At 34.6% G+C, this 144,179-nt stretch overlaps 6 protein-coding genes and 1 long non-coding RNA gene across 10 annotated transcripts; 3 read left to right on the top strand and 4 right to left on the bottom strand.

Annotated features, from left to right (window-relative positions):
- Window positions 1-61,225: 61,225 nt before the first annotated feature.
- On the top strand, window positions 61,226-75,053 carry mip40 (Myb-interacting protein 40). 2 transcript variants are annotated; one of them, XR_015070366.1, is made up of 7 exons: window positions 61,226-61,441; window positions 65,209-65,317; window positions 67,217-67,483; window positions 71,375-71,507; window positions 72,909-73,057; window positions 73,556-73,763; window positions 74,946-75,053. XR_015070366.1 is itself a non-coding variant. In XM_085944445.1 (6 exons), exons 1-6 carry the CDS (start codon window positions 61,360-61,362, stop codon window positions 74,950-74,952), a joined length of 747 nt encoding a protein of 248 aa, XP_085800571.1. In that variant the 5' UTR covers window positions 61,226-61,359; the 3' UTR covers window positions 74,953-75,053. The 2 variants fall into 2 exon arrangements, 1 of the variants encoding a protein (XP_085800571.1); XM_085944445.1 differs by lacking the exon at window positions 73,556-73,763.
- On the bottom strand, window positions 67,639-88,849 carry LOC147073677 (rRNA N(6)-adenosine-methyltransferase ZCCHC4). Its single transcript, XM_085944441.1, has 7 exons — window positions 88,382-88,849; window positions 86,175-86,416; window positions 83,244-83,456; window positions 82,232-82,445; window positions 80,564-80,887; window positions 79,960-80,109; window positions 67,639-68,329 (listed from the first exon to the last, which is right to left on the bottom strand). Exons 1-6 carry the CDS (start codon window positions 88,652-88,654, stop codon window positions 79,960-79,962), a joined length of 1,416 nt encoding a protein of 471 aa, XP_085800567.1. The 5' UTR covers window positions 88,655-88,849; the 3' UTR covers window positions 67,639-68,329.
- A 2,908-nt stretch (window positions 88,850-91,757) lies between these two features.
- On the bottom strand, window positions 91,758-93,176 carry LOC147073676 (uncharacterized). Its single transcript, XR_015070367.1, has 3 exons — window positions 93,041-93,176; window positions 92,264-92,416; window positions 91,758-92,028 (listed from the first exon to the last, which is right to left on the bottom strand). It is a non-coding gene; the product is annotated as an uncharacterized LOC147073676 (long non-coding RNA).
- A 720-nt stretch (window positions 93,177-93,896) lies between these two features.
- On the top strand, window positions 93,897-101,206 carry P32 (complement C1q binding protein P32). Of its 2 annotated transcripts, none has more exons than XM_085944444.1 (5): window positions 93,897-94,246; window positions 97,081-97,231; window positions 97,777-97,967; window positions 99,094-99,182; window positions 100,786-101,206. In XM_085944444.1, the coding sequence occupies exons 1-5, from the start codon at window positions 94,024-94,026 to the stop codon at window positions 100,936-100,938; spliced, it is 807 nt and encodes a 268-aa protein (XP_085800570.1). In that variant the 5' UTR covers window positions 93,897-94,023; the 3' UTR covers window positions 100,939-101,206. The 2 variants fall into 2 exon arrangements, with proteins under 2 accessions (XP_085800570.1, XP_085800569.1); XM_085944443.1 differs by having other exon boundaries at window positions 97,777-97,979.
- Window positions 101,206-116,580, bottom strand: LOC147073674 (RNA-binding protein 45). 2 transcript variants are annotated; one of them, XM_085944439.1, is made up of 2 exons: window positions 113,439-116,580; window positions 101,206-101,938 (listed from the first exon to the last, which is right to left on the bottom strand). In XM_085944439.1, the coding sequence occupies exon 1, from the start codon at window positions 116,348-116,350 to the stop codon at window positions 114,836-114,838; it is 1,515 nt and encodes a 504-aa protein (XP_085800565.1). In that variant the 5' UTR covers window positions 116,351-116,580; the 3' UTR covers window positions 101,206-101,938; window positions 113,439-114,835. The 2 variants fall into 2 exon arrangements, with proteins under 2 accessions (XP_085800565.1, XP_085800566.1); XM_085944440.1 differs by having other exon boundaries at window positions 101,207-101,938; window positions 113,404-116,574.
- A 438-nt stretch (window positions 116,581-117,018) lies between these two features.
- Window positions 117,019-121,150, top strand: Lap1 (leucine rich repeat containing protein 7 lap1). The gene has a single exon (XM_085944214.1). The coding sequence runs from the start codon at window positions 117,335-117,337 to the stop codon at window positions 120,035-120,037; it is 2,703 nt and encodes a 900-aa protein (XP_085800340.1). The 5' UTR covers window positions 117,019-117,334; the 3' UTR covers window positions 120,038-121,150.
- A 9,691-nt stretch (window positions 121,151-130,841) lies between these two features.
- Window positions 130,842-138,698, bottom strand: LOC147073672 (uncharacterized). Its single transcript, XM_085944670.1, has 2 exons — window positions 136,916-138,698; window positions 130,842-130,948 (listed from the first exon to the last, which is right to left on the bottom strand). Exons 1-2 carry the CDS (start codon window positions 138,696-138,698, stop codon window positions 130,842-130,844), a joined length of 1,890 nt encoding a protein of 629 aa, XP_085800796.1.
- Window positions 138,699-144,179: the final 5,481 nt, after the last annotated feature.

Below are 144,179 nucleotides of genomic sequence, written 5' to 3'. Positions count from 1 at the left end.
CCGAACACTTGTTTTATTCCATACTTGAAAGCGCATACCTGTTCGTAAATGCATGACTAACTACGTTCTTAACGCCGAGAAAAATAATAAAATTAATACTGGCATTATAACAGTATTAATGATGAGTTAAATTCGTTCAATTAGCGTACATACAGTGAGAGTAAGTACTTATAGAAAAATAGATCGATTATTATTACAAATTTAAAATACATTGTGCAATTTCAAATCCCAAATAGTTCCAAAAATGGAGACCGCTTTCAGTCCATCCAATATTTTATACGTATACCTATTTGATTTTTTTCAAAGCTAGCAACGACTTGATGTCGTATTTTCGTACGTCACGTGTATGTATGTACTTAAAATATTCACAATCTACATTTTCCGTATCGACTTTTTCTTTCTGTAACGAGTTTTAGTTTCTGTAACGACTGTAGACGATGGGGGTAAGCTGTTAAGATCCGACATAAATAGTGCACACTAAACTTTGTCGGTCATACTTATTTGCTTGGTACATTAGGTAATTAATGGCGAAACCCCACCACCTAGAAAGTCGTCGAGCCGCCACTGCCTGTATATAACCATTTTCTATCAATATGACATCGTCGTAATTATTCTAAGCTTTTATTGATTTTTAATAATCGATGATGTTCTGCACAGAGAATTTTTTTATGATACGAAACACATATCTATGTCATTTAATATGTGCAATTTGTAGAACATTAAAAATAGTCGTAAAAATTAAATTACACATTAAAATATTACATTTTTATTTGCAAACATCCGTTTCAATGCCTGGAAATAAAACTTACCTATTTAATAATACATGCAATTTAATTATAAATTCAATGGTGTATATAATAATGTGATTATGAGATGTTTTCTAAGGGGTGACCAACTATTCTTAAATTCTAATGAAACGTAACATTTCCACACAGTTTTCATGAAAATCTGTTGCATTTGTAAAACAAAATTTATTATAAGATATAAAGGCGTTATTTTTTCTGACATTTATTAACACACTGTGGTTGTGCGATAGATCCTTTATTCTCAAAAATACGATTATTTCGGACTACCGTAATTTTTGGTCTAAACGTTTTAGGTTTTAGGGAAATTCCTTAAATGTTATCTATATAATTATTAAGGAATTTGTATGACGACACCTATTATATCACGTAATCTTTATTTTGTGTTTCCTTGAACACTGATTTCATTTGTGGTCTATTCACTTTATATCCGACCTTAAACCCAGGGGATCATTAAACTTATGTTCGTAGAATAAAAAAACGAGGGAGGCAAACATTAAGGACTATGATGGTGGATAAATGGAACTATCGGAGACGTTCATCAGTGATGGATTAGGATCGGGTAGCCATAATGACAAGGCCCACTATAGTCAGACCGTGATACGAAACTGTAAATTTTAATGGTAGTGCTAGAATTCTATATTATGATAAACTGTTTCTAGAAAATGATGATTGTTATATTATATTTGAATAAATATGTAGTAATAATTTTAACAAAATATGCGATCGAAAATCTTCATCTATTGCGAACAACATAAAAATAGACCCCTCCAAAGTCCTCCAAGTACCCATGGAATAGAGGGCACGATGAACTTACTAACAAAAATAATTAATTATTCTAGTTAATAAATATTAATTATACAAAAACAAAGCTTAAACAATACGTCCACAATAAGACGACGATTTTTTTAACGCAATAACTTTGGCCTATGTGGCGACCAGATTGGACGGCCCGATAAGCCCAACAGCTGGTTGGACTGACATGAGCATCTCTTGCTTCTCGTAACACATTCTCAGACATTCTCAGATTATGTGTTTTACATCCTGTAGCTCTCCGCCACATGGACATGTTGGCCGGATGACAAGTCAGAAGAGCTTGGCAGCGAACCCAAGATGTCCGGTCAAAAATTTACTGGTGTGGTGGTTAGGAGTTAATTTGATTACCTCCGATCACCATTGCACATCTGGGTAAAACAAATATGTGTGCCTGCTCTTGGAGGATTGCGAACAGGTTACCCGCATTTTATTCGAAGATAATCAATAATTATTATTACTAACACAAGTTAGCAGTAGCATCTCTCCCGCGCCGCGGGTTATCTGTCACATTAGCTATGAATTTGCGGAATTAAGTACCATTCTAACTCAAATTATTAAAATGATGATATGTTTTGGAATGATTCAAGAAGACATGTGGGTGATAGCATTTTTAAGGCGAATAGTTATGATTATTTTGATTTAATAAAATATTGTATTGCGCGATTGTTTGAAGATATTTTTATTTCATGCTCAATCATTGTAAAGTCGATGTTTAATTATTGATGTTTTTGAGTACCTACCTTCAATATGGCATTCATGAAGATAGAAACATGCTTTTTTATTTGATTCAACAAGATCGTTTACACATAAATTATTATTGCAGTTTTAGCACGTACATATCAGGTGGTGCTTTAATGTCTTCAAAGACGAGGATGATCACGATTTCTTAAGGATTTATATACAACTGTTGGACAATAAAGTGAACATTATAATAAAAAGTCGATTTATCAATGAGCAGACATCCGTGATTCATTATATATGAATTAATAACCATTTTATTGGGGTTTTTGTTTACATAAGTGCAACTTAAACTGTGGTGCGAAGAACTGAAGTGCAGATGATTGCATAAATACAAGTGGTTAAAAGATAAGTACTGTAACCGAATGACTTCAGTTCACCTTACTAAAAATGGTAAAAGATCGAGCGCAAATGTAGCAATCATACCACTCAGCATTAAATGAGTGACACACTTTAATATGTACATTTTGTTGTTAAAACAAAACAATAGATCGATAATGATCGTCAGCATTTCCTCAATCATAACTAGATCAGTAGGGTTTGTTTTGATTTGTCAATAATTGCAACAATATATCTTGTTATATATGTATTGCAGTTGTATAAATTGGAAAAACAATGCATGAATTCTAACTCAACGCATCGAGTCCCGCACGTGACGCACTACTATCATCACGAGTCAATTGTTCGGCGAAATTCCTTAATATCCTTAATATCCATCCGTAGTGTCTAATTATTGCAAACTCAGTAAATAGTTTACTGCAATGATAATTTCCGCAATATCCGTTTTTCCACATAACCAGCCATATCCAATGACGCAAACTCTATATAAAATAACTGACTCAATAAATTATAATAGTTATTTCCTAAATATTATTTTCAAGATATTATTTTGATTGTGAATACGTCAATAAATTGCGGATCACAATTGATTGGACATGTCATTCGGTCTGTTAGTATCTCAGTATCTGTATCACTCCGCACAATATCTCATTCTACCGAGATTCTGACCTCGGAACAGTATCAGTTTTGTGACATAACTACTGTAACATACTCTTGTACCGACTGTTTGCGCTGCAAATAAAACTCGCTCCTCCATCTATCAGAGCAACCACCAAAGTCTCGACTTTTTCATCCACAACACCATGATCACCCACAGGGGTGACCCCGACGTTCGACGCAACCTTCAGCAAGCTGCAAAAAGGATATGAGACCCTACCACAGAAATTTTCACGGTGAAAACACATCGCACCGTATTGTCATTATATACCTATATTATATTGTACCGATTATACCCCTGTACATTATTATGTAAGAGTAAATAAACTCGCGCTTCTCCATCATCACTAATAACCACGACCGTCTTTCGTCTGCATCACCTCCACCGCCGAAGTAGATTCCTACAATTTCAATGTGATGTGAATGAATTGAATGAAGTGAATTGAAGTGATAATGAGAACATCCTATTGCCTTTCTTATTGAGATCGGTAAAATTCAAAATTTTCGGTAGGTAAAACAACAACATTGAAATTTTGAGGAAAGTGCTTTTGGGTTGTAGTGTGATTAGGATTTTAAATACCCAGCGACTCTGCATCATTTTAATTAATACTACTGGTTAGGCTCGATCTTACACAAGCATAATAATATTAAGTTAGCACTGGTTTATATTATGCCATTGCTGATTTATCATTAGTCCTCCCTTTATATCCACAAAGTGGTGCGTATAATAAAAAGATTTGAGGATCCGTATGCTGTACGCACACTTTCAATAATTTATTGAAATATATTTTATGAACTTTACGTGTAATGTTTAAATCAGTAGTTTTAACATAAAAATACAACGATTCATCATCACCGGCAGACAGTAGCGCACCCAGGGGGGGGGGGCAGGGGGCCTTGCCCCCCCCCAAAATATGAAAATCATCAGAATGATTTTACATATTGAAATCGAAAGCCAATAAACTATACCTTGGGCTTAGACAAACAACACGGCAAAAAATTATTTGTAATTCTCCGGCACCCTTTTTAGTAATATTTCTTAGATTTTAATTTCTAATACAAAAATTTCGAAACACTAATGTCAGGTTTTTTTAGAAACCCGTTCCCTAATGAAATTCTCGGTGTCCACCCGAATTCCGGAGTGGTATTCCGGTGGTGGTGGTGGTCATGGCTGGGGAGGGTTGACAGGGGTCTAGCCTGGGGGCCCGGGCTGTGGGGGGCCCGGCGTGTCGGGTTGACCAGATAAGTGAGATAAACACATTTCATAAATTAGCTTTAATAGTAAAAAAAAGTCGCCTGCGGCGCTATTGCACTTCATGACTATAAACATTTTAATTTATATAAATGTCCAATATATTTTCTGATTATTATGTGTCGGCAGCTCCATTATTAAAGTAGATGACGTACTGAAAATCGCCAATAATTCACTGTATAAGTACCCTTAATTTGAACTAAAACACAATTTGAAAAACGTTAATGTAGTGTTTCACACTGCCTTTAATCTAAGCGGTGGATAGGGGGCCCGTCAAATACCCTAGCCCAGTGGTCGGCAAACTCATTAGTCAATAGAGCCACATATCAACAGTACAACGATTGAGATTTCTTTTGAGAGCCAAATTTCTTAAACTTAAATTATATACGTAGGTAGTTTAGTTAAAGTCCTAATTAAATTATAGGTAGGTACACTGAATAAAACTGAATATCATACGTAATAATGATCTTATTTATTAATAAAAATTAAATTGTAAGTAAGGTATCCATAAAATTGAATCATGACAATGACTGACAAGCTCAATGTGAATAATGGCCTTGCACCTCCTTGTAAAGTTTGGGTAAGTCAGGTTCGTATGTTGTTGATTTAATTTTAAACACGATTCCAGGTTCTCATCAATAAATCGATTTCTCAATTTACTCTTGATTTCCTCTCTTGGAAATCTTTTTACTAACCACAAAACTTGCAATATTAACATTGTTGAAAGATTTTATTCAGTACCTAATTAAATACAGAACTTTATTTTTCTTGACTCTTCTCCTCAGCTGCTTTCTTCCTTGCATCATCGACAGAATATTTAGCGCAAAATTACGAGTTTTTAGTTGTAGTATCTCTCTAAATTTGAATGCGTCAATTTTTCCCGACACATAAATACAGGTCTGGAAGCCATTTAAGTTTTGAATAAACGCGAAGTCTCGGTCTATTCAACATTGTATTTACGGTTATCCTCTTCCATTTTCTTTGCTGCTTCTTTGTAGCCATGTCAAATATGACAGAGAGCATATGTGGCAGAGCCGCACTCAAGAAGCCAAAGAGCCGCAGTTTGCCGACCACTGCCCTAGCCTGAGGGCCCGTTTCAGGATGTGGGAGCCATGGTGTAGGTACACCGAGTGCAATAGACAAAAGACCGATAAACGAGATATAAGGCTGTGTTGTATTGAGTAGGTTGTGTATAATTTAAAGGCAATAATACTTTTTGTGTCCATTTTCAATTAATATGTTAGAACCTCAATATTAAAAAACCAAAAATCTGCAACATTCTGCGAAAAGAACGACTACACCCACTACGGTGGTGGTGTAAATCAAAGGAACATTTTTTTCGGTGGAATTCGGAATAAATATTGTATTGTTGTTTTAATTTAATAAAACGTATTTTTTTTTTAGTACTTATTCCACTTTTATTAAATAGATTAGGACCGGTTTCGTCCGCCTCTGAGGGACATTTTCAAGTAGTTGAAAATGTCCCTATGTATATCGCCATGTATTGTGAAAATATGTAAAAATATTTATATGAAGAAGAAAAAGAGCCTATGGGACTAATTTACATTCTCCTCCTTGGCCCCCCCCCCAATAATAATTCCTGGGTGCGCCACTGCCGGCAGACATTCGAACAAGTCCACATGAGAATTTTAATATTCTATTGGTATTACACTCGTCTGATCATCTTGGTTTCCTCTAATAGCTATCTTTACGTTATAATAGTCTATCGACTGAAATGTTGTAGCTAGGGCAGTCATATTGAAAAAAAAACTATCCAATCCTGATGTCGGTATCGTATTGAAAGAAAGTATTGATACTTCAAAGTACTATTGAACAGCCTTTTCAACGAGTTGGCCCTGTAGTGACATCAATTGGGGAAAATAATTTTAATAATAATAATAAGTTTAAAAAAAGAAAATGAGTCATGCTTTCACTTTTTAGAATAATATGATGTAGTATATTATATTACATCATTTTCATCCTAGTGAGGTGCTGGTGAGTTTTAGAATTCAATTAAATCCTGTTTAACGGCCCACGCAAGTCAAAATGGAGATTTTATGCTATTTTCAGAGCATAAGCCTGGATATTCCAGATAATCTATTTATATAATTTTGAAGCCTTATTATCTTATATATTTATTTTAAACATTTGATGACTGCATAAAGTATTTTTATTACATAAAATAGTATTCTTCTAAACCTCTCGATCATTTTTTTAGAATATAGTCGTATTTCAGTACATCCATGTGCAGTGGTGTTAAGATTTTTTAGGTTTATTATTATTTTTTAAACGCATTTATAAAACCATTAGTAAACTTGTTGTTAACATTATATTATACTGAAATATTTACGATAATAAATTATATTTATAAACTCTGTGATCCCAAATTTGACAAGAATTAGGCATTTTATTATTCAAAAAATGGACACGATTACCACATTTGACGATATTTCTAAAGATACTGATTATAAGCTATGTTTTTGACCATTCAAATGTGATAAAACATCCTACGAATAATGATTGTTTTAAAATAATTATTGACCTAAAATTAAGGTAGTTTTTTTTTTTTTAATATTTTTTATATTTGAAAAGGGAAAAGCTTTTAAGTTGGTACCGGTCACGCAGCAACGAAATATAAAATTACTGATTAACGGACATATTATAATTAAGTAATTACTACCTACTTATCTCTTTCAAAATTAATAAAATGACATGTCGTCTTGGGTACATGAGTTGCAGCATGATTGTGCATTTTAATACCGATGATATGATCGTGGACTCGTCAGAATCTGATAAGCATTTTTTAACTAATGTGAAATCTAATCTAACGGATGCGATCAGCTGTTCACAAATCAGACGCCATTAAAATGTTTTGATTGATGGACAGGCATTGGCAGAGGACTGTAATAATATTACTATTAGGTAATTGATACTGGATTGTCGATAAAGGTTCATGGTCAGGTGTTGTGGATAAAGTTACGATTAGATTTTAGAAAAAATATATCATCTGGTAGAACGGAATAACGGATTTTTGTGACTTCTAACAACTAGCCAAAGAAAAAGTATCTATATTCACTAGATGCCTACTGGGTATCGATTTCGTACCGATACCGATTTGTATCAGAAGTAAAATAATAGAATCAACACAAAAATTCCACACATTCTAAAAAAGTAACTAACACAAAACAGATTACAAAACAGGTTACGTCATAAACAATATTTAATAATACACACATACATCATTATATTTGTCAAGCCTCACAGACAGAGACATCCCGTGGGGGTAGGCAGACCATACGTTGCTTAGAGGCAGCACATTATTAAGAGCGACAAATTTAATGTAAGAACGAATGCAATTAATATTACTAGCTTTGAAAGCAATAGCGGGTTTCCATGAAACATATGATGGCTTCGCTTCGTTAGACAATGCAGACATGTTAGTTTAAAAAATAATAGAAGTATAAAAAATCCTCGCAACATATCCCATGTTTGTTTTGCGTTTTTTTAGGTGACTTACAAACATGGAACACAACATTAATGAGAACTGCCTTACCCTACTGCCTACTAGGTGTGGTGTGGTATAACAGGCTTCAGATCTCGAGTGTGGTAAAGTATAGGATAAACACAGAACAGATTAATAAATAGAATTCCGATAGGCTATACTCCAATACACTACATTTTGAAGCAGAGTTTTTAATATGTGAGTGTCATACGAAAATGAAACATTACAGTATTATTATAGACGTGCAATAGTGTGTATTGCAATCTTCAAATACACCAATATTGAATGAGCGTCAATAAATCGAGAGCAACTGTCAGAACGAAGGATAAACTTATAATGACGTATTCTTGACGCGTGTTTAATCCGTATTTTTCCACAGTTAAGATATGTTGCCTATTACTCCACACCCGTTAGGTATTTCAGTTCCTAATAATTCGGTGTTCCCTGGTAACTAATATGGCCACTCACAATTCTCTGAAAAATTTATGACATTTCACAAAAAAGAAATGTTTCTTTTTAATCTAAGTGTCTTTATCACAGAAGAGATAAATAATATTATATAAACGTGAAAGCCAGTCGCATAGGCCAAGGTTTTGAAGTTAAAACGCAAAAAAACACTAACCGCTCTGAGTGTCCTCAAATTTTAGAAATATTTATTGCGCGTTTCGTTAACCTGACAAACTTTAACGCATATCATGATACAGACTTAACTAATGAAAATAAGATACATATAATATTATTCTTCTCGAAATTTAAGCCTTGTTCCAGCTTCACCCAGGTAAGCGATAAGTGATGACAATGTATAATCATCGCTCCCTATCGATTTTATCGGTTTCTATTTTATCTAAAACCGTGCGCCCTTTACTTCTGGTTATAAGACTACCACACGTCGGTTCCAGCCTAATTTCCAGAGAGTAGTCATCTTTAGTGGATGTTATTATCTATTTACTACTGTATAGTTTATTTTGACAAATGCTGTAAATTTTAGAAAAGTTTTGGCAAGATTTAGTCAAAAAAAAGTTAAAACGCCACCCAGAAACATGTTTGTGTTTTTATAATATATAAATACCTACACACATTGCAGGAGAGGCGCTGCTTCAGACTGAGTGCGTGCTAAGAACTCTCTTCTAATCGTGGATAGACTAAACGAGGTTCCTGGCTTTAGACTTCCACACAGAATAAAATTATAGCGTACGTCTGAACCGAATCAGATTTAGGCGTTCTGGATGTATTTATATAATTATGTAAAAGTGCGGTTTGAAAAAGCCCACACTACGGGAATGTGGTTAAATTTAGACCGCAGACTGCATTATGGATTTCTGCACTTATCTGCTTTCCTTTGAGGATTTTTAGCCATATAGTAAAGTTGAACCGGAGGCTGTTCCATGAATTTATGCTGTTCTCAGCGCTCGGAATGGACAGGAACGCACCGGAGCGCCGTTGTGGTTCGTGGAATTCCAAAATATACCGCTCCGGCTCGTGGATTCATTTAAAATTGCGTTGCGGTTCGTTAGATTGAGATAATTATATATGAATGTATCTTTTAAGTTTTTCTCAAAATTAAAAATTAACGAAGTTATGTTATGCCGGGCGTGCAAGGGTTAAAAATAAAAATTATGACGTCCCTAAATTTCTTTCAACCTTCTTATTTTGTGTCGATATGTCCATGCCTAAATGCATTGTCTAAATAACAAGAAACAACCAGCTGCAAGCGTAAATTACTTTATTACCCAAAAAAATGTGCCTTGCTGACACTATTTGAAAACTCTTAAAAAATAAAGTATACATTGTTTAATAATTTCTAAAGGATGAAGCATTTCAAATCTCAATACAATCTTGCCTTTGACTATTACGCATTGTTAATTTACTTGCCTACTAATTTATTATATTATTTTATTCGGAGTGACAAAAAATATTACTTCGCCATTTATTTTCGGGTGAATGAATTGTGTTTTCGGTGGATAAATTAATACAAAAAAGTTTGATAATTTGACTCGTGCAATTACGCTATAATATTCTTATTAGTTGCCTTTTAAAATATTTTGTATTATTTAAGATATAAATACGTTTCTAAACAAAATTGTTTATATTATTAGTTTGGTGTTTTTTTTGCTACATTCTAGTAAGTTTTGTGTTTTAATTTTAACTGTGTGTTTAACTTGATTTTTTAATAAAAAATTGTTCTCCTAAAAGTTGGTCAAAAATGTCATCAGGCGAAACGTGTTAACCGAAACTATTGAAAAATATTTTGTCGCAGGTAACGTAACGCTGGCCACATACCTACACAATTTGATCATTTAAAAAATGATATTGAGTGGTTATTTATAAAAATAATGAAGGTATAATAAAGTAGTAGGTAATTCGTGTAAATCTGCTAAAACCACATTACATTAGGAATTCACTCCAATAACCATTGACGTGGCAACAGATGGTATTCATCTCAACAATTGACTTTTGTTAAAAAAAGTTTATGATGTGTCGTAAACCCCTATTTTTACGATGTTTAAAACATTTGTTTTGTAATTTACATTATTGTAAAATTGCGACTATAGTACAATAAATCTTGTGATATAACTACTACATTCATTCATTTATTTGCCATAGGTCATGATGAGTATACTTTTTTGTAAATGAATTTTGTTGCTTCTGGTAAGTTTTGTGTTTTAATTTTAACTTTGTGTTGAACATGTTTTTTTAACAACAATTTGTTCTCTTAAAAGTTGGTTAAAATTCTCAGCAGGCGATAGGAATACCTTTATATCGTCGGTGTATTGTAAAATGGGCGAATTAACCAAAATACTATTTTACAGGAGGAGGATTTTTAACCTTTGACATTTATTTATTAATTACCTGTGGATGAATACTGTCCTTATAATAGGCTTTATAATATAATATTTTAAAAAGTCTATTATGTTAAATTCGCTTTTTATTCGTAACACTAAGTGGATAATCACCCTTACAATTATCGTTTTTAATAAGTACTTTCCTGTGGGATACAAATTCGCCATTTTTACATAATTATATTATTACATATTATATACCTATATACTATTGTCGCTGGTATCCAAACTGATTTAAGATAATTCTGGCCACACGCACAATTTGATAATTTTGTGGATATTTATAAAAATAATGAAGGCTTAATTACGTAGTAGGTACTTCGTGTAAATCTGCTAAAACATTAAGAATTCTCTCCGGTGGACAATACAGTGGCAACATCTGTTATGTGATTCAATAATTATTATCATCTCAACAACTTGCCTCGTGTTAAAAAAATATTTATGATAAGTCGTAACCCCAATTTTTACAATGAATAATATGATTTTTCTACAAAAATGTGTTTGGGCCATTGACGGTTTGGGCAGAAAATATTGAATAGCCTTCTGCAGAGTTTATTTATTTGGGACGTTCCTACATAGGTAGCCGTTTATATTTCGGGAATCGGCAACACTGGTGTTGCTAGGTGCAATTTGACTTCTGTATTTTGAAGTTTGTCATTTTTAACGGCAAAAGTACTCTGAACGTTTAAATAAACGGACGCTTTTTCTTTTTTTAAATTCATTTGAAAAAATTATCTCAGCTAAAAAATGGAATTAACTCGTGAAAATTTTCGTGTGATTATTTTTCATAACTTTCGACGTCGATTATCGCGGGAACAGTGCATCGCTGAACTTAGTGTTTTATATGGCTATAAAGCACCATCAAAAAATACGGTATATCGCTGGTTTAACGAATTTTATCATGGCCGTCGTTTGCTCACAGACGAGCCGCGTGAAGGTCGTCCAAAATCGGTTATTTCTCCAGAAAACATCAATGCTGTGCGTGAACTGATAATGCAAGATCATCATGTGATATACCGTGAGATTGAGGCATCCCTGGGCATTAGAAACACTAGCGCGTATACGATCTTGCATGAACATTTTTAGACGTGAAAAAGCTATGTTCGCGTTGGATCCCGCATAATTTGACAATCGCACAAAAAAAGCGCGTGTCGATTGGTGCTAGGAAATGCTCAAAAAATATGATTGAGGTGCTTCAAAAAACGTTTATAAGATTGTTACATGTGACAAATCTTGGATCTATACGTATGAGCCCGAAACTAAGCAGCAGTCGACCGTATGGGTCTTCCAAAATGAGCTTAAACCAACAAAAGTTTCTCGCGCTCGAAGCACTTCGAAGCAAATGGCCGCCTGTTTTTTCGGAAAAACGGCCCATATCGCAACTATGCCTTTAGAGAATTGTAGAACAGTCAATTTTGAATGGTACAAAATCATTTGTTTGCCAGATTTTTTGGTGAAATAAGGAAAAGCAACCATCGGCGTCAAATCATCCTTCATCAAGACAATGCGAGCTCTCACACATCAGCTCAAACAAGCGCCTATTTGAGCACTTAAAACATTAAATTGGTGAGTCATCCGCCGTACAGCCCCGATTTGGCACCGAATAATTTCTTTTTATTCCCGACAGTCAAAGATACATTGCGTGGTCAATGATTTTTTACACTAGAAGAGGCGGTTGATGCATTCAAAAACCATGTTTTGGAGTTACCTTCTGCAAAGTGGCAAAAATGCTTTCCAGATTGGTTCAAACGTATGGAAAAGTGTATAAATTATCGTGTAACATATTTTTAAAAACAATAAAACTGTTTTCATTTATAAACAAATCTTTTTTGTTTGTTATTCCCGAAATATAAACGGTTACCCTCGTATTGTATTACAATTATTATTACATGCATTGTAGCTTGTGACTTTAAAAATAATAGAAATAATACATTGGTAGTGTGTAGAGAACTTTTACTTAATTTTTGTTTATAAATTTGTTTAAAAAAAAATAGGAATATCCTGCAATAAAAATGTACGACTATCATAATATCTGTATTGTATGTAGGTACCTATTATCATTTCCATGGCAATAATAATGTGAGTAGGGAAGGACAAACAACATAGATTAAATCGTTTAGAATAAGTAGGTACTAACAAATTAGGTACTTATGTGTCCAGTGCGGACATCTAATTATTTTAGGTGGTGTTAAGTCATGATTATTAAATAAATACGGTGGTAGATGTATATTACAATAATGGTAACCAAAGCATCACCATTGTAACATAACATTCATACAATACAATATTAGTCCTTATAATGTTGAATATAGTAGGTACTAATTAATGACAATTTTATATTATTCTATAAGAATCGCGCTTAGCAACCTGAGTTTCACCTTCCGTCATGTTTTATCTTATATAAATGAAAATGACACACCATTGGTAATTTAATTACAAATAATGCTATGTTTACATTGTTTGGATGGCTTGAAACTTTTATAAGATGTAGGTACGGCCTTATGCCCCCTTATAGTGGAGAAGGTTCAAAATTGTGTGGATAGTGGATACTATCCATGGTTTTATCCGATTGATTTCTCAAGACGTATGCTTACATACTGTATTCTGAAAGTTAAAAGAGAACTAGGTATTTAGGCTACGTACTTTTTCCAACTTATATCTACCCAGTACAAATGAGAACTCTGCCATTATTGGTACTTAGTATTGATTTTATTATATATTATTTTATAACTTTCTTGATAATCTAAGTTGTTTGTTCTGCCAAGGTGCAATAATTGCTAATGATAATTGGGCAGGAAATAACTATGTTCAACCAAATCGCTTCGGATAATCGTATATTCCACCTGCGTGAGAACGAGTTTATGTGAACGTTGTTTTATAAATTCTTGGTATAGGTAGGCACTTACTGTTTTTTCTAATACTATTTCTTTATTTTTTAAATACTAAATACTATTTCTTTATTTTTTAAACACTAAATACTATTTCTTGATGTTTGATATTCTGTGCTCGTATTTAAATGAAATTTGTAAAATTTTCTATAAGTACGTAAATAAATTTTTAATTTGAACCTATAAGGTACTTATGTGGATATGTTGTTTGTTATGACTAATTAATTACAAACTTATCTATCCCAAATGAGACAGAAATATAAGTTATAATCAGTGACGAGTGGTGGTAGAGGTATTATGCACTGGTTATAGTTGTAGATAAAGTAAGAATAAAGAATAATACAATTTTTGACGGTATACTTTGTTAAAACAAGATTATTTCGCCTGCGGCGCTGACAATCCTTACCAACCTGCCCAATATAGATCCACGTAAGAAGTTTTAAGTTTATTGTTGCATTTTTATATCAAAATTACGTACGTACGTAAAGAAAGGATTAGCATAAGTACTTAGTTTCGGAAAATTATACAGCGTTCCTGTTCGTGAAATTTTCCATTTCGAGCACTGGCTGTTCTAGATCCTCTGTGATTAATTTCGTAATTTTGCTTTTGTGATTTTGGTTTTCCAATGTTTCCTTTTTATCCTTTCGCCTTATGATTTTATAGTAAGTACTAAAAGTGGGAAAACTGGTCGCTTTTGAAGACTAAGTATACTTACTACCAGTATAAAAATTACTTAGTATCAAAACTTGTTCCAAAATACTTACTAGTATTTGGAATACTATATAATATTATAGAGCGTTTGGCGTGCGTAGTCTAATACTAACCTGGAACTAAAACTTAATTCCATATTAGTATTTGAAATATCGGCTTCAATAGAATCGCTAAAAATACACTGAGCTGGTCTTTTCGAAATTTCCCATTTATTATAAAATTTTAAACACATTTAAAATTTATGAGTTGTTTTTATGTTATGTTATAATATTCTGTTAACAAAAAATGAATAACAATGACTTTTTTATTGTAAACTGCGTCACATCAGTCACTTACTATATTTCCGAGAGAATAATATGCTGCTACAGAAGATTTATGACCTATTGTTCATACATAAGGTGATGTCATTCGCATGCATAGACTAATAAATTAAAATATAATTGTATTCGAGTGCGCATTTAATGTCAATAGTATTGAAAATTTACCAATTAGCCAGCGACTCGCGATGATATCATCACAAGTTTTTTGGAACAAATTTATTGGGCCACACGTACTGAGTATGGGTAGTTTCATCCGATACTTGAGTACATAAACTGGTGACAGTATTTCCAACTCACCTCTAGTAAGTACCCAATAATATTTATATCGAGGTAGGTATGTCAAAAAGTATCAATAATTAATACTTGTCATTTATGATAGAAAATATAATATAAAAGGTCATATTATTATTCAAATATTCCAACGTCACTTCATTGTAGACTTTGTATACTTATTAATCCTTAGCAGCATACCTCTTGTTACTTTTCAACATAAGCGTTCAGCTAATATAATCAAATTGAGTTTTTGATTAGTCCAATTTAAGGTAAGTATAATTTTTACGAGAGCCATAAATATGGAGGTCAGAACACCGGTTACACAGTCATACCAATATAGCAGAATCCTTTTCTGATTCGTGACCGTTTTTCTTTTTAGGACTGGTAGTTATAACAAGAATGTAAATATGTTAAAATTTAGCATACGGTAATAATCTTTGAAACGACCGTCGATGGACATCTCTACTGCCATATAAGTGCTTCCCAATAAATCCTCATAGCACAAATAGGCAGGAATTATCTCTTGTAGATATGGTGCTTGTCAATTTATTATAACTTATCATTTAGGTCAGAGACTATCAATCTTTTTGTTCAATGTTTACTTGTGTTATAGTGATTAAGAAGCAGTGGCTGTTCAGTCAATATTTTGGTATACATTTACATAATATTACCTATTTTCTTCGTTTTATTAATAATTTCTTCTCGACAACCTATTTTAAACGAATAAATACCCACAATATTTATTTTAAACATCTTGTATACTGACAGGTCTTATCAGCACATTAAACATCGTTTTCATTAAACCTATTTTCAAAGATGTAATCTTTTCTTTGCTTCCTTTTGCCTATTGAATGCTGTCCCTAAGCAGTATCAACCTGCCTACCATCAAATGACGTCACTACAATTTGAAACCAATAACTGAAATAACCAATTTAAAATAATTCTGTATTCAAAATATAATATATTTTTTACCGTGAGCTCACGCATGATTTCATGACGTGGTGGTAATGTAGTTCTAGCTTAATAACGACACTTTACTTAAGGACGTCATCGGTAAAACGAAACTGGTCTTGTTTTTATTATAAAAATGTGGAAAATACTAAAACAAAATACTTACAAGATAAAAAGAACTTTTTATATACTTACAACGTTTTTAAATTTTCTGTTGAATCATATAAACTTGACTTGACTAGCTTAAACGATCAAAAAAATTTGTACTTGATAGAAATAATACTTAAATGTCATTTTGACATATCATATTGATTTCCATAGTAACGCACGTATATATTAATAATTTAGTTGCTAGGACCCCAGACCCCTAGCAACCAATAATAGTGGATTGGATTACGAATTTCTTCCGAAATAACTTTTCATACAAAACAGAATTAACTGAAAATGAATTCAATTCTACTTAAAGATAGCTAAATAGTTAAAAGAATCTATTGGCATCGTGTTCTGATATATTCTAAAAGTTTCAAATGTCTAGCTAGTCGGGAAGTTAGTTAAAAATCGATTGCATGATTTGTACTGGATTAACAACCACCGGACAAATAAGAATACGACCTAATAAAAACGTTGTAAAATTAATACAGTCGTGTCTAATAATAATTATTGTGTTGTTTGTTCTTTAGTAACAATAATACAACTTTCATCACGAATATCGTTTTGATTTAATTCTATTTACAACAGTGTAAGATCGTATTTATCAAGACGCAGGTAAAAATAAATAATAGGCACCCACGAATCAACCTGTTGAGCGTTTAATTATCTCGAATAAAATTTATGAAGGTGTTTAAATAGCAATTGATTTATTTCGAAAGGTGTTTGCGTATTTCGTGTAACTGTAAATTAATATTCTTTTGCGTGACGAAAAACAATTAACTATGGCTACTTACATTCCGCATCAGCATCAGGGTCGATCCACAGTTCAGTTCAGAAGAATGTCTATCCTAGATCCTTCCAATCAACTCGGGTCCTAGTTTTTTGCATACCTACTACGTATATCCACTCAGTGGCGGCTATAGGGACTCGGAGGCCCGAAGCATTGACTATAAACTTGTAAATTCCAACTACAAATGGACCTAGTACAATGTCAATTTTCTCTTTCCTAGAATCACAACCCGTGACTTAAAAAAATATTATTGAAGATGACAGTGATGGTACAAGTATATATCTATTTGACTGGTTATGTTTTAGGCCCCTTTGTTGTGAGTTGCATAGATTTTGTTATACATTGGATAATATTAATTATGTAGATAGGTACTGAATTTGTAAGTAAAAATTTGAATTGCTTGAATGGTTTGAACTGTTTCGAGACCCTCTTTAAAATTTCATGAAGAGTCGACAGCATCATCTTCAAACTAGATAAAAACAACTTTAGGATGGTCAAGTGGTCATCAGCGTGGCGACCTTTAACATACTCTACGTAGGTACTCTTGTCTGGTTCCTTATGAATTGGTTTCTTTTATGATATTTTCGTGTTATGACCAGTAAGCACCTCTCTACGTACAATTTATACGTATCCTACTAGCTCACATTGATCGGTGTCAACAATTATCGTATTGATATTGTGTATTTAATTCCAGTATGTACCATCGTTATATACATTTGGTAATTGATATTTGTCTATTCAATCTCGACTCATGCATTCTGATGGTTCTGCTTTACGGTAGTGAATAATGGTATCTTACGAAAGAACAGAGCAACCGTATACTGAGCTTCGAGAACAGATTTTTGCAACGGATACCGGGTGTGCAGTGGTGGTATGACTTAGGAGTAACCATCAGATAAGAGAGCGAATCAAGCAACCTCTCATAACACTGAGGGTGAAGAAGAGAACTTCAATCTGGCTTGCCTGTTCTTCGTGCCAAGTATAGATGGCAGAGCTAAGAGATGCTGGAACGACACAAAAAGACTGGTGAGCTACAGAGATTCTTGAAGACGCCATGTGGCGTCAATATGGCCCAGCTAAGGGGTAGACATGGCCGAAGAAGAAAAGAAGATAATGATTTTGTAGAAGATACATTCAAAAACTACGAGTAGCATAGTGTGGAATAGAAAATTGTATGTTGGGCATAACTCTAAAAGATCACAGAAGAGACAATAGAACGCGATTTGTTTTAGAAAATGGTGAAGGGCCGGATAATATATCGTTCGACGTTTGAACAACCGTTAGAAAAATATAGTCAGTGGTACCTAAAGGGCACTAAACGACTATAGGGATGCCCTAAAATCTACTAGATAGACGAACTCCTTAAATTCAGCTGATGTACGGACGTAGCAGCGAAAACTATGGACCGAAGACAATGGAAGATGGTGAAGTCTTCAATCATCAGTGGAACGACCCCAGCTGATGATAATGATGATTGTAGAAGATGAAAGGCAGACAAAATAGTACCTACCTTAAAAAGAGACCTCGCACTGTGATTACTTTGCAAAATGTTCAACCAATATGTTTTGACACTGCTGACAGTATGTGGGTAATTCAGTAAAAAACCATAAAAGAATGAAATAGATAAGGAGGTAGGCAAGTGTAAGCGACATGATAGAGATATCCAATCTAATAGGCCCAGACATTTCACACGGTGAATGAATGTACATAATCATACAGCAGCACTAAACGACACTACCTTAAAACGAAGAACTCACCAAGTTCGTGCGAAAGTACCTAGTAGCAAATTACTAAGGACCACGAATAGTGAAAGGTGCTACGGGGAAGTCTTAATCCAGCAGTGGATTGATAGCTGATAATTCAGGCATACGTATTATTATATTATTATGGGTGACCGGACAAAACAGAACAGTGACTAAACCAGCGCTCGAAATGGAAAAATTTACGAACCAGAGCGCTCGACAGTTTTCTGAAGATTTTTACATAGTAAAGTTATCAAAGTTTATGCGTTTTTTTTTCATAAAAATAAGTGTGTTAGATTTTCTATTATAAGGCCTATCCAGCTCAGATGGTCAAATTATTTATTCCACGAGACGGGGCGATAATTTTACCGATTTCACGAACAGGAACGGCGCTCCGGTGCGTTCCGGTCCATTTCAAGCCCTGGACTAAACAGAACACGACAAAACAGAACAGTGACAAAACAGAACAGCCAGGCAGCATGCATTTTTTTATAAATAGAGTATATAAAATTGTATAATGTAATCACTGCATATTGGCCATTCGGCGTAAATACCTTAATTTATTAAACTGATCATTTCGTTGTACCTATTCACCCAATCATTTTGAACATATTATATTGATTAAGATGAGATATCCTAAGCTTGCCGGCAACACCGTGTTAAGTTTATTTGAGGCTTTCTAGCGATTAGTAATGCAGAAATTAGGTATATAATTTGATTTATTATGGCGTATTAAAAATCTGTGCTATTAAAAATCTATCAACATAATAGAGATATGACAATTTCAATATTAAATTTATATTTTTCCTGAAAGGTCATAGTTATATTTATCGTTGTTCTGTTTTGTCATGTTATGTTTTGTCGTGTTCTGTTTTGTCACTGTTCTGTTTTATCATGGAACCATTATTATGTATACTGGTGTTGCGTTGTTACTTATTAGTTACCAATGTCACGTTCTTTGAAAACATGTACCGATTCCATATAACGTATAAAATGGCATGAGCGAATGACCCAGAGATTATTATTTTGAATGATTTAATCAAATCAACGTTGACCTAACCTAACCTTGTGCTCTTTTGTGTGAATCAGCTACATCTAAAATAGTATTTATGTTTTGTATGCGAAAATAATTGCTAGCCCATTTTTCATATTATTAATACTGTAGGTGCAAACGGCTGACACGTTATTTACTTACTACTCTTGCTAGGTGGAAAGCGCATCCAATAATGTGTCTAATAAAATCATTTAAGATAATATGTATAATTTTAGAAATGTACCTTATGTAAAATAACAGGAAAAAAAATCCCGTAATAAGTCCCTCCTTAAAGTTGGTACACACCCAAGCCCATCATCATTGTTTTATCACTGTCAAGCAAAATAACTTGTGTACCTATGTCAAAGTAATATTTACACAGTTAATAATTAATGAACTCATCCAACTGGCTAGAATCTATTCTGAATTTTTTCAATATTCACTTCACTATTTTCACGCTTTGCAGAATGTTCCCGATTGTTTTAAGGAACTATCACAAAATATACTCCCTTACAAGGAAGAAGGCAGTAACTGACTCTCACACACTTTCGAGATAAATGACATAATGTACTTTTTTTCAAATTTTAGGGCTGTATTAATAAAAAAACGGTAATATTTTTTATCAGTAGGATGTTAAAATACAAAACAAAGTAATAATAAACAAGCAGTAACTGCAATAAATAGGTGCAATGACTGCTTTTTTGCTAAGAAATGGCATCCATTTTTTCATTAAAGATTTTAACGGTATTTTAGTGATAATGCTGATTTTAAAGTGAACAGTATAATATTATATTACCTATATCTTACAAATTTACCTAACGGATGGCATTAATAACTCAATTTCACAAATTTTGCGAGTTACTGCCTTCTTCCTTGGAAGGGCAGTGTAGTATTTACATAACATAGTAGTTATTGTGAAGCTTAAATGCTACTATCTCAAAGTTATATTTATCTTTTTATGCTATGGATATAACACTTCTTCGACATGGATATTTTATGAAAATAGAGAGTTTTTAACCCCGGTACATGCGGTATGACTCATTGGATAAACTGCCAGTTGTCTATTTTTCTCTAAAATACACGTGCCAGCAAATTTATTTAAAACTGACAAAATGTCTCAATTCTCTCAAAGTTGATTGTAAATGAAGATGTTGTCAGCTTCTTTTTATCCTTAATACAAGCAATAAAAAACACATTATATTATTATAATAACCGTTATGTTGGTATTTCTGTTTTCCACAGACAACATTTTATATACGCGACTCGTTTTTTAACAAAGTAAATTATAAACTTTGATAAGTAATGTATACTTACATGCCTTCTTGAATAGTAATGATGTGTTATTTGAAATAATGATTTATCGTTAGGATAAAGATAAATAAATACTCATCATTTATTTAGTTGCTTTTTCTAGGTCAAGAACATCTTTATTCAAGCAAAAGAGAATATTTGTTTATCATAATATCACGTCATTATGCTCATGTAATACGGTAAAAAATAATAATATATCATTATGAATTCAGAATAATCTAAAATTTGCACACATCGTCCTTATATAGCCAAACTATCTAGCGCGATTTTTTTTTTAATTTTACAGTTAAAACTACTTACTTACCTTGCTTAGTTTAGAGGAAGTTGGCCATTTTTTTCTACAAGTTTTAGTGTGTGAAATCAAATTATCATACCTACAATTGTAAAGATTGCATACATTGTTTGTGTATTTTAATGTATTAGAAATACAATATTTTATTAAAATTTAATTTTATTATTCTTCCTAAATACCTATAAGTATTCATTAAAATTTTCTTCATTCATTCATTCATCATTTCAAAAAAAATAACAATTTTATATTGCCAACTGAACTAATACTTTTCAATAAATATAATGTATTGGTTTGCGTCTATGATAATAGTTTTCTTCCGTCAGATATAAAAAACATCACTCAACGATGACTGGAATTTTCATATACGTAATAATGATTCACTTCAAAAATCAAAAATATTTTGTAATTATTTTATTTAAAGTGACGTTAATAATTTATTATTAATAACAATATTTGACTCATGGCGTGTAAGCGCTGTTTTATAATTACCTTAATAAATATAATATATTAATGTAATTGTACATTAATTATATGTAGTACTAGTGGTATACAAAAAAAATAGCAAATACAATCCTTCCACTTATGTAGGTACGTAGGTAAAATAGTTACCTATCAGGTTCGACGCGAATAAAATTCCACACTTTATCATAGAGTCATCGAGCAATAATTTTCTTGTCTATGGAAGGATCTCACTCTGAAATTACCTAACAATAACTTACGCGATTTCTAAGGAGGTATAATGATATTATACGAGAAAAGAGACAGCGTGCAAGTTTCATAAATATCCCTAGAAATAAAATGATAGATAGTTATATTATTTTGTACGCAATTGCGGTCAACACTGGAATACATAGATGTCATAGATCATAAAATAAATAATGTGTTATTACAGCATTTTAATTTAATTAAAACTGCACTATTATTACCTAAAATTTACTCATAAGACTGTCTCTATTATGAGACAATCAATTGCAGACATCTATGATGTGTGCATCTTATGTGCCATATCTAAAATGGCAAATAATTATATTATATTTTGCAGAAAACATTCCAATATTTCAAATAAACTGCAACCTTTGACACGATTTATGGAGCCGGCGATGAATTTAATTTTAAACGCTGTTTGCGTTAAATTTGTAAGTATGTATTATAGGTACTAACTATGTATGTAGTAACAATAAATAAAATATTGTTTAATTTCAAACAGTATGGGTCGAAATCTCCGACTTGCTTATAATATGGCGAATTGCAGGGTGCCGATCATTTTCTCTGGGAGTGTAAACCATAATGTTGGGTTGGCTTAAAATGAAAAGCTTCTCAAGCCGGTCCGACTCTCAATTGGATCGGTCGGCCATTGCGAATTGGGATCTACGAGGAAAAAAATGTCAGCTTTCAAGCGAGCATCGAGAATTGACCGTAATTTACTATGTCAAAGCAGGAATCATGCACAATCTAGTGAACGCCAGCCAAGTGTTGGGAAGTTGCTCCTGGGATACTCACAGTATAATTTGAAGGGCGCCTAACGTTATTTACGCTACGGTATACGCCTGCATAACTGGTGTGGAAACTGGCAGGTGGTGGAGGGAAAAGCAAGTATGGGTCGAGTACAACAGGTGACTGGTCAATAACTGAATAAAGGTGAAATGCACACAGAAATTCGACAAGACATCAATGAAGCCATAAATCATGACAAACAGCTGTGCCAGCTATGTTGCAAGTCTTTGACACGACGCTACTTTTTGTCAAAATCGATAAACTTCATTATATGTAAGTACATAATAATGACAAAGAAGCAGTGAATTCTATTGTCGGAAATATTGGACACACTCATTATCAGTTAAGCCTCAATTACATTGAGCTTCTTTACGAGCTGTGTGTTGGCGAATTTATAATCTGCCTGTAAAGTCGCCCAGTGTAATCATCGAACAAGCTAACATGTTCGATGATTACACTGGGCGACTTTACAGGCAGATTATAAATTCGCCAACAAACAGCTCGTAAAGAAGCTCAATGTAATTGAGGCTTTAAGCGTCAATTACATTGAGCTTCTTTACGAGCTGTTTGTTGGCAAATTTACAATCTGCCTGTAAAGTCGCCCAGTGTAATCATCGAACAAGCTAACAAGCAGATTGTAAACATTCTACCGAGAATAGTTGAAAGCCGGTCAATTTTACACGATACAAGCCGGCGTGTGGGCCTACTGCGTCTGCGCAGTAGAGCGCAGTAGCAACCTCCCGGTAAAAAAACGAACTACGTTCTGTCAAAATAGTCGCTGGCTTGTGGCTTCTCAGCGAATGGAAAGTTTTGTGTGTCATCATCATAATCGTAGGTAGTAGCTGAATCGCCCGCTATTAAATTCGCCAACAAACAGCTCGTAAAGTAGCTCAATATAATTGACGCTTTAGAAATATAAGAATGCATAGCGTTTCAATTGTTTTAAAAATATTTCTAAACCTGAAATAATGACATTTCATTATGATCACTGCCATTAATAAATTGTCAATATTGCTTTCGTGATCTGACACTGACAGGTCATCATGTGTAGGTACTACTGTACTTGACTGGCGTGCTGTAAAATAGTATAGACTCTATGCATGATAATGGCGACCTTTTGAACTGTATATTACACCAAAATTATTGCAATCATGTTCTGTTCGGCGGTACATTAATGGTCCGAACATATTACCATCACGTCACGTGATGTCACGCTGAGATAGAAGTAGTTAATTACTATTCAACGTTTCTATATCTATCTCATCGTGACAGCAAGTATCATGATGGTAATGTTTACAGGGCATAAGTTACATATTGTGTTTTATAAATGCTAATAAAATCACCTTCACAAATTTGACGTGTTGCAGTTGAGACGAGTTTGTACCTGCGACATATGTAAAATGTAATGTATTGAAGCGACTTTGCCCAAACCTGGCGTTTAGAGCAAAATAAACATTTTAAATACAATAATTATTATGACGTAGATTTCTTTTATGATACGTGAATTAATTCTCAAATTTGTTCGCAAAGCCTTTGTATTTCTTTTGTTTATTTGGCTTGAGAGTCTAGTAATAAATTCTGCTAATAGTTGAATCTATCATAATTACTCGGGTCATTGTTGATTAAATTTTCTTTTATTCACTTAAAAGAAACAATACAATATACCAAAACACAACCGTTAGCAATTACTCTGTAAACGAGATATTGTTACAGAGAAAACATTCATTTATAAAATGGTTTCTCACAAATATTAATTATATTCTCATCTGATATGCTGCGTTTCCTTAACAATTTAATAAAGGCATTGTGTTTAATGCCTTTGTATTATGAAGATTTACATAGAGACAGTTAGATGCGTGAGAATTGCTTTGAATTTGTTCGCAATTTTTTACACCATTTATAACACTTGCTTGGTCACCCAGTTCTAAGCAATACGATACATACTCTTTTTCATAGGCTTACAAATTTACTATAGGTACGTATTATTACCAATAAAATAATGGGGAAGATTTTTCAAACCATAACAAAGATTTGTTAGAAGATTTTCGAAGACATTAGTATATTATGCTGGTATCTATAACTTAGAAACGTGCCTCATGTAAAATAACAAAAACAGATTACCTCAAGTCCCCCCCTATAAAGTTGATTATTACAATTAATTAATGAAGTCATTCGAACGGCCAGGACGGCGATTCCTGAATGAAGCAGTGCAAAACTCGTCACCGAACCGCTTCAACTGAAGCTCGTAAAATTTTTAGTTTTACAGGAGATATTGGGTGTACAGAGCTTCGGGTGAAACGGGTAAACGGCATATAAGTGCGAGTGAGAAAGCATTCAACATGCTTATACCTCATGTCCATGCGTTAGAGTAAGATAGAAAGTAAACATGTCAAACGGCACTATTGTCAAATTAAATAACATTTTTATCCATTTTGGTAATGACTTCATATTTAATCAGTACTTACCGTTAACGTTGCATGATTAAATCATTCATTGTTGAAGTACGTAACCAATTAATCTTTAAACACGCTAGTTACGTCTCCAATATAACAATATTACAACAAGATTACAACACGGAATTTCCGTTGTATTTTGCAAACAAACATGTGTGTTTCTGTATTACAAAATCACAATAAATACATCCTTAAATGAGAATTGAACCACGAAATAATAATTTTAGCGGTAATATGTGGTAATAAGTGGTAAATGTAAAACAATAGATCAACAGCTTTCTCCAATATTACGTACGATACGAAATCTGACGTTTATTATGTTAAACGGAGAGTTGCGAGCGCCCCTACCGTGAAAGCATGTGTACTACCAAAGCCTGGCCTAGTGACACCCAGCGGTTGACTTTTAATATGCTACAGTTGAAGCAAGTTGTGTAAAGTTTGCGCAACTGGTCACTTGTGCTTCAGTCGTGAATTGACCTCCTGGTATGTTTTCGACTCAGCGCTCGAAATGGAATATTTTATGAACCGGAGCGCTCGATAATTTTTTTTAAATATTAACATAGTTATCTAATTGTATGCGTATTTTATAAAACTAAGGCATAAATCCCACTAAAGCGGGCGAGCGGGGTGCTCGCGCATATTCAATGTGAATCATCGAAAATACAACGTAATCAAATATGGCAGCGCACATTGGTTTTGAGGAGCATTGTGCCCGCCCGCCCCATGAGTCACCAGTTGTTTGGCTTCTCAGCGGGACGAATTAACGAAAACACAACGTACCCCATTCATTGAACACGGCAAGCAAAAGGAGCGCGCGCTGTTTATTTTATCCGCTTCTGGACGCGTCGTCGATAGACGGGCGCCTCGGCATTATTTAATAACAGTGAACTCATTGTTCAGGTGCTGGGTGTCAGATATTTCACTGGTAGAATTACGTCATCGTGAATATAAATTACAAGCCGCCGAGAAATTTTATAATATTTTTATTGCTTTGTTATGAGATGCGCTGAAAATAATAATTATTTTGCTCTCCTCGTGCCCCTTATTACAATGGTGAAGGGTACTGCGCGGGTGGGAGGAGTGTCATTTCGGTTGTATTTACGCTTCACGGGCCTACATCGCGGTGATCGCACCGATCCGACGCCTTTAGTGGGTTTTATGCCTAAGTATGTTAGATATTTTATATTATATGCATATCTAGCTCAAACGGTCAAATTAATATGTCCACGAGATAGAGCGATAATTTTGGGGATTTTACGAACGGGAATGGCGCTCCGGTCCATTTCGAGCCCTGGTTTCAGTACTACTAGGTTAGGCTTACACCTAGACAGGTTATAGAGTGGCAGGTTATACAATACAAAATGGAACCCAGACAAAACCGCCCGGACATTGCCGCCCAGACATTACCGCCCAGAAATTGCCGCCAAACCAAATGCACCCGAACCAGTGCTCGTCAATACCGCTCGGACAAATCCGCCAAGACAAAACCGCCCGCAAAAAATACAAAAATACATAAGTATATAAAACGAGTGCTTTTTTGGTTTTTCGAATCGCGTATCGATACAAATTTACATACTTACGAAAATCAGTGTAATTTGAGATTTAATACGTTGCAGCTGTTAGTAGAGTAATAACATAAAATCATCAGCTTTTAACACTTTATCACGTCGATAATATGTGTTTAATCCGATGCAGCTACATAACTTATACCTGTGATCCGTAATAAAATACCTGGAACATCTAAGAAATCCCGCGAGAAATGCTAATAACAGTGCGTTAAAGTCTACTTAATATACAAATATGGAATTAAAATAATTTATATTTTTTTATATTTATTCGTATTTTTTTTAATTTGTGTATATAAAATATAATATTATGTAAGAAATAATAAAATTACAAGATAAAAAGAACTTTTTATATACAACGTTTTTAAATTTTCTGTTGAATCATATAAACTTGACTTGACTAGCTTAAACGATCAAAAAAAGAACTACTTGATAGAAATAATACTGAAATGTCATTTTGACATTCATATTGATTTCCATAGTAACGCACGTATATATTAATAATTTATGTGCTAGGCCCCAGACCCCTCTAGCAACCAATAATAGTGGATTGGATTACGGATTTCTTCCGAAATAACTTTTCATACAAAACAGAATTAACTTAAAATGAATTCAATTCTACTTAAAGATGGCTAAAAGTATTAAACGAATGCATTGGTATCGTGTTCTGATATATTCTAAAAGTTTCAAATGTCTAGCTAGTCGGAAAGTTAGTTAAAAATCGATTGCAAGATTTGCACTGGATTAACGACCACCGGACAAATAAGAATACGACCTAATAAAAACGTTGTGAAAATTGTCTCATTTCTAAATTGTTTTGGCGGTAATGTCTGAGCGGTTTTGGTTCGGGCAAATTTGTCGGGACCCCATACAAAACACAACAAAGAAAATAGAATGATTGTGATTTGCAATTTTCGCATTCCATCTGAATCGCATGAGAATTATTTGGATGCAATGCCAATTTGTTAGTAGATAGGTACGCTGCATCCATCATCAGGTCGTGTACAAAAACATATAAATAAATTACTACAATCAATTGTTTTACATCTTGATTCGGATTGCCGAGATGTGATTTGATGATTATATCGTGAATCACGTACCATAAAATAAGTCTATAACGTAGAATGACCACCATTTCAGATAACCACATAAAAGCATTATTTAACATCGATAATGAACTTAAAATACATTATGTCTTTTTAAGCATAATATAATATTTATTTTATAAATGCTTTTTTTGCTTTGTGAAAATTTTTGACGTCGTCAATCAAATGCGGAAGTACAGGGAAATTTTACGTAAGAACTACCAAAACAAGAATACTACAGTACCTCGGCCACGTTATGATAGGAAAAAAATTCAGCATTCCCCAACTTGTCACCAAAGAACAAATCAATGGTAAACGTATGAAAAGAAGATACCGCATTTCGTGGCTAAAGAATCCTTCCTGATTGATGCGAGTACAGCTCCGCTGAACCGGTCCCTGTTCCTGATAACCATTCCTGTTCCTGATGACTATCTTAGAAATCGGGAACATCAATAGGTAATTGTTTCATCTCCCAAGATGCAGAATTGGACGTGCCATAACTGCGTTCAACCAAATTGCTTCGGGTATTGATATATGTGTCACTAGATTTCAAAATCCGCTAAGTCCATAATATATGAATAGGAGAAAAACAGCTTTTTGTTTTCTCAAATACACAGTCGTATCGGTGAAAGTTTATATTATTTCGAGTATAGAATATTTAAAATTAATAAATTCCACATTTTAATAATGCAGAAATGTTAGAAAGCAGTAGTTCTTCAGCAATTCACAAAAAAATCAATAATACCTAAAGGTGGACTTGACTGATTTTGAAATGTAGCAACACAATTAAATCTACTTAAGCTAAGTTTAGATGGACGTTGTGTTATAAATTCTGAGCTCATTCGGCATACTTCTATGCATAATTTTTGTATTTGCTATTTTACTAATATTGCTTCTATTTCTAAGTTTTTCGCAGCATATTGTAAACGTCTTGAATTTGTAATTTGTAAAGTAGGTATAATATAAACAAATACATTTGATTTTTACAATATACTTTATTGAGTAACTTAATAACAATAAGTGAATAAATTGAGAAACGTTACAGTGCTATTTACAATGATAGAAATAGTGATATTAAAAATTAAATCTACCTGAAAAAAATATTAAGTTTAATATTCCAATAAAGGACACCCTATTGTAAATAATCTTTTGTTCTCTGCGCAATTGCCGCCTTGTGATTAAATTTAGTCAAGATTACAACCGTCACACGGATGACCATACATAATATAAGTTTTACCTTCGCATCCTCGAACAAGATCCTGTCCCTTCCGATTATAATCGTGGTCTTTTGATCATCCTGGATTCTGTCAATTCAAAAAATGATGTCGAAGAAAACCACTCCACTAGGGAGGTACAACTTTACTTATTAGCGATAGGTTATTGCACAATGCACAGTGATGTTGTATATAATATATCTAGTTTTGGTAATTGTTTGTGAAAATATATAACGAAACTAATATAATTCTTGTTTCAAAGTGCTCTACTGGCAAGTTTCAAATTTTCACTGTAATCCTCGCTAATTTTTTTTTACATTACTAATGACTACTAATAATTACTTAATTTTTACATTACTAATGACTACGTGGTGATTGAAATATTTTTAAGAAAAATTACTTAACCAAATAACCTAAAGACGATAATTTAAAAATGTATAAAACCCAATGAATGCTCTAACAAATGTATCGGATTCGTCACTCAAAAAACTTCTACATTGTATAGGCCAGCCATGCCGAGAAATTCGATCTATTTTACGATATGCCTTTTTATAAAAATCATTAAGATTGATGGTTATATTTTAAATAGACTTTGAACCGATTTTATCTTCGAAATCGTAATAAGGTATTGTAAATGGATACATATTGCGTTTTATTTGGTACTTGATATTACCCATGTAACACAAAGATAATGGGTACAGGTTCTGCCTTCTGGGTGAGGCTGAAACAATGTATAATTTTCGAGTGTGTAAAAATATGCGATACACGCATTGATACACCTAAATACGTGTTAAAGAATATGTTATTCTTTATAGGAACGTCTGTATCATTCATAGTATTTATTAAAATTTGTCACGTAAATGAAACGCGCATTCAATAATCGTAATATTTGAGGAGATTACGGAGGTTTTATATTTATTAATATTTATTGCGTGACTTCCATGATCCATAGAAGGAAATGGCGAGATACATCTAAAAACTCTATCGCCTATTAGAGGAGCCAAGAATAACGTAACTTGTGTAAGAATTGCAAAACGTATTCCACAGTAATTATAACGATAACAATGCTGTCGAACAAATATTTTCTACCATGAGTTTTAGAAGGAACAAATTTTCTTCTTGTATTACAAATAAACATCTTAGGACAGAACAAGACTAACTAATTGTTTGTGAAAATACTTTTATTGTATTAAAAAAAAATCAATTTTTTGATTCTCTATATGGAGTCAGAACAAGCGTATATGAATAATTATGAATATAAAAAGGTTATCAGCTTATGTCATTCCAAGCTTAACTTCAATCTTAAAACTATTTTGGAACAACTGACCCTTTTTATCTAAATTTACCTAATTATCTAATGAAATATGTAACAAACTTTACTTTTTAAAGTTTTTTTTCGCATAAACAATGCTTTTAACTAATGCATAATCGTATATTTAAATTAATATTTTTATGTTTTTTACACTTTTCAAATTAATGAAAAAAAAACTTTAAAAGTGCTCTCCTGTAAAATGTCAAAAAATCAATTAGGCTTGTTCTGTTCTAAGTGAACGAATGTATGTTTTGGGTCAGAGTATGGACCTAATAGTTTGAGCGAGTGCCAACAAAAATCTGGTGGAAGCCCATAGTGATCTTATTAGGATCGGATATGGTCAAAAGAAGACAGGTAGACCGTACAATAAAAAAACGTTTGAGAAGCACCGAATTAGACAACCTTATTATTTTGTATAATCATCTAGTTATTTATTATTTTATCGCTTCAAATCGCGATAAGTTTAAACCCTCTGGCTTATAGAGTGCTAAATTATATTATTTTTTCATAATACTAAATAATAATAATTATTCACAGTAGATATTTTTTGTGCTATCGATTTAAGACAATCACAATAAATTATAGCAATCTTATCAAATAATGTGCTTTTTTACATTGCATTAAGAGTATTCACGACCAGTTTTTTTTATTAAATATATATAGGATAGGACGTTCAGGATCTAATAATTCAATCAGACTATCTAGTTGATAACCATCTCATTATAGTTTTGTGTGACCACACCACCAGTGAAGTATTTATACCGGCCTATAAATCAGTTCAAATGATTGGACAGTAAATCAAATGGTTTAATTGTATCTGCATAATATATCTTATTGTACAATTTTCGTATGTTTTATATTGGCTGTTTTTACTAACAAGCCAATTATATATTTATGTTTTGTACATAATGAGGAATTGTTTACATAAAAATGCTATTGATCATATTAAATTGTAATGCCGTAGAAAGTATAACGAAGACGTATAAAGAAAGTGTTGAAGTGGGTAGGTATACTTGTGAATAATAAATTATATTGCATTTAATTGCATTATTATTGCACTGATAAGCGAGAGATAAATCATCCAGATCATTATAATATTTAAATCTATTTTTATTATTTCAGACCTGTGACAGCGAAAACACAACATGGACCCTCCTCCAAACCAAACCGCCCCGCACCACAATCGGTCTTAATCGAGCGTATCACGAAGCCCTACGTTCGGATGTGAGACATCAGCAGTTTTTTACGCCTGGGAATGTCTCAGGAGCAGATATCTATGACTAAAGTTGTCACGCTCTCGAGCTTTGACTGAGTTTAATGAAAGACGTAATTTAATGAAAAGTTCCACGGGAAATGAAGGCATGGAGACTTAACAAAAATAAATGATATATAAGATACAAAAAACAATACTGACAAACAAAACAACGTGAAGAGATCTTCACGTCCGCAATTAGACGCCGCAATTTTTTTTAAATGCAATATAATTGGCCTTATTGCGACCAGGTCGGACGGCTCGATGGACCCAACAGCTGGTTGGACCGACTTAAGCATCTCTTCCCTCTCGGAGCACATTCTCGTACATTCCCAGAGGATGTGGTTTGCATCCTGTAGTTCTCCACCACATGGACATGTTGGCCGGGTAACAAGTCCAAGCTCGTAGAGCTTGTCAGCGAATCCACCATGGCCTGTCAAAAACTGACGTGGTCAAATAAATAAATTTGAATTTGAAGCGAAATGAACCCCAAAATATTTTTCTGTGTGCGTGCCTACTTCTAACTAAAGGTTACAGTGACCAACCTGAAATGAAAGAATCTCTGATGGAATTCAACAATCTATTGTGCTTGTTGTGGTTTGTGTAAGGATTAAAATGTCAGTAGTATGTCATGTTGTAAATTGGATCCGTAAATGTCGTCCACAATACTAAATGTCTAACGTGTCGATAGTTAAGTAGACAGCTTACCTACATGGTAAGTTGCCTTTTTTAGCACATCATAAAAGCAAGAATGCCAAAATAATCTTTGTTTCTGCTCTACATGGTAGCAGTATAATTAATTTAATAGCCTTTTTTGTGAAAGAAAATTATCTCGTTCGGTAATCTATACTTGACCATAAAAAGTGACATAGGATATCCAAGAGACTGTCAGAAGGTCTTTCGGTTCAATTATTTAATTACAGTTACTATTAAAAACATATGTTACATATTATTCATATTGCAACACTGAAATCAATTTCGTTTACTGTTAGCTGTACGATTCTACTACCAACTGCAGGAGTTTTAATAAATAAATTGTTTGGAATTTGTTATATTTTAAAATTCTTATTCATATGTATGACTGTTTTTGTTTTAGTAGTTTTGCGGTCATCGAATAAGTTTTAATCTTGATATATTCAGTAACGTCCAGTGTGAGTACGCAGTGCATGCGTTACATATGGGAGGGTGACAGGACTCTAGCCTGGGGACCCGGGCATAGAGGGGGCGCGGCGTGGCGGGTCGACTAGCTAAGTAAAATAGACCACATCACAAAATTGATATATAGTAAAAAATAGTCTTTACTTACATAATTTTAAGATTATAAAATGCGTGGTTGTGCGATGCGAGTTCATGTCATATGATGATTGATATACTTAAATGATAATTCACGTGTAGAATTTGAGAAACACTACTGTAGAGCATTACACTGTCCCTAACCTTAGCGATATATAGGGAGGCCCACCAAAGATCCTGGACTGGGAGCTCGCTCCGGACGTTGGAACCATGGAATACAAATATCGAGATCGATTTAATGACCAAATATTTCTCTTGACTTAGAAACTTTTACTATTTTCATTGCATATAAGGATAACTTCAAAACTTGTTTCTATTTTTATTTAATACGACCAAATAACATAAAGTATTCCATGCCATCTTTGCCGACGCTGATACAGATAATGTAGTAGGGATTGCAATACCGGTATTTCAAAACCGGTATCCTAGTATTTTTCGATACCGAAATACCAGTATTAAAATCAGATAATACCGATATATTCGGAATTGAAAGTGGAAACAAAATGTATTTATTGACATAAAAAGCACTGTAATTTTTTGTCTGTTTACGGTTGTCCGGTTAACTTCCGTGGGCCTTCATCGTCTTTGGTGATTAGCAATGACGCATGCCAAAACATATTAATATTTTAAAGAAAATTTTAGATTATATTAAGTATGTAGATACTTTTGTTTTTCCAATTATTTTACGAATATGTACCGGTATTAATACCGGTATTCAATAGAAAATACCCAAATACCGGTATTGGTATTTTCATTCGGTATTGCAATCCCTAATAGGTAGGTATTTACTAATATTAGATACTATTTCAGTTTCTTTGAAAGCATTGTTTTAACGCGAAAATGTATCTCTTTATAATGTGGGAATAATACGTTAATTGATGGTATGGAATACTGGTTCGAAATATCTGACCCCACCATCTGAAAAGTGCAAGCAGACGCCACTGCTTGTAGCCATTGATCACAGAGCTAAAAATGGAACCGGAAGCAAATCTTGAAACTATGAGAACCCCTTACTTATATTGAAGCCGGAACCGGAACTCCTTAAAAATGACGTGGTACCATTGTTCTATTATTTTGAATCATCATTCATTCCTCAAGTGGTAGCCAATTCTTCCAAAATATAGTAATTATTATGTTATTATACTAAAATGTCATTTTTAATAAATGATTTTACTAATTTGGTTTACAGTCAACAAATTATGATGTTTCACATGGTTAATATATCTTGAAAAATAGCATAGAAAAATACCTACATTTCTATTTTTAAATTTAATTAAAATATCCATAATATACATAATAGGTAGATTTTTAAAGATCCATGACTAAAGAACTGCACCCGGAACCGGATCTTTAAAAAAAATTAATTAGGGGTTCTGACAGCTCTTTGTGATCAATACAACATCTCTCAAATAAATATTGAATTCTACAATAATAATCATTCATCTTGTAATGAATGATCTGGATGAGTTGTCAGCAACCGGCGGTCCGCGGCCCACGAGTGCATTTTTGCGGCCATGTTAACATAACATGCTAAATTTGAATTTAATCATTTCAATAAATTCATAAATGAATTAATTAATTTATACCTGTTTCTACTTTTAACTTTAAGTTAAGTTTAACTAGATTTTTAGATTTATAATGATAAGCAGACAAATACGAATATTGTAAACCCTTTCAATGACATATCAAACCAACTACGGATGGAATTTTTGTAATTACATAATGAGACTGATGATTTTTCGTTGGAAAATTTGATTAAAAAATGAGAGAGTAAATAAGCTGCTTTGTGAAGAAGGTAATAGTCGCATTTGAATCACATCTATTTTAATTAATCATTTTCAGGTATGAGTTTTAGAAGGAATACATTTTTTATCGGATGACTGATGTTACAATCAGATTTCGCATCTTCAGGTTTTAAAGTGGATTTACATAACGGAACGATAACGATTTTCAATAACTCTCCAATTATATTCATACTATTTGTATATTTGATATATATTTGATATAATTTAATTTGATTTATTATGTTTTTGTGTCAGCCTTTTATTGGGACCATCACATATTATTTTTTCTATATTATATTTTTATACTTATCTTCAGTGATTGATCCTTTGGTTGACATCAAAAAAACACCCACAAACTCCACACTAAGGAGAAAAACAGGCAGTGATGCATAAATTGTATGTAGTATTATTATTATTGTTTTCGTTTCATACCTAGTACTTTAATTAGTACCTAACTGATAGAAATAATCTTCTTCTGTCATATCTATGCGAGAGATGTGCCTAGATTTTGTCCAACCTCGCCTTTGTCACCGTGATGGCCAAACCATTAGCTTTAAGCATAAGCATAGCTGGATGCAACGAGCAGATATACCATCACATGTTACGCAGTTTCCTCGGTGACATATTCGTAATTTGAAGGATCATCAGAGTATCACTACTTCTTCATATTGTTTGTATTCTACTAACTCCAGTATGTATCCAATCCATCATACTCCAAGCTGAGAAGTCCTGCATGACTCCATGTGATGAATCTCCCCTTTACCTCGCTATTCTGTAGTTAATCTACATGGATGATCTAAGGAAGATTTCTTAGACTTTAGACGTGATTGTGCGATTGAAATAATAGGTATCAATTGATAAATATTTTTTTATACTCCTTTATCTTTACTTAAGCACTATCTCACAATTGAAATATTTTAGAAGGGAGTTTTTTGAAACAATACATTTAAATTATTTATTATTTTTATAGTTAAATGAATACATCATATTTTAGTAGGAATCTTGATGAAAATAATGATGCGTAAATGTGTATATATAAATAAAAAAATAACTTCAATAGGATATTTCAAACAACACTTCCGTAAAATATTCCAAATGTGAGTTAGAATAGTTCTGCATTTAGCTGACGTTGTTTTGCCCTATTACGAAAACTAAAGATATAAACGACAATATGTGAGTCTGAAAAGGTTGCCGACCCTGACTCTAGATCTCTAGGTGGTGTATCCTGATATCTAGCAGTTGTATTAATAACAATGTAACGTGTTATCCAATCTATAGAGATCAAAGACCGACCGTTTAACAATTCTGTGAGATTTTCCCAATAGCTAATCACAGCCACGCTGGAGTCATTAAAGAAGTATTATTTGGATTTATGTGGCTGCCCGGCGCAAGATCTATAGATCAAACAAAACAAGTTACGGAACGACTTCTGGATCGGTAGGTATGGAGTCCGACCCGATGTGCGATCAACGCATAGGGATGGGATTTACAAAGAAAGTATTTAGAATTTGTGTCGATATCGATATTTTTACCCGTACAGACCGCGTTTCCAGCTAATGGGGCTTATTGTGTCGCGTTCTCAAGTGATTTTTTTTGTTTTTCGACTGTCTGTTGAATGAGAAATGTTCCCACGTATCGATTTAAGTTCAACCGATTGTCTTAATTAAGATGTCGTCAAGTGAAACAAAAAAATGATGTTGCTATTAGAGTTGTTATCGTCTCGGTTATTTAATTAAAATAAAACACAATATTATAAAGTATTTACTAATTCCATTTATTTTTAAATTAATCAGGATCAATTTCATCAGCTTCAAAGAGACATTGTCAACTGGTAAAGAAAATACAATAATAATTAAATAATATTATAAGAAATTCTCTGTTAAAAATTAAATCAATTAAATTTGCCTGGGTTAAGTAGGTATATGAAAACATTATTATAATCTTATTTACTTTAGGCAACCCGTTGAATCGAATTATAATTCACTGATGAATCGACAAAAGTATAAAAATGAACTAAACTTCGATCAATACAACTTGCAAGTTGATCAACTTTGTTAGAATATATCGTTTCTACGTATCAATTGATTTAAACACAGTCGAATGACAAAAACCGCCATGTTGAGAATACGGCATCACCAGATCAACCCTTGGAAAAACACATTTGGTATAAAATTTCTGAATATTACTTACACCCAAAGAGAATGGACGGTGCCTCTGCCGGAATCTCTTTCTTTGCTTACACCAGATTTGCTTTAAAATCAATACACTGATTACAGTTAATAAAATAAATGCAAAATAATTTATAATAATATGTTAGTGATAACCAAATTTAGTTAGGTAATATACCTATATTATTTTTTTTAGTTTTATGAGTTGTTAGTTACGATGCAATAAATTTTTCCTTACTATTTATTAATTTTGTGGTTCAAACTAATAACTTATTTTTTAATGTGATGGTTCCTAGTATTTTATTTTCTACAGATATCCAATTAAAAAAGTCTACACTGAAAATCAATAAAATCAGATAGTAATTATAGACAATTAAAATTCTGGCAATCATCTTGGTATTATGTAGGCTTCCAATTCAATTTTAACTTCGGCACTATAAAGCATGTGCCCAAACTGAAAATAAATCAAATCAGACGCAGGAAATTCAAAAATTCTCTGTCATTTTAAATCTAAAGGCTATATCTTGAAAACGATCTTTAGGATATGTCCATCAATCGTTCTAAAGATCATGGTTTAATTTTAAAATGCACATTATTCAGCAATTCCACTGTGGTTGCTGAACTACTGATAGTTTTGTACCGATATCGATACCTTGCGTATTGTTCTAATCTCGACACGTCCCTTACAATAATTTCGCTGTGGGCAAAAAAATATTACTCGCAAGTAAACGTGTTTACACAAAAAGTGACCGGCTGTAATTAATCCGCCCATGTTATATTCGGCAAGAGATAAAATATTACAGCTGGTTTCCGTCATGGCGATACGTTTAACAGTGACTTACAAAAAAAACGAAGCCGTGAAAAAATGTTACTCATCCTGAAAATTCTGGGTCGTCGAGTTTTTTTTAATCATTTATTGTTATGGTATCATAAAATACTTGTCATGATTGAGTTTAAAAGAGCAAAGATCAAATGTATCCACTTTAATTTAAATACTTTATTAACATCGAACTTTCCCAGGCTATATTAAGTGAATTCATTACGTTTGTACCAGTGCTTGAAATGAGCCGTACTCCGGTTCGCTCCGGTTCGTAAAATCCTCAAGTTTATTACTTTATAATAGCTCCTGTATACGTGCATGAATTTACTTGCACCAATAGTGTGTATTTTAAACTATCGCGATAATAACTGTTTACACGTAAAAGTGCTGACTGTCTCGCCAATCTCATTCTTCAAGCGTAAGCGACACGCGATGGCGTCATCGTATTGGTGCTATTTGACAGATTCGGACAAGTTCGTAGAAAATCGGTAGACGTCAAAATATTCTGTGCGGTGTAGTTTGTATTTCTTTCGGCAGGTTCGCCAATATCGTTCTACTATGCATGTGTAGCCAATACAAGTTCCGATTACCGTACAAGTATCAATTATTGCGTGGAAATTTATAAGCTTCTGAAAAATTTTAGTACATACATGCAATCTTGTAATTTACACGATAATACGCGTTTACATGTATATTATCTTGTTACGGCCGCGATAATACGTACTGTCAGCAGTAAATCCATGCACGTGTGAACATGTAATTATAATCACTTACACTTACATTTTACATATAATGATATGTAAAACAAATCAATTTAAAATTTATTCTGTCACAGACATATTTAAAAACCTTTCGAACTATGAAGTTGTCACCTGATTCCACACCAGATAATATTATGTTGATCATTAAACAGTGGCGTTAATGCCAAGATCATTGACCAGCAGTAGTTTTACAGTAATGTTATGATTATTACCTTTTAAAGTTGGAGATCAGAACACCCTTGGGCGCCCAAATGATCAGTTGAGATGATTTTAACTTTCATATTATTCTCACCACAGTTCATACCACCCTGTCAGAATAATATAACATCCTAGCACCCACGGCGAAACAAATACATTCATCCACACTACGCAGTGGCGTTCATAGATAATATTATGTATTATGGCGTTAGGTGTTATTGCGATTAGTGCTGGATTTACTCTTGAAAGGACCCTGGGCTAATATGTTTGGCGGCCCTCAAAAACGTAAATCATTCCGGTTTAATAATTTTAATTATAACATGGGAATTTTCATCGATCTAACGACAGAATTTTTCCATTTATGTATGTTACTAAACTAACGATTTTAATAACAACTTATCAACGAGTACCTACTACTACTACTTCACAATGTTCGATCATTAGAGGATCATAATATGGACCTCCACAGAGTGGATGATGTATTAACAGATTTTTGTTTTTACGAGAAATGGATGTTAGCCACTTGCTCTACCTATTCGGTCCTTACTGGGACTCCAAGCACAAATTGAAAAACAATGTGTGTGTTAGCCAGACTCCAACGTCAAATCTCAAACCATTTCCGGTCAACTTTCTACTCATACAATTTGTATGTATATTGTCTATGGTTTAATTTGATTTGTTTCGTTCAGGTTGAAAGAAACGAACCTAGTATTAGTACGTAGGGTTGCTATACCTACGTCCTGATTCAATCCGAACTTGCTCTACCTATTCGGTCTTTACTGGCTGTCGTATGCATGAGATTCCCAAAAACCTTATAGGCTATATTGGGACTCCAAGCACAAATTGAAAAACAATGTGTGTGTTAGCCAGACTCAGGATTCGAATCTGGGACCCGCAACATTATAAGCTGATGCGTGAGTGTGGTATCGAGTAAGTATTCCTCAATAATTTGGCATATTATATTTCACTGTAATTTCAAGTATTTTATATTGAATAAAATTATTACCTTCTAACCTTTGTCGATCTTGGCATGGAGGCAGCTGTTTTCTCTGTATAAAGATTAATTGTTTAACAGATTTTTTCAGTGTATCTTTCATGCTCTGAGATTCCTGTCAATTTTATTATGGGGCCCTGGTTAGCCCTGTGGTTAATCCGGCTTTGATTGCAAAGGTGACTAAATAGACCGCGACACATATAGGAAAGAGGGCGGTTTCTTGATAGCAGAGCTGTAAATTGAACGAAAACCGAACCCTAAAACCATGAGAAGCTTTTGTTAAGGCTATACTTCAGCTGAGGCATGGTCTAAAAAGATCGTGACTAGGCGATGCGCGGATTGTGCAAATGACGCGAGCTGAACGAAATATAATTTGTCATAAAAATTCAACATCCGTACATTTAATGTTATGTTTATTGTTATATTAGTAATAATAATAGTATATTCATTGACATGTTATCTTTTTCAAGTACATGCTTAACGTTTTTTAGTCATCTTTACACGATTTAAGAATATATTCCTCCGACGCCATCACAAAACAAATTGACGTGCTCACACCTCGAACGTCGGTCTCCGATTGGCGCCGAGTGCGATATTTTGTCCCACCTACTGTTGAAAATTATTTGCCATTTCATTTATGTGTGCTGTTAATTTTAGACTCGGAACCCGTGTTTCGAAATCTTGAAAACAATAAACCGAAACTTCAAAAAGTCATATTCACGGACGTCAGATCATAGGCGTGCCGAATGCTTTCTCAGCCTCACGTATGGTTAGTTTTTGTGCAAACTTTGAATATAGGTACACATAATTTTTTATTTTATAAAATGTCTATAACTAGAAAGTTATAGGTGAGTAGGTATGTGATTCATTTTTATAAAACCGGATCTGAACACATTACATCATCTAAGTAAGAGATCAGGAAACATACAAGTTTGTAGAGTTAGGGACGTAGACGCCCGAGGCACGTACTGATTTTGAGGCCCCCCACTAAAAAAATTAAAGACAGTGACAAATAATAATATTTACTACTTAATTTGTTGTATTTAAATAGTATCTGTTTGAATGGTTATGTTACAGGCTCCTTTGATGTTAGTTTTCAGGTATTTTGTTAAGCTTTGAATTATATTTTATACATACTCAATTTGTGACAAAAACACATATTTTAATATATTGGCATAATTTAATAATTTATTGTATGTCTGGTTTGCACTACTTCAAGGCCCCCTTTTCAATCTTCTGACCAATTGCTTGCGTCGTTTGCGTCAATTAAAATCATTTTTGTATAATACAAAACTTGAAATTTAAATTGTAACACCATGTTATAAATTCTAAATTGTCATGCAAAGTATATAATTATATACTTACTACAATGTTTTGTTGTAAAACAAAATAATTAACTAAAAATACACATTTGATTGTACGCAGAATATGTTTGAATCAACATGCTCAATTTGTGAAAAGATTATCTATTGTTATGGAATACAATCGATGATTCTTGGGCAATTAATTGAAAAAATAGTATATATATTATTATTTAATATGTAGATAAGTGCCTCTTTAATATATTTGAATACGTTAAAAAAAATTGTGACCTGATGACATTCGTTCAAGAATTACTCCCCTCAAACGCTCAAAGTATGTACGCCGCTGAAGTAATCAAGGATCCTTAACGATCGGTGTGTCAGAAAATACATCTCGCAAATTATGGCAGTGTGAAAAGAAGACCGTAGACTCATAGAGCGTGCTATCCCAATGATGGAAGAAACATTTTTAATATGTACCTTATAGTATTAGTACGTAGGGTTGCCATACCTACGTCCTGATTCAATCCGAACGTGGCAACCCTGACCGTAGCCGCACTTTCGTTTGGGCTTTCAAAGATTATCTAGAGTATCCTCCACGTAACCTTGCCATTGTACACAGTGACAAGGATTTGTGTGTATACACAACCGTATAATTGTATTAGTAAATTTCAAATACTTGATTGGTTTAATCACGTTTTAATTGAAAAAAAACCTATTCCAAATGGCAAGGTTACGTGACGGCTACTCTATCCGACTTTAATTGTTATCATTATTATTAATCCCTTTTTCAGTAAAATAATATTACGTATGTAGGTATAAACATATTTTTTTAGGATCATTAATATCCATGTCCTTGCTTTTTCTTACAAGGTGGTTGCTAGTAATTTTGAACAATCACAAACACCCAGGCTTTGATAAAAACACATAAATATTGTGTCCTCACTGGGAATCGAACCCAAAACTCTCGGGTGGAAGACCAGCGCCTTACGCACTGCACCACGAGACCCGCCTTGTATAAAGACATTAATGAGTATAATGAAAAATCAAAACTAATTACCTACCTATATGTACTTATATAATAATATTTAAAAAAAAATAACGTTAAAAACCAATAAAGTGTACCTAGCTTCACACAATGCATTAATATATCGACTGTAGAAAGGAAAAACGACGTAACCCTCAGTTACTTATATAAAGGTTTTATTGGATAATAACGTTGTACACGATTAAATACACGTTGTGTCTAAAGAATGTAAGCTGCAAATGCCAATTCATTATTTAAATTTAGCTGGCAAATTAAAAAAAAAAAAAAGGAAGTGAAGTGAAGTGAAGTGAAGTGGGAAAAACGATTAAACCATAATTTTTGTTGTTTTTTATTTAACTACGAGTACCTCAATCATTAATATCAGATTAGGGATATAAAAACCAAATTATTCATTATCATGCACTTCATAATTAAGTAAATTTTGTATTTTAACTTTGACCAAAAACCATGACAAAAACATTTTTGTGCCTCCTGTAAAATTTGATTTGTATGGATTACGTCCTTTTTCTTTCCTTCAGTCGTAAATAAGTATCTAATTAGTTACATATTATTATAAAATAACAACAAATATCATTAAGTAAATATAAAAAGGTGTACACGACTAGTCAATGCGCTACCCAAGGACATAGACATTTTCAATGATGTGCTGTGTATTTTGTTTTTGAAATTTTATTTTATTGTATACCTACCATTATTTATATATTTTTTCTTTTCTCTTGTGAGGGTAATATTTGCTATACAAGTATGTACTTACTTTTATTTAACTTTTTTTTATTAGAGCCAGCTTTTTTCAAATTTCGTCTTATGATCGTCCTCAATTTTGATTTTTTATGTCCACAATTTTTTGTTTTTTTTTAAATAAGTACATAAATAAAATTATTAAAAAATACCTACTATTACGATAAAACACTTTAAGGTGATGTCTCTAGGTAAAGTTGTTATCGAAAAATAGCTAGAAAAGTTTATTAATCGGTAAATATATATTCAAAAGTAATGAGAAAAATAAAATAAAAAATTAAGATGTATCGTGGAGTTCTATATACCAAAAATACGTGTCAAATTCGGTACATTTCTATCGGGTGGTAAGAATGAATGACATAAGATTTATTATCAAAATTACGATAAAAATGTACGTAAATCTATTACCTAAGGAAACGCTAAACGTTAATTGGAATTTATTATATTCTTATATCTTTTTTTTCAAATTTAAAAAACATCGATTTAGAGGTTAGAAAGCATGCAATTAAAATCGAAACATCTCGGTTCAGACGTAATTTATCGCAAAAAACGCTTAGCGTTTCTATTAAAAATACTATTTAATAATTTTTAGGCTAGTTATTTAAATTTAATCTTGTATTTTTGTATATTAACGAATCGATTGTAAATAAAATGAATATTTGACAAGACTTTATCGACATATGCTGCTAACGCGGAAATAAATCGAACTATTTTTGAAACAGTACTTGCATAGATTAAAAAATACATACACACACACATACATTGAAAATAAAGGTTCGCCAGGTACGAAGACAAAAACTGTGTTAATTCTGCTGTCAATAATTTTTGTTTGCGATATTGGAGCATATGTCAATGGACTACATATATCAACCTCCACTTTCTGAAATAGTGTTGTGTAATTATTTCAGATATTTATTACTGTTTTGACGTACCTACCTTTTATAAAGCGATTGTAAAATAAATATAGTTTCATAATAATATAAAGAAAGCATACGAGCGAAAATGCCTAAGATACTTCTGACACACATCAAATTTAATCTTTGTCTAGTAACTGTACAATTTATCCATATTTATGTTAAGTGTTTAAAATGTTATAAGTAAAAAAAAAATCGTCTATTCACGTGGTAGTCGCGAAAATTATGAACAATATACAATGTTAAAAATAATAAGAATTGTTAAAATTTCTAGTCACAATATTATTCAAAGACAAGTTAACCCGATCAAAACAGCCTCGACAAACTTCCACTTCACTAACTTTTGTTCTATATGTTTATCCTGGATACAGCGGCAAACACATTTTGAAAATAGCCGATATACTGGATTATTTGTTAGTTTGGGTTAGTTTAAGTTAGATTAGGTAATCCTAACAAATAATCCAGTATATAGGCTATTTTCAAAATGTCTTTGCCGCTGTATCCAGGATAACCGACTTGTACCCTAACTTTAATTACATACATACCATTGTACTATATTTGGGCCATCAAACGTTCATTCCTGTCTACGGCCTTAAAATTATTATCTACGTGCCTATATAACTGTATGCCGTCCTGTCAAAAAGTGGAGGTTGATAATTTAGTATGTAGAAAATAGAAGTTATTATTAGTCTCCATAAAATATAGGGTAAACAATTCAGTGAATGAACACATAAGAGGTGAATTTGAAAATAAATTAAATTAAAAACGATTAAATGAACTAAGAAAATTATAACAATAGGTAGGTACAATAAATTGTGTATAACCGTGGTATTACTAATTTTATGCCGTGATGCTTTGATAGTTGAACTTTTCATAATATTTGGATCACTATTTAGTTGCTCATTTATCTGCTACATCATAAAGTCGTAAATATTGTTTTTTTATGAAGCAATCATAAATACAAAAAATTAAGATCTACTTTTCAATCATAGTAGATACCTAGGAATATGGTATAGGTGTTGATAATTTTTAATTATTTATTCGAGATCTTCAGGGAATTACAAAAGTCCACACCTAGAAACCACTGGGCCAATAAGGTTTCTTTTTATATCTCCAAATCCATTTCACTTACACATTTATAGGTAAAATAAATAAAATTATCTTTTATTTTATCTTGCACTGTTCTTTAAAATCGACATTAGATTTTTTCAAAGAAATAACGTTCTGTCTTTTTCTTAGAATATTATGTAATCAGTGGTGCACTTACTTCAAATTCTAAATTTTTTTCTTACGTTTTACAATTTTTTTTTTAATTTGTCACTTATTTTGTCCTTGGGTTTGCTTATCAAGATTTGTTCGCATGTTTATTTACGTTTTTTCTTACCTCCAACTTCTTTTTTATTCAATTCGTTGCGTGTCTTACTTTATTCTTATCTCAGATATAGTTAGTTAGTTAATACAAACCGTCCACTCTGTGGAGGCCCATATGAACCCATTAGGATCGGACATGGTTGAAACGAAATGAATTGGGATGTCTATATAATATCCACATTGTCATAATTATAACTACAGTCGAACTCGGTTATTACAATCTCGGACATAGCGAGATCTCGGATGTAATGAGGAAACAGTCGTTGACATTTGGTATATGATTTTCTCCGTACATTTTTATTCACTGTTATAACGAGATACTTATCGGATATACCGAGCTAAAATACTGGTAATGTGTTGATCGTTTAAAGACATTTCGACCCTAAGCAATAAAATCCGATCGGACAGGATGCCGCCGGGGACAGATTACGTTTATGACACTAGTTAAGTGTCTAATTGTTGTTTTCGCCGACAATAAAAATACCTATTCTCTGATATAACGAGTACCGCTTATAACGAGCACATTCAGCCGGTCCAACCTTCCTAGTAATAACCAAGTACAACTGTATATTCCTTATTTTGTTTAATAATAATTCGAATGGCATTTATTTTGCTATTCATTTCATATCATTCTTTTATTCCACCTCTAGTAGAAATTCGATGTAATTGTCAATTGTACAAGATTAAACTCAATCTTATAAACATTTGTACTTAAATGTTCATTTACTACTATAAATGAATTTTACTGTAGAAAAATATTTATATTAATTCGTATTGACAACGTAAAAAAATCTGGTTCATTGACTGGACAGGATACCCTTGTATTGCCACTGTAAAAAAAACTACGGTAAACAAAATGTAAAAATCATAAACACTTTAAATCAAATCAAATAGACATGTTAGAATTGTAAATATTTTATGGGGAAATATTAATTGTAAATATTTTTACATAGGTAAGTAAATATATAATAAATTTAAATGTATTTTTATCAAGCTTATGATTTTTAATATGTGGCGACACACAATATTTTATTTTATATTTTATTGCCATCTGGTTGCGATCGACGAAAGTTTATAGTAACACATTTTTAGAAATTCATGGTAGATGCCTGTAGATGCCTTTAGATGGCGTTGAAGTTACATTTGATCGTAAATTGAGGCAAAGAATTTGCCTTAAAGCGAGGGTATAGCGTGTTGCCCTACTCACCCGTCAATGTTGAAGATAGCCAAAGCCAATAGCTTGCTCATTTCCACAAAAATTGTACCAATGTAGATAATAACACTATGAAATATGTAACGGGCGTATACAAAGTTTCTTCCCGTGTGCAAAAAATAGACGGGACTGTGTTATGGTCGTTATCACCGACAATGTTTATAGCGCTCATGTTGTCTCGTTCGACCCTCCCCCGCTTATTCCTATCGTAATACGTATATTGTTGAACGAATCCATAACTTTTGATACTAAATTTATAAAAATACATCTGTATAATTAATAGTAGTAAAATAATATTACATTGCACTTTTTACTTGTATCAAAACCTTCAATAAACCACAAACCCCCCTAGGGGTTATCAATTGCTCCTCTATATGTGCATCACTATTCTTTCTTATAAGACTGTGTAAATCTTTGTGTTGAAATCCCTGCAATATAACTTCGATAGTTCATAAATAATTCACGTGGTTATAAATATTAAGACATCAGCGGCGGCACGAGGGGGCGATTCATAACCTGGGAGTGCATTTTAAATTTATGATAGATTTGCATACCGATTTCAATAATTTATATTAAAACCACAATGGTTATTTTGAAATATATCTACTCTATAATATAAAAATATAAGCTAACCTCTGCAAAGTTTTTCTGTCCCACCCAAAGGGCCTCTTCGCCTACTTTTTGTATACCCAAAGACTTACTAACTGTACACATGTGGTAATGTGAGGACGATGGTGATATGCAACAGGCCATGGGGCAGTGACAACATATCTAAAAAGATTTAAATTGAGGGACAGTGACTGCTGGCAATGTGACGGCTACACATGTCAAACTGTTTGACATGTCATCAACGACTACCCAATGCTAAAAAAGGAGCAATGGGCTCTGGGAGTTCTGTTTAGATACCATAATCGCGACCTCCAAACACCTCACGATAATAATAAACAACATAAGACCACTACACAAAAGTTTAATTCTGACCATAAAGAAAAGTAACGTAAAAGTGGAGAAATATAAATATCTACACACTAACCTCTTTCTTTCTTTCATCTAAGAACTCACCAGTTCCATCTTTCTTTTAAACTAGCGTCAAGTAGAGTTGTCATGCTAAAGTCCTTAAAAACCCTCCATAGTAAACGCGGGGTGTCCATAAACGCATCCATAAAAACAAAATGTAGTATTGCTGCCATTTTATTATTAAAAATATGTAAAAAAAAAAAAAAAGAAAGAAGAATGCAGAAGGTCTGCTGCAGCAGAAATTTAATTTATTTTTTGTACCAGTCGTATTTTTCGCTGGTAAGAACTTTTTCGCACCCTTCTCCGCCGTCTCATCACATATACGCTACTGCGGTCAATCATGACAATTTATTATTGACAATTATTCATACGCGGAACAGCCGGGACAAATGCCAAACCGGCCGGGACACAGGAACCAATGTGTGAAACCGGGACGTATGGTAGCCTAATTATAAATATTAAAAAGTTATATCTGCATGTATGTAGTTTACTACCATATACAAGCCCCACACCACACCATATTTTCTCTCATATGGAGCAGTAATAGGAAGCTAATATCATTTATTTATCGTATTTCTATGTCATATATTATGTATTTTCAATTGGTGGGTAAACATAATGCCCAAAGGTGCCGAAAGGCGAACTCCGGGTCGCAAAAACGATTCAAATGGAGAAGAACAAAACTTAAAACAATGCGCATAGCATTTTATTATATTTATTTCCAAGATTATTATTCAAACATTTAATCTGTGAGACTGGTCATCCATTGTATGGTTCCCATGTACGAAATGAAAAAGTATTGTAATTGAATGCCTGAATAATGAAGAGCATGAAATTAAAGGAAATATTGCCCCCCCCCACTTTAAGGACACCGCTGCGTAATACAAGATTGATGATGCATATATTGTAAATTAATGTTTCTTGTATCTCTACAACCTTTTTTACAATTTCTTTGATGTGTCCAAGAGAGTTTTATTGGAAAATAATACAAGGTGCAACATACTTCGCGTAAACGGATTCTCAGTAAAGCTACCAAGCTAAAACATTGTCTTGGTATAAGTGATCTATAATCGATCATATCGGGTAGGGTACCTACATTAAATTAGGCTTTTGTTTAAACAACATCAATTTTGTTAGTGCCTACCTAATAGTTCCTCCAAGCCAACCCATCCGCGCCACACTCAATCTTAATCGAGCATATCACGAGGCCTTACGTTTGATTATGAAGCATCAGCAGTTGTTTGTGCCTGGGTATGTTTCAGAAGCAGATGCCCAAGTCTTGTGTGCACTCTAGTGTGCAATAACTGAGTTTACTGATACACAATTTAATCAAAGTGTACATGGTAGAGAGGAGTACGGAGAATTAACTAGAAATAAATGATTCTAATTTTTAAAACAAAGCTGAAACAATAATAAACTATGTGAGGATATCTTCACGTCTGCAATAAGACGCCGCAACTTCGCTTACCCACGCTTGAAGAATGAGATTGGAGAGACAGTCAGCACTTTTACGTATAAACAGTTTTAAATACGTACCATCGGTGCCAGTAAATCCATGCACGTGTACAGGTGCTATAATAGTAGCTGGTATTCATAATTCTGATTCTCCGGTGCCTCATACGATTGACAATACGTAGTTATTTTCAGAGCGTTGGAGCGGAGTTCGGAGCAGGAGCACGGAGCACTGGAGCATGGGATTTTACCCGGAGCAGGAGCGGAGCCGGAGTACCGAAAATTTGTAGTGCTCCACTGCTCCGGATGTTTTTTTTATTATTAAGTTTTCGTCCTAAAATCCAATGAAAATAGTATATTTTGAAACTTTGCAACACTGGAATTATTTGAAATATGGCAAGACTGCCGAGTGGTAAATAGCCTCACTTTTTTGACAGAAGAGGCAAATAATGAGAGACGATTTGCTGTCGGTTTTGTTTAATAGAATTAATAACGAAAAGACGATTATTTTAAAACTACTTTTTTTAATTTTTTTTAACACTTGTATACATAATACATATAATACTTATTAAAACTTTTTACACGGATCGGAGCTGGAGGTCATGCACTTAAGTGTGCTTTGACTGAATTTACATGACTTTAAGTTAAAAGTACCCATGAGAGATAGAAACACACAGGCAACATTAAAAAAAAATGTAAATACAAAAGTTATTACATTATTAGGTCCCGGAGCGGAGCAACTCAAAAAGGGTCCGCTCCAACGCTGTGGTTATTTTGGTTCCGTGAATGAACAGAATGTGAAGAAACAGAACGATGACAAAAGAGAACAAGAAAAAAAGATCAGTGACAAATCAGAACATAAATAGAACAACCTATGACCTTTCAGGAAAAATAAAACATTTAATATTGAAATTGTCGTATAGTATACTTATAGATTTTTAATAACACAGGTTTTCAATACGCCGCAAATTCATTGTTTCAATGTACCCAAGCATTTGGAACCAGGGAACTCAGAAATAATGGGAACTGAAATACCCAACGGGTAAGGCGATAGCAGGTAACCGTCTTGAGTAATGATGAATTCGGGTTAAACTTACAGATGTGTCAAGAATACGTTGTACGTCTAATACTGAAAACTGCTCTCGGTTTATGCATTTACGCTCATTTAATGTTGGTGTATTACACACACTATTGCACGTGCATAATGAGTGGTTCATTTTCGTAGGACACTCACACATTCAAAAACCCTGCTTCAACGTGCGGCGTATTGAATATAGCCAATCGGTATTCTATTTATTATCTGTTCTGTATTTGGAACCTATGGAGTAAAGCGATATATAGCTTGCCAGCGATTATTATTAGCCAATCCCCATACAGGTCACCTTGAAGTTAAAAAAAGGTATGAGACCCTTAGTAATCGAGTGGCAATAGTTGTGCATTATTATCAATATCAACCAGATAAATTGAGGTTTTTATACCAAATGGCCAACATGCAGTTATTATTATGATTAAATACTTATATAATATTTCGTTTATAAACTTAATTTCGTAAGTATCTAATTAATACGTAGAAAAAGACAAAAATGAATGTTTTATTTCTCACCTGGCTGTTCTGTTTTGTTCTGTTTCTTCATGTTCTATTTTATCATGTTCTGTTTATTCATGTTCTGTTATATCATATTCTGTTTTGTCCGGTTATTTTATGTAATCAAACATAACAGTTTGGTAGTTGATAACGAAACATTTTTATTACATAATTTGTTTGAGTCTCTGTTGTCGATGAAGCACTCCTATGTAATATATTATGAAAATCTTATTTGCACATTGATTATTTATTCGGCATACGAATGGCTGCCTTATTTCTATGCTGGTAGCAATTTATAAATTATTTTATTTTGCGCTTTGAAAGTGCGCGTGCATGTTGCAAGTAAAATGTTTTATTTTAAATTCATCTAACAATTCGACTCCAATAATTAATTTTACGCATAATGTAATATCATTCTTTATATATATACCTAGATGTTTACAAACAAGATGTCTCAGATTAATTTTTAATCGTGAAAATTAATCTTACATTATTTGGAGATGATCATTCAAATTTTTATGGTGAATCAATAATTAAGGGGGGACATGCTCGTCGAAGGTCAAAATTGAGTTTTTATTGTATTTTCAAACCATGATCCTGGACACTCCTTAAACGTTGTAGATAATCTATTTATATAATTTTGAAGCCTTATTATCCTTTATAGTTATTTTAAACATTTGATGACTGCATAAAGTATTTTTGTTACATAAAATAGTATTCTTTTAAACCTCTCGCTCTAATGTTTTAGAATATAGTCATATTTCGGTACATAACTGTGCAGTGGTGTTAAGATTTTTTACATTTATTAATTTTTAAACGCATTTATAAAACCATTAGCATAATTTATTACGAGATAATTTTTGTAAAATATTCACGATAAAAAATTATATTGATAATCTCTGTGATCCCAAATTTGACAAGAATTAGGCATTTTATTATTCAAAAAATCGGCAAGATTAACACATTTCAAGATGATTCTAAAGATATTTATTATAATCTATGTCTTTGACAATTCAAGTGTGATAAACATCTTATGAATAATGATTGCTTTATAATAATTATTGACCTAAGAATAAGGTAGTGTTTTTTTGAAATACGCCATTTCTTTTGTCATTCCCCAGTGGTTAAGCTACAACATACGGCCGTAGCCATAATATGACAAACTATAATTGAAGTAGGAAGTAAAATGATATTGACGCGCGTGTTTGAACATGTACCGTTTAAAAAAAAATAAAAAAAAATTCGGTTAGGTACATGTTCAAACACGCGCGTTAACATAATTTTACTCCCTACTTTAATTATAGTTTGTCATTTTATGGCTACGGCCGTATGTTGTAGCTTAACCACTAGGGAATGACAAAAGAAATGGCGTATTTCAAAAAAACACTACCTTATTCTTAGGTCAATAATTATTATAAAGCAATCATTATTCATAAGATTTTTATCACACTTGAATAGTCAAAGACATAGCTTATAATAAGTATCTTTAGAATCATCTTCAAATGTGTTAATCTTGCCGATTTTTTGAATAATAAAATGCCTAATTCTTGTCAAATTTGGGATCACAGAGATTATCAAAATAATTTTTTATCGTGAATATTTTACAAAAATTATCTCGTAATAAATTATACTAATGGTTTTATAAATGCGTTTAAAAATTAATAAATGTAAAAAATCTTAACACCACTGCACAGTTCTGTACCGAAATATGACTATATTCTAAAACATTAGAGCGAGAGGTTTAAAAGAATACTATTTTATGTAACAAAAATACTTCATGCAGTCATCAAATGTGTAAAATAACTATAAAGGATAATAAGGCTTCAAAATTATATAAATAGATTATCTACAACGTTTAAGGAGTGTCCAGGATCATGGTTTGAAAATACAATAAAAACTCAATTTTGACCTTCGACGAGCATGTCCCCCCTTGTCTGTGGATCTAGCGCACTGGCTCTCAACATATTTCTTGTGGCGATCCCCCGTTACATTAGTGTAACAAAAAAGCATTTTTAATATAGTATAATAAGTACATATTTATATTAATAAGATAATCATTTAATTACCAATTAAAAATCATAATCTATCTTCTCTCCCTATGTCTTCGATTACATGTGAATTAGCATTATTATCGTTCATATTCCAATTTTCGCATTGCATATGGCTTAGAAAAAAAGTTTTTGATAATCACATTATAATATATTAATTTTGTATTGATTTGTCTATTTGTAACGCAGCGCAGCGCAACACAGCACAGCTCTCACTGTCTCTCTGTTGCTCTATTTCTGCGCATTGGACACATTGAAAGCATACGAGCGCATCGACAATAATTTTGACAGGTTGCACTGCAACCTGATTTATTCTAGTTCTACAATATTGAGACGTTTACATTGACAGTAGGTGAAAAAAAAATTCACACTCACGGAATCTAAAATCAAAGAAGTAGGTAAGTATTTAATATTCACAATTTCTGCCTTAATTTGCAATCTCTTAGCAACGCATGATCTGCCTACTCTCACTAAACTTCATTGATTTTAACATTGTTCAATTATAGTAAAGTTGAGCGTTCGTTCTGTGAAATCAAGCCAAATTATTTTTTAAGGCATATATAGATATATGAAAAAAAGCGTTTCTTTTTTATAGTTTGGTATAATTTATTAATTTTAAGACTTGAACTGATTTCTTGACGAATCGGTTGCCACATGTGCGTCAAGGGAAATTGCAACTGTTTACACTATCACGAAAATAAATAATTTTAGCTATTTCCCATAGAATAATGCCGTGATGAGCAACGCTATAAAAACCTGGATACAAATTGTTCGTTAACCAGCTTTCTCCTGACTGATACTTAAGTCAGGTACGTGAAATCGAAAACGCTGAAGGCAAGAATATTGAAGGTAAGAAGAAGGGGCAATGGTGCTGCATGCATTCTCAGTCGTCGGGTGCAATGAGCATCGACTATGATTTATTGCGAACCAGCCTACCCTGCAATTACGAAGCGTAGGATTACAATCGTTTGAAGATCTCCTATCGACTTACTTAATACTTTTGTGTGTTCTGCCTGAGGTGCATCATGTAGTGAAACGAAATAATTAGGAAACACTGGTTGAATTGCCCGAAACAGCGTTTCAGTGCAGTGTAGGTTAGGTTAGGTTAGGTTAGGTTAGGTTTCGTTTAGCGTTAACGTACGTTAGCGTTTCAGTGCAGTGTAGGTTAGGTACTGGAGGAAAAAAACACAAAACATTGTTCACAATGCATGTGTCATTTTTCGTGCAGAAAACGTCCCTATCATGGGCCAGTCGTATCAAAGCAGATCCCCAACGCCTTATACATCGAGCCACTTCAGCCACTAGGGCCAAATTATATTGGCAAATTCACGCGCCAATCTTCTGCGCCAATCGCCTGCGCCCATCGTCTGCGCCAAACACCCCAACAATAATTGGCTTTATTAATGATTAAGTTGGGGCGCGAATAATTATTATTCTAAATACTTAATACGATATTAAGTTTCCGCTATTTTTATTGCTCCAAAATAACACAGATATCACTCGGAGACTTTCCATAAACAAGGCGGTTATCTACAATAATAGTTGTTAGCACAGTTAACTCGTCTTACTTGATTCCAAATATATCACATTAGAATCTCCAGTTGGATAAAAAAAGTCCAATTGGAGATCATAATGAGATGCATTTGGATTCAAGTAAGACGTGCTAACTGTGTTACTAAACGATATTTGACAGCTCACGATCATGTTAAAAATATCACGTCTGACAGTTAATTTCTCAGGATAGTTAAATTAACAGAATACGACATCATATCATATGTATCCCTTTTTTATTGGTTTTGGATTAGAATAACTGATTGTGAAATGTCACTTTGGACTCCAGAGTCGTGGCCAAAATAAAATTCCTATTTTTCGCTCACGTAATCAACAATCAGAAGTCATTGGGTAGATAATTACCGTATGGTTTCGGTAATCATTTACCCAACTGTCACAATCGTCGAATGACACATTCGCGATTAATAGGAATTATTATATTTTAGCTACGACTCCAGTGAACGATCACAAAATGACATTACACAATCGGGGCAGACGGTCGGCGTGAGAATCTTTCAGTGTAATTTGTCCTTTACTGAGTTACGTAACCAAGATAATCTCCTTACACCTACCCTTTTGCTGCCACCTACCTTCCTAGGAGTAAATCATACGGCTCATTGCCGTAAATGTGGCTTAATAGTAGCTATACGTCATCTTGTCTTAAAACCTTCTCAATGGTAATGAACTCAGCCCAGTATATCTTTATGGTACGCCGATACACCCACGTCTGGAAAGCATCCAGTCTTCTAATAATTGTCCATTCCTTTGTCATCCAGGCCTCGAATCCGTAGACCATTGTATGCTGTAGCACCTGATCGCCCTTCATCGAGGGACCAGAACTATGTCTCGATCACAGAAGAGATAGGTACGTATATTCGTAATTGCAGTATACCAGTGCTCGAAATGGAAGACTTTACGAACCGGAGCGCTAGATAATTGTTCATATTATGATAATTATGATAATGATAACAGCTGTATTTATTATATGAAAATATACCTGCCAAGCTCAGATGGAGTAACTGTATTTAAATTTGTGACATGCAAGCTTAGGGCATAATGTTGTCAGCGCCGCAGATGAACATCGAGGTTTACGTCATGTCATAAATATATATTTTTTACTATTATTCCGACAAATTTCGTACCAACTTTAAGAAATATATGTAAGTAAAGTAAACTAATTTTAATAATACGTTTTAATAATAAAATTCACGAACCAGAATGCAATATTTAATTTTTCCACGAGACGGAACGATAATGACAGGGATTTCACGAACAGGAGCTGCGCTCCGGTGCGTTCCAGCCCATTTCGAGCGCTGATATATACGTCGGGTACTTGATTTTAGTAGTTTTTATTTTATTGTTTATCGTAAGGGACGCTCAAAATCAGTCAGTGTATGTATCAAAATCTTTAAATTCGCCACTGAGTAGGGAATAGTGTTCCCGAACCTTATGCGAACCTTATATGCACCATGGCGTCCATTGGCTCATTTGCGTTTGCAATCTCCAGGGAAAATGTTATTGAGGACTTTGGGAAAAAATACAATGCTCTAAGCTCGGCATATACCTAATATTCCAATGTTATATCATAGCTGGTATTATTGCAAAGTTAATCTACGTTATCAATAGAATGTAATTAATTATACATTCCTAATATTACGCAATGTCTAGGCATCGCTACCAGCAATGATTTTTTTTCTTCAGTATGTGACAGTGGCGTAGGTAGTAATAATTATTTTGCACACATAATCAAGAACTATGAGGGCCCTTTCGTTCATGTTGTTTCACTCAAATATTCCTCATGCACGTGGCCCTACTTCTACAAGCAACGACGTTGGTAATTTAAATTTATTTTGCAGTAAAGATTTTGCATTTGCGTTGCATTTATGACACATACGTAAATATTTATAATAACTTTAAGCCGGCTCGAACATCTAAACTAGTCTCGTCTGCAACAAAACGTCGAATACGCCGATGTAACGTCACCGTTATTCAAAAAACACACGTTGCCAAATGGAGCTCCGCACATTGGTGGAATGCGACTTTGTAGTTAGAAAAAACGGTACCTACTGTTCGGTTATCAGGAATACAGCGGAAAACACATTTTGAAAATAGCCGATAAACTGGATTATTTGTTAGGTTAACCTAACCAAACCTAACCTAACCTAACCCAACCTAACCTAAACTAACCCAAACTAACAAATAATTCAGTTTATCGGCTATTTTCAAAATGTGTTTTCCGCTGTATTCCTGATAACCGAACAGTACCGAAAAACATCTAGTGTTGCTAGCAACAAATCGCACGCGTCTCGAGCTGCGAGTCGAGGCCACTAGTGTTTCGGTTACGCAAACGCACACGTTACGAATTATTGGTCATTCCTTTTTAGACGTCGATGCTCGCCGATCGCGCATCCCATACATATCTACGTTTCGAGATGTGTCGCGCGACTGTTGCTAGGCGCCTATGTGCGCAGTCTTCATATGCAATAACGATGCGACCTTCCTATAAGGTTTGATTTATGGCTGTACTATACGGCAGATGAGGCGAATTTAAATATGCGAGCCGGCTAACAGTAGCTAAACGTACCCATACTAGAGTAAGTATTAATTGTACATTCTTACGACCACATCCAGAAGGTAATTTCCCATTACTATCCCTGCAGGGCTATTCTAACATATCATTTCACTAAACTCCAAAATCAATTTTAAAAAGTAATAAATATGCTGTATCGTATTCAGATAGTTCATTATCCTGGGATGTCAACTGTCACGCGTGATATTTTTTAACATGGCTACTCAGCGCGATTTCCTAACTATCGTCTCGTGTGGCACCAGACGACATGACGTAATTGTGACGTCAGCCAATACATGCCGCCCGCTCGAGCGTGTATTGGCTGACGTCACAATTACGTCATGTCGTCTGGTGCCACACGAAACGATAGTTAGGAAATCGGGCCCCGAGATAAAATTTCGAATACAAAATACATAGCACGTCACCGAAAATGTCTACGTCTTTGGGGAGCACATTGACTAGTCTTGCACCCCCCGCTAATGGTGTCTGATAGGCTTGACACGAGGAAACGGTTTTGATTCAGAATAAACCATGGCTGCGACCAAGTAGGTAATTGACAAGCGCATGTAAATTCAAATTCATTAGGACACCAGGATTGGAAACCATCCCTCGCGATAACAGACAAAAGTGTTTCAAGTGCAGAAGAGACCTACGAGATTCAATAGAGTGAAAAGTAAGCATGCCTTGTAAAAAGCAGTTGGATCTTACTTGATTTCAAATGCATTATTGTGTTATTTTGTATCAAGAAAAATAACAGAAACGCTTCACGAATGGCCCTGTAAGGCCCCTGTTTTAGCGCGTAGTGCCCAATTTTTTCGTTGGTTTTTGCTACGCCAGTGCCATGGAATTATATTTCCCCTGGTGGGATAAAAACTTTAAATAATAACGAACAGTATTGAAATGTGATTTTGATTTGAAGTATGAGATCATCGCTGGCATCTAATTGCCATTATGGCGTTATGTAATTTATGACTAATAACTTCTAGCTGTCAGTAAATGTGCTAGAAAATGTGGCTGTAAACTACATTATGGCTCGCAGATGATTGATGAGCATTTAAATCGTAAGTTGCGTAATGTGAATTAACGAAAACGAAATTACACTTACTGCCACTTATTTCCACGCTGCAGTAGTCTTTTCATACTTCATCTTACGGACACAGAAGGTAATTATATGTATTAACATTTATATAACTATTTGTCACGGATAGGTAGATAGACGTTGATATCTCAGTAGTACTCGTACCTACGAAACGGTGTTACTACCAAACTATCCAACTTCAATCAGACTGATCCAGTATCAAAACTGGCAGTGATCTAACACACCCTATTGTCATTCTTCAACTTTAACAAAAGGTTACTGAGGTCACTAAGGCTAGGGATTGCAATAGGTACCGGTATTTCAAAACCGGTATCCCAATATTTTTAATACCGATTTTTAAAATCAGACAATACCGATATATTCAGTATTGATAGTGGATATAAAAATGTATTAATTAATATAAAATATTATACAGGACTGTATTTTTTGTCGGGATGTGTGTCTGGCTTATTACCGTTGCCTTTCGACCTTGGTGACCAGTAAGGACACGTGCAGATTTTCGAAATACATTTAATTTACATTATAGGTAAGTATTTACCTACTTCCCTAATTTAAAATGTATCCAAATATTTTCACCCTTCGCCCGCGGTTTTATAAGTGGCTAGGTCTATTTTTAGATGTAAGTATCTGAAATTGCGCTTAAATACCTACTGTTCGTTTGTACCTATAATCATTAGTAACCTCAGCCATAGTGGCGAATATTTATATTATAATTTTTTTTCCGAAATATCGGTATTGGTATTTTCATTTGGTATGGTTCCCTAACTGAGGCATTCCAAATTAATTAGCAATACTTATTTTACGGCACAAAGAAATACCTACATCCTGAAACGGCCCCCAGGCTAGAATCTTTAGCGGGTCCCTCTACCTATCGCTGAGGTTAAAGGCTATGTGACACTATACAAGCATTTTCCAAACGCCTTTATACGTGCATGGATTTACTTGCAGCAGTAGTGTGTATTTAAAACTATCGCGATAATAACTGTACACGTAAAAGTAGTGTTGACTGTCTCGCCAATCTCATTCTCGAGACACGACGTTGTGATTTTGATACTGACAGGTAGTGAAAATTGGTTAACTTCAAAATGTGTCTGCGCAGTGGAGTTCATTCTTTTATCGGCAGTTTCACCTCTATCGTTCAACTGCGCAGGCGCAGATACCGAACAAACCAACTGTCGCGTGAAAATTCAGACTTCCGAACTTTTGGAACTTTCCGAACATGGATGCAACTTGCATGGATACATATTGTTTACACGTGAGTTTTCTTGCTATGGCCACGATAATACGTACTGTCAGTAGGTAGTTAATCCATGCACTTGTAAATGGGGTAAATATTACTGAGTAATGGATATTTTGTAGTAACAATAGATAAAGGAATAAACATTGATGAATTGAGTTGTCAGTATTGAACGTCACCACTTGTCTTACTATGTACTGAACGTTTTATATACCTACATCTTACATCCTTCGCTAACGTTACAGTTTTGTACAGCAAAATAAAGACGAATATTTCTAATTTTATTTATTTAATTTATGCATTTGTTTTACAAATATAATGAAGATGATAAATTATAAATTCAAAGCGTGCAAGACATGACATAAAAAATAAGTGTTAACAATGTTGAAATAAAAATACATGGTAGGTAACCTACCTAATGAATAAATAATAAAATAATAAAAATAAAAGTACCTACATGGAAGCACACAGAGTGAACTAGGTTGATAGACGCTATCTTAAAAACTTATAAAACAACATCCAGCTAAACTCACACTCACATGAGTGGAATATATCAATATATATTTAAGCAGGACTATTCTAAACAGTTAAGACGGTAACAAGATTCCGTTATTTTTAACACGGATCTCACTCAGACCAGCGCTCGAAATGGACCGCAACGCACCGGAGCGCAGCTCCTATTCGTGAAACTCTCCAGATGATCGCTACGTCTCATGGAAAATTAAATATTGCATTTTATTTCGTGAGATGTTAAAAAGTAATAAAATAAATTTACTTAAGTATATTAATATAAATATTTTACATGTTTATACGAAAGTTGTCGGAATCAAAGTAAAAAAATATTTATGACGTGACGCAAACGTCGATTTTCATTTGCAGCGCCGACAACATTGTGTCCTAAAATCGTATGCCACAAGTTATAACTTGGCAGGTATATTTCCATAGAATACATATAACTAGTATATACATATTTTTGGAAAATTATAGAGCGCTCCGGTTCGTAAAATTTTCCATTTCGAACGCTGACTCAGACCAATTCTATAAAACATGGCGGTTGTCTATACCTATAGTACTTAATAAAATTGTTAACACACGGCACTGCGCTTTACTTCATTCCAAATGTATGCAAAGATAACTCGGAAAAGTATTTATTAGTAAAATATTGTTAAGGGGGAGAGGCATGCCAGCATAGAACCTAGCGGAAAAATACGAAGCTTGCAATTTGAGATTTTTTTTTGATAATTTACCATTTCAACTCTATTAATTAATAAATATGTATCTGAAAACATTAAAAAGATTTTTTTAAGTCGAAGATAACGTTACAATTATTGTAAAAAAAAAATGAATTTGTCATACATTTGGTATTTGGTATAGTTTACGTTATTATTACATTATTTTTATGGTCACATTTAATTTTAAAATTAGTTTCAGTTATAGTTTTAGATTTTTGACTAATTCATAGTTTTAATATTTTTTATATCTATTTTAAAAAATATCTATTTTCATAATAAATATTAAATAAAATAATGTGTATAACTTAGTCGAAATTGTAAATTATCAAAAAAAAATCTCAAATTGCTAGCTTCCTATTTTTCCGCTAGGTTCTCTGTTTTGATATTGTACGAAACAGCAAAAATTCCATCCCAAATATACCTACATTGCCATCTAGGATAATAATTATGAGTTAATATCACATTTATTCCATAAAGATAGTATAAACAGATGAAATTATATTGTAGAGAAAATTAACGTTTGAAAATTATGTGATAAATAAAATTAAAATATTGGACATTTTATACGTCTTCATTTCGGTTGGTATATTTATGTCAAAGAGGTTATAGGTACGTTGCCCTTGCCGACTCAAAAGATTAATCTAAAGATGGCGCTGGTGTGCTTAATTTTCTATGTATGCTATGATAGTCATAGATAACAGATATAGTGTTCACATACCAATAAAACAAAAGTGCCGTGTTCCCACTGATGGTTAAAGAAAATACCTACCTACTCTTGGAAAGGTGGAGAGTGAAAAGAACCAAAATGAGGTGCCTAATGTTCTTCTTTTTTCTTTGATAAAAATGTCAATCAACGGCATCAGCAATTATTATAAGAAAACCTGGGAATGCTCCGTTTGGAAGATTATTAAATTAATTTACTTGTATATGCCTACGGTATTTATTATAAATGCAGTGTTTCTCTATATTCATTTTATTGCTTACTATATTATTTCTATTGACATTTTCAACAAATTCGTCTGGTAGCACCATAGACTAATATACTTGGCAACACTCTTATTTATAGATGTCAAACTGAAAAATCAAATTTCGATCGTTATTTTGTGTAAATCTACTGTATTTATTTTTGTAATAATCATACATCGCTTACAAGATTATATTGAAACTAGAATTTCTAAATTAGATGCCAAAAAAACGTAGAGCTACCAGTTCATCTAACAACAATTTCCGTGAAATACCATCGCCAGAGAACAATATGAAAGATGGTAAGGCTACGTACATACATTAATTTCTGTTATTAGATACTTATTTATGATTTAACACAGAGTAGTTATTCGTATGTTAATCTGTTAAAGTGCTACATATATGATTGTGCTGTTTTCATAGACTGTGAAGTTGTTTTCATTTTAGTGAATCATTTCTATAGTATTTTTTTTTAGTGAGTTCATTAATCTTACCTGACTCAAAAATGTCAGCTCCTTATTGCTCCACGGAAACAGGTAATGATCTTTTTTAAACTTTGGTAATTCTATAGTACTCCATATTGTTTCGTTATCGTTTTTGTGATTGAGGTCTTTTGAGACCAAAAACCAAACCAAAACCCAACACAACCTACCGTAACCCAAAAATAAGTAGGTTGTGTTTGGTTTTAGGTAGTTTTTCAGTAGGTTGTTGGGTTTTGGTTTGGTTTTTCAGTAGATTGTGGTCTCAAAACACCCCACAATGATGATATGGAGTTCCATAGAATTACCAAAACTTGGATTAACACTGGAAACAATTGAGTTTCATCGATAAAATTGTTTCGTTAATGTGATCTGAATATATCGTCATCAGCCTGAATCTATCCACTGCTGGATGAAGGCCTCTCCAAGCTGATTCCACTTCTCTCGGTCCTGTGCACTACATTGCCACATACTTACTCAGACCTTGACCATTTCATCGATCCAGCAGCCTCAAGTCTACCTTGCAGACGTTTTGTACCTCTTGGGTACTGGATCACCAGATTTGTCCAGCGATTGTCGCTTCTTCAAGCTATGTTCCAGCCCATTTTCATTTGATGTTTTTAGCGAACTGTATTACATCGCACCCTTCTATTTCCTTCCCCAATCATTCCGCTTTTTGTCCTTTCACCTTATGCCCAGCATGCACCCCTCCATAGCACTCTGTGCTACTCTAAGTTTCTGGATTTCTCTTTTACTTAGGGTACATGTTTCACACTCATATGTGATTACGGGAACCACACACTGGTTGAAAACTTTACGCTTTAGGCACAGTGGGAGGTTACTTTTGAAGACCTTATTCAGGCGGCCAAAAGCACTCCAGCCGAGCTTTACTCTGCAAACAATTTCATCAAATATACATCCATCTATAGACACTTGTCCCAGATAGATGTAGTTTTTCACCTGTTCGAGCTGAATGCCATTGATGAGGATCTCTTTTTGGCCCGCAAAGCAGTTGAACATGACTTTCGTCTTTGTTACATTTATTGTCAACGCTACTTTGTTGCTCACTTCAGTGAGTTCCTGTATTCTGCTTTGGAGGTCTTCTGAGTCTTGCGAGAAAATTTTTCATCGACAAAGCGCAGATGACTCAGGTATTCTCCATTTATGGGGATCCCTTTGTCATTCCAGTCAAGTTGCTGAGTAAGTGTTCAAGGGTAGCTGTAAATAGTTTAGGTAAGATTGTATCACTTTGTCGGACTCCTTTGCTGATAGGAAATCTGCGCGATGGTTTATAGAGATAGACAAATGCTGTTGCGCTACTGTATATAGTGTTGATGAAAATATTTATATTGCGCCCGGGGATTCCTTGTTTTCTGAGTGCATCAAGTATTGAAAATTTCTTTATGTAATCCAGGGGTGGGCAAACTTTTTGGATGGAGGGCCAAATTCAAGAATTCAAAATGAGCGGCGGGCCGCAAGTAAAAGACTATTTTTAGATATATACTATTTATTATCACGAAAAATAAACATTTCAAAAAAAATAATGAGAATAATGAAACTGTTGTAGATTTTTTTTAAATTCAGGTGTTAATTTTGTAGTTAATATTCTCAAAACTGCTTGTAAATGGGCATCGAAGATATTTGATCGTAAAGAATTTTTATTGATGTTCATGATCGAAAATGTTTGCTCACATATATAGGTTGACCCAAAAATAACGAACATTTTTCTTGCATAATCTTTAAGTTGGTCGAATTTGTCTGAATTAAGGGCATTGTAAAATTTGGAGATTTCTTCACGACGATGCAATTCTCTTAAATCAGTGTCACACTGCAGATCAATAATCTGGATCGCGTACTATTGCTAAAGTTGTCTCAATTTTTCGGAAGTCACCAAATCTTTGTGAAAAATCGTCATTCAGAGCTTTAATAATTTTACCATATTCTTCAAATTTATATTCTGGTATATTCAGCAACTTCAAAGTTGGAAAGTGGTCGATATTGTGGTGGTTATCCGATATTTGTCGAAGGAATAACTTGAGTTTTAATTGAAATCCATTGAAACTTTTTACTTGCAACGCGGAGTTAAAAGTATTTAAATGTGTCAATATTTTTTAAAAAATATATAAAAAAGTTATTCGTAATCAAAAGTACAATTAATGATGGCGGGCCACAAAAAAATACCCGGCGGGCCGCAGTTTGCCCACCCCTGATGTAATCGACCGCCTTCTCATAGTCTATAAACCTCATGTATAGTGGCAGTTTGTATTCCTGGCACCGCTCTATGATTTCTTTGACGACTTGGATGTTATTGTCCATAGTTCTGTATATTCCTCTAAATCCGGCTTGTTTCTCGGTTGGTTCTCGTCTAGTACATTTTTCAGACAGTTTGAGAGAATTTTTGTGAATGTCTTGTAGAGCATAGTTTCTTAACCGGTGGTCCAATTTCCAGGAAAAATTTCTGCAGTTCAAAAATAGTTACCTAGAGACCCAACATTTGAAGTGGGGTTGTATTAAATTTCGACAATTGTTTCAAAAATCGTGTAAATATAAATATTTATTATTTTATTCCAATGTTAATGGTCCGCAAAACATTTTTTTGATTTTTATGTGGTCTGCGGATGTAAATGGTTAAGAAACATTGTTGTAGAGGATAGGGAGCAGACTTATTGGATGATAATTTGCTAGGTATTCTCTGTCTCCTCCGGGGTTTTCCAGCTTTTCATGTACAGTGGTACCCCGATCTACCGTTCTCGCATAAATTGTGTTCCCGCATGGATTGTTCATTTTTTAAAGTCCCGGCAAACACCCATAAGAACAATGTTAAATAATCCCGCATTAACCGTTCCCCGATTTATCGTTTTCCTCGATCTATCATCTAAATATTATGGTCCCGTCACAAATATTATCCCGTTTGACCGTTTTTATTGAATATTTTTCATTTCGCTTTCGTCGAATTGCTTATGATACATACAGACCTTTCAGTCGTGTCGCTTTGTTTGCACAGGTCAATCGGCGCTCAGGCTTACCTTGCATTTACTTGCTCTTATCACAACTAAAATACCCCCCATGAAGAAAACTAGAACTTTAGCTGAGAAACTGAAAATAATTCAAGATGTCGAAAAAAATCCAGGAGAAAAACGAGTTTTTTTTTTTTTAAATAAATTATATATCCCGCATTTATCGTTTTATTTTTAGGGTCCCTTGAAAACCATAATCGGGGTTTCACTGTAATTTAAAGCACAGTTTGCTTCCCAGAATGTAATTTCGGGAACATGGTCTTCATCATTTGAACATACTTATGTCAAATCATGTCAGAACATTAACTTTATTAATGTAACAAAAACAAATCTCTAAAATCATCCACTTATCTAATACATCAGTTTGATATCTTAAAACTCGAGCTTTACCGTAGGAGATTTTGTGTGCAACCAGCCGAATTTAAAAAACTAAATGACTATTTTTGTTCTAAAACAGAGCACATGGACATCCATGAGACAGGCAATCTACCGTTGGGAAAAGCTATCTCTACGATTACTAAACGAAACCGACTCCCTAATGGCGCTATTCTTTTATAGATATTTTATTTTTAGATGAGATCATCAGACTCGCTCGAAGCAGACTAAAGGGTGCACTATTGGATGCCTTGGACCCCAACTCAAATGATTCACAAACCAACAGTACATCAATCAAGATTGAAAAGTATGTAAATTTTTATATACATCTTTCTTCTAGTCCTGTAAAATCTCACAAAAATGTATTGGCGTGTTGGACCTCCAAGGTAGGGAGCTGAAATTTAGCAAGAGTGTAACCTCCTTATTGACCAAAAAAAAGGTTCCCAGTGACGTGAGTGATGCGGGGCCTTTTATGGGGTGATCCATGTCCTTATTTTGATCTTGATTATGAAATCTTACTTAACTCAGCCTGTAATAACATTATAATAACAATCGATATATGAGGCGTCTAATTCCAAAAAGCGATAAGTCCACATTTGGTCATAATCGAAAAAAAAATACGCACATATTCTTTGTATAATTTTTAAGTCTCGGTTTATTACAAAAAGCGTCAAGTCCGTGTTTCATATTATTTAAAGCTTGGTTGATTTCGCGGGTGTTTAAGTCAACCAATAAGAGAACGTTCAATATTGAAAAGGGTGTCTCCCATGCTGTAGCATCTGGTAAACTCATGACACTGCCACGGAAATATGTGCCTTATGCGGAGTAAATTAAAAAGTGAGCTACAAATAGCGCTACGTTCAATTTTATTTTGCCTACATTTATTACATTTAAGAGTTTATCGGCTGAAACAAATGCCATTTGGTTCTAATTTCGACATAGAATACAACGAAAAAAATAAGCTCACGTTAAAACAAATAATTGAAGCTTGAAACATAAAAACGTTGTTTTCCGAAAATATTGAATTGTGGACTTGTCGCTTTTTGTAATTAGACGCCTCATATCAAATTAAACCTAAAAAAAATAAGTACATTGAATCTTATATAAAAATAATTGATAGATAAGTTAAATATTTACCTAGGTACTTACTTATTTTTCAAAATAAATTGTTTTTCAAAGAAAATATAATTACCACCGCAATTTTAGTAACACAAAAATTAATTTATTTATGTTATTATTTTCATATTGACGGGTATAGTTTAAGAGCGTACTTCAGTAAAACGGCAAATAATTTTCAACAGTAGGTGTGACGAAATTTCTCACTAGTCGCCAATCGGAGACGGACAGTCGAGGTGTCCGCACGTCGATTTGTTTTGTCAAAGATAGCTAAAAAAACTTTGCGTATGTACTTAAAAAAGAAAACATGTCAATGAATATACTATTATTATTAGTAATATAAACATAACATTAAATGGACGCATGTTGGATTTTTATGACAAATTATATTTCATTCGGCACGCGTCATTTGCACAATCCGGGCATCGCCTAGCCACGGTCTTTTTAGACCATGCCTCAACTGATGTATAGCCTTAATCACTAATTCATATCGAAGGTAAGATGCCGAAATTTGGTATGTAATAATATGTAGTTTTATAGTACCTTTATTGTTGAAAATAAGTTGACCCGAGTGGCACGAAATCTATTTAAAGATTTGGTGATTACTTACATAATCTTCTCTGATAATTATCATCCTAGAATCAAAAATTGACGCATATTGTTAATTAAATAAAGAATGATATATTATATAACATTGATATGTATATGGAAAATTTACACATTTTCGAATCTCGTAATATCACATATCTTTATTTTTAGTGGCTTGGAAGAGACTTACAAATGACACATAACAATGTTTTTATAAGTTATCAGTTGTTCTGAATGTGTTTATGGTTGTAACATATGAGTTCATGTGACGTGATAACAAGCTGTTTCCTCTTGCATAGAATGTATTTAGCCATACGGGTGTAATACTTATTCACATCACCAGTAGGAGGGTCCCATAGAAAAAATAAATTTATATTTTAGACAAAAAAATTTAACAACCTACATTTTGTAACTTAATTTTTTAAATGACCATTATTTTTAATGGATGCAATCAATATCCTCTGAGTAGGTACTCATTGATTTTTAATGCACTCCTTCATAGGCCAGACACCTATCCAGACTCCAGACTTCCTTCAAATGTCAAAAGGGACTTGAGCAGTGACTTGCTCAGTGAACTGCTGGACTCTCCATACATCAGGCCGGATCGAAGGGGCTCTCACAAGAAGCGTGCACTGTCACCGCACAAAAGCAACTCATACGTCATGAAGCTCTTCGACCGGAGCGTTGACTTGGCCCAGTTCAAAGAAGACACTCCCCTTTATCCCATCTGTAGGGCATGGATGGCGAATCAGCCGAGAATCGTTTTGCGGTAAGATAATATATCGGTTAGCATTTAACATTTTAATGAAGTCAGCTGTAGTACCCTAGCACAGCGTTCGGAAACCCAAATGCATTGGCGTGCCACAAAACAGGTAATTCAAATTACTGGACACTCAACGTGCCACTGAAATAAAACTAGTAAATCTACATATTGTAAGACAATTTTATTTGACTATAATAATACACGTTACCTAAAAATATCATAAAAATTGCAATATTTAAACATTAGTGACTCCCTTGAGGTCCAATTTTGGAAGCTAACACCTCAATATTTAGTTCATAGTTTGAAGTTTTTAACTTGATGCACATTTCCGAATTTTCTTCAGTTAAACGATTTTGATACGGGTTTATAATACATTTCATAACTGAGAACTGATATTGCTCACAGTAGTACGTTGTACCGAAAACACTTATAATAGCGAATGCGACTTTTTTCAATGCAATCTGTCTGGGAGTTCATTCCACGTTTTGGTTATCATGTCAAGATAATTAATTGTCTTCGTTTTTCATAATTTCATCTCTGGCAGTTTTGAAGTTTAATTTCCAAATTTCAGAATTGTTTAATTCGATTAACTCTAAATCAACATACTCAATGTTCAAAAGTGTATCATCACATAATATTACGGTACAGTTTTTAAAGTATCGAAAATTTTGATAAACTCATTTTCGAGGCGTGCCACAAAAAATCCCTTCTCGTGGCAACTAGTAGCATGTGTGGCATAGGTTGCCGGGCGCTGCCCTAGCAGACTCGTACCTAATATAACATTACGACTTAGGGTTACTTTCCACTGGATAGAGTGTCACGAGTGATATTTCAATGTGAAGATCAGTGTATCTAAAACAAAAGAAATAATAACACTTCAATTACAATTTTACAGTTATACATTAATTTATAATTTCAAAATGGGGAGGAGATTATCATCAAGATAAAGTCTCCACAGTCCTGAAGAAAAGATGGCAGTGTCTTGACATGATTATGTTGTACAAGCAAAGCATTTTTATAACCTGCGGAAGATATACAAGTTAAATAAAATCAAATAGTACATTTTGTCCTATTAAATCCCGAACAAAACACTACAAAGGTTCACATGCCTTACGACACGGCATGCTTGTAGCTTTCGGCTTAGGTTTGCCATTGTTGCCATTAGCAGATGATCTATCAAATGCATGATGCTATTTTTGAGGGTCCATAATACGAATACAGAGCAGAATGTAGGATTATGTTTGAGACGGCCAAGATCCACCCCAGACTACACCAAAAATAAAAAAGTAAGAAAAATTATAAGTATTACTATATCTAATTGACATGCAAAAAAAAATTTAAATGCAAACAATATTTCTGCTTACATTTGACATATCACTACTTCTGTCTGATGATTTTTAACTGTTAAATTGGAATGGAACAGTATTCGGTAAAACAATTTTGTTGGTTTTTTAAGTTCAGATTACGTTGAGGTTGTGATAATTCTCTGTTGTAATTTTATTAGGGTGTCAAGGCCATCAAACATAAGTAAAGCGGCAATACTTTAAATATTCAAACTTGGAATGTGTGCCAAAATAATTCCGATGTCGACACAATTGATTTCCGCTTACCAATGACAATGTCTACAAATAGTGTCGCGATGATTGTTGCCATGTTATAAATTTTTCCCGGCGTATTGAAAAGTGCAGTATTCTATATGAATATTAGTTAATTATTTATTGTATTTTCAGTCGAGATTTTATATTATTCCCAGAGGTATAAGAAATATATACCTACATCCATCTAACGTAATAGCGCCTGTACACGTGCATAGATTTACTTGCACCAATAGTGTGTATTTTAAACCATCGCAATAAACTCTTTAAGTACTGACTGTCTCGCCAATCTCATTCTTCAAGAGTAAGCGAGACGCGATGTTGTCATTTTATGGTACTATTTGACAGATCGTGAAAATCGGTTAATCCCAAAATGAGTCACTGCGCGGTGTAGTTTGTTTTTTACCGGCAGGTTCACTACTATCGTTCTACTGCGCAGTCGCACATATCGCATGGTCCAATTGTCGCGTGAAAATTCAGAAGCTTCTGAACTTTTTTGATTCACATTTTGATTTTGTTATGGCCGCGATAATACGTACTGTCAACAGTAAATTCATGCACGTGTTAACGGTATATAATAATACGCGTAGGAAGCATCGATATCCGTCGAATACACATAATCTCATTAATTTACAGGAACGTTTCAAAAAGCCATTTCCAGAATCAAGAGAGAAATGAACCGAGATGGTGAAATGACATCAAATATTATGACTATGGAAAAAATGAAAGAAAAAGAATTGTATTAATTCGGTGGTCTCCAAACTCAATTCATGCGAGCTACTTATGAAATTCCAATTGTCTGGCGGACTACACCTACATTATGTATTTCGGGTTCAGTAAGTGGTCCAGGGGGCCGGGCCATTCAGTTTCAAATTGCAATTCACAAAAAATACATCAGTTGAAAATATTCTATTGAAGCGGACAAAACTAATGCTGATCATTAATGAATTATGTGGAATAAGTACTAAATATTGTGTTTATTGTTCATAAATTTACAGTTAATAACATTAAAGTGAAAAAATACATACATACGTTATTTTTTATTTTTTTTTAACCAACAAGATCATAATAACGTCCATATTTTGGGTCCAAACACACATTGAAAAACAATATGTGAGTCCTTTTTGCCAGACCCGGGCCAGGTCCCACGACATTATAGATTGACACGTTATCCGCTCGGCCAGCCAAAATCCAACCTTTTTGGTGCTATGAGCAACTTTGTACATCTATAATCTGTAGCTATATTAATCAAAATCGAAGGAAATTGCACCACAGGCAAATTTTTTGGAGTAGAGTTGAATTTATGTGAAAAATGAACGAAAATAATATGGCACTTAAGTAACTGAAGATTATCCTTACAAATATGGCTGACTGACATTTGAATACGTGTATTAATTAAGGCGCTAAGTACCAAAAACAAAAAAGCTGACATTTTTATAGAAAAGTGTTCTACATACTAACGCCAATAACTTCAACTATGGTCTAAGTGCCTCAAGCAAGTCAAACAAATACAGCAAAATATTTAAACCTGTCGACGTTGTAAGTCCGTTGGCCTGTATTATTTATAATGGTGTAAATAGCACTACAGTGGTCAACCTCATTCAATATAAAATGGCTGACGATGGTGTGTTGACACTTGCGAGTTCTTAATACCTAAAATCATAGAAGCTGCCGTGATTGCTTCACACTGTAAAACCACATTTTTCAAAAGGTTTGCTTCATGAAATTTTACTGCAATGACTCGGTATTTTGTAACTACAGGCAATACTACTTTTTGGTACTTAGAGCCTTAATTAATACACGTATTCATTTGTTAATCACATATCCTACGCGAGTTACCGAAAACAACCACTGCATTAGACGATGTCGATTATTGTGCCACACAGCAAAAAGTACAGGAATTTTAGAGTATGCGTAAAGAAGTTTCAATGTTAAAAAACTACCTGGGGGGGGGGGGAAATGCATAAATTTTCTGTCTAGTCGGGATACAGAACTGGATATCTTGCAGTTCCCTGTATTTAAATAATAATATTATAACTAAATGGCCCATTATATAAATATTGCTAATTAAAACCTGATTACATTAGGGTATTTTTCTCACGCAATAATGACAATACTGCCAATATTTTTTATACTCAACTGTGGCAACATCAGGTTTTTGCCATGATAAAGAGGTTGCAAACCTTGTTAACATACTGGTAATAAAATTGACATTGTTTTTACTACTTATTTTCAAATAATTTCATTAAAAATTGTAACAACACTATCATTGTTACAGACGATTTGTAAATGTTTATTTTAGGCCTAAAACCCCAGGAGATCATTTAGTGAATAATTCCGAAGGGAATGTGGAATTGCCTCCTCCGGAAGGTCCTCCGGTTAAAAAGATTCCACCTTTATTGCCGGAGCAGATGCAGCGATCGAATCTTGATTATGTAAGTATAAACAAATAATTTTTTTTTGGCCATGTCCGATTCTAACAAGATCATATAGGTCTCCACAGAGTGAAGGTTTGTATTCACACGTTTTTACTAGAAATGGATGTTAGCCACTTGCTCAACCTATTTGGTTCATATCCCGACTCCAAACACAAATTGAAAAACAAAATGTGTATATTTACCAGACCCGGGATTCAAACACCATGAACCCACAACGCGTAAGCCGCTCGGCCATCGCCACCACAAATAATTACTGAACCAGATGCTTTTTATCAATAATGAACTGGCAAGGTGTTGCAATAGCTTATTAAACAATGTGCCAACATATTGTTACACTGAGATTATCATCTATTCTTGTAGTCTATTGGTTCCTCAGGAATCCAACAATATACATGCGGTTCTATTGGCAACAAGTTCACTATAACCTTCTATTTTCACTGCTGAAAACAAAATGGCGGCTAGTGTTCACATTTGAAGTCTGTTGCTTTGTTTACACAATAGCGCCTGTACACGTGCATGGATTTACTTGCACCAATAGTGTGTATTTTAAACTATCGCAAAATAACTGTTTACACGTAAAAGTTCCGACAGTCTCGCCAATCACATTCTTCAAGAGTAAGCGAGACGCGGTGATGTCGTTGCGTGAAAATTCAGAACCTTCTGAACTTTTTTGATTCATGCATGCAATCTTGCATGATAATACATGTTTACATGTGCATTTTCTTGTTATGGCCGCGATAATACGTACTGTCAGCAGTAAATCCATGCACGTGTAAACGGGGTATTACACTGAGGTTATCTATTCTTGCAAGAGTAGTCGATTAATCTCTGGAATCCAACAATATTATATGTGTGGTTGTATTGGCAATAAGTTCATTACAACCTTCTATTGGCAGTGCCGAAAACAAAATGGCGGCTAGTGTTCAGTTTTGTTTGCATAACCTATTTACGCAATTTTTTATTGGTTTATATGATAATTAATCTTAAAAATAATCATCAATACATTGCTATTGCTGCCTACATAAAATTGACAAGGGAGTATCTTTGCATAGGTATTTATAGCTAAACTTTATATTCACGTCTCTGAATAAATATATATAAAATGTAAAAATAAAGTCAAATTTAATGATACACTATTCACTTCTCTGAATTTAAGTATTGAAAGCGTATTTTGGCTATAGAATCATATATGTACGAATTAAATAATCGGGTGAATCTGAAGTTGTAGTGAAATTTAAAGTGTGAAGTTCCCTTCAAATGAACTTGCAATGTGAAGTCACTTGTAGCTAATTTAATCAGTAGATCAGACATCCTTTTTTTTGCTTCAATTTCTTAAATTTTGGCTCCATCTTTGAAAAAAAGTTTTTTATCAACATCTTCGATTTTTGTGGATTTTAGAATAATCTTCCCGTGATCTCAAAAGAAAGTCTGATGGCTGAGCACCTAACTCGGTGGACAGCGGTGCGGAAGCAGTGGCTGGATCAATCCGTCAAGTACGAAGCCAGATACGCCAAATCACAACAGTTACTTAAGGAAATGGACACTAAGTAAGTTTCTGTAACAAAATGAGGTAACATAAATATTACCTGAAGATATTTATAGATTCATGATGAAATTATGTTACTAAAGATTAACGATATGCTAGGATATTTTTTTTATTAACCATTTCAATATTCGTACATTGTCAAGCATACAACAGACATCTTCTAGGCATTTATTTATAGATCATGTCAGTCATGCAATCAAAATATAGCTTATATGTAGCTGTTAAGTATAGTGAAATTTTCAAGGTGTCTTATGAAATGTTAAATATTTTACTGTCATATGAATTGTTAAATATTTTTAAGTACCTCAATCTGTTCAAAAAGTATCCGAACTTTGGCAGGGAAAAATACAACTACGTCTGAAATCGTAATACTACTCTTCAAAATAGTTCCGCCATCGTTGGAAGTATTTCTTAACTACCTCTTTGGGAATGGGACACAGTTAGGCTGTCGTATTATGTATAATGTCTTCTTGTGATTGAAATCGGGGATCCCTTTCAGCGGCAATCTCTGCTTGGATAACAGCCAAAAATCACAAGAAGCTATGTCGGAAGAGTAGGGAGCGTGACGAACCGCAGGAGTGCAGTGTTTGGCCAAGAAAGTCTGAATCGGATGCGGCGAATGAGCTGGTGTGTCGTCATGATGCAGCTGCCCACAGATCCAGCCTCTTGTGCCGCACGGCATGACAAAGGCAACGGAAGACCTCCAGGTAGTATTCTTTGATAATGTTTTGGCCTTGTGGTGCGTACTCATGATGCACCACCCCATGAGAGTCTTAACATCCCCGATTGACATGTGGCCACCTTTGAACCATTCCTTAATTTGTGGGATGCCCATGGCATCATTGCCGAAACCCTGGTGAATCTTCCAATTGGTTTTGCTCCATGTAATATTGCTGCTCGAGTTGTCGTCGTTTCGCTTGAGATAAAAATCTAACAGATACCGAGTACACTCCTTCACTCGCAGGCTGAGCGCCGGCAACTGACACTCTTCGTAAAGAAATTTCTCTATAGAATTTTGTTACTACGCATCCCCCGGTTAGCAGAGTGAGGGTGCGCCTTCATAAAGTAAATGATCTATACTCTCCACCTCCCCAAGATGGGAGCCCTACTATATTTCCGCGGAAAAGGCAAAGATCAGATACATTTTGAACAGCCCTCGTATATTATTGAAGATTGATTTAGTTTGCTGGTTTTTGGAGATTGTAGAGACCTTGGATTGTATTGGGAAAAATTTTACGTGTGTGCTCGAGATATTGAAGAAAACCTTTTAGGAAATAGTGCCTTTATAATTGTGAAACTGAAGCTGATACAAGTATGAGGCTAATGATTAAGTTTAGTCTACATTGAAATCTTGGAAAAATGCCATTCATCACAGGATTATGGAATCAGAAATAATGTGCATACTAATAAAACTACCCATAAACTAGATCATCAATAGAAAGAGTAAAATTTCTAGCATGTTTTCTTATGTTAATATAAATTGACGTCACATCTCATTTAATTTTGTCAAACACCGTGATTAAAAAAATACTAATTCCATAATTGATAATTCTGTCCGGGATTGCAGTCCTGAGAATACTGTATTTGAACCTTAAGACGTACCCATATTCAGAAACACCATGCGTCTTATAATTATTGCAATACGTTTAGTAACAAGGTTAGATTCTTGGGCGATTATTTTTTTTAGATGTATGTTCATACCAATAATAAATATGAGATATGACAATAAACTAAACACTTCACGTCATTGTAAATTAAATAAATTTTAGCATGTGTCTCTTTAGCGTTTCGTTATTTGTTTTATGACATTTTGGCCGAAATCATATTTTGTGTGAACGCTTTTGTATGTATATAATTTTTTTAATTCATTTCTTTTTGTTTTTTTACAGTTCCTGATAATTACGCAAAGGACCGATATATGTTAATATTTTTTAAACCTTTTTTTTATATTTTTTCTGCAGCAATTTGCTAAATAAATTTTCTTTTGAGCAATATTATTTTTGTTAATTTTTATTGATTTAGAAGGTGCAATTAACATTAGATAGATTTAAACTGTTCTCATATTATAATATTATGTACCAGTGGCATGCGGTTAATAGATGCTGTGGATGCCAGTGGCGAAGGTTGCAGATAGACTTATGATCCAACATAAATAGTGCACACTATACTTTGTCAGTCAAATGTATTTCTTTAATTAAACTAAGACTACAAATTTTTTATGTTAGTTTTTAAAAATCAATAAAATGCTGCATAAACCAACCATAATAGTTTTGGTATGGTATGGGCGATCCGACAAAATAGTGCACACATTTACATATACTCATATTTTTTTTCGTTGAATTAAGAATACGTAATATTACAGATTGTGTTTGTTAGTTTTTTTAAATTCATAAGCCCTGCCTAAACCAAACCATAATTGATAAAAAATATTCTTCCATCTATAAAATATCCAAAATTATGTGTGATTTAATGTCATCATTTTAGATATTTTATAGATAAATGAATGTTTTTTACTATGGCATGGTTTAATTGAATTTTAAAAACCAACGACCACTAGTAGTTTTAGTTCACTCAAAACAAATACGTTTAAATGACAAAGTTTAGTGTGCACTATTTATGTTGGATCCCACCTCCACCCTTCGCCACTGGTAGATGCAGAGCATATTTATTGTGCGATTGGATGATAACGTTTATTCGTATAATGGTTATGTTATTAATATTGGATACCCAAGGTATATGGAATGAATGTTTACATCTGTAATATACTACTATGTCTGATCCTAATAAGATCATATGGGCCTCCAAAGAATGGAGGTTTGTATTAACCGATTTTTGTTTTTACGGAAAATGGACCTGGGACCCATGACATTATGGGCTGACACTTAAGCCAATCGGCCATCGTGGGCACAATAAAATAACTTTAAATAAGAATAATATTGCGTTTACATGTGCATGGATTTACTTTTGACAGTACGTATTATCACGGCCATAACAAGAAATGCACGTGTATACACGTATCATCGTGAATGTTGCAAGATTGCATGCATGGATGAAAAAGGTTAAGAATTTTCTGAATATTCACACGATAGTTGGAACTTGCATGGCGTATGTGCAGTAGAACGATATTGGCAAACGTGCCGGTAAACATAACCTACCGCGCAGAGAATTTCTGACATTTACCAATTTTCACAACCAGTGAAATTGCATTATACAATGACAACAACGCGTCTCGCTTACGCTTGAAGAATGAGATTGGTGAGACAGTCAGCACTTTTATGTGTAAACAGTTATTATTATGTACGATAGTTTAATCTACACTCTATTAGTGCCAGTAAATCCGTGCACGTGTACAGGCACCACAATATTCAGACCAATGCGAAATATGTGATGCAGCTATTTTCACATTCAAATTCCTGCGCAGTATTGGGGTTCCGAGTGACATAGATGTGCAGTAAATGGAGTATCCTACCGTATTCATTCCATATACCTTGTGGGTACCTATATATTTTTAGAATATCGCAAAGCTACCCGAAACACCACATACCACAGCACCTCATTGTTTAAATACTTTTAAATACTTGCAACTTAGTTAGGAATTGAGAGACTTACAATTTTCTAATAAAAATATGTATTTCCTGCACTAGGATGATGCATAGAGGCAGCGATTCTCAATATCGCTTCCAATGAGGTTGGTTTGTCATATTAGAAAGATTTACGGATATTGTCCACTAGATGCTGTTATTTTTGTGCTGTTTGGACAGTGGATATTATTTTTAATCTTGTCGCTATGTTTAATATTGTATTAGTGATTTTTTTGTAATTGTTTTCAACAAAGTGTATTGATTCTAATTGTGAGTGTATAATAGGTTGAATATTATACTGATAAAGTACTTTTTTCTCAAGTAATTATTATATATGATTTACTATATTATTTTATTCTGCAGCGAATCCAAACTATTATAAAAAAAAGTCAAATAGCCATAATGCTAATGCAATCATAATGCATGATTTTTATTGAAGAAAAAATTCTTTGCTTAGATATTCAATTCAGAGGGAAAAAAATACATTGAACATGTAAAATCTATGCCTCGTTTCAATATTTCAAATCTTATATGAAAGTATGAAGTTGGTATATACAGTAGAACTTCGTTAATAAGAACACGGATAATTCGAAATTTTCGTGAAAAATAAGTCCCTTGAACATTATTTTCATATAAAACTATACCTTTAATTCGAATTTCGTAATTCGAAATTATTTCAGAGTCCTGGCATATAAAAATATTCAATAAATCGTAATAAAGTACACTATTTCATGAGCCAGACATTGAAAATTGTGACAGACTTTTCTTAAAATATCATAAATTACTTATTTTAAGAAGGTAATAAAAATAATCCTGACATTTTATGACCCATTAACACACACGGAACCGGAAATTTGGTAGGCACATCTATGATCGTGAACGATATTGATGAAAATCAAAAAAAAAATTAATATTTTTCTCCCATACATTTCATAATTCGATTTTTTTTTCGATTTTTGGTCCTGTGAAATTTGTATTAACGAGGTTTTACTGTAGGTATGTATTTTGAACAGCAAGCAAGCAAAAGTCAACACATGCCACTGTTACATACCTATCGATATTTTTTTTAACTGTGTTCAATATTTGCAAGAAAAATCCATTTAAATCAATTTAGTATAATGTCCTAATAATATGTAGCTCTGAATTTAATCACCATTTATTTAGGCACTGTAAATTGTCTATTGGTTTGAGTTTGTTAAATCTTATAAGCATGAAGATGCAGATCTTTCATGAGAATTCGCTGCTCAGTGCTTCTCGGAATGTCCAATTGTTTTGAATGATGGCAAATCGATGTTCTTGGACTATCAGCAACACTTTCCCCATATTTGTAATGACTTCTCACAATAACAATGCGTTGTTCGTTCGTGTAGCGTATCATGGCTACTAATCGCAACAATGATAGAAGATAGAGACGTGAAATTATCAGTGCTGTTAACTTAATGAAACAAAAATGGCGTACAATTTAAATCCAGTGTTTTTATTGGGTCATCTTTATATTATAATGTCACACATTAGAACTTTCCCAAGAATATTAAAGCTTTTATTTTTCTACATTTTGAAATCGCATCAGAATCATCTTAGGCTCCGCAACCCAGTGTGGTTCCAGCTTCCTCAAGTAGAAGATCCAAGTTCAGCAGTATCTGAGCAATGATCCTGAACACCTGGCAAACACCTGCTTACACGTGTCCTGTCCACCAAAGTTGTCAATCGAGATATGGCATATAATGCTCATTCTTCATGCTTGCACTAAATATGCCACACTCCTTCAATCTAAGTCTGACCTTTCTCTTGAAAACAACTAACGCATTCTCATTCGCTCTCGTGACAGTATGAAAGAACTGGCTTTCTTTGATTTATTACAATTTGAGCCAGCAAGTAGACCAAACAGCCTAATACCTATCTATATTAAACCTTGGTAATTACAAACACATGTTATTAAGACTTTGATATTCTAATATGACGCAGTCCACCAAATCGTACTAGACCCTTCAACCATTGACTTCTAAAATGACACCGGAATCCGGTTGGTTTGAAGAAAAGGTAGTCCAGGTTGAGACTCTTTGAGGCGTCCGTAGCATGTGGCCGAACCATGTCCAATATCACTTCTTCACTGTTGAAGTGACAAGAGTCTACAAAACTACATGATCCACCTTCTAATCTCATTGTTACTCTTACTTATACCACCATTCGAAGCTCAGTATACAGTTGCCATGAGCAACGTTTCATGACTCACTACCATAAAATAGCACTGCCAGAATGCTAGCATCAAACAGATGGTAATTGGTTTTAACCAAGTACTCAAATCTCGGACATTCTACATCAAGATGAATGTTGCTCCAGCCATTTCCATTCAATTAGCAAGCTTCCTTTGCGAAGCACTATGTTCCATGATGTCACCCCTGGGGATTTAAAACTGTTGACACTCTCGATGTTCTGCCCATCGCTAATCAGGGGGGAATCTGGATCAGGACAGGTGGTGTTGCATAAAACTTTTACAACAAAACTAGGAACATCGATTGGGAAAAGTGCTATTGCACAAAATATTAGTTTTTTCGGCATTAATGTGTCATTGCCCACCCTAACCTAACCTCTAATTAAAAATTGTAATTTACTTTATATAATTGCTTTGCACCAAGAATTGGTACGTGTACAACATTAAATTAATCATTAGTATTGTCGAATCAGATTTATGTAAACTATATTTTTTTTAATCATAAATTGAATTGAATTTTTTTTCTCATTTTCCATTTGAAATTATTTTGTATTACGAAATTGTCCGCCATCGTGTAAATAGAGGGTGATTTTAAAATCCAAAGGTTTATAGAATACTATGATACATATTATATATCTGTGGTCTTCGGTCAATTTGTCGGTTTTACTATGTTTTGTGAGCTCTTTCGTGTTTTCCATCCAGACTATTGATATAATTGATATTTAATGTCAGTTTTATAAAATTTACAGTCAGTAAATCTTTTCTTGGTTTATAATAAAAAAAAGTCATTGCGGCATCTATCCTAAATGAACCAAACACCACAGATATATTAGCTTTAGTGTGACAATATGCAAAAATTAATGTTTGATTAAAAAATACTTTCTGTAAATATTTGCCATCTTGTAAGGAATGTATAAAAAAAAAGACAGTTAAACCAAACATTACATTAATATTTATTTTTACATATTATGTACCCCATAACAGTGTACATTCTAGCAAAATGGCATGATATCTGTAATATTATTCACTAGGCAATGTTAAAAATACATGCAGAATGTCAGATAGGACATATTGTCAGAATGCCCGTTCATGAATGTTCAAAATACATACCTACAATGTAAATTTCAAAATATATTGTGTTTCTAAAATTAATTTTTTTCTTTTCTTGTTTGGCTGTTCCGTTTTCCTTTTCAGGTCGGCTGAATTATTATTAGGGCAGTCGACTTTCTTGTGGCCTAATTTTTTACACTGGAAACAAACCTAAAAACAAGATAAAGAATTAGACATATATAATAGGTTTTAAATGACACAAGATTTTTATGGGTTTGATCTCCAGATAAAATAACTGTTTGTTGATCGTAGGGAATACGTTTTAGACACTGTCTCGATAAGCAAAATTCCACAATGAACGAGAGATTTAAAAAATAGATGAAAACACATTATTAATAAACTAAATAACAATATAAAAGTAAAATAGCTTTACAATAAACTGATAAAACAACATTCATTTTGTTAATTAGTTTACCCTGTTTGGTTTGTCTGCAACATATCGGCTTGCTTTTGTTTCACTCGCGCTCGTGTATCATTATTATAGTATCCAGCCAGGAGCCAGCTGGATTGATGTGTCAATCAAGTTTAGCAAAAAGTAAATAGAGAAACCATCCAGCAGTAAATCAAGAGATAACTGTTACCTACATGTAGTTGACTCATTTACCTGATCCTTCAAGACGATTCCACACATGTGCTGCACCAAACAGCATCTATTGCATTTGGTGCAATGTTCCCAGGACGGCTTCACACACCTTTCGCAGACGTCGCAGTGCTTGTATGTCTTCCCGTCTTTGCTGCAGCAGCTGACACACTTGGGGCAGTGCTTGTTCCATTTTCCAATCCACTTCATGCAAATCTTGCAGTATTTATACCCATCTTCAACAGGCAGGCGAATTTTACTCAATGGAATATTTGTAAATATTCGCACTGGCGATCCTGTCTTCTCACTGTTTTTATTGCTGTAGTCCAAATGATTTTTATATGTTACCTGAAAATACAAAAAAATCATCAAGATATGCTATGTCTAAATTCCCAGTAATACTTCCCCATTAACAAAAATACAATGTGAAATCGATTTTCCTAATATTCATCATTATTATCATCAGTTGCTTGATGTCATGATATCAACAACACAGGGCGAGTTCTAATCTGGGGTTGAATATTATCTTCGAAAGTGGCCTTCCATTGTGTTCAACCAATGGTCACGTATGCATGTGAAAAATATAGCCTTAATGTAAGAGATGTCCAAAAATTACGAGTAGCGCAACGCAGAAAGACCACAAATGTGAAACCAATGGATAAGAAGACAGACAAAAGTACGCGATGTTATAGAGGGTAATGTAAGGTAAGATATGTAAACTGTACGTATTACATTTCATCGTAGCACAATTTGCCATGAGCTTTCCTATCGGAAAGAGATGACCATATACTATATAGTCATCTATATATAGCACCAAGATGAAAGAATTACGCGTTCGTGGAGCGTGGAGGATTGGAACAATAATGTTCCAATTTTATTAGATTCTAGCCTAACAAATAATCCAGTATATTGGCCATTTTCAAAATTTGTTTTGGCTGCCTGTAAGTAAACCGACAAGAACCGTGTTTTATTTAGACGTGAATTTTATCTCACTACTATATGACCCAAAGAGGTTGGATGGTCTTTAATATACTTACTACCATATATTTCCGATACAACATTTCACGGTGAACTGCATACGTACAATTTCCAGACACTGTTATAGAGGTCAGCAAGCAGATGTAATGGTAATGGGCTGGATATGTCGCTGAGCAAGCGAACAAATTCCGTAATACAGTGTTACTCAAGGAGCACTAAACGACTACAGGGATGCCCTAAAACTCGCGTCGAATCGACAAACTCGTAAAGTTCGGTGAATGTATGTGTCAGTGAAAAAAATCCACTTTTTGACAATGTGAGAAAATGTGATATTTTCATTGCTCCAGCAAGATATCATCTACCTATGCGATGAAGAGATTGGTTTGACGCTGTTTGAAAATAAATCTGCGTGGATTTATCCACTATTAAAGATTATGTAGTCCCATACATATTTAGTAGGTTTTTTAAATGATTTTATTTTGAATTTGGTGACTTCTGAAAATCATATAATGTCGAGCACTCTCAAAAGAGTGATCTAACATTGCGAGAATTTTTTATTTAGTTGGAGTTAACCACTTTGAAAATTATCTCCTGATATATGCATTAAACTCCAGCGTTGCGAACAAACTCAGTGGAAAAATCATAATATAGATTATTATAGGAGGAAATATAATATGAAAGATTCAAATTGGTGGTAAATAATCTAAAACTCACTTGATAATCACACATGATCAACTCGGACATATGATTCTTCATCTGTGGTTCCATAAAGTATGGATAGATCATCATAGTTGGTAACACTGCTTGATTGTTATCTTTTAATTTGTTGACCCGGTGGTGTGTCTTTGTGATTTCATTCAACGTATGCCCGAGAGGCTCAATTCTTCCACCAAACGGTGGGTCCATTATGATGCAAACTCCTTTGCCACTAAAATTAAAAAACCATTATATAACTCGATGTCTTTTATGCTCAAATTACATCGGCAATTGCATCCACAATTGCAGAATTTATGGTTTTCTGTGATGGTGAGTAAATTGGAACCAATCCTATTTCCGTCTGCTACGATTCAAGCGAAGATAGCTGATATATATTGTTGAATGGCTTTTAAATATTTTTGGGTTATATTAGCTAATTAGGTATGTATCTATAAGTTATATAATGACGTTACATTTATTTTTAGGTTATGGGGATATAATTTTTGAGATGATGTTATGAATTAATTCGCATTTAAAATCTCTCGGGAATAGGATTAAATAAAATAAATTATGTGTATCAGTCGATCCGATTAAGAATAGTTTGTCAAAAATGCATTTTAATTTTAAAATCTATTTATATGAATGATATTAAATATCGCGATCAAGTGTGGCAAACATGTGAATGTTTTTTTCCAAGCAAGTGCGTGGTAAAATAAAGTCGCATGTCGAGTCGAAAACCTATTGGGAAACAATCAACAATCACCGTATCCGAATGGAAATTTCACATATTCCATTCTTCGGTATTCAAAAAAAGAACGATCAGGGAATGGATTTTTTTTGAACTTATCGGACATGACAAATAAGGCACACCATCGCTCGCAAAAACGGAAAAAGCCATAGGATAATAATAGTATTAGATAATGACAACATCGAAGTTGCAGAACTATAAGGCGATAACCAAAGATGTTGAAACTTCTTTCAGATGGAGGACTATACCTAAATTAACGTAATGTTTAAAATTTAAATCAACCTGTTTTGTGCGATAAATTTCTCAAATGTTGTCTCCCCTTCCTTGGCATTGAAAAAATGATTATTGAACATGTTGTAGTGGCAAAACTGGGTACTTGTATGAAAAGCGTGCCTTCGACTGTCGATATCAAGAAGTAATGATGACATGCCCTTCTTCAGATAGTCTTGCTGGATGCACTCGTGTACGCTAGGTACTCCGATGCAGAGTACAGCCCTGAAATGAAAGAAGATGTCATTAAGCTCATCGTAGCATTGTAACTCACATTTATGAATACAAGAGACATGGAGTGTGTAGCGTCCTGGCTTAAGTTAATCCATTGCAGGTCTCTGCAGAAGGCCATGTCCAGAAACTTGTACGTATGCAGTTCGCCGTATCACATTTGTATCTGAAATATATGGCCGTATATTAATGACGCTGTTGCTGTTGTTGTGCCCTCATTAGTCGGCCAGTCGATATAATTAGCATGTTAATTAAATAGTAATTTCCACGGTGAAAGGGTTAAGGACCGTCCAACCTCTATATCGCAGTGCCACGACAGCGGCCATGACACTTCAACTTCAACTTTTCGCACTCTATAAAACTTTGATAGATAGATTTTTGAAGCGTTGAAGTGGGGCTTGGCAGAAATAAGGTTGGGAAACACTGTAAACAAAACAAAGTGTAAACTTTACAGTGAAGGAGGAAGCTAACCGCAAACAAATTTAAAAAATAGCCGATATGTTACGTTAGGTTAGGTTTTCATTCTTGAATTCATGAATTTTGCCAAAATCAGCTATGAAAATTGGAAACTACTGTATACAGTCATCTTTTTCCGATAAAAAAGCCCACGGCGAACTGTGCTATGGTGAAATGTTTAACGTACAATTTACATGTAACCGCAGAAGGAACACGGAGATTATACAGTCATACAACATTGTCCTGCGATGAACATGTTCATAAATAATTAACATCATTATACAATCAACCCAAATGATCAGATATCAAGTGTGCACCCACCAAAACAAAATCCCACAAGTGTCACAATTATATTGTTATCATGAGACTTAATTTTAACCAAATTTTACTGCAGGTGATTAATGAATTATAAAATAATTGGCGCGCATCAAAAGAACTAAGTAATATAGATTAATTTTTTTATACAAAATTATACGTATTGACACTGTCAAAAGATGTCATCCCTTAGGGATCTGTTTCCCAAAGAACCTGGATGGAATCCTGAATCAATACCGGGCTATCGTATAGCAAATATAATCAAAATTTTCAGCAAAAATTAGTAAAAATACAAGTTTTAAGTACAGTACACTCTCAGTAATCCGCTGTTATTTTTACTAGGTGAAAGCACAAAATCAAGCTCTATAATTCGCCGGTATTCGATTGTCAAATTCAGTAGTCCACCGCGTACAAGTATACAACGCAGATGAGACGGGTTTTTTTTGGAAACTTCTCCTTCGTAAAACGTACGTTCATCGCGAAGAAAGTAATGTAGCAGGGAGGAAAGTGCCCAAGGACCACATCACAATTATGCTGTGCTCCAATGCAACCGGGACACACAAAATGATGCTTTTGGTCATAGGGAAAGCCAGGAATCCTAAGCCATTCAAGAATATCTGCCTCACTGAACAACCGGTTATATCAAGTGATTTACTGTTTAATATTTAGTAAATAAAGTTGGTTTATAAATATGTATAATTTAGTCAATACTGATTTTGATTATAAATAAAACTGTAATTATCTAGTACAAATTTCTCAAAAAAAAAAAAACTATTTTTACGGAATACCAGTTTTAATTTTTACCATATTTTGTATGTATGCACTTTAATCCGCCGCTTTCACTAATTGGACATTTGTTTGGTTTTTGGGGTGGCAGATTACTAAGAGAGTAGGTACTGTATATAATTTTTATGTTAAAATTGTAATTTTTCACATGTTTATTGTAAATTAGTGTAAGATCCATTGATTTAGGATTTCTGTGAATTAGTAGATTTTATTAAATTCAATGTAAATATTATAATAGCATTTGGGCCGGAGACTAATAATAATTCATTGAGTTATTAAAATCAATTGTAAGTTTGGAGTCGCATTTACCTGATAGTAAAACATTTAAGCGATAATTAAGGCTCAGGTAAGAAATTGCGAGCCAGCAACAGAAGAGAGTAGTGGTTGGGCTTTTGGGGGTAGATGAGGTGGAGGAGATAAAGTCATTGTTGCTTGGATGTTTTGACGAGAGTTTATTGATCGATACAAGAATACGATAATAAATAAGGAGGCAGCATGAGATTATAATCGCGGATACGGAGATACTGGTGTGATCAAGAGATTAATTATGTTAATGAACTGAGAGACTTGATTCGAGTGGAATGACGGTTGACTATGCTGAGTGAAAGACTCGTGACGATAGTAGTGCGTCGGGTGACAGACTCGATGAGTGAGTGAGGATTCATGGATAGTCCTTCCAATTATTTATACAAATGCAGTCCATATATTACAAGAGATATTGTCGCAATTAACAAATCATAATAGACCCTACGGATCTAGTTATGATTGAGTAAATGCTGACAATTATTATCGCTCTATTGTTTTCTTTTGACAACAAAACATACATATTAAAGTGTGTCACTCATTTAATGCTGAGTGGTATGATGGCTACAGAACCCTTTACCTGACCCGGTCTTTTGATTTTTATTTTACATCATTTTTATAATAATTATGGGACTAGGTCATCTTGTACACGGAGGTCATGCTGTCCGTCATTATAATATGAAATAAATAAACAATACTGTATTGTCCAACTTGACTACCTGAAATAAACATTGCTGTTTTTTAACAAAATGAGCATGTTCTTGTGACCTCCCGAACCGCCTTGGACCACAGGCTATCTGCCATCATATAAATGGCTCTAGTAATGTTTCATTAGAAATTAAATATACGAACCTTAAACCATTTTGTAAAAGTGCGTTGACAACTGTGGAAATAGTCTGCTGGGAGAATAGAAACTGTGCTTCTTTCTTATTATTTTGGATCGGCTTCAAGATTTGCGACGGATACGCAATACGATTCAGTGAAATGCCACGCTCAACATCATGCCCAGCATGCAACTTTGTCTCGTCTGGCATTGAAAACAAGGCGACACAAGTATGGCAGTATGACCGACTATCTTCCGGAGAAAGTTTTATCTGAAAACAATAAAATAGACGCTGAAGCCTAATACAAACCCACACAAACAAATGATACAACTATTGTTTGTAAATTTTCCTCACCACAAATGCAGTGTGCACAGACATTTGTTTACAATTCAACCCATGTCCACATCTGTAAACATTGCTATCCAATTAAATGCAGTTTGAACCAGCCACATCATAAGAATTTGGGACCTTTAATCAAAACAACATTCCACAAGAACATGTGGCGCTACTTCAGGTGAAAGACTAATACAATTAATACTAATAAAAAATTAGCAACAGCTATTTTGGCAATATTTGGGTTATCATGACTATTTTTGTCAAATCGAAAATAAGAAATTGTCTTGGTAATAATAATTTAATGGCAACATATTCTGTAGAAACAATAGTCAAATAAATTTATTTAAATATCTACCGTGCAACCTTTTTCAACAAGGTTCGGACCAAAGGACAGATTACAAAGAATTTCAAGCTTACTTTGGTATATGGCTTAATGCTATAAAGCCCGCTCAATGTACTTAAATATTACCAACATTGAATGCGCGTTTCGTTTACGCCACGAATTTTAATTCACATATGACAAAAGTGTAACTATTGAAAATAACATATTGTTTATCATGTGTTGTTACTGAGACAAAGATGTAGCAAAAGGTTTATAATCTTTAGTATAGATTATATCCGTGAATGTCTATAAGTCTAAAAACATCAATTCTCATGGCAGCTACATACAGTATAACCTCGTTTTTACGTGCCCGGAATTCAAGTTTTCTCGGCGTTGCGTGTAATTTTTTGAATTGCGTGTAATTTTTTCAGTCCCGATGTATTTCAGTACATATAATACCCGCATTTATGTTTTTCTTTCCTGCGATTTACGTCGGAAATATTCAAAATATGCGAGTTACGTGCACTTGACAATGATTGGGTCGTGACATTCGAACGGCATAAAGTGTTTGGAGGGAAAACTCCGTGTCTTTAGAACGGCGCACGGTGATTGGTCAGCGAGCGACGCTGTGATTGGCCCGAGTTCGGCGCATAACAAGGTGATTGGTCCATTGGTCGCCATCTTTTCTTTTGGCATCGTGTTTGTGTTTTGTATACACTCCGTCTGTCATTATTCTGTCATCAGTCTTACAAGTTACATGTTCGCGGTTTATTTATTTCATATTGCTTTCGGTTCGATTATTATTCATTTTTATGTCCTCATTCTTTCAAACACATAATGTCTAACCAAAGGAAAGCTTTGTCAGTGCAAGAGAAAAGGAACATTCTCGAAAAATGATGCTGATATTCAAGGTGACACTTGTAAATGTTTATAATATAGTCTTGAAAGAGAATTACATAACAAAAAAACAAAAATGCAACAAACTAATATACATGATTTTTTTAATAAAAACTAAAAAAAATTTCAATAAAAATTTTAATTGAACGTTGTTTTTTAATAAAACGTTATTTTTTTAGAAACATAAAATTTAAATGTTCTTTTTACATTTTCCCTCCAATTAGGCTTTTTTTTCAGTCCCTTAAAAAACGTAAAATAGGGGTTATACTGTATTTGCATGTTTGGCTTTCTGTGGTAATAATTTATGTTTTTGGATGTTTTTAAATTTTAGTAAAATGTTTGTAAATTTTCAACAAAGTCAAATTTCACAGCATACCATACTTACAAATCGGGCGGGCGGAATGAAATAGCTACCCTGAGAATTGACCTTTTTAGAATTATCAACATATTCATGCCATACACGGATATTATGCTACCAGAAGGTCACGCGGATGAAAAACTAGAGAAAGGACTATACACCAGTACAATATGACAGTAAGTATATTTCGAATAGTACGCGAATCAAAATGTACTATAATTATAGTTCGGTTGGCAACACTGCGCTCACTGACAGATGACAGCGGCCGGTGGCGGAGAACCAGTAAAAAGACCCGAGAGCTGAAGTTACAAGCAATTTAAACCTTTTCTAAATCTTCTCCATCGATATGCTGTGGAGACTCTAAATCCTCCAACGTTGTTTGCGCTAGTTTCTTCTTCTTCCGGAGCCAGTCCTCTTCCAGCATGTAAAACGTACAGTTCTTTCGATCTCTGCAAGCTGAGCACGCGTAGAAACGTTTGTTTGATCTCTCAAACAAAAGCGCAGGACCGTGGTGACATGACGGATGATTCGAGAGGTCTTCGAGTATGACATCGACCCCCGAAGATACATTATCGCGATTGCGATTGCGTTTCATGGTTCAAATTATAAAACGATCGAAAAAATCGACTACACTTCACAAATTCTCATTCAAGACCAAATAAATAAAGACTACATTTAACAATTAAAACAGATTTCGACTTGGAAATTTGCACTTTGACTTAAATTATTGGGTTATATTTTGAATATAGAGTTTTTTGACAGCTCTGCTAGCAGTGCACATGGTCGGTTTATTCGTAAATTTTATTACGTTGATCATGATGATAAAAATTAGTAATGCCAAATATTAATTCTCAAATACCAATATTACTGCATCTAGTAGCCTCCCCCACACCAAAGCGAATATTCGCGGCGAATATTCGCAGCGAATTATTCGCCAATCAAGCTCGTATTGGCTTACGGGACAGAGCACGCTTGCGCGACCGCCTTGCGTCTTGAGTGCGAATTTGCAGCGAATATTCGCTGCGATTTTCGGGAACTCTGTCGACAGCGAATTTATTCGCGGCGGACAATTTCGCCAAGGGAATTAGTAAAATCAAAATGGCGAAGACATTGAGCAGCTGATCGAGTTGGTCCGGAAATATCCAATCCTTTATAATTTCTCTGACAGTGACTACAAAACATGAGAAAGAAAGATAAGATATGGGATGAAATTGGCAGGGAAATTGTTGAAAATGGTATGAAGGTCGTCATAATAATATCTTTTATCTTTGTCTAACCAAAGTATGTAAAGTTTTTTGACAGGATGAATACGCTATTATAAATAAATAACTTTAATCTAAGGTCCCGATATTTAAAAAATACATATTATTAATTTGCGTCATGCACAGCCTTTAATAACAGAAACTTTATAACTTTGATTGTTAGGGCACTGACAGTTCTAACTTATTGCGATCGTTTGACGTTTTGGTTTCGACTTTCGAGCAGTCATATCAATAATGTTATAATTAGGTATCATTTACAATACCTACTTCAATCATATTCGGTATCGGTCACGTAAATACCCATTTTATATTCGTTGATAATATTTTTTTAGGTTAGATAGGTAGTCTTTAAGATTATTTTTTTGCATCTAACATTATGCAGCATAGCATTTCTATTGTAGCTAAAGATATAATATACATATAGGTAGATAAGTAGGTACTCCATGTCGTCATTGTGGTATTTTGTAAGGTTTTAGACCAAAAACCTTACATACTACTTACTATCGGGTTATTTACAGTAGGACATAGGTACCTAGGTTGTTTGTTTTTTGATCTCAAGAGACCTCAATCACAAAAACGATATTATGTACCTATATACCTACTAGGTATATATTTCCTTCATTATGTATAGGTATATTGAGCTAATAAACTGGTTTTGCCCAGTGCCGACCGCGAACCAAGATAATATCTACATGTTCCATGTACCTACCTAACATAACCAATGTTTTCTGTTTCACATTAATTTGTATACCTACCTACAAACATTTTAAACTTAATTGAGATGTTCTTAAACTTCTGTTCATGTAATATTATGTAGGTAGGTATATCTTGGTCTGCATTAGGCAATAAGATTAATAATTTTATGTGCATGTAAATATAAAGGTCAGGTACCTCCTCTAAGTACATAATATTATATTATCATCATGGATACCTACCTGAATGATGTTGGAGATATACTAATGCTTTGTGATGAATTTAATTTTAGCAAAGATCTTCAACCTTTCAACGTAGGTACAAAGCACCAGAAGAAATTAAAAATGAAATCCCCGGCATTAACAGGAATAAAATAATATTTCATCATCAACATCAGTCGGGGTCATTCCACTGCTAGATGAAAGCCTCTTCTAGCTCCTTCTACTATTTTCGGTCTCTAGTTCTTCGCTGCTACATACTTTTATTGTACTTCACGTGAACAAAGAGATCAACTAAGTGAAGTGTCAATCAACAAAAGTGGCATTTGTGCACAATGTTAATGAATTTTCCAAAACATTAAGTGTGATAATATAATATACAAGGATGAATAAGGCGTGGGCGAGGGCCAAGGTCCATTTTATGATTCCTCTATTGATGTACCTATTTTTATTAAGAAAAATGTTTGCCGTAGAATGGGGTGAATACTGAATAGACCCTTTTTAAAATTTCTATTTTTCTGCTACACATTATTCGGACAAATATGAATGACTTAAAACCTGTTTCTATGGACATAATCATACTCTAAAATATTTTTCAACTACCATTTATTATCAAACAGCCAATTTTGTGTGATGTCTCTTTCTATCCAGCGTTGGGGTGATTATAGACATGGCGGGTGGATAGAATCGAATAATGGTAATTTCCTAATGTTAAAAATGTAATTAAGTACCTACTGTACATTACAAATTTATGTAGGTACATTTAAGTATGTAAATCAAAATCAAAAATATAAATTTAAATGTTATACAACACAGTATCATGTAAGTATTTAAAAAAACATATACTTACATAAACATCTATTTATCCAAGAATTATTTGATACTTGAATCTGTATTTTATATACCATATTCGATGGATGTATGTGGTGTATTTTGTAAAATATTTGGTATGTATTTATTATTTAACTAAGCGTATTTAATTTGCTACGTGACCTGTAGCTCTTTTATAATCACAAATTATTGTTGAATGTTCCGAAAATGAGTTTATGTGCCGAAACAGCTGTCAAGGTAAATGACTCATTAACAAAAATAACTATATTTCAAAACCATTATAATCCATCTACCATATAAACACCATTTCAAGTAATAAAGAAATAAAAAGTCACCTAATTAAATAATATTATACTAGAAAAAATATACTATCTACCCACTTAATTTTCATTTAAAGTTGTAAAACGCCCGGTTACTAAATAGAGGAAGGACAGAGTCTTCTGGCACGACCGAATCACATTGGAACGGTGTTATTGTCATTTGAAAGTAACAATACTGACACCTAAATGAGTCGCCTGCACTGCCAGAATCATCTGAACCCTGTCACCTATCTATATACAATTTATTGTTATTTTTTTTCATATTTGTCCATTTTATTACAATATCGTGTTACTTTTAAAGCTCATTGTAATTCTAATAATTATATAAATATTTTTCTTGTATTCTGTGCAAAAATGATTATTAAAACTTTCTTAACCTAAACCAAGTATTTTTTATTGAATGATCCTGCAAAAAATTCAAGTACAGTTAAGTGACATATTTTGTTTCAGTGTATAAGCCATAAATAAATATACATAAATTATATTTAATATATACATGTATACTGTATGTATAGCCACGGTTGGTCTTGCACTTGTTGCTGTAGCTATGCGATCTGGTGTGGTCCATTATCCAAAAACACTCAATCACATCCCTGGTCAAACAGCGGGCAGCCGTGTAGTGAGTCTGGCTGGCCTATGGTGGCACTAGAATGATTTCAATATACACAGTCTGTTAATTTGAATATGTTTTCGACTGAAAGTTGTAAAAATATTAGAAATCAGGATTTAAATAATTAAAAAACTGTTTCATTAAATATCATATTCATACCTATGCAAAATTTTGATTCCTTTGAAGTACCTGTACAAAATACGGATGAATATAAACCAAACAAAAATATTTGTTACTGGTACTGCCATAGTAAAGTAAAGTTTAACATACTTCCCTAATAAAACAAAATTCCCAATTCTTGTCGTTCTGTAGATGTTTCATTTCAGTTTTTACCAACGATCCACTAAATATGAATTGGTCATAAACACTCAAAGGAAATCTGGCACTCACTGCCAGAATGTCCATGTCAGACATGTCAGATACCTGCATAAAAATAAATGTCATGTTATGATATTTATTACGAATTTCACATTTACAGAAAATTTTCTGCGCTCATTTTTGAAAGTCTCCAAGTATGACGGGTATATTCGCACATGGGTGCAGTTAATGCACCCAATGATTTTCGGGAAACCTGCCCTTTCTTGAAGTCTGAAATTAAAAAATATTTTTACCGACACAAAATAATATTCCCGTTAAATTCTTATTGAGTAGGTAATTTACTTGTTGTGTCTATGCGCAGTTACTCTAGTTACATGACATGTACATTGTAATATTGTATAAATTGATCAGAGGGTATCAACACAACACTAAAGACTGTCAGCGCTGTATGGCGACTGTATGTAAGTATTACTAAGCACTGCTATTATAGCATCGGACACGTTTCCTATGCATCTGCTTACTGATGCCTGGCTCATTGCGCAGAAGACTTGGCCTACCCGTTTTTGGTACGCTCCCTCTGCGTAGAAACGCAAAATAGTCAAAACCTACAATTCAAATAACGGAGACATGTTATTTCAATAGCATATTACCTTCAAATCCTGTTAACCCTTCATGGTAAATGCTTATTTATAATATGTGCAGTTATGAAACTGAGTAAATCTATCTTACCTATGAGCCATGGCAATCTTGCCCTGTCATAAAGTAAGGTTATATTAAATGTCGATGTAATTTGTCGCACGCCATCTCATTATATCTTCAGCGTGTAATAAGCATTCAGAAGTCGTGTACATTTTGTCAACACACAACTGTCACTTTGACATTCGTATATGTATTTAGTCTATGGCTGCATCCAATGCTGCCACCTTGTTTCAGATAATTAAAATACACTTTACGCAAAGTGGGTAAAAGTTGTAGCAATTCTGAAAGCGCTATAGTGTACGTGTATTTTTTATATTTAATTCATAAAAATTATAGAATAATTGGCGTAAAATATTAATAATATTTACAATTTTAAATCTGGCGCGTAAATAAAATTATTTAGTCTATGGCTGCGTCGCTGACGCTTTGGTGTGGGGCCAAACGCGAAATTCGCATCAAATCCAAGCGGTAGCGACAGCGATAGCGAGGGCGTTGCGAATTCGCTGCGAATATTCGCTTTGGTTTGGGGGAGGCTACATGGTTACAAATTTACCTCTTTGCAAATTTATAAATAAAACAGATACCTCACTAGAAAATCTCAATGTTTTTATTTTCTTAAAAAACTCATTTTTTGACAAAATCTAAAAATTTCAACAGAAAATAAGCACGAAATGTCGTGAATAAGTAAAACTTGTAATTTTTTTAAAAATAATTAGAAAAAACTAACTGACACAGAGGAACTGACCACGTTTAAAAATTGAGGTTTATATTATAATAAACAGTATTTTATGCTAGTACATACTAGGTATTTATTTCATTAGGATTCCGATGGAAAAATGAAAAATTCAAAAATTTGTAATAAAACCTCCTATCATCCACTTTATTTACTGGCAACTAGATTGCGCCACATTTGGGATTGGACGATAATCACGGAATTGCTGAAAATCTTTACAAGTTTTTTAGCAACCGGCTAGTCATTGAAATAATAATCTTAATTCTCTAATAAACTAAAAATGAGTGGGATCGTGAGAACGGCAGCGAGGATGCCTATCATCAAAAACTTCATAAGTCCACTAATTAGCCGACCATTGGTCCCAGTGAAAAGAGATTTTACCCGGAGTATTTGGCACATGTCGGCCTCCTCCCAGTCCCCAATCATTGTCTCACAGTCATTACTGAATAAAAATACCATGCTATGTTCTTGTGGATGCGGCATCAAAGGATTACATACAAAAGGTTTGAGAAAATACTAATTTATGAAGATTGAGGTTATGTAATTCTGTAATTTAAAAATTACATTTCACTGAAAATTACTTGAAATATACTTATCTACTAACTTATCTAGCCGAAAAACCTTATATTATCTTCATAATTCTTCTCAAGCATTTCATTCAAAGATTACTCTCATATCCATTAATCCCTTACAATTCCTGAAGTAGGTATGAGTAATTTTTAATGACCATGCTTTTGCACAATTCAGTCATCGCTTAGAACCCTCGGGCAAAAACCCCACAGGAGACAGCATAGCTAGGTTTAAATTTGCGAGGGGATTACAACGCATTGCTTAATGCACACAAAGCAGACGGGCACAACACTGCCAATTTTGATGGCAAAGTGGTGAAATGTTTGCCTTTCATTATCTGAGAAAGTAGAATGACAGCATACTTTTTTTTTTAAATCAACCCCGAAGAATTGCCTAGTACATAATAAAAAAAAAACAAGAAACAGTTGTGACAAGACGTTAAGATCTGACACTAAACTTTGTCAATCATACGTATTTGTGTTCATTAAACTAAGTGGTGGAGCACACTGCAAGAAACTGCGTGCAAGTGTATACGTACAGCAAATGAGCGCTGAACGAGTTTTGCATATTTTCATTTGGAGTCAGTATTTTTGGCGAACACAGAATTTCACTGCCTGTAATAACACATCTTGCGAAACGAACATACTGCAAGCATTGAGTTATATGGCATACTATTGTTGATGTGATTACTGGTATTGCTATCGTTTAGGTGTTCACGCCTTGCGCTAAATACTCAGATAGTTCGTGGTACATTCGTTGGATGCGCAGGGAAAAATATCCTGTTCTTAGCCGGCTCTCACATCAAAACTCGTCTCGCCTACAATGTGACGAATACGTCGATGTGATGTCATCGTTATTCACAAAACACACGTTGCCAGAGCTCCGCAGATTGGTCGATTTTCACAAGCAACACTGGATCGCCGTTCTCAGAAGGTTTGATTTATGGCTGTGTGGCACACGAGGCGAGTTTAGATGTGAGAGCTGACTTAGTGTTAATTAAATAATATCATTAACAACCTCTAAAAAACCCCCACTATGACCAATCGGCTACGTGTCAAGCTTATAATGTTGTGGATCCCGGGTCTGGCAAAAAATCACATGTTTTAGCTATGAACCTAACCTACTAACATCCATTTCTCATTAAAAAAATCTGTTTATACAACATCCATTCTGTGGAGGCCAATATCATCTTATTAGGATTGAACATGGTAAAAAAAACACTATCCATTGAAAAGTTTAATTAATATATTTATGAATTGTTATTGTAGATGTCAAGATTACCGTTTCCATAACTCCTCCACCTGGTAAGCCAACTATCCTTTAAATATAATCCTCTTTCCCGTTATCTAGCATCAGTACTTCCTAACCTTAATGTATACAAATAGTGTTATTACAATTGAATTTGATTGTATGAATTCTATTAATTTAATTGTATTATTGTTTCATATTATTATATCTTATCATTAATAAGAGTTCATACAAGTTCAGTCATTTTTTGTGGTAAAGATTTTTGTTGTTCAACTGTTTGTTGAGTGACAGTTCAAATCAGGGCTTCAAACCGTAACTGAACCGAAAAACGAAAAAAAAACTGTTATTTTTCTCGGAACGAAAACCGGAACCGAACTGAAAAAAATTCAGTTTTTTCAGTTTGATACGTGTTCAAACACGCGCGTTCACATGATCTGACTCCTCACTTCATTGTCGTTTGTCTATTTATGGCTACGGCCGTGTGGTGTAGCATAACCATTGGTTTCAGAGCATGGCGCCGGGCAATAATACAAGTACCATAAAATGTTGTAAATTATAGTAGAAAATAATTTTTTAATACAAATAAAAACATTTAAAAATTGATCACTCGGAGTTGAACTGAGAAAATGGTTATTTTTTTTGGAACGAAAACTGGAACTGAACTGATATAAAATATTTTTTTTACTTGAATCGGAACGAAAATAGAAACAAAAAAAATATCGGTTCGAAGCCCTGGTTGAAATCAAATTGATAATGCCACGTTTCCGCATGTCTGACTTTTTTTGCTCAATTCCCTGTTGAGTGTTGAAAAATAAATTGATAGAGTGTTCCCACATATCAGTTTAAGTTAGAACCACTTTTCAACAAACTTGATCCACTTATAAGTTAAATCCTTTCCACTTTTAGTCGATTCAACTGTGAATCATCATTCAGGTTAACAGTGCTTCGGCTTGTGGATATAACTTATTTCAATTTTAATGCGATCAGTTGACTGCCGTGTGTCACAGAGTGGCTTTGTTTTAATTTATCAAATAAGTATTATGTCTTCACCAATAAAGTTTTGAAATGGTCGGACGAAATGATGTTAACGAACTCACAAATTCACTTAACGCCATCTTGATTACAACTAACGATTCAACGTAGACTGATATGTGGAAATAATCCTATCAATTTCTATAGAAAGATGAACAACAGAAATCGATATGTGGGAATGTGACGAAAAATACGGTACACCAAATCATTTTTGTGATCGAGGTCTTTTGAGACCAAAAAACACAACCTACTCATTTTTTGGTTACAGTAGGTTATGTAAGTTTTTTATTTGTTTGTAGGTCACAGAAGACTGACCACAAAAATTATTAGTACCTACTAACCTAACCTTGTTTGTCTTGCATGTTTACTTTTACTTTTTATAAATATTTCATACTTTTACTGTGGGGCATTGGCATCACTATTATGTCACGATACTGTTTTCCGTGTAAATAAAACGAAAGATGGCTGACAAATGTAAAATTTCCAGGCGAACGTGAATTGGTTGAATTTCTCACTGAAGAAATCCTGGCCGAACGGAAGGCGCAGAAAGTGAAAAATATTCCCACCGAAGTGGACGGATTCGCGGTCAAACTCAACGGAGCTGAAGTAACACTCTCAAAAAAGGTCAACAACGATGTGTAAGTGTCATCATCAGATAATATTATAATTTTTGTCTCCGTGTTCATTCCTGGCAAAGCATATGCACTAGTGACGAAGAATACCTCGGAGGAAAATAGTAAACGATGTGCAACCAGTGCATACTGAGACAGTAATGCTTATTGGACTTAAGTAGATAATAATATGATTATTTTTTGATGATATAAATTAATAATATTAAATTATAACTATATAACTGACTGAGGCGATGTCTTGAGGATGCCGGCAGGTTGTTATAACACGAATGATCTGATCATATTTCTTCAATAAAACCTCTAGAAGTTCCACAAAAGGAAACTCTTTTAGGCCTGATAACTGAACGACAGAAAATAAGTTATGTTCGTTTGATAGCAGTTATCCGAGTGAAATACTAGATGTTTTCGATTTGGCGTTAGGCATTAAACTAGCTGAAGCGCTCAATTATCACTTGGTGTAAACTTCGTCACTCGAACATGTACCTAACATGTGACCTAACCTAAAATTTGCATGATATCAGATGTAACAAAGAGCTCCATTGAAATTGCAGAATTACCGTATCATTCAACGTGAATCACACAGTGGATTCGGAGGCATCAGATGAGGAGCCTGCGGCACAGGAAAAAGAGGAGTTCTCAGAAATGCGCTCAAAGCCTCAGTTCGAAGTGGACATCCAGAGAGACAATACCACTCTTAGCTTCACATGCAGTTTCATCCAGGACACACAATCCACACAGGAAGGTGATGGATACAGTAAGATATTTATTAATCATTAACTCCTGCATGACTATTATGTATGTAGTTTGCAATGTAACATACTAATTGAAATTATCTAGACCAGAGGCATTCAACCACGGTGACTTAGTTAATAGTAGCCACCCTGAAACTGTGGAATCCTATGGGTGGGCAAAAAATGTGTTATTTTTCAATGTGTTTATTCACTGGTAGGACAGGATCTAATGGGTTCGGAGAATGGTTAACAACCATTACTCGTAAAAAAAAGTATGCTAATATAACCGTCTCTTCGTGAAGGCCCTTATGCTCATTGAATTAACTATCAAAAATTGCAAATAACTTAAACCTAGTATTCAATTCACCGTCAAACGAAACAGTCATGATTACACAGTATTTAATGTGACATGTAAAGAAATTATTGTTGTACGGTGGTGTCTCGAAAGGATTTGGTGAGCGGCGTCAGAGTTAATATTATAATCCAGTGATACTCAATTTGCCGCCAAAATGAAGATAATATCTCTCAGTTTCGGCAGGGTTAATAATAGTGCCTACACCCTACCGCCATACGGGTGAATGAATGACTTATACTAAGTGGTATATAGTAGTATTTTGAGATAATTTATGTAGTTCATTCTTTAATCCAACTGACTTTCGGCTTGTTGATACACTAGTTTGGAAGTTAGAAACTATCTTCATTTTCAAATCGGGAACGTCAGTTGTTTGCTCTCCCAAAGTACAAAATTAACTTGCCATTGGTGATGCCAATTATAATGGCAATAGCTATGTTCGCCCAAATCGTTTGAGCTATTTTTTTAAGGTACGATGGATGTATGTATTTAGATCATTTGGTGTACTTCCCGGTCAATGTTTATCTGTTAATATCGCACTGTGTTTCATGCTTCATTTTCTTTGTAATTTTGTAACATAGTACAGTGTAAATTAATTATGTTTACTAAGTTACTAAGTATTTGAATAAATTATGGACATTGAAATTGGGGGGTAAAATAAATAATATATTGGCCGTAGAAATTTAGTAGATTGTCCAAATGATTGCTTATTTGTATGATGCAAAGTTTGATTAGTTAAAAAAACGATTACATATCTACTACAATGAATAAATTTTCTTTTTTAGATGATGTCTTTGGAATAGATGAAATCACCATGTACCAAGGAGAATGGAACGATAAAGTTTATGCTGTAGCCGGAGACGTATTAGATGGGGTAAGGATATTTAAATCAATATGGTATTTGAGAAAAAGGTATTCTTTCAAATTTTTGGACCCACAGTATAAAATTGGCCCTATACACAGAATAGATCAATAAGAAATTGCGAAATTCAGTCACCATGAACTAAGACTGTGGAGGCAGTTTTGGTGTATAACTTAATGATGAAATTATCATATTTTAATATAATTACATATTAAAAATGACACTCACTTTTTTGTCGGGTCTGCCGAATGCCATAATCTGTTCTAACGCCATTACAATAAAGGTGATATTGCTATAAATTCCCGATGCTCTTTGTCGGGTCTGCCGAATGGTTCGGTTCGAACGGGTTCGCTCAAATGAACATTGACACTAGAAAAACTGTTCTAACGCCATTACAATAAAGGTGATATTGCTATAAATTCTCGATGCGTGATATCGCATAATGGAAATTGCGTGACGTCTACCTATACATGTGCGAATGGCGCTACGCTATATTTACTTGCTAGCTACTGTACTGAGTGCGTTGTCCATCAATAATGTCATTGGGTCAAGCCATCAAACACAAGAAATATAAATCCCCCTGAATGTCCTCAAATAATACTAATATTGAATGTGTATTTCGTTTACTTGATAAACTTTAAATGCATATTTATGATACAGATGTAAACAACATTTATATAACACGTGAGTTTATGTTAATTTCTTCACGCTTAAGAATCGTACCTACCTATAGCCACACCCACTTCCCTTATTTTTGTATTCCCTGTGATCATAGAATGGATAACAACCGTGAGCTTGGATCACCTAGTTAAACAGCAAACCAGTCATAAAAAGACTGATGGGCAACCATATTGAAAGAATTCCAGATGGCAGGGCACCAAAGATTCCAGCGAAAGTGACCATGGGAAAGTTCCTGAAAGAGTAGGTTTTACTCTTTGGGGAAAGGCAAGAAAACTGGAGAAGATTTTGCAAGGGATAGCAGCCAGTAGAGGACACGTGCGAAGGAGGCCAAATCCTATCATTGCATGTAGCGCCGAGAATAAATCCGTGCATAGCGTGAATATAAGTAATATATACATGTCTAAAAACATCAATTCTCAAGGCAGCTATTTGTACGTTTGACTTTCTGTGGAAATCAGGAATGTTTTTAAATTTTAATTTATTGAGAATTTACAAACATTTTACTAAAATTTTATAACATAATCTGATTTACCACAGAAAGCCAAGTGTACAAATCGACACGTATGTATAAAGTCAGAACTGCAAAATGGCAACTTTTCAGTATGATTTTAATGACACCACAACATTAATTTAAATGCTGGAATCGTAATTTTTTAGTTATGCCTATAAAATATTGATTGAATTTTTGTTTTTTTTCCGATATCATTGTTTTATTATCTTTAAAATTGTTTAATAAAGGCAATCAAGCCAAAATAGCCAAAAACGACAGGTTCCGACATTTTATGTAGCTGTCGAAATAGTTTCCCTGAGAATTAATGTTTTTAGACTTATTAACATATTCATGCCATACACGGAAATATTGAATGTGTTTTGGGGTTAAAAAATAGAAATAAGTGAAGCAAATCAACTAATCATATATTTTTTTTGTCCACAGTACCTTTATGACCTTCTGATGAACATTCTGGAAGAGAAGGGCATCAGCAATGAGTTTGCTGAGAAATTATCAGACTACAGCACGGCTTACGAACACTCCGCATACATTGGCTTATTAGAAGGCTTGTCGAAATTCACCTCCGGAGCGAAGTAATCGCCTAACCATAAGAATAGAGTAGATCGACATTCAAATATTCCATTATATAATGTTACAATCTATTGTACTTGAAATGATTTGCAAGAATTAAGTTTATTTTCGTAGGCGGGACATTTTGTTAATTTAACAGACTGACTGATCTCCATTATTCACGTTTAGTTAGACGACTCCAAAGCATTTTGTCTGTTTATCATTTTTCTGTCAGTATTTGATTGTTGATTTTGTATCTTAGTTATAATAATTTTAATAAAAACACATTCGTTTAGTTATCGTATTTTTCTTTAATATAAAAAAGTTGACCGTAACAATATTTTTCTTTTGAAAAAGTATTATATGAAAATAATTTATTGGTGTTTTTAATTACATTACAGTTTTTTCATAGCATCAGCTTCTCAAACCTTCCACGTATGTACATTCTTGCAAGATGTTAAAACAACCTTCTGTGATTGCACTAAAGTAAGTTTCGGTCTGTCATAAGTACATAGTATTTTTTAGACTGACAATAAATGCCTTCCAAACTCTTTTACAGATTGTATCAAAAATTATAGTCATCTTTGATTGATGGCCAGCTTCTCCTGTTCGATAGACAAACAAAAAATAACTATGAAGTAGTATTATAGCGTCTGGAACATGCATGGATTTACTTGCATGGTGTGTATTTTAAACTATCGCGATAACTGTTTACACTTTAAAGTGCTAACTGTCTCTCCAATCTCATTAGTCAAAAGTAAGTGAGACACAATGTTGTCATTGTATGGTGCTAATTGATAGATCGTGAAAATCAGTAAATGTCAAAATGAGTGCACGGCGTAGTTTTTTTCTGGTAGGGTCAACACTATCGTTCTACTGCACAGGCGCAGATATCGCACAGTCCGATTGTCACATGAAAATTCATAAACTTCTGAACTTTTTTCATCCATGCATGCAGTCTTGCAACTTGCACGATAATAATATAATTTACATGTGCAATTTTTTGTTATGGCCGCGATAATACGTACTGTCAGCAGTAAATCCATGCACGTGTACACTCGATAACTTCATGCGCATATGGTAACCACTTGTAGTTGTGAAGGTCGCAACAGCTCTGAAGTTAAACATCCCACCGGTGGTTTAGTTACAGATTTACAAGGTGCAATATGTAATAGAAGGCAATGGCTAAGTATGGACTGTATGAATTGCGCTGCCTGTTACACTTGGCCTACACCGTGTGTGGACATGTTAAACAGTATGGGAAATGTAGTCTGCAACGTTTGATTAGCACCGGCGACCGTGGTTGTCTCATGACTATAAGACAGTCATACAATCTGCCAGTAAATCAAACCAAATACCAAGTATGTATATATATTGAACGTCATATAATATTTTTGAAATTTTGACTGAAGATTTATAAATAAGCTGCCAATGAATATCATGGATACAATTATTAAAGAATGGAAAGACAAAAATTAATGTACACAATATGTCTTTTCCCATACATTTTCAACAATATAAAATATAAGTACACTTATATGTACCTCACCATACGGCTTTTCGCCTATTTTTAATGATTGTGAAATTTCAATTTACAACCCAATTTTTTTTAATATACAACCAAAAAATTATTTGTGCCAGTCAAAATATACATATGCATAAAAAATTAGGCAAATAAACAATTGGGAGATGGATGTCGGAACAATTACTAGTCTTGGACACCTGCATAAATAAATTCGACTTATTTGTTTGGCTCAAGCTGCCGATATAACAAGGTGTCGCATAGTTTGTAACTTAATTTTATCATTGCACATCAAAATAACATTTCATTAAAAACTCACATCCAAAATAAAATATATACAATAATTATAAAAAATTTAATTAATACCTACATAAATAATATCAAAGAGCTATTGCTAGTTGAGTTTGACGGTATTAAGTCATAAGGTGAATGGAAAAACCATACATCTTTTAATTTATAACAATAATATTCTATGTGGTGATTAATCATTTAATCATTACATAATTGTGGGCATAAACAGGCTTAGCAGGCAGAACTTTTTTATTCTGAAGTTATTAATTTAAATCTAGCGTGTTCATAGACAAACTGTAAACCTTGTGCTGCTGATCCAGTGCCACAAAAGTTGCACAATAAAAAAAATACACAGTAATCATGACAATATCTTGCTTGGAATGTTTTTAACAACAAAATGAGACGAACATGTAAACAAAAAAAATATTTTTCACAATCTGAATTGACTTTCTCATATCGCCGTAGATATCAAGGGAGCCAAGCCACAAATTTGGCGAAAATGAGTAAAGTATACAAAAGCATTTTAAAATCATCAAAGATGCAGTGCAGTGGTCAATGAATTTAAGCCACAAAACTCTTTTGACTACATTTTTTGTACATTTCAATATTCAGTGGTCAAGAGATATAACTTCTAAGATACTATTTTTTTTGGTTGTTTGTACAAAATAATTAAAAGGTAACACCAAAAAGTATATTATATGTTCAAAGTTTCACCGTTATATCTTTAAAAACAAAAAAGTTCAATAAAAAAAATGTTGCTTTAATTTGTCCCATAAAATCTTTGTGCGCCTGTTTCTCAGCATTGATTTTGTGGACTGGCTCTCTTGACATCTACGGCGACGATATATAGCAACCAGTGGCGAAGCGTGGGGGTAGTCTGTTGAGATCTGACATAAATAGTGTACCCAAAGCTTTGTCAGTCATACATATTTGTTTTCATTGAACTAAGACTGTAGATGGTGCTGGTTAGTTTTTAAAATTCAATTAAACCCTGCATAACCAAGCCATATGTAAATAGTCAAAAATTATGCCAATAAATCATTTAATTTTAGATATTTTATAAATAGAAGAATATTTTTTGTCTATTATGGTTCGGTAGGGGTAACATAAATTTAAAAAATATAACCAACACCATCTGCAATTAATTTGTACAGTGCGAAAAAAGTTGAAGTGTCATGGCTGCCGTCAGGGCGCTGCGATATATTATGAAAGGCTTGTCAGTATTGTAGTTCTCGAAACGGCCACGCATCACGTTAAACTTGCCGCAGTCTAGTCTTAACCTGATAGCTGCCCGTAACGTAACGTTTACGTCATACACGGCGGCTATTCAGGCGCCCGTACCGTACGATATACGCCGAGCCGTTCTACACGCTTGTATGAGTCAAATATTTATTTATTTAATTTTAAAACGTGTAACTACATTTCTGATCAGACCTTGCAAGCAAAAAACATTTGTACGGCGCATACATCGCGAGAATAAGGGAATTTCCCGAGAGGCCAAATCAGGGTTAGCTCAAAATTCCCCTGCACACTGGGATATCTTGTACAATAGGCAGTTGGTATGATTCGATAGTGATGAGTCAGTTGTCGCCGGAATATCATTTAGTCGGGATGCTAATTCGGAATGCTTTCTTATTCAGATTTGCGTTATAATTGGAATGTTTTCAATGTTTTTACATTGAAATTTAATTTCTATTGAGTGACCAAGTGTTTTTATTTATATTTCATATACAATTTGCGTATAAAAAAGTGTTATATTTACGAGTTTTGTTTTAGATTTTACCTACTAAACTTGAATGAAAAGAAAGATTTTCGATGTTTTTAGATAGAAATTGACAAAGGACTAAGTGTTGTGACTATTTTTTATTTGTATTTCGGATTCGATTTGCGTATACAAAGTGTTTTATTTACGAGTTTAGTTTTACAAATTTTATTATTCAAAATGGATGAGATCGACGAAGTTGGTGAAATCGATAACCTTATCGAAACAGTTGAATCTGAAGACGATGGAAGTGATGATTCGGATGTCGAACTTGAGGAAACTTTGGAAGTCGATGAAAGTGAAATTATCACACCGGAATCCACTGAAAGACCGACATTTGAGTGGAAATCGGATATGTTTGAGCCACGCGCATTTTCCTTCGATGCTAACGTTTCGGGATGCAAAGCTGATAATTTGACTTCGGATGCACTCGAAATGGACTATTTCAAATGTTTCATCGATATTTCTTTTATTGAAATGTTAGTCCGAGAGACCAACAGACAATTTGTATTTGCCACAAAAAATATCACAGTTTTGAGTGATCGTCTACGGCGATGGGTAGACTGCACAATTGATGATATGTACACATTTTTGGGGCTGTGTATGCTAATGTCAAGGAATTCACGGAATAAAATATCTGAACACTGGTCTATCCACAGATTGTTATTTTCACCATGTTATTCCGAAACCATGTCCAGGAATCGTTTCGAACTGATGCATCGAATGTTGCATTTTTGTGACAATGAAACGCAGGTTCCCGGAGATCGACTATATAAAATTAGACAGGTCCTGAAGGAACTGAAAATTTCTTTCAAGCAGTACATGTGTCCATATCAGAACATATGTATTGATGAGAGTCTTCTCCTTTTCAAAGGCAGACTTTTATTCCGCCAATTCATCAGGACGAAGGCTAGTCGTTTCGGTATAAAATTTTTTGTAATGGCTGATTGCAAAACTGGTTTTGTCTTAGATGTAATCATTTATACCGGAAAAAAAACTGAAATTGAGAAAAATAATTACATCGGTATATCGGGCAACGTGGTGGTAACGATGCTTGGACCATACTTGGAACTAGGGCATACATTGTACATTGACAACTGGTACAGCAGCCCAACGTTATTCAAGTATCTTTATGATCACCGGACGAATGCCTGTGGAACCGTAAGGAGAAACAGAATTGGGATGCCCAAATTTACTAAGAAATTGAAAAAAGGGGAAACCGATACATTCCATACTGACGAAATTATGGCTTTGGCGTGGAAGTATAAAAAGGATGTTACAATGTTGTCCACAATTCACAACAATACTTTCAAACCTACTGGAAAAGTAGACTATAAGACTAAAATTCCGATTTCCAAGCCGGAATGCATTGTTGATTACAATAAAAACATGGGTGCTGTGGATCGTAGTGATATGATAATTTCTTCTGTAAATTCGACAAGAAAAACTGTCAAATGGTACAAAAAACTTTTTTTCCATTTGATAGATTTATCTCTGCTGAATGCCCATGTATTGTTCCAACAAAAAACTGGAAAAAAACAACCGCTGGGTGAATTTCAATTGAAAGTCATCGGACAACTGATCGAAAAACATAAGTTAGAACCAAAAACTCTTTTGAAGCGAAAAGCACCCTTACCCTCTAGGCTAACATAAAGACATTTTTTGAGTAAAATACCACCTACTAACAATAAAATTAATGCGGCAAGAAGATGTTATGTATGTGCCAATACAAAAAATCAGAAAAGACGGAAAGAAACTAGGTATTTGTGCAAGCAGTGCGACATTGCTCTGTGTTTTGAACCGTGCTTCGAAATTTTCCATACACAAGAAAGTTTTTAGTGATTTTAATGTGTTTAGTATACTTCTTAGTGCTATAAGTATTTATGGTGACATTTTACAAAAATACTATAAAATTTATTTTTCAAAATACTTATATTAAAAAAAAAAAAAAAATTCAACTAATTCTTGTAAGTGCAGTGTTGTGACAACCCTACCATACCTGAAAATTTTCAGACATTTTCACGAAATTGTGTATGAAAAACTTTTTCGCCGAACTTCAATTGAGGTCTCATATATGTAAGTGCATTATATTGGACTTTTCACTATTCTTTTAATTTTTTTATAATATAATTAATTCCTGGGCCCTGGGGAGTATACCTAGTACTTTCAGCTGGGCTGTTAAAAGGTTAATTCAATGAAAACAATTAAGTATTAATGAAAAGTGTGTAATATTTTTGTCAGATCTTCACAGCATACCTCCATTATTATGATTCGGCTTAAGGATTTAATCGAATTTTAAAAACTAACCAGCACCATCTGCAATTTGTATTATTAGTTCAATTAAAACAAACAAGTATAACTGAGAAAGTTTATCGTGCACTATAGATCTCAACAGCCTACCTCCACCCTTCGCCACTGATAGCAACCCTACTTGTTTGAATGAAGTCCCGCAGCCGTAGCTGTTTAAATTTATATGTTCTTCTTTATTCAGCCATGTCTCTGTTAAAGACATAATCGAAAGATATAATAATAAATCATAATAATAAATAAGACATAATAATAAATCCTTATTTCGGGTACCTGAAAATCTGTGATCAAATTTTTCTCGGTGCACTTTCAAACTTCGCACAATGAGAGTGAGAAGAATGTCTTGGGTGCCACGCGTTTTATGAAATGACTGATGGTGGAAAAGCAATGGTTTTCTAGTCAGCTCAACCAGTTCGGTACAATTGTTCGTAATCAATTTCGTTGACAATGTCACAAGGGTGACTGACGGACCCGTGCGGGGGTCACCGTCCTATCAGGGGCCGTGGGCTCCCTCCATCCAGTCGAAAGTGGACAGAGAAAGGTGAACACATCCAATCAACCTCCCTGTCACCACATTGTAATTTTTCAACCAGGTCCTGCCGAAAAGCATAATATACATGTTCAACTATGTGTGATTGTTTCGCCACATGCTAAACCTAATTTATAGCCAATAGATGAATTCAAATGATAAGCGCCTACAACATCTCAAGACATTGTGTAAATAACTTTTTATATAGTGTTACTATACCCGATATTTTGGTCCGGAAACAAAAATAAGTATTTACTTATCACTTTTTACATAGTTTTTTGTGAGATTATAACAATATGCACACTTTAATTTAAGGACTACCTTTACAATTTCCACACAGTAAAATCATAACCGTTAAAGATGCTTTTAAATGATCAGTTTTGCTATCTGATCTGACTGAAACCGAAACAGACGAAACAGGATGGGTTTTCCGTCAGTTATCGTATCCGTTTTTAGAGTTGCCAGTTAAATTGACATGTAAATTATTACTATACTACTACTTTTCCAATTTCGATTGAAATATTATTATTTCTTCAAATATAGATATGTACTGCATTATACCAACCAATGTGTTTAGAGCATGGTTTCCCAAACTATGGGTCGCGACCCACCAGTGGGTCGCGAGCGAATATTGAGTGGGCCCTCGCCACTGTATACATGAATTAAAAAAAATAGGAAGTGATAAATTTGATATTTCATTCTGCTATTTATAATTCCTAAAAATTGAAATAAACTTAATATGATTGTTTTGAAACACTTGAAACTTTTATTATTGAAAACCAAGTGCAGCCTAAGATGAACGTACTGTCTGAAATTTTCAGTCATTTATCACTGTTAATAAATAACTTTGACGACTATTTTGGGGAAGAGATGAAAAAGTTTGATTCGTTGCGTTGGATTTGTAACCCATTTCAAGACGACTTACCAACTAGTATGTCAACAAAAGCAATTGAAGAACTCATTGATTTATCAGAAGATACGTCACTGAAAAATAGTTTCAATCGTAAACAGTTAACGAAATTCTGGCTCTCAGTTGCTGATAATTATCCTTGCCTGTTCGATGAAGCTATGAAAGTCCTCCTCCTCTTTACTACCTCATATCTATGTGAGGTCGGATTTTCGGCTATGGTTAACATTAAAACTAAATACCGAAATAAATTGGATACATCAAACTCACTGCGATTAAAAGCAACTAAAATTGAAGTTGATGCTAAAACTAACGAAGAAAAATAAGAAACAAATACATCCTTCCCATTGAAATAACTTTGAAAAAAAAACCTTGCAGGTGTAGGTATTTAAGTAATAATTTTTTTTAAGTTGTGTTTCTTATTTCAAAAGTCTTTCATTCATATTGGTAATATTATTTCAATTATAACAAATAAGACAGCATTAAGTAGTTTCACGAATCGCCACTAGGAAATCTGAGCATTACCAAAATGTATGCCCTCTTTTCTCTAAGACAGCTAGGAGGTGGGTCCCAAGATTGGAAATTTTTGTTAGATGGATCGGAGCCCAGTCAACTTTGGGAACCACTGGTTTAGAGAGTTATTATACAAATAGTATTAATTTTTAGTGGATAAAAAATACGTAAATATAAATCGCCGTTTCCCAATTGAGCTGTCAACTGAGACTAAACGGACAACTAAACTGATCATCGAAATACACTGCCTTTTCAAAACTTGATGGACCAAAATGGAAACCTCGACTGAACGGACAACAAAACTAACATCTAAAAGGATCTTAATACATTTTTATCAATCTACTGATTAATGCGTTACCACATCCAGTATCATTTTTTTTTCGTCACGCGAATGGCAGGCTATGGTAAGCAATGACATCTCGTGGGGGAAAGTAGACCATGCACTGCTTGGGAGCAGCAAACGAAGGGATAAATAAAATTATGAGTAGGTTTAGTGAAAATCAGCTATTTGGCACAGACAGACTTTACCTAGTCTAGTCGTGTGCTTTAAAATTTTAACGACTAATTGAATTTACCTTTTGAAGAAACAATAAAATATACAACTAGAAGGGGTAGGTGTGTAATGAATTTGTATACGAATTCATAAAAAAAAATGGAAGGGGTCGACATTTTAAGTCTGCCAGAGGACATCACTTATTATCATTAGTTTTCATTTGTACTATTCAACTAATTTTTCAAACTTTCCCTTTGGTACATAGTTATGTATCATTAAAAAGTTCCCCTTTTTAATGGAGGAAGACACTCGAATCAAAATATTATCATAATAAAGAAAATGACAAAGATCTGAAGGTGTTTTGTAGGGTCACTGCAATTTGATTGCAGTAGCAACATAATTATCATGTCAAATCGTACCAGCAGACTAATATTTACCTATATTATGTTCATTTCTATCGTAATTCTAGTAAAAAATATTAGCTTTGCATTGAACAACAGTGACAGCACAGCCTTTCATGTTAATATATACCTAATAATATAATGCTTGTGATCGAACACAGTAAATCCATAAGATCAGTGCATTTTGTATTAATAGTTCTTTTTTATATAAATAGTGGAATAAAGACATAACACATAAAATTTCAAATACAAACATTAATAATTTATACACATTTTAAAAATAATTAAGATGCGGAGGATTGCATGAGTACAAGTAACTGCTCTAAATAAGAAGTAATAATCATTTGGTTACAGTAAAAACTCGATTATCCAGACTACACACGGATTAAGACGTTCCAGATAAACAAGAGTTTCACATGGGTGTGTACCTCATATAAATACATACCAGTAGCAAAGGGTGGAGGTAGGCTGTCCGCCATAAATAGTGCACATTAAATTTGTTAGTCATACGTATTTGTTTTTATTGAAGACTACAATTTACAGATGGTGTTGGTTAGTTTTTAAAAATCAATTAAACCCTCCTTAAACCAAACCTTAATAGTTTTGGTATACTTTGGGCGATACGACAAAATTGTGCACACCTTTTCATTCATACTTATTTGCTTTTATTGGATTAAGAATACATATTACACATAATGTTGGTTCATTTTTTTAAATTCATTAAGCCCTGCCTAAACCAAACTATAATAGACAAAAAAATATTCTATGTATAAAATATCCAAAGTTATGTATGATTTAATTGCATAACTTTAGATATTTTATAGATAGATGAGTATTTTTTACTATTATCTATTATGGTTTGGTTTCGCAGGGTCTTATTGAATTTTAAAAACTAACTGACATCGTCTGTAAATTGTAATCTAATTCCAATGAAAACAAATACGTATGACTGACAAAGTTTAGTGTGCACTATTTATGGCGGATCTTAAACAGCCTATCTCCACCCACCGCCACCGATACAATTGTTTTGTAAGAAATTCACTTAGTATTTGCAAATGGGTAAGTAATGGTTTCAAATTTCAGGATTTCGTCCTTCTGGACTTCACTAGGCACCCGTTGGAAAACAGTTACGTAGAATAAAATTTATAATCGCATACTTTGAAGTTGATTTAGTCAACTAGCTCACTTATATCTGTTCAATTCTCAGCACCTCAATAGTATTTAAAGTGTATTCGGCATAAATAATGTATCAAGGACTGCATAATAACAGAAATTATCCATTTTCGGTAAATATTGCGGCATAATATTTATAAAAAAACTACTTAATGCTGTAAATTATAATTAAATTCAAATATCAAAAGTGCAGATGACAACTATTGTAATAAATTATGTACAAAATCAAAATAAATATTCGTTGATTATCAAAAACAGCCAAAACCACTTTCACTTAGTGTTTTCAAAGCTATTTATTATGCATGAAAACGTCATTGTCTATATGCCGATTGAAAAGGTGACATCATTAAACTAATATGGTTTTATAATAGACTAATGGATCCGAATGAGTTTTAACACAATTAAAGATAGAATTCGATTTGGTTAAATTATAACTGGCCACTGTTTGATTTTGTTTTATACGGTTTCCAAAAACAGGTGATAAAACATTTTACGTATATGCCATGTGCCATAATTGTGATTTTAATCAGTAAAAGGTGAAAAATATCACAGGAGAAAGATGTATCAAAAAATACGAATTTATAAAAACAATAGTCACAAATTCATCAAACGTGTGTTGTTGAGTTTTGTGATATTTAGTATAATATAACGTAAATGTTTCACTTGAAAACACAATAACAAAAATACTTATAATATTAATACTATCGACCGAAGGTACTTGATGGAGTTTGAATTTAAATTCTAATGGAAAATACTTATAGTTGGACGGAACTCAAGTCACTATAGAAAGAATACGATAATCTAATGTACAATAATGTAGAAACCCTAACCCATTGGCTGCGGATCTTTTAATTAATATTTAATTACCACATTTAAATAACATGATAATTATATCTAATGGCCACCTGATGGGCAACGCACCAGTTGCGTTGGACGCAGCGAATGGGTTAAGCTATTAACAGTGAGGAAACCACATTTCGCCTAAACATTTAAGTGGTACCAGTGTCTCAATTATGTTTACAGACGGGAAAATGGCGACATTAACAATTTTTGCTCATGGCAAAACAGTTTACAATGCGTCCGTGATTTATCGCTAAAGACACGGCACCAGTGAAAAACTGAAAAAATATTGCCACTCAAATGTCAAAATACAAAAATTAATGAACCATTTTTAACATAAAATTTGTGGTAGGAGTGAAGAAATACCCCTACCCTGCCTGATGATTTCAATCAGCCATGCGCGAGACATCAGTTTGTAACTTCAATCACCAACCGGTCGCGACTACTTTGAGTATCATCATGAGCGGAAGATCTTACAGTCTGAATGCAGTCTCATTTCAAACTAAACAGCACAAACTTAACTAAACCGAATTTGTAGTATAACTGCTTGATAATCAAAGATTACAATTTAATCTGCCCCTCTTATTATAGTATCAACATCAAATTAAATGAATGGGGTGAAAAGATACCAAAGAATCGTTTATAAAAATTTAAATACAAAACTGCAGCAACATCACAAAATCTTTTTTTTCTGTACATATAATAATATATTATATAACTTACAGAATTAACCATTTTATCCAACTATGTAGTACGTATTTTGAAAAGCATATAACATGTAAATATTTTTTATTCATAAGATACCCCCTCTGTACAAAAGGCAGGTGTCACAAGTACATATTACGTCTTAAATAATTTTTCGAATCACAAAGCATGACCGTTTCGACAGAAGGTGCTGATTATATTTCGATACAACTTTTGTCAAATTATTCTTTCACAACCGTTACAACACAAAGCTGCCATTTCTTCACATATGCGTACCTTCAGTAAGGCTAAGGCCACATAGGCAGGTGCCTTGCTTGGTGGCTACGTGCTAGATGACATATCCTAGCAAACGGACGCACACTATACTATCGCAATAGCCACACTGCACGCTTCGCGCCTCGCTACGTGATTATTAGTCACCTAGTGAGTCTCCCGGCGAAAAAACGTGTTGGTTATTTTTATTGTGTCACCTAGTGATTTTGCAAGATGGCGGACGTTTCTTCAGCACGACAAACGTCAAACATCGTATATTTTGAGGTTATGAATAATGACGCATGAGATGAATTGACATTATGTACCCAACAAGTTCGAATTTAAGACTTTCTCTGTGAGAAGTAGCTTTCTGGTTAGTTTTGAAAGTGACATCGTTGTTGACTTGAGCGCTCCCAAATGTCAAATGAATTTGTACCTAAGCACGTAGTGTGCAATGTGGCAGTAGTGTTTTTAGTAGACAAGCATAGCACCTAGCTTAGCACTAGCGAAGCACCTACCTATGTGGCTGAAACCTAATAGTTTTGCTGGATTTATTTCAACATTGATAATAATAATACCCACGGTATTCGGTCAATTTATGATCAAGTACAAAATTGGTGATTTCGAGATGAGTATACAATTTCGTAGGCTCTTTTGTTTGGACAACCCAAACTACTTACCAAAATAATGATTTTATATTCTGATACATAGTAATATTATAGTGCAGTTTCATTTCTTGGTTTAATACCCGTTTACACGTGCATGGATTTACTGCTGACAGTACGTATTATTTCTACCATAACAAAAAAATGCATACGTAAAAACGTATTACTGTGCAAATTGCAAGATTTCATGCATGGATCAAAAAAGTTCAGAAGTTTCTGAATTTTAACGCGATAATTTAACTGTGCGCTGCCTGCGCAGTAGAACGATAGCGGTGAACCTGCCGGTAAAACAATAAACTACACCGCGCAGACCAGTTTTCACGATCTGTCAAATAGTACCATACAATGACAACACCTAAAAGAAGTAATTATAGCTTCAACTCTATAAAATATATCAGTTCTGCAGTTATAAATTGACCGAAGACAACAGATATGAATTTAATATTGTGAAAAATTTATTCTCGGTGGACGGTCGTCTTTGTTTAAAGTTTAAATCAAACAAATTATCTGAATTAAGAAGGTACTTACTATAAAATTTTCTTAAATAATATCAATATTTAGGAGTATAATGTTTTTAATTAACGTTATATGAAATGCAACAAGTAGATATTAACAGAAAGCAAATATAATCTTATCGATTATATTATTGTAGTTCCATTAAAATTAGTCATTTCTTATGAAAATGCAAAATACTGTTTAGGATAAAAAACTTAAAATATTATGTTCAAGGCAATGTTACTGTTTACTAATATGACTGTAATACTAATATGATGACACTAAAAATTGTCTGCCTCTACAAGTCATATAGTCTGTGAACTAAAGACTTTGCATATAGACAGTGGACATAACAAACAATGTCTTCCAAACTTTTCATGGGCTGTGCGAAATTAATGGAGCAGCAGATCTATTTCAATTGTTAAGTACCTTGTGATTACGAAAAGCCAAATATAACATTCGTTACCATTGCTTCTGTCATTATAACAAAAAAAGAGCACAGAACAGGCGTAACTATACACATGGGTACCAACTTCAGAAAACACCGTGCTACTCTTTAGATAACTGTCTTCACACGGAATATAAAGGTGTTATAGTGTTAAGTAGTTTGAATAGATCTTCTGGAATCTTTTTTTCATCATCACTTTCATACATTTAGGCTATGGAAGAAGGTTTTCTTGAACATCTTTGCCGTGACTACATTAAGTAATATTATTTATGTACAAAAACAATAATATATAGGTAGGTACATATTTTATAAAATATGTAAAGTTGTATATAAGATTTTGTCTTCACGATAATACACACATGGAAAATAATCAAGCAGGCATCCAAATTGTGAACTAAAGAACATTTGTTAAGTACATAATAATATATCATCTATAGGAAAAGCCTTAGTAAAAATTGTAAATATTTACAATACATATATTATAGACACTAAAAGGAATGTACAAATTTATAGGTCCCTTTGTAATTGGTCTGAAAATTCATGTCAGGGATTCTCCGATTAACTATGGGTAAAAGATCTGCACTCCAGGGTAAGTGCATGGATTTCAAAATCCAAATAAAACTAATTGTTATTACTATTCTCAATTTTCAAACGTTTTCTTCTGTCATCATAATGTTCATTATTATTAGAGGAAGTATCACTGTTTGCACCAGATGCTGAATAGCTCGGCTGATTACGAGGCTCCTCCGCCTCGAGGACTTTAATCCGCGTGCCGTATATCTCCGCACCGTGGAGTGTCTTCCTGGCATCGTCGGCAGATTGCACGGAAGCGTATTTCACATAACCGACGCTCTTATGCCGGAGGGTGTACACATCGATTAAGTCACCGAACCGAGAGAACGCATCGTGAAGCATTAATATCGGAGGGGGTTGAGGCTGGAACACTAGAAACCATCGCCTGGCTACCGGGTCGTCGATTCCGGCCAAAGGTTTGGCGGGCGGTAACTTTACGCTACAGAAAGAATCTTCATTTGTGTTAATTCGTTGCGTTAATGTCCCGGCGACTGCGGCTTGAATTAAACTGCTCACTTGAGAAATACTTTCAGTTAATTGTACTAAGTCTACATTTTGCGCTCCGGATAAGAGTGCCGTCTTTATATTTGAAGTCACGGTTGATAATTCGGGAGGAGATTGCCCGTCTCTCATGGACGAATGAGGTCTGTTGTTATCGTACTCGGGTTTAACGACTAGCTTAGTCCCGGGAGGGTATTCAAAACCGTGCAATTTCTCTTTAGCGTATTTCGCCGATTGGTGGCTCGCGTATGTGATTTGGGCCACTCCTATATTACGTCTGACGTCGACTTTAAACTGGCAGAAATCTAGGCCGGGTACGATATCGAATAACTTGCAGATCTGACTCTGCTGACATGCTGGACTGCAGATGACACTCAATCGCGTGTAAGGCTCGTAATTGCTGACGGCGTGACCGACGTGTCCGGCAGCCGACTGAGATTCTGAACGCGGAAACGACTCGAAACTATTAGAATCATAACTGGACTTGTGCTTTTTGGGTTCGGCAAATATTGCCTTGTATTTTTTATCGGCATTTTCATATGCGTTTGCAGCTTCTGAAAAATATTTGTATTTAACATAGCCGTAGCCTTTGCTCTCTCGGCTTTCTCTGTCTTTTATAACGAACGCAGACTCGACTTTGCCGAATTTGCTAAACTCTTCTTGTAAACCGGTTTCGCTCATAGTTTTGGGTATCATCACAAACAGACGTACATACTTGTTGCTGTCATTATTATCGCGGGCTTGACCTTCATATTTGCTAGAAGCCACCATGACTTTGATCGGTTTCGTGCCGTTGCTTAACATTTTGCCGTTCATGTCTTCCAATGCCGTGGCCGCCTCTGAGGTCTTTGAAAACTTGACATAGACTAAGCCCCTGCTCTCTCCCGAAGCGCGATTCTTGACTAACCATACGTCGTCGATCGTGCCGTACTTGGAGAAGTGATTTCTGAATTCATCTTCCGTGTGCTCTTTACTGCACAATATAAACAATCTTGAATATGGAGGGAATTCGTCCGAGGTTTCGTTTTCATGCTGATTCCTATTAAATCTTCGTTCCGCCATAATTCTGGACACATTCACTTTCGAAATATTATAAAATATACTGTTGATATTGATATCACTTTCGGATTCACTATTTTACACAATAAACTGTTTAAGCCCCTAAAATACATCCCATCATATTGACTTTTCGACAACACTCATAAACAAATCGAACAACAATTACGTCAAGATTATTTAATAATAAAATTACTGAAATGTTTCATGTTACTGTCAATTGTCATATTGTGTCTGTTCAAATATTTGAAAGTTGGAATATTGTTCCGAAATGGACCGTTGGGGATAAACGTGTTCATAAAATTTTCCGTCAATCTAAAAATATTTATGTTGATTTAAAAATTCAGATATTTTATGTAAATGAAAATTAATATATTTAAACAAATATTTCTTTTTATAAAATACAATCTAACTACCAAGCTGAAGTAGAATTCAATACTAAATCTACGCCTCCTACAATTTAGAGATAATGTACCTACCTAACTGTTATAAAAGTAAATTGTAATAATAATTGTTGCATATTCATGTAATAATATCAAAAAAGTCGACGAAAAGTGTATGAAAATAAATTTTAACAATAAAAATAATAACTTAGGTACCTATTCCATTTTGTTATAGTTTATGGTGATTTATCTGTTTGTAATCTATGGCAGTTATTAATGATTCATGTCACTTGGGTGCTCGATTACCGATTATTTTTTTAAGATTATTATAAAATACATTATTGTACATCACACAAAACGTATGGTGACCGTATAATATATTGTGAACTGATTATTATTGTTTAATTCTTTATCGCAATGTCTATATGTCATTGTTAACTCTAGATTATGCGTATTACGATAATTGCCTACATCCTACCAAAATTGGAGTTTGAATTGGAAAATGTCAATTGGAACACCTTGCAGCTCTGCAAAGAGATTGAAGATGGGCATACGCTCGCGCCCAGTACTCGTTGAGTGATCCCAATCGTACGGAGTGCCTCGCAAGATGCCTTGTGGCATTTTTTGCTGCGTGCGGCCGGGGACCGAAGACGTCAGAGAGCTGGATTATTCCCACTGCTCGCTATCCGACGTGCCCGGTGAGGCTTTCGTTTACGAGAGAACACTGGAAAGGTTGCACTGTCAAAGCAATCGTATCACGGAGCTTCCGAGGCAGCTATTTATATGTCACGAGCTCAAGGTTTTGAACGTCTGCGACAATGAAATACAAGAGCTGCCGTCGGCCATATCGGCTCTGATCAATCTTCAACTGCTGGACTGCAGTAAAAATGCGATATCCACGCTACCGGACACGATAAAGTGCCTTAAACAGCTGTACGTTCTCGATCTCAGCGTCAACCCTCTTGAGAAATTGCCAGAAGCCATAACAAACCTGATTTTTTTGCAGGAATTGTTTTTAAATGACGTGTATCTGGAATACTTACCCGGAAATTTCGGCCGCTTGACAAGTTTGAAAATACTAGAACTCAGAGACAACTATTTGATGACATTGCCAAAGTCTATGGTGCGGTCGGTGGAACTCGCGAGGTTGGACATCGGCCAAAATGAATTCACCGAGTTTCCAGAAGTGATTGGAAAATTCTCCAAACTGCAAGAGCTGTGGGTGGATTGCAACAGCCTCACCGCTATTCCTTCTGTCGTTGAAAATCTAACAAAATTAGTCCATCTCGAAGCGAGCAATAACCTTATAGCGGAAGTCGCTCCTGAAATATCATTCTGTGAAGATCTCGTCGAGCTGTGTCTGTCGAATAACCAATTGAATCAGATGCCCGAAACCATCGGGAGCCTGGTGAACCTCGTATCTTTAAAACTGGACAGCAACAAACTGTTTACCATTCCTGACGGAATCGGCGATCTCAGAAGCCTCGAAGAGCTCATGCTGACAAGTAATTTCTTGTATGAGTTGCCTTCGTCGATTGGCCGTTTGAAAAAACTGCAGTGCTTAAATGTGGATGAAAATATGCTGAAAGCTATACCTCCCGAGTTAGGGAAGTGTTCATCGCTCACCGTGCTGTCACTGCGGTCCAACCGATTAGGATCCGTGCCCGGAGAAATCGGTAATCTGACATCACTGAAAGTTCTAAATTTGGTTCGAAATTCATTGCAGAGTTTGCCGCAGACTCTTCTCAACTGCGGCAGTCTGGTCGCTCTCTGGCTGTCCGAAAATCAGAGCAAACCACTGGTGCCTATGCAGGCTGAAGTGGACCCGCGCACACGACAGGTGGTTCTCACTTGTTTTCTATTCCCGCAGGTTTCACTTTCAGGCCCCGGGGAAGCTTCGGCGAACGACAGAAAGTCTTACGGGTCGGATGCGCAGAATTCCGTTCGCCACATCAGCTTCGTCGACATGAAGGCCGCCGCTAAGGGTGCTCTTGAAAAACCCGGTCAGCTGAGAAGGGCGCCCACTCCGTATCCCAAAGAATTGCGAGCATTAGCAAAGCACGCTCGAAATATACAAAAAGACCCAGCCGAAGAGTCCCTGCTGTCCATGCAAAACGCTGTGCATATTAAAGCTGCCAAAATTACGCCGACTCTTCAACAACGGTTTGCAAGTAATCACAGTATCGGCGCCATTCGGAATACTAGCAACGATTGGTACGATTCCTCTGCGGAAGTCGCGCCAATTAAAGACCCAGAGTCACCTCCGCTAAGCCCCGGTTCTGAAAATCCATATGACAGACCTATCAGTCTGGAAGAGGACAAATCATACCAAAACCTCGATCAGACATTATATTCGGAAAGCAATGATAGTGCGTACGGCGGATACAATGACAAACTGTGTGTCAGGGTAGACGAGAACCCTTACGGAGATTCGGCACCCTTCTCTCCAGACACTGTCGAAGACAGAGTCGACGGCATCATTCAGAGAACGTCACACGATCTATATCAATCGGTGCGAGGTGTACCGAATAATTTAAGTCCCGCAGGGCTGCCTTCGTTCGATGCCATATCCGCCGGAAATCGTAACAGCGTATCTAGTAATATTAGTCACGGTAATCAAGCATATTCTAGAACTAGAGATATTTACAATCCAAATCATCCTGAAAATTTCAACGGGAGTGTGAGTCCCGCGCCAATTCAAGGAAATTTAAATAACTCCGGCAGACTGTCCCAAGAGGGAGCGTACGGATCTTGTTCGCCTTACGGAGAGACTTACGCTCAGGCCAAAGAGAAGATCTACGGTAGACGGCGCGACGATAAATATTCACACTACCCCGCGTATCAAACCAATGCGGCTTATTACGCTGGGCCTGCCAATCAAAATCGGGTCTCCACCGATCTTTTGGGAAATTATTCAACCAATAATGTCAATCACGGCCAAATTTTTTACTCGAGCGGCATCAGCCCGAACGGGAAAGATAAATCTAGCGACGACAGAATGGCGAGTAACGGAGTGAACCAACTGAGTGTAGGATATGTTCATCAGAATAACGCCAACAGCAATGTGGATCTCGCATACGATACTGCGAGCGTATCGTCAAAGCAGGGCATATATGGTCACGCGAATAACGCCCCATGCTACAATAACTATAATAACATCTATGAAACCATGCCCAACGCTAATAACATTCTGAATCATTCCGATCAGCAATCGGTACACAGTATTTCGCCTTCTAAACTAAACCCTCCCCCGTATCATATCGCTGCTACGTATTCGAAGCAGGCTCATTTTTTCAACGCCAACAGTTAGATCTCCCCCGACTAAGTATTTTAATATGTTGAAATATATCTATTTGTACAGAATCAAATATATTTGTGATAATATACGTATTTATTCATACAATTTTTATATTAGCTTAACACTATACACAACAGATCTTTTCAAATACTGAATCATAATGTATGTGACTGCAAATATGTAAATAAGTAAAACATGTAACTATGTATTATGTCTTATGTAATATTATAAAAGTTTGAAAATTGGTTTAATGAATTAACAGCATAATTTTTGATTCTACCTACTGAGGCAGCTTTGTGAAATTTAATTTTAATTCAAACTTTCGATTCAAAGGGAAATTCGAATTATGAATCGGTGTTCATAATTGCATAATGTTTGTAACTATCATATTGTTAATTAAATTTCAGGTTTTATAAACAGCCTGTATTAATTTAATTGTATGTTTTTACTTTAGGCACTTGTGAATTAAGTAATATTAATGGCGCCGTCATATATTTCATCTTATTTGTTTGTAATATTTTTTCTTTGTTCATAAAAATGGCAGCTACAGTCTCATTATCGTCTCACAACAATACAATTTAAATTATATTATTTTAAGAATAAATTTTATTTTATATTCGGCAAATTGGTAATATTTTTGTGTTTTTTGCTATTAAAACATTTTTACTTTGTGTAGGAAATACAAATTTTAATTTACAATACGACATTGTAAGTTTTGTATTTTTATTTTTACTGTTTATTGACGATGACAATACAATAAACACAGATCCTGGTCGACAAAATAATTTATTTTTTTAATGAAAATGACTAGTCTGTATGCTTACAGCTACAGTTGTAATTATTATGAAATCCTTCAAACCATTGAAGCTGTTATCTTTTCTAGATAAATAAGCAAAATTTAATAAACACAATATGTAAATACCCTTATAATACTTTAACAAATTGTTTATCTTCTTCTTCAACGGCATCTCATGACTATCATGATCCGTATGATTTACCATCTGACAACTTTCTCCACGGCTTTGCCACATCCTTCTCGGTATTCAGTAGCATGTGGGGCCTTCGTCAGAATGAAACCTGTGGCACTCTTAATTTAGTCTTCCTCGCACCTCCGACCCAACATCACGTGTTTTTCCAGGTTGTCATCTTTTCTGCACGTTACATGACCAAAAAACTGAATAGTCCGCTAAATGCAAACCATGGCTGTTTCAAATCTGGAGTTTGCTGACCGTGAGGTCGTTGGTACATTTGGATGTCCATAAAATTCTGTGCGTCCGCATCTGGCACCACATTTTAAAAGTGTCTTCTTTCTGTCTTTTTTTGTTTTGGTAATATTTATGCTCCTCCAAATTGATTGCAGTTTTAAGCATTTTTTTCCACAGTTATTCTCCTTTTGTTGACGGTCTTCTACTACTAATAAACATATTCGCTGACCATCTTTCAGTAGTAGAGTAGGTTGCGGTATAATATTACGATCTATGACCATCAATTTTTTCTTTGTTGTCAATGTTTATCTTGAACCCTATCATTGGTTTACTTTCTTTTTCAACCCAGTGGAGCAAGATATTTATCTCTTTTGGGTAATTTCGCAATGAGCAATATATCATCAGCATATCTCAAATACCTCCGATAGTAATGCCATTCTTCCTAATTCTGAAATACTCATAAAATGTTTGTCATACAGATTGAATTGATTGATTTTTACTGTCCAGTTAAACTCAAAGCAGAATATTTTTCAATTTGAAACAATTAGACCTATCGTCAAATCATAGATAACCTATTACACGCAACAGATTCAGATACCAATTAGATCATCTCGACGATTGTCGTATTTGGGTTATAACATAAGTTTGTGTTTTTAGTTTTCAAACTTATTTTTAACTACACAAAAAATGTCTTGGTAAAATTGGTGTTGCACTGAATACATAGTCTTCGTATTTTAATATTTCAATTGTCACCGCAAACTATTGGGAATTGTGTTTAGACAGAAAAGATTTTATTTACCATTTCAATGATACGCCTTCAAATGAAATTATCGAGTCGTGTCTGCCAGAATAGAAACTTTTCTCCTTCAATCCACACTGTCCAAACAGCTTCAGTCACGTTTTTATGATGCAGACAGTCGGTGGGGATCATGTCATTTTGTGTAATGTGAGCATTAGATTAATCTGTGTATATTAATAACATGAAATTATTATTTTAATTTATTTTATTAATGCCATATTCTTTATTATTCTATAAAATGGTCCAGAAGTTTTAAGAGTTTCGTTGTTATGAATTTAACAACGTAAACCTTTGCCATAATATTATATATTTAAAATAAATAAGGAACTTTATCTATTAGAATTTTTATTTTGTAAACATTTTATTTTTTCATGAAAACAGTACAAATATTTATCCTTGTAATAAAATAATAATTAAGATTCACTATATAATTTTATACCTTACACATTATATTAGAATCTTATAGATTCTGTGAAGAAAAGAGATGAAGCCAATAAGTCATTTTTTTTATTTATATTATAAAGGTTCTTGTGAATTTAAAATTTTATAAAAAATAGTACCGTATGGGTATAATTATTACTGATAAGGTTACACAGTGCCTCCAAATGATTTAATCTTCCATAATATGTAAAGAATTATTACTGCCAAATGGGTAAAATGCTAAAATTGGTAGTTTAACATAATATAATGAATGTGTAATAATTACATAGCATATTAATATTGTATTTTACTACTTTCCTAATGATAATATTTGTATATAAAAAGGGAATTGCCGTGTGGCAGTCTCTTTGTTCAATAGAAGTTCAGAGATAATTTTGTTAGAGTTGTTTATGACGTGTAATTTCACACAACAAATAATATCTTCCTAGTCTATTGTTAATTGCATTGTGCGCGGAAAAGATAAAACTGGGAATTACACATGCGATTTGTTGTGTGAGCGAACACACAATCATTGATTTGCTTTTATTCAACGACCAATGTGAATGAGGGATTTTTTCAAGGTACTTGTTCAAGGTTGGAAAATGCTATCTTTAAGCCGACTCGCACACCTAAACTCGTCTCGTCTGCGGCACAGTAATAAATCAAACCTTGTAGAAATGTCACATGCATGTTGCATATTTGACTGCGCACATAGGCGCCTAGCGACAGTGACGCGCGTAACCTCTCGAAATGCCATTGCACAAAAATGTCATCAGACGCCGAAACAACGAGTATTATATATTAGTAATGCAGAAGTTTCAGTAGAAGGCAAAAATATTGGGTTCATGCGTCAATTAGGCACATCTAGTATAGTCGTATACACAGATATTTCTCAATTTCTTGAAGAAAGTAAATGTTGTTAAGCTCATTTGCCCATTTTAGGCGTGGATAAGTAGAAGATATGGTGACCGGCGAGCTTGACGATTCAATAGAAAGGCCAATTCGTAGATAACTCCAACAGGGATGGATGAGCGACATGCGATGTGAGTTGTTTTTTTCCAAACTAAAATGTTTCATTCCAGCATTGTGCGAACGTCCATAAGATAACGTGTGTTTTGTGAATAACGATTACATCACACCGACATATTCAACATGTTGCAGTTGAGATGAGTTTAGATTTGCGAGCCGGCTCAAGAAAATAATTTGAATATTGTATCAAATTGTGTATGTTTAAAATACCCGAAAAAAGTTAATTCAAGTGCGATTCGAACTCACATCTTTCACTGTCCGGATAAGTGCTCTTATCCATTAAGAAGCCATTAATTTGACAGTGAAATATATGAGAAATCCCACCCCGTCCAATTTTTGTTTCTAGAATTTTTTCTTATATGTATGTTTCTAAGGTTTTTCAAAATTATGTGTTTTTATTTTAGATCTAGCAGCGTTTTTAAGTAAACTGAAATACATAGCTTTCAAGTATATTATCAGAAATATAGATATTTCTTGTCTTGTGCAATTATTGGTACCCGCGGAATTGTTGCTTTGATAAGAGGTAGTACTTAATGCTGAAATTTTATAAATGAGTAAATAAACAAATGTGGTTGCACAATTCATATTTGAAAGACTAAACACACTTGATGATAATTGTGCCAAATTTTCTTTCATGACCCACATTTTGCATTTTTCAATGTTGAACCTCTTGTGACGTACATCCAAACAAACTGTCATTTAAATTCACCAGATTTTCTTCTCGGAAGATATATTTTTGTATATTTTGTATTTTACACTATTAGCGGTTTACGTCTAAAGTCTTACCTGTTATATTTTTCGATACTGTATAGATCTACTCTATTAATAGACTAAACTAATTGTAATTGTATAGCATTTAAAACTCACTAAGCACACATAAAACTATACTTTATTAGATCTAGATATTAATATTATATACACTTCCACTATCTTGTTTATCGTGCACATATTTGTCTCATGTTATAACACGCTGCTGAAACAAACCACATCAATTAGCACGCTACAAAAATTAACTTTAAAATCAACACAGAATTACTTGTTATCACTGAAAACCTGTAAAATGTGTCAAAACATGTATCTATTAATACATAGTAAAGTGACAATGTTTTGTTGTCGGTCAATTGTTGTGTTATTTGAACCCTTATAAAAATATTAATAGTTTTTTTTTGTAGTCAATTAATCCTATATCTAGATTCAGTGTATCATGTAATTAAATCCTGATTTTACATTTTTGAAAGGATCTGATAAAAAAATGTTTGTAATTAAATTTATTAAAAATCCATTTGGTATTATGTCAATACGTTTTTTCATATTTTGAGAATATTCATTTTCTCTTGAACTGACAATGTTTTTCTTTAGTGATACATTTTTGTGTAAACTTGATCTTGGACACTGCAGACATGTCTATAAATAGAAATTCACATATACTTCTGGAATTTATTTCAATGATTGCGATGAATCGAATGTATTATTATTTTAATTTCAGTTGAATTTTGAATATTTCACACGTAAATTGTGGGAAATAAAAATGAAAAATTAAATATATTCAAATGAAACAGCAGTGCAGAAGCTAAACGCAAATAGCGGGAAAATATGGATTCTGGGCGTAGAAAATTGGGTTTCCACTGTCCAAAAACGAAATTTTGAAATGAAACCAGATTTTTTCAGGTGTTTGGTGTCTATATACTTGGGATTTTAAGAATTTCAGATTTCTGTCATGAATAGACTCTAAAGGTGAATACTTGGCACTATAAGATGTATTTTCGGTACAAAATCCACAGATTTTCTGTAAAATCATACATTATGACAACACTGGGTTTGAAGTAGAGAATTGATCACATACTTTTATCAGTCAAACTTTTAAGCCTTGTAAAATCCTAATAACTAGTTATTTAACAATTGACTATAAAAGTAGACCGTCACTGCTTGAAGAAAGGTTAAATCAATATTTAATATCGTTAAAATGGTATGAAGGTTTCCCATAGAATTGTCAATTTTACACAATTAGTTATGCAATTATATACATGAGGCTTACAAGTTAGTTTATTGAAGGTATAGTGTAATGCTATTAAGAGCATCTAGCAATGTCATTTGTGAAACATGCAATTAAATAGAATTTAATCAAAATTTATCTCTAAAATTATTCAACAATATGTAGGTATTTAAATTCAAAGATACACATGTAATTAAAATGAAAAACTGTTATAGAATGAGTGTTTGTTTAATGGTTGCAGTTTAGTATGACTTAACTTTTGCTATTGAAACGTAGTCTGATTTGTTATGTTGAAGGTGTAGAAAAAGATTTCTATAGTTTTATCAGAATCAGAACAAGATTTCCTAATAAAAATATTTAACTTTAGTATTGTGACACTTGTACATTAAAATTTTCAATAAATTGATTTAATTGCGTGTTTCGTGATTCCGTTACTGATATCCCAGTACAACAACTCCAGCAAAAAAATTTTACATTATTTAAATTGATTTGTAAAAAATATTGGATGATCCTATTAAAAATTAAACTTTTTTTTAAATTGGTAACAAGGTGGAATTTTTGATATTTTTGCTTTTATCTAACCCCAAAATGAGACTTGAATAATGAAAAACATTACACAACTTCACGCTGTCCTAAATAACAAATATCAGGACCATTATAAGGTAACAGAATATGAAGAAATTCATAATTTAAAAATATTATGGTTTTGTTTTGTAGGCAACACTAAAATTCTATTGTCATGGGCAAGCATTAGACATTCAATCTGAATTGTGTTTGACGCGGATTGATGTCGAAAGTCAAAGCGATTCAGTTCATCGATCCATTAATCTGCTCATTACATGCTCAACCTGGATGGCGATCGTGGATTAAACTGACTAATAGGCCAGGCCTATTATGTTTTAATCTTTGGCTTAGTTTTTTTTTATTTAATGTCGTCGAGTGTACACATAATATATGACTTCATCCAACTGTCAAATTGGCTCTTAAAATATTTATAGTTCCACCAAAAGTGTGTTTTTCACTAAATATTAGTTTTTGTTTTTAACCTCTCACGTAGCGTTGTATAATATTAAATGTGTATTTTTTTTTGTTGTTTTATGTATTGTATTTTATAATCGAATAATAACACTTTCGGAAGCTAATGATTTTATGAATTGATGTAAAAAAAAGATGTTACTATTGACACGTGTTGTTTTTAATCATTCAATTTTATTTTTGACTACGTACTATGTTTTTATAAACCATAGAATTCACAAAAATTGTGGTTGACATGGGAACTTCAGATAATAATATTTTAACTCTATTTTGAAAAAATTGTTTATTCTGTTCCAAATTTAAATTTAAGATTGTCATTACAAATGCTGTGTATGTTTGGTCAAAAACTCTCAATATTTGTAGAATGTTGTATACATTTAAAATATAATTTCGCAAAAGTGTTATTTTCACCATCTCTTTGGTTATTTTTCAAAAATTCTTGATGTAAAAAATATTAAATTAAAAAATCTATAGGTGCCTTTTAAAATTAAAAATTAAAATGATGACATGAAAATTGAAACATCATACCTATTTTTAATTGTCCACTTTATACATTTTTATGAGAATAAAAATAAATAATTTTGGGACCAATATCAAAATTTTTGGAATTTTTCCTTTTAGAAAAATATATACCTGCCCAGTCTAAGAATGTTGGGCCTTTTACACAGTTTGGAAGTTAAACAGTTGGCAGTTATAAACCTGTAGGTACCTACTTTGTGAATAATTATAATTTTTGTTAACAATAAATAGGAATCTGTTGTGAACATAATATTTAGCGATGTGTTTCACATTCTGTTCTAAATCTCTGTGTAAATGTGATATTGTTAAGTCAATTTTTATTTTATTTTAATTGATTGTAACCAAAAATAATAAAAACTATATAACAGTGCTATAATATATTATGCGAACATAAATAAAAAAATATATGTTTCTACTAAAATGTCTTTATAATTATTATTCCCATACAATTCCTCGCTCTCCTCCAGCTATGAAGAGCTGGATTTCTGATACGAAGATGAATGATGAAGATCTAGTGTAGTTGGAGACACAGCATTTAAGTATTACTATTTTTAAGCATCTCCATCCGAATCTCGCGACCGATTGATTCTTTTGAAAATTGGTTCGCCTCGGATTTTATATTGGACAGTCGTTCAGCATCCACAGCTCATACTCGTCAATTCATCAATATTTTTTAAAATTGTAAGTTTATCTTTGACTTAAAATAAAAAATATTTTTCCTCTCTAATGTTTTCAAATAAGTATTTATTAATTTATGCAGTTAAAATTGTAAATTATCAAAACAATGTCTCAAATTGCAAGCTTCATATTTTTCCGCTAGGTGCCTCTGGCAGATAGAGGATTTGCATTAATTGGAAAGTTAGGATTATTCAATGCTTTGAAAAGAGATATTTCGTAAGGCTGACTATATTCAGGGGGTATGGAGCTGCAAATTTTGATCATAGTGCTAGTTGTCGTCTATTGTTCGAATGCAATATGAAACTTTGTAGAAAATGATTGTTTTAAAATGGTAATACTTATGTGTGTACAGACCTACAAACTTATCTAAAGAATTGATGGGGGAGCCACAATCGAAAACTTGCATCTGGACAGAATCTGACATTCGAATGACGTTTTCAAAATGGCATCCATTTATCTAAATAGATAATAGTAAAAAAATATTCATCTATCTGTAAAATATCTAAAATTATGCCATTAAATCATACATTGTTTTAAATATTTTGTAGATACAATAATTATATAAAACTAACCAACACCATATTATTATGTATGCTTAATTCAATGAAAATAAATAATTATTATTAAGTACTAGAAAAATGTACACTATTTTTGTCAGATGGCCCATGGCATACCTAAACTATTATCGTTTGGTTAGGCAGGGTTTGATAGATTTTTAAAAACTAACCAGCACCATCTGAAATTTGTATTATTAGATTTTTACAATGGAGTAAGACGAATATTCCTCGTTTTACACTCAATATAAAGAGTATACAAATACCTACAAAATGTCTATCTCAGTTGATTTTTCATAACTTTCGAATATTATCCTTTTTCCAATCGTCATTCAATTAGTATGACTGACAAAATTTAATTTTTTCAATTTCAATTTATTTTTTGAACATATTGTGGACATTACAAATTATAAGTTTAAGACGTTGACATTTATAAACAAAGAAATATAAAACAGTATTATATAAATAAGATGGGTACAAGGAAGTACACCAGATGCGTTAAGCAGACCCTATTTTAAGAATTTATAAAACAACGTCCACCTATACACAACCTCACGTAGGTGGAATATATCAACACCCGAAGAAATTTCGTTGAACATAGTTATCGCCCTCCCAATTGGCATTACCAGTGGCAGGTTGGTTCTGCACCTTGGGAGAATAAACAACTGATGCTCTCTATTTCTAAGATAGTTATCAGGGACACACAGGTCAACACTGGCCAGAATGGCAGAGTTCTCATTTATACCTCGTATAAGTCGAAAAAAATACGTAGCTAAATAAAGATTCCTTCTAAATTGCAGACTGCAGTATGTAAGCATGCCTAAGAGAAAGTCAGTTGGATAAAGCCACGGATAGTATCCATACAACCTCAAGTAAAGGAGTCTCAAGAATTTCTTCTGAACCCTCTCCACCATAAGGCCATACTTCAACTGATGCGGTGCCCAAACAATAGACCCACTCTCAAGTCTGCTTCGAACTAAAGAATTAAATAAAAGTTTTAATACCGTAACATCCGAAAAGACCCGGGAAGTACGCATGACGAAGCCCAACATTTTAAGCGCCTTGTTACAAATGGTAACTATATGGCTAATAAATGTCAGTTTACTCTCAAACGTAATGCCAAGATCCCTTACAGATGATATTCGTGACAGAACTCTGCCATGCATCGAGTATTGGAAAAACAACACTTTTCAGGGTCTGGTAAACGACAAAAGATTGCATTTAGCAATATTGAATTCTAGTTTGTTACGCCTGCCCCAATCTAATATATTATCTATATCAAGTTGGAGCTGACGACAATCGTCCAAGGTGACAACCTCCAAAACGAGTTTCAAGTGATCAGCGAACAATAAAAACATAGCATTTTTTATTACCAATGCTATGTCATTTATAAAAATTGTGAACAGCAACGGTCCTAAGTTTGAGCCCTGAGGGACATCAGAAAATGTGTAAAAGGTCTGTGACTGATAAAGGCCGTACGATACGTATTGTTGACGGTTCCTAAAATAACTCCCGAATAGCTTCAAAAATCGATCCGACAATCCGATAAGTTGGAGTTTTTCCATCAGGATGTCATGATCGACCTTGTCAAATACTTTCGAGAAGTCATTGTAAGAACAGTCAACCTGGTGGCCTCTATCCAGTGCCGATGACACATAATCGGTAAATACCATCAGGTTAGTTTCCGTTGATCGGCCTGCTCTAAATCCATGCTGTTCATTTATTATAAATGACTCAATTTTTGGAGAAATCATGTTGTGCATGATCATCTCAAGAACTTTTGCTGGTGCAGAGAGAACAGCTACCGGCCTGTAATTCTCCACTGATGACTCTGTACCACTCTTATGGATTGGAGTAACCTTCGACATCTTCCACGTTTCCGGAAAGATACCTGTCTCCATTGTAAGATTATATATATATGCAAGTGGGCCTTTGACAAAATCAACACACCCCTTTAAAAAAAATGTAGGGACGTTATCAGGTCCCAAAGAGTGAGTATTTTTTAGTTTTTTAATACATTTTAACACATCACTCTCATCAACTGGAAAAATATCAATGGACTGGGCACCGCATGATGGCTGTCTCGACGTGGAGGCAACATCCAAATAAGGAATACTACTTGTGTAGACAGACCTGAAGTGACCAGCAAATGCTTCTGCCACTCCATGTCCGGTCACCTCTTCGCCTTTCCAACTCATCGAATTGGCATACCCGCCATCCCTTCTTAATGATTTAATATAATCCCAAAACGATTTGGGATTTTCACGAATGCAATCTTCTACCGATTCCATATATGTTCGATAGGCCTTTCGAACAGCTTGCCTCACTCTCAAGCGATAAAGGCTAAACATTTCATAGTCGCGTTGACCATGCTCAGCCTTCCAAGCTTTGTGATAGCAATGCTTGATCTGAATGTCCCCAATAATCTCCCGAGAAAACCACCTCAGGTATCGCCTTCCACCACCACATGGCGACCTCCTTGAAAAACATTCAACAAACACATTATATACAGTACTATAAAAGAATTGTACCGCCTCATTTACATCACAAATCCCGAGCAACTCACTCCAATCCACTTCACTCATTAATGAGTAAAGTAGCCTGAAGTTTCCACCTTCAAACTTTCATCCCCTGCACCGATCGGTTTCATGTGAGGGTATTTCAGTTCGTAGCGGGCGAGTCGATCGAAACCTGAGCACAAAAACCAAAGTAGGATGATAGTCATCCTCTCGTACAAGAGGGGACATGCATCGGGAAACTGACAAATTGATGTTGCTGAATACCCTATCCAGAAGCCCATTACTAGAGTTAGAAATATCATTGTACTGAGAAAATCCAAAAACAGCGCACATAAATTCCAGGTCACTGTTGACCCTTTCACCGTTGCGCGCTGAAGTTAGATTAAAGTCTCCCATCACATTAATACTTCTGTCTCCAATCAAGTTGACACTAGATAGCATATTCTCAACAAAACATTTATATACCTCCACGTCACTGGCTGGAGGAAAATATACAACACAAACGTAAATAGTGACTCCATCACAGGTTAGTTTCACCCAAAGGTCCTCATTTGTAGTCTCTAAAGCATGGACACGTTCGGCCTTCAACCCCTCCATGCTTCTAACCCCCAAAAGATAGCCTCCACCCTGCCTGTGGCCTGCGCCGGAATCTCGATCCATCCTAAAGACTAAGTACTCACTTCCAAAATATTCGCGATTAAAAACACTGTCATTGAGCCATGTTTCAGTTAACCTATGACATCATAGTCGTCAGCCAAAACATTTCTCAAAAAATCGACAGCTTTTGTCTTTAAGCCACGTACATTTTGGTAGTAGAACATTTTTCGTTGATGTTAAGTCAGCTGGTTGGCAGCCGTGGTGTTTCATGTTTGACACCCATTCTTTAATGAATGAGTAACGTGGCCAATTATCAGGCTTTAGAATCAATGTACTCAGTTTAACAGAGATCCCTATCTTAAAAGATGCGTAGTCCCCTTTTGACTTTAGCCTTGCAATTGTAAATTCGGCGTTACAATTCGCAAGTTTTTTTAATGTGCACTATTTATGTCGGATCTTAACAGCCTTCCTCCACCCTTCGCCACTGGCACCTAGAGACGTAGATTATTAATAATACCACTACTCTGATAACAACTGATATTATTCCCACTACGAAACAAGGATCTGATGTTCGTCATTATTCTGTCTTATCTATTATAATAATTTTTATCACTACAAATGATCTTTGGATAGAAAACCAATCTGTGGTGGGATTAACTACATTTTTTATATAATCATACCTAGTCCTTTTTATAATCCAAGATAAGTACAAACGTTGACGAGACGCTTTGAATCACGTCAATTTAATATTTTAATTCCAAATTATTTAGTAATTATTAGGTTTTATAAAAATATCTTCTCTCATTCTTAATAACTAAAATATATACTAAGCCAATATTCATTTTCTTATTTCCAATCAGCTTTGTCAAATTGGCATTTTTCTTGCCAGAACTAGCATTTTTTAATCGCAACTGGCATGCAGTGTTAAATCTAGTGTGTTTTCTTATCACATTTCACTTTTAAGATTTTATAAAAATGCCAGATTTTTTTTGATAAATTAATTTACCGGGTATTGATTTTTACTTAACTTAATTAAAAAGTAGAAGATTCGTTATCCAATACACATTTCTAAAAATGGTAAAAATTTACCAACCGATCCAGTGGGTCTATTCTATACACAAGGCGGCTATCGACGGCTAAAGTGATAAACATTATCATATTTATGTATTGAGGTAATATAATTGTTACAAAAGTTAGCTGTTTAAACTGTCTATCTCGCTCTAAAAGTTAACACGAGGGGCTGTTAGAACATAGCACTTTTTAACAGTTTAGACGATTATCTTATTGTAACAGTTAAGTGCCTCAATAGATAAATATGATAAACTACCATCGATAGCCGCCTTGTGCCTATACCCACCTAGACCCACAGCCTTGCCAAATTGGCGTTTTTCTTGCCAGAGCTAGCATTTTTTAATCGCATCTGGCATGCGATGTTAAATCGTGTGTGTTCTTACCACATTTTCACTTTAAAGATTTTTTAAATACGTCAGATTCTTTCGATAAATTAATTTACCAGGAATCGATTTTCACTTAACTTAATCTTCTTCTCTCTTCTTTCACCCTGTCACGCCCCAGCACTGGGGTATAGGGCAAGCACAAGTTTGAGCCAATTCCTTCGGTCCATCGCCAACTCTAGCTCCTCCCGCCATGCCAGGCCTGCACTGCGTAGATGCGATCGTAGCACCGCTGCAGGGTGAGAGAGGTTCGGCCACGGCGACGATACCCTTGAGATTGTGTCACAAGGGTACGAAGTGTTGCACTTTCTAGCAGCATCCGGAACACATGTCTCAGCCACGTGAACTTAATGTCTAACTTAATTAAAGAGTCGAAGATTCGTTGGACAATCCATGTTTCCAAATATCTTAAAAATTCACCAACCGATCCAGATAGAAGCCTTGGCACGAGAAGAAAAGAATCTCTCATCTTTAGTTACAAGAGGAAAATTTTAAATTTTACCGTTCCCCGGGAGACCTAAAAAAAGCTTCCACACGTATTATTGATACGGCATTTTTTGTTTTAGTATTTCCTTTGTTTGCAAAGTTGGAAAAACTTTTCCTACTAATTAATTTCTAAACATTTATGATTATAAAGATAACAACCTGCCTTTATTAGGATTTTTCCATGTTTAATAAATTATGATCTCACTGCCACCTGTTATGTATAATGCAAAGTTATTATGATGGTTTGAAAATGTGGTTTATAATAATGATTAGTGAATCATGAGTGAATGAATCACTGATTCTCAAACTCAGAGGACCCTGAAGATTCATTTATGGGGCCGCAGAACATTTTAGTACTCTACTAATATTTTTATACAATGAACCTTCTTAAAATTTAATTATAATTCCATCATAAATATTTTCCTCACACTGAGTTCCCTGAATTTTACTTATAGCGCCTGTACGTGTACATGGATATACTGCCAGCAATAACGTGTAAATACTGTAAATTAAACTATCGCGATATTTACTGTGTCCATACAACATTCAAGCCAATCTCATTTTTTAAGGGTCGCGTTTGCTGTATTTACGTTTATATTTTATGTGGTGCGCGCTGTTATTAATATAATTTGGCGCCAAAGTCGCTGATGATTATTGTAGAGGTCTTGCCAGCCGCGTGAAACACGCAAGTATAATAAACGAATCATTTAAATTTACCTGGAGTTCAAGTAAACCGCCATAGCTCTGATAAATAAATATAATTAAAAAAAATGCTAACTTCGCAAAGGGAAATCAGCAACGTTTCCGCGAGGTAATTTCTATGAGACATCTACTGTGCACTCAATACCCACCTACAGAAATTTATAGAATGTAGAAGATACCCTTTTTATCTCCCTAGAGTTCTCACAATTTTCAAAGAAATCGATAATAAGTTGATTATTATTCCAAAACTGTAAACTTAAAACAAATAACTTTGTAAAGTCATTTAATATTATGACTATTATGAGTCAGTGCAGTATGATTATTATTATTACCATATATTTTGTACATTATTATTAATCTCAATGAAATTGTATAGATAAGATAAGTAAGGTATTGTCATATAGTTTTAATACTTTTTATCGAAATATTTGTGAGTAGATTATAAAATATAATAATACAATATCGACTTAAGCATGCAGGTATTAATAAAATAATTATTAGATATTTTAATACTATCATAATAATAATAATTTAATATTGGAAAATAGCTTGCTGTGATTGTTTCTTTATGCGTGTACAATAAACATTTAATTATTTAAAGTAGGTACCTATCTCTTAATACCGTAGTACGTATTTTGATATTATTTGATTGATTTCAGTCGGAATACAATATAAAATATGCTACGTCAATCTGCAAATCATTTCACAATATGCGGATTCATTGATTTGTGGCAAAATTTACATTTTATACTGCAAGTATCACATGGCTAAAATAACTCATTATTTCGTTTTCTTTCGATGATTCGAGCCCTTACCATAATCACCACCTTCTTCCAGCACATCCGTATCCTGTCTCCGGCATGCGCTGGATATCAGTAGCGAAGGGTGGAGGTAGGCTGGATTCGATATAAATAGTGGACACTCAACTTTGTCAGTTATACGTATTATTATGTTTTCGTTGAACGAAGTCTATAAATTGCAGATAGTGCTGGTTAGTTTTTAAAATACAATTAAACCCTGCGAACCAAGCCATAATAGATAATAGACAAAAAACATTCGTCTATCTATAAAATATCTAAATTACGCCATTGAAATAATCACAATTTTAGATATTATGTAAATAGAAGAATATTTTTTTAGGCAGGGCTTAAGACTATACCTCAGTTGAGGCATGGTCTAAAAAGATCATGGCTAGGCGATGCGCGGATTGCGGGTCGCGGGTGCAAATGACGTATGCCGAACGAAATATAATTTGTCATATAAATCCAACATGCGTCCATTTAATGTTCGGTTTATTGTTCTATTAGTAAAAATAATAATAGGTAATATATTCATTGACATGTTTTCTTTTTCAACTAAATAGGTAACGTTTTTAGTAATCTTTACATGATTTAATAATTAATACCCCCGTCGCCATCATGAAACAAATTGACGTGTTCCCAGCTCGACGTTCTCTCCGAATGCCAGCGAGTCCAAAATTTCGTCGCGCCTATAGTTGAAAATTATTTGCCGTTTCACTGATGTATCGTCTTAATGAATTTAAAAAAAAACTAATCAACACCATGTGTATAACTAACATATTATCATCTTCTTCTTTCACCCTGTCACGTCCCAACATTGGGGCATAGGGCAAGCACAAGTTGGCGCCACTTCCCTCGGTCCATCGCCAACTCCTGTGCCTCCCGCCATGTCAGACCTGCAGCACGTAGGTCGCTTTTGTAGCATCGCTGCAGGTTGAGGGAGGGCCGGCCACGGCGACGGAACCCTTGAGGCTGTGCCACAAGGGTACGAAGTGCCGCACTCTTTGGCGGCATCCGGAATCCCAGCCATGTAATTCGTCTCTTTGTGATAACTTCAATCACCGAAGGCTGTTGTGTCTGCTCACGAACTCGGGTGTTTGTAACGCGGTCGTACCAATGTACCCCTAAGATTCTGCGGAGACATCGATTCTCAAAGCTCAAAAGCCGAGACTCTTGAAGCTTAGTAAGATGCCATGTCTCACAGCCATACAGGAGCACAGGTAGCACGCACGCGTTAAACAAACGACATTTGGTCCTCACAGAATATAGCCTTGACCTCCATGCGACTCCAAGTTGGTTGAACGCAGAGCCCGCCACACCCATGCGGATTCCAAGCTCACTAGAAATACCACCATCATCGGCAACCGTGGCACCCAAGTATTTGAATCTGGACACCAGCTCGACAGGCAAACCAGAAACCCGCAGAGGAGTGTCAGCGTCGATGCAAGCAGCACTGCACATGGATTTGGTCTTAGCGGCATTCAGATGAAGACCCACACGCATCGAGTTCGCGGCTAGCCTGTTCACGGTCACCTCCAACCTTTCGATCGTCGAGTCAAACACGACTGCGTCGTCTGCATACTCCAAGTCGCACAGTCTCTCTTCGCATAGATCGCTTGTGTCATCATGATGTAGGCGTATCCCACTGTCGGGGCAAACCGTCTTACGCATTATGAAATCCATCATGATGATAAAAAGAAAGGGCGCAAGTACACATCCTTGCTTGACTCCTGACGTGATTTCAAAAAGGTCAGAGGATGTTCCGGCTGCTCTCACGCGACACTCTGTATTGGTGTAGAGAGCACTTATCACGGCGACCAGTTTCCGTGGGACACCATAGCCTAGCAGAATTTGCCACAGAGATTCACGATGAGGACTGTCAAATGCCTTTTCATAGTCCACGAAGCAGCAGGCGACAGGTATATTCATCTGTTGGTACTGTTGCAGGAGGCATCGGAGAGTTGAAATATGCTCTGAGCAGGACTTCCCCGGGACAAATCCACTCTGCTGCGCACGCGAAACGTCCAGCATGGGACTTCTAATCCTGTACAGGAGAATCTGCGCCAACACCTTCCGGGGAACGCTGAGGAGAGTGATCACACAAGGACGGCAATACAGCGCTCAGTCCGCAGAGCAGAAATTCTGCATGGATGCCATCATCTCCAGGGGCTTTCCTGCGCTTCAGTCTTTTGACAGCCTCTTTAACTTCAGCAGTTGTTGGAGGATCTTCGCAGAATCCCGATGCAGTAGTGATTCCGAGGGCGGTGATCTCCGACGGAATATCGAAGGGATGCAATGGAGGTGGGCGATTCAGGACATCACTGAAATGTTGGCGCCATAGCTCCTGGACCTTTGCAGGTTCAGTGACTGTCGCTCCGTCAGAGTTGCGTAATGCAGTGACCACTGGACGTTTCCTACCGAAAATTGCTCTGGTGATGCGGAAGGGAGCACTTGGATTATTCTTGCAGGCAGCAGATTCCGCATCCCGAATGAGGTCATCCAGGCGCCGGCGCTTATCGCGGCGGGCAGAACGCTTTACCACGCGGTCCATTGTCTGGTGTTCCGCGCTGCGCTGTAGGTCGTATGTACCATTGTCTCGCAATTCTTTCAGGAGCTTCCTCTTCTCAATCATCTCCCATGTATGAGGTGACATCCAGTCCGGCCTGTGCGTATGCCGCTCTCCTAAGGCAGTAGTTGCAGAGCTCATTATAGCATCCCGGAATAATATCCATTTTCCTTCCAAGGGATCCGAGTCGATGGAAGCCGTGAGAGTTCGAGCATCATATAAGCGCTTCTGCAGCTCCAGCTCATGGGTTGCACGCACACGGGTATTTTTCAGTTTTTCCACATCGAGTCTGACCGTCCTTTTGGGTTTTGGAACTCGTTTGAGGTCTATACGGGATTTCCCGACCAAGAGTTCGTAGTCACTGTGGATGTCTGCACCTCTATATGTCCGCACGTCTAGCAGTTCATGCCGGTATTTCGCTTTGACCAAAATGTGGTCGATCTGGTTTCTTGTATTACCGTCTGGCGATGTCCATGTATATTTGTGGATGGTCTTATGTGGGAAAAGACTACCACCAATCACAAGACCATTCATTGAGGCAAAATCTACCAGACAGGAACCATTATCATTCATTTGGCCAAGGCCATGTTTTCCCAGCACAAAGGGTCCACGCGAGGGGTCAGATCCTACTTTGGCATTTAGATCACCAAGGATAACTGCATGATCACAGCTGGGAATATTTCCAGCGGCTTCCGCCAAACTTTCGTAGAATGTATCCTTATCTGCATCGCTAGCAGCCTCTGTGGGAGCATAGCACTGCAGAAAAGTGATGGAGCCCGACTTGGTCTTGAAAGTAGCACGGAGTAGACGTTCGGAGATAGGTTCCCAGCTGGTGAGGCACTTGCAAGCTTCCTTGGAAATCAGCAATCCCACTCCACTACGTCGCAATGTGGCGTGTCCGGAGTACAGTAGACGAAACCCACGAATAAACTTCTCGCCAATGCCAGTGAGTCGACACTCACTGATCCCGAGAACATCTAACTTGTATTGAGAAAGTATTTCTGTTAGATGCTCGGCCTTTCCAGGGACATTTAGAGTACGGATATTGTAGGTTCCAAAACAAAATCGTTTACCGAATTCGGGCGAGGTCGTCAAGATGGAAACGGGGGTCCGAGGCTTCCCTGTGCTTGGATTAATCTGTTGTTTTAGGGTGTGCAGGTGATCATTCCACAGCACCCGAGTCCACTGGTGGGGCTGCCACCTTAGGGCCCGTGAACATGTCCTGGTTTTCTGTAGGGGTTTTCCTTCCCGTAGCCAGAATGTACCAGTTTTTAGGCGCTGGTGATTCGCCTTGCACCCTCCTCCAGCATGCTGCATTGCCTAGGGACCCCCACGGAGAGGTTAGAGGTAGGATTTGTTGGCAGAGCTATCATGGATAGTCGACATACTCAGCATTGGAAGCACACCTGATCTGGCATCAAGGCATACCCCACTGAAGTCATACCAACCTTTGGCCCCTTATTATACATATTATACCTATTCTTAATTCAACGAAAACAAATAAGTATGGCTGAAAAGGTGTGCACCACTTTGTCGAATCGCCCTTTGCATACCAAACTATTATGGTTTGTTTTAGGCAGGGTTTAATTGATTTTTAAAAACTAACCAGCACCATCTGCAATGTGTAGTCTTAGTTCAATGAAAACAAATACGTAGGGTTTCGTTCAATTTAGGAAGTCGAGTGTGCACTATTTATATCGGATCTTACCAACCTACCTCCACCCTTCCCCACTGCTGGGCATGGAATGCCCTCAAGAATTTTAAAAAGGTGAAAAGTTTCCACTGATAAATGCGATATAACGGGTCTAGGACGATTTGGCACCGCGAACTGGCCTCCGCCGATTGGCCTCCGGTAATTGGCCGCCGGTACAATCGGACGCCGGCCCAATTGGACGCCGACCCAATTCGACGCCGACCCAACTGGCCTCCGGGAGATTGGACGCCGCACAGTTGAATTAAATGCGCAAAGGAATAGACGTACGTTACGATTTGTTGGAGTAAATAAGCAAGTCAGTTTAATATGCTTCTATCTTCTCAGTAGTCGTACCTTATACATTTCGCGCTTGACACATTTTTAATATAGATTGAGAAAAATTATTATGCCTTATGATGTTTATTAAAAGAAAATAATTCTTCCCTCGCTAAAACTTAAAGATGTGCATAATCAATTAATTTATTGTCTATACATGGGTACTTATTTATATTTACAACAAATATTAAAAATAATGTTAGATGTTAGAATGAAAATTACATTATATTTCAGCGTTTTATCGACTTAATATTATAATAAAGCTTAAACATATATATTATTATGCATACATGCGTATGTTAAGATAGTATGAAATTACAAACAAAATATTAAGTAAGTTATCTGCTAAGTATAAATGTTTTAGTAGTTTGATTGATAAACTACTTAGGTACTGGGTGCCGGACGAAATCTCGAAGGCCGAAATCCCGAAAGCCTAAATCCCGAAAGCCGAAATCCCGAATATCGAAATCCCGAATGGCCGGAATCCCGAAGGCCGAAATCCCGAAAAGGGAAGAATTATTTTCTTTTAATAAACATCAGCAGGCATAATAATTTTTCTCAATCTATATTAAAAATGTGTCAAGCGCGAAATGTATAAGGTACACCTACTGAGAAGATAGAAGCATATTAAACTGACTTGCTTATTTACTCCAACAAATCGTAACGTACGTCTATTCCTTTGCGCATTTAATTCAACTGTGCGGCGTCCAATCTCCCGGAGGCCAGTTGGGTCGGCGTCGAATTGGGTCGGCGTCCAATTGGGCCGGCGTCCGATTGTACCGGCGGCCAATTACCGGAGGCCAATCGGCGGAGGCCAGTTCGCGGTGTCAAATCGTCCCATTCCCGATATAACTCATCGTTATACCTGATTCCTCATACTCCACTCTCAATAATTATGAGTCCGCATATCCACCACAGAATTTTCCTAGCAAAAGTGTCGATCCAGGGCTCGAAATGGACCGGAGCGCCGTTCCTGTTCCTGAAGTCGGTAAAATTATCGCTCCGTCTCGTGGAAAAAATAATTTGACCGTCTGAGCTGGATAGGTCATATAATAGAAAATCTAACATACTTATTTTTATGAAATACACAAAAAAATGATAACTATGTCTTCTAACTATGCTAACTATGTATTGTTCTTCAGAAAACTGTCGTGCGCTCCGGTTCGTAAACTTCTCCATTTCGAGCGCTGTGTCGATCAGTCCAGCTGCTTGCTGCTTTCACCCTTTATTGGCCACTATTCGCTTTTATACTTATTAGTCATGGTGTCTGATAGATTTTTAAAGACGAATCATTGTTTTTTATGAACTTTATCCAGGTGCGCAGCAGAAAAATGGTTTGGGGAGGTCAACCTGCCGATTGTCTCTTGAATGCCCTCGACTGAATTGTCGAATATGACAGCGTCATCGGCGTATGTATTCCAGGTCGCACAGTTTCACCCTAGTAGTATCAGGTTGACAGATTGACTCCAAACCATTGGACTTAATAGTTCTTAACCGGGCACGGTGGTTTTGCCTCCAAGCTCTGTCAACTTCCCCTAATAGACTTGCTTATATGGCGAATGGAAAGATGCCGATCGGGAGTGTCCCCATATGTCGGTTGAAAGGGAAGAGCTTCTCAAGTCGGTAAGACCCTCAGTTGGACCGGTCGGCCATTGCGACTTGGTATCTACGAGGGAAAATTTCTAAGGCATTAAAAAGTTTACGGCATTTTATGGCGAGCGAGAAGGTCTTTTCTCATCGAGAATTGACCGTAATACATTATATCGAAGTAGGAATCACGCACACTCTAGTGCACGCCAACCAAGGTCTTGGGAATTTGCTCCTGGGACACTTTAAGCACAAATTTGAAGAGCGCCTAACGTTCGTTACGCCACGGTATACGCCTGCATAACGGATGCGGAGACGTGACGGGCGGTGGAGGGAAAAGCAAGTAGTAACAGGTATGCTTCGGTCAGATGGTATTGACTTTCGTAGTGTGAAGTCAAATAAGGTGATGAAGAGAAACGGAGCAAGGACACAACCCTGTCTGACTCCGGTCCTGACACCGAACCATTCCGTAAGTGTCACCAATTCCGACACAGCATTTGCTATTCTCATGGAGGCATTTGATTATGGCGATGATCTTTGGATGGCTCCCGTATGTTCCCAGTATACCTACTCCAGTCCAGAAGGTGTGATCTTGCGAACTGTCGAAACACAAAGCAGCAGGCTAACGAACTGTTCAACTCATCGCTCTGATGGAGAAGATATCGAATTAATTATTTAGGTAGGTACTTATTGATATTACTTTTACATAAGTACACACATTATTTAAAAAAAAAACAATGGATTTCCAGCAGTAGGCAATTGAAACTTTTATTGCGTAACTCGGTAATTGGCGACCCTATTGTATGGAAAACTCCGAAAAGCTCATCTAAAAATCATTAGACCATTTTGTAGTTGGTATCGACCAATGTAATACAGTAATAGACGAACTTTCCAGCGTAGCTTACCTATTATGTTTAGCTATAAAGGTAGTTAGTTACATTTTCTTTTCACTTATATATTCATATGTATCGTGAGACGTACCAACAAGGTTGTGTGTCAGCCGAATGTTTGAACTAAGTAAACTAATATGTATGTAAAAAAAAATAAGCATCCAAATGTGTTCCTTACAAAGTATTGTGTTTTGCTGAATATTTAAAATGAAGTTCGTGTAAATTGGAAGCTCTTATTCAAAATTAATAAAATTTGTTTTATTCCGAATATTAATAATAATAGTATCTCTTCTTTGATTCTGTGACGTTTTCTGTGCTCGAATAAATTCAACAATACCAATGACCAACTTGAATTATAAACAATAGCATCAATGCTTCTTAGATCGAGTGGTTATTATGGGGTTCGGACCGTCCACAATATTTGATATGTTATTCTATTATAATCATGGCCCCCACAACATGTAGTGCGCCCCCAGGCCAGGATGGTTGGCTGGCCCCCCTACCTATCGCTGAGGTTAAGGGCAGTGTGATTTTCGACAGTGGTATTCCTCAAATGGTCTCCGTGGAACCCCAGAGTTAAGGTGATTCTGTGTATTATCAGCATTTTTTAAAATAAATACAGTTGATTTATTGAGTTTTCAGCACCCATCGTCATAATATTATTATGAAGCACTGATCGCGACCTCTTTTTGTAGTAGCCAAGCAACATGCAACCCTTCGCCATATTGGGTAAATAGCCGTTTTGTAAGTCAAGAAACATACTTAAAATAATTATAAAATAAAATTTTAGACATGAATTATCATTTAAGTAAATCAATCACCATATCATCGCACAGCCATGTATTTTAAAATGCAAATAGTCATTGAAAAAAATAGCCCCGTAGGCGACTTTTTTTACTATTCGAAAAAATTTATGGTTTGTGTTTTTCTCACTTAACTTGTCGACCCGTCACGCCGGCTTCCCAGGCAAGAGTCTTGATTGAGTGGGGGCCATTATTATAATATAAGTACTACTTACCTAGAGTAAACGCTGCATAACTTTGCACTCCGGCTCTATGATGAAAATGATGTAATTTATTATAAAAATATATTTTTTTACATATATCGACCTATTATATATTTATTTATTACTACATATTATATTAATAGATGTGAATATCATTTGATCTAATTTTATGCGAGGTAATCAGGCAAAGAGGCGTATCAGTGCAGTAAAAAGTGAAAAAGAAGTGTAGTTATAAAACGTTTAGGTACTTACTCTACTTAGCAAAGTACTTACCTTTACTCTGTGGAGATCCATTTTCTCCACATATTACGACAGACATGATACTTACCCAGATCTACGACCCTTCGTCGAAATGTGAATCAAAATGAATCTAAAGAAGTTTTGGCAGAAATGATAATAATATTACTGGTTAAAATATTTTTTTTATTGGCATTGTATTAATTTTATCTGCGTAATATGTTTTATTATTGGTATTTTAAAAAAATCAGTGTGTGTACTTATGTATGCGCGTTAGAAGTTATACTTCTTTGGCGTAACAAAACAAAATAAGCCGTCACCCGAGTCTATTAATATTTGATAACAGTGTATTAGGTTGATGAAAACGTACGCGATTCACCTGTGTCTCATATAGCACATGATAATTATAATTTAATTATTGTATTGGACCGAAACTCATATTTGCCATACAGCGGTTATAATCGATTCAGAAGTGCACATGATGAATATTAAAATTATTTACCAACTTAAAATTCACAAAATTTATTGATATATAATTTTACTCATAAATAATACTTACAGAAATATAGCTTCAAATCATGATACACAATCTTTACAATGAAAAATAAATATACACTCTAATATAATGCATGCATATGTACCCTTGAGACCGAAATGAATATAATCATAATAATAAATTATGTGTTACATCGGCGTGCGCAACTTCGTCACACGCCAAAAATACACTCTGATCTGTTTTTCCTAACGCGCCAAAAGAAGTATAACTTCCAAATATGGATGCGTCTTATTATCGGGTCCATTTTTATAATTGATCCAATACAGATTTTTTAAATACCGTGTATGTATGTGGTCGTGTTGATAAAATTGCTTGCAGTCGATTTTTTGATCCCGAAATTTCTGTATTGAGAATGTAGAAATCCTCGGATTTTTTTAACTAGTTTTCATATGGATTTTGAAATTATAATCAATACTCGTTTCATTCGCTTGGAAGGACGGTACATTTATACAAAAAGGTTGTTTTTAAATCGTGAAAACGTGCATTATAAGGG

This window comes from Rhyacophila brunnea, unplaced genomic scaffold, assembly GCF_057557595.1.
Source record: "Rhyacophila brunnea isolate RB1 unplaced genomic scaffold, BYU_Rbru_1.0 scaffold_17, whole genome shotgun sequence".
Taxonomy (NCBI): domain Eukaryota; kingdom Metazoa; phylum Arthropoda; class Insecta; order Trichoptera; family Rhyacophilidae; genus Rhyacophila; species Rhyacophila brunnea.
This window is presented reverse-complemented; position numbering and strand designations above follow the sequence as displayed.

What these genes read in the sequence shown, in the direction of transcription:
- mip40 (XM_085944445.1), top strand. Translation starts at nt 61,360, where the DNA reads ATGCCAAAAAAACGTAGAGCTACCAGTTCATCTAACAACAATTTCCGT. An exon ending in AGAGAACAATATGAAAGATG is followed by an intron (nt 61,442 to 65,208) that starts GTAAGGCTACGT and finishes TTTTATTTTTAG; the next exon opens with ATGAGATCATCAGACTCGCT. An exon ending in AGCGATCGAATCTTGATTAT is followed by an intron (nt 71,508 to 72,908) that starts GTAAGTATAAAC and finishes TGTGGATTTTAG; the next exon opens with AATAATCTTCCCGTGATCTC.
- LOC147073677 (XM_085944441.1), bottom strand. Translation starts at nt 88,654, where the DNA reads ATGAAACGCAATCGCAATCGCGATAATGTATCTTCGGGGGTCGATGTC. An exon ending in CTTTTACAAAATGGTTTAAG is followed by an intron (nt 83,457 to 86,174) that starts GTTCGTATATTT and finishes CTTTCATTTCAG; the next exon opens with GGCTGTACTCTGCATCGGAG. An exon ending in GAATCGTCTTGAAGGATCAG is followed by an intron (nt 80,110 to 80,563) that starts GTAAATGAGTCA and finishes TCTTGTTTTTAG; the next exon opens with GTTTGTTTCCAGTGTAAAAA.
- P32 (XM_085944443.1), top strand. Translation starts at nt 94,024, where the DNA reads ATGAGTGGGATCGTGAGAACGGCAGCGAGGATGCCTATCATCAAAAAC. An exon ending in CAAAGGATTACATACAAAAG is followed by an intron (nt 94,247 to 97,080) that starts GTTTGAGAAAAT and finishes TAAAATTTCCAG; the next exon opens with GCGAACGTGAATTGGTTGAA. An exon ending in AAAAAGGTCAACAACGATGT is followed by an intron (nt 97,232 to 97,776) that starts GTAAGTGTCATC and finishes TTGAAATTGCAG; the next exon opens with AATTACCGTATCATTCAACG.
- LOC147073674 (XM_085944439.1), bottom strand. Translation starts at nt 116,350, where the DNA reads ATGGCGGAACGAAGATTTAATAGGAATCAGCATGAAAACGAAACCTCG.
- Lap1 (XM_085944214.1), top strand. Translation starts at nt 117,335, where the DNA reads ATGCCTTGTGGCATTTTTTGCTGCGTGCGGCCGGGGACCGAAGACGTC.
- LOC147073672 (XM_085944670.1), bottom strand. Translation starts at nt 138,698, where the DNA reads ATGCAGCATGCTGGAGGAGGGTGCAAGGCGAATCACCAGCGCCTAAAA. An exon ending in CGCTGTATTGCCGTCCTTGT is followed by an intron (nt 130,949 to 136,915) that starts GTGATCACTCTC and finishes TTTTGTGCTCAG; the next exon opens with GTTTCGATCGACTCGCCCGC.